Source organism: Sceloporus occidentalis, unplaced genomic scaffold, assembly GCF_023333645.1.
Source record: "Sceloporus occidentalis isolate IW3139 unplaced genomic scaffold, rSceOcc1.0.p SCAF_4, whole genome shotgun sequence".
Classification (NCBI taxonomy): domain Eukaryota; kingdom Metazoa; phylum Chordata; class Lepidosauria; order Squamata; family Phrynosomatidae; genus Sceloporus; species Sceloporus occidentalis.
In genome coordinates this window covers 29,086,455-29,190,856 of record NW_028316984.1, presented here as the reverse complement: position 1 = coordinate 29,190,856, position 104,402 = coordinate 29,086,455, and the positions used below count along the sequence as shown (strand labels likewise).

At 39.2% G+C, this 104,402-nt stretch overlaps 3 protein-coding genes across 9 annotated transcripts; 1 reads left to right on the top strand and 2 right to left on the bottom strand.

The window, feature by feature from the left end:
* Nucleotides 1–4,961: 4,961 nt before the first annotated feature.
* OSGEPL1 (O-sialoglycoprotein endopeptidase like 1) lies at nt 4,962–23,036 on the bottom strand. The gene is made up of 10 exons (XM_089519604.1): nt 22,907–23,036; nt 20,480–20,565; nt 18,723–18,822; nt 17,453–17,706; nt 13,797–14,184; nt 12,378–12,582; nt 12,141–12,289; nt 9,673–9,803; nt 8,983–9,054; nt 4,962–6,627 (listed from the first exon to the last, which is right to left on the bottom strand). The coding sequence occupies exons 3-10, from the start codon at nt 18,735–18,737 to the stop codon at nt 6,546–6,548; spliced, it is 1,296 nt and encodes a 431-aa protein (XP_089375730.1). The 5' UTR covers nt 18,738–18,822; nt 20,480–20,565; nt 22,907–23,036; the 3' UTR covers nt 4,962–6,545.
* A 7,178-nt stretch (nt 23,037–30,214) lies between these two features.
* Nucleotides 30,215–42,518, bottom strand: ORMDL1 (ORMDL sphingolipid biosynthesis regulator 1). 2 transcript variants are annotated; one of them, XM_089519603.1, is made up of 4 exons: nt 42,011–42,377; nt 40,382–40,575; nt 34,623–34,774; nt 30,215–32,475 (listed from the first exon to the last, which is right to left on the bottom strand). In XM_089519603.1, the coding sequence occupies exons 2-4, from the start codon at nt 40,553–40,555 to the stop codon at nt 32,340–32,342; spliced, it is 462 nt and encodes a 153-aa protein (XP_089375729.1). In that variant the 5' UTR covers nt 40,556–40,575; nt 42,011–42,377; the 3' UTR covers nt 30,215–32,339. The 2 variants fall into 2 exon arrangements, with proteins under 2 accessions (XP_089375729.1, XP_089375728.1); XM_089519602.1 differs by lacking the exon at nt 42,011–42,377 and adding an exon at nt 42,393–42,518 and having other exon boundaries at nt 30,218–32,475.
* Nucleotides 42,519–42,588: 70 nt separating this feature from the next.
* PMS1 (PMS1 homolog 1, mismatch repair system component) lies at nt 42,589–89,217 on the top strand. 6 transcript variants are annotated; one of them, XM_089519596.1, is made up of 14 exons: nt 43,120–43,140; nt 43,763–43,835; nt 45,743–45,896; nt 51,512–51,694; nt 52,234–52,336; nt 57,471–57,634; nt 70,564–70,680; nt 72,404–72,526; nt 73,373–73,516; nt 73,788–74,695; nt 78,056–78,514; nt 80,149–80,279; nt 84,734–84,894; nt 88,327–89,217. In XM_089519596.1, exons 3-14 carry the CDS (start codon nt 45,765–45,767, stop codon nt 88,483–88,485), a joined length of 2,784 nt encoding a protein of 927 aa, XP_089375722.1. In that variant the 5' UTR covers nt 43,120–43,140; nt 43,763–43,835; nt 45,743–45,764; the 3' UTR covers nt 88,486–89,217. The 6 variants fall into 6 exon arrangements, with proteins under 6 accessions (XP_089375721.1, XP_089375727.1, XP_089375724.1 ...); XM_089519595.1 differs by lacking the exons at nt 43,120–43,140; nt 43,763–43,835 and adding an exon at nt 42,589–42,725; XM_089519598.1 differs by lacking the exon at nt 43,763–43,835 and having other exon boundaries at nt 43,068–43,140.
* The last annotated feature ends 15,185 nt before the right edge of the window (nt 89,218–104,402 follow it).

Below are 104,402 nucleotides of genomic sequence, written 5' to 3'. Positions count from 1 at the left end.
GGTGGAGTCTCAGTGCTTGCAACAGAAAAGGAACTGACTCCTGCCTGACTGGGTTGACACATAGAGATAAACCCAAACGATTGCATCTCCTGCCATCCCAGAATGAACCTTCTTGGTGAGTACAACTTTTTATTTCCACACTCAAACCACAGCTGCCCCAGGAGTAAGCACTGTAACTGCTTCTGTATTAATTACATTACCTCTAAGCATGATCAAAGTAGCCAGTGCAGGAGAATAATCAAACCAGTCTTGTACTCTTTTAAACTGTAATTTAAAATTATGAGCAGTGGTTGTTACAAGATTGTGAACAAACATCAGATTTGTTAAATTTCAGTTAATACAGTATTCTGTTAACTTTCCCCATAACACAGATGTAAAGACTTGTGACACTATCTTGGCAAAGTTAAGCACTTTGAAGTCTGATTAATTTTAGTGGGAGAGAAGCAAGAATATTCTTAACCTGTGAAAAGAACTGAACTAAAAAGAGTCAGATAATGCTGGATTATGTCCCAGATGACAATCCCAACTTTTACCCAATTTAATGAAGTTAGTTCAGAGGCCTTGCTTCAAATGATCACATACAAATATATTTTGAGTCTTCTTGTAGAGGCACCAGAATCAATCTGGGAACAGAAATGGGTCCTCGCCATAAAAATATATTTTCACACTAATCTGAAGCCCTCCCTGCATGGCTGTTCCATGTCTCATGGAGAATGGACAGGAACAAAGAAGTTTCTATGTTCCTGCAGTAAGATGTGAAATGATTAGAGAAGTGCTGTAGGACTCTGGAGGACCTCAGCATTGATGTAATTCAGAAGCTGTATAGTAAGTCTGGGGTGGTGCCTAGTGTAGCATGCAGACCTACATGTGGTGCCTAGTGTAGGTCTGCATGCGGAACCACTACACCTCATAGAGCCATACAAGATTGTAGCCTATATCCTCAAATGAACTTACAAAGTAGGCATCACATTACAATGTATTTCACATTTTCCAACATTCTGTAAACAGGAATGGAACATGATTTTTTATCCTAATTAGATTCCCCTATGTTAGTATAGCCAACATGGTGTGGTGGTTTATTAGAATTGTGTGACCAGGGTTTGAATCCCTACTTGGCCATGGAAACCTACTGGCTGTCCTTAGGCAAGTCACACTCTCTCAGTCTCAGGGAGGCACTGGCAAAAGTCCCTCTGAATAAATCTTGCCATGAAAACCCTGATGACTTGAAGGCACACAACAACAATAATCTTAGTATATAAAGTAGTTATTAAATTACAGCCAAGGAGAATTTAAATATGTGGCCAATTATATTAACTAAAGAAAGGTTAAAGTATGCTTAAGATAAATCACTATACAGCACTCCTGCGCCAACCGCAGACTTGTCATCCATTGATCTGAGCTTCTGTGGATGGCATGCCCCAGCTTTTTCAATTGGCGTGCATGTATGTAGCTGTGCATGAGCATGCATGTGCACACATTAAAAAGAATGGGTCCCACAGTTTTTGCTATCTGTGGGGAGGGGAGGTCTGGAACAGATCCGCTGCAGATAGCAAGGGATGACTGTACAATACTGAACAAAATTAATAATAATAATAATAATAATAATGTTTATTTATATACCGCTTTTCCTAATTAGATCAAAGCGGTGTACAACAGCAAGTACAATACATAGTCAAAATAAAACATAACAGGCCTCTCTCCCCCTCAAGATGGTGGTCAGAAGGAGGGCTCTTAGTCTTTCAGGCCAGGCCTCTCTCCCCCTCAAGATGTTGGTTGGAAGGAGGGCTTTTTCTTCTTTCAGGCAGGCAGTTGGAGCTAGCCTGCCTCTCTCCCTCCAAGATGGTGGCTGAAGGGAGGGCTTTATTTCTTCAGGCAGGCAGTTGGAGCTTGCCTGCCTCTCTCCCCCCAAGATGGTGGCTGAAGGGAGGGCTTTATTTCTTCAGGCAGGCAGTTGGAGCTTGCCTGCCTCTCTCCCCCCAAGATGGTGGCTGAAGGGAGGGATTTTCTTCTTCAGGCAGGCAGTTGGAGCTTGCCTGCCTCTCTCCCCCCAAGATGGTGGCTGAAGGGAGGGCTTTATTTCTTCAGGCAGGCAGTTGGAGCTTGCCTGCCTCTCTCCCCCCAAGATGGTGGCTGAAGGGAGGGCTTTATTTCTTCAGGCAGGCAGTTGGAGCTTGCCTGCCTCTCTCCCCCCAAGATGGTGGCTGAAGGGAGGGATTTTCTTCTTCAGGCAGGCAGTTGGAGCTTGCCTGCCTCTCTCCCCCCAAGATGGTGGCTGAAGGGAGGGCTTTATTTCTTCAGGCAGGCAGTTGGAGCTTGCCTGCCTCTCTCCCCCCAAGATGGTGGCTGAAGGGAGGGCTTTATTTCTTCAGGCAGGCAGTTGGAGCTTGCCTGCCACTCTCCCCCCCAAGATGGTGGCTGAAGGGAGGGCTTTATTTCTTCAGGCAGGCAGTTGGAGCTTGCCTGCCTCTCTCCCCCCAAGATGGTGGCTGAAGGGAGGCCTTTATTTCTTCAGGCAGGCAGTTGGAGCTTGCCTGCCTCTCTCCCCCCAAGATGGTGGCTGAAGGGAGGGCTTTTCTTCTTACAGGCTGAGGCAGTTGGAGCGTGCCTGCCTCTCTCCCCCCAAGATGGTGGCTGAAGGGAGGGCTTTATTTCTTCAGGCAGGCAGTTGGAGCTAGCCTGCCTCTCTCCCCCCAAGATGGTGGCTGAAGGGAGGGCTTTATTTCTTCAGGCAGGCAGTTGGACCTTGCCTGCCTCTCTCCCCCCAAGATGGTGGCTGAAGGGAGGGCTTTATTTCTTCAGGCAGGCAGTTGGAGCTTGCCTGCCTCTCTCCCCCCAAGATGGTGGCTGAAGGGAGGGCTTTTCTTCTTCAGGCAGGCAGTTGGAGCTTGCCTGCCTCTCTCCCCTCAAGATGGTGGCTGAAGGGAGGGCTTTTCTTCTTACAGGCAGGCAGTTGGAGCTAGCCTGCCTCTCTCCCCCCAAGATGGTGGCTGAAGGGAGGGCTTTATTTCTTCAGGCAGGCAGTTGGAGCTTGCCTGCCTCTCTCCCCCCAAGATGGTGGCTGAAGGGAGGGCTTTTCTTCTTCAGGCAGGCAGTTGGAGCTTGCCTGCCTCTCTCCCCCCAAGATGGTGGCTGAAGGGAGGGCTTTATTTCTTCAGGCAGGCAGTTGGAGCTTGCCTGCCACTCTCCCCCCCCAAGATGGTGGCTGAAGGGAGGGCTTTATTTCTTCAGGCAGGCAGTTGGAGCTTGCCTGCCTCTCTCCCCCCAAGATGGTGGCTGAAGGGAGGGATTTTCTTCTTCAGGCAGGCAGTTGGAGCTTGCCTGCCTCTCTCCCCCCAAGATGGTGGCTGAAGGGAGGGCTTCACTTCTTCAGGCAGACAGTTGGAGCTTGCCTGCCACTCTCCCCCCCAAGATGGTGGCTGAAGGGAGGGCTTCACTTCTTCAGGCAGACAGTTGGAGCTTGCCTGCCTCTCTCCCCCCCAAGATGGTGGCTGAAGGGAGGGCTTCACTTCTTCAGGCAGACAGTTGGAGCTAGCCTGCCTCTCTCCCCCCAAGATGGTGGCTGAAGGGAGGGCTTTATTTCTTCAGGCAGGCAGTTGGAGCTTGCCTGCCTCTCTCCCCCCAAGATGGTGGCTGAAGGGAGGGCTTCACTTCTTCAGGCAGACAGTTGGAGCTTGCCTGCCTCTCTCCCCCCAAGATGGTGGCTGAAGGGAGGGCTTTATTTCTTCAGGCAGACAGTTGGAGCTTGCCTGCCTCTCTCCCCCCAAGATGGTGGCTGAAGGGAGGGCTTTATTTCTTCAGGCAGGCAGTTGGACCTTGCCTGCCTCTCTCCCCCCAAGATGGTGGCTGAAGGGAGGGCTTCACTTCTTCAGGCAGACGGTTGGAGCTTGCCTGCCTCTCTCCCCCCAAGATGGTGGCTGAAGGGAGGGCTTTTCTTCTTCAGGCAGGCAGTTGGAGCTTGCCTGCCTCTCTCCCCCCAAGATGGTGGCTGAAGGGAGGGCTTTTCTTCTTCAGGCAGGCAGTTGGAGCTTGCCTGCCTCTCTCCCCCCAAGATGGTGGCTGAAGGGAGGGCTTTATTTCTTCAGGCAGGCAGTTGGAGCTTGCCTGCCACTCTCCCCCCCAAGATGGTGGCTGAAGGGAGGGCTTTATTTCTTCAGGCAGGCAGTTGGAGCTTGCCTGCCTCTCTCCCCCCAAGATGGTGGCTGAAGGGAGGGATTTTCTTCTTCAGGCAGGCAGTTGGAGCTTGCCTGCCTCTCTCCCCCCAAGATGGTGGCTGAAGGGAGGGCTTTATTTCTTCAGGCAGGCAGTTGGAGCTTGCCTGCCTCTCTCCCCCCACGATGGTGGCTGAAGGGAGGGCTTTATTTCTTCAGGCAGGCAGTTGGAGCTTGCCTGCCTCTCTCCCCCCACGATGGTGGCTGAAGGGAGGGCTTTATTTCTTCAGGCAGGCAGTTGGAGCTAGCCTGCCTCTCTCCCCCCAAGATGATGGCTGAAGGGAGGGCTTTTCTTCTTCAGGCAGGCAGTTGGAGCTTGCCTGCCTCTCTCCCCCCAAGATGGTGGCTGAAGGGAGGGCTTTTCTTCTTCAGGCAGGCAGTTGGAGCTTGCCTGCCTCTCTCCCCCCAAGATGGTGGCTGAAGGGAGGGCTTTATTTCTTCAGGCAGGCAGTTGGAGCTTGCCTGCCTCTCTCCCCCCCAAGATGGTGGCTGAAGGGAGGGGTTTATTTCTTCAGGCAGGCAGTTGGAGCTTGCCTGCCTCTCTCCCCCCAAGATGGTGGCTGAAGGGAGGGTTTTATTTCTTCAGGCAGGCAGTTGGAGCTTGCCTGCCTCTCTCCCCCCCAAGATGGTGGCTGAAGGGAGGGCTTTATTTCTTCAGGCAGACAGTTGGAGCTTGCCTGCCTCTCTCCCCCCAAGATGGTGGCTGAAGGGAGGGCTTTATTTCTTCAGGCAGGCTTGCCTGCCTCTCTCCCCCCAAGATGGTGGCTGAAGGGAGGGCTTTATTTCTTCAGGCAGGCAGTTGGAGCTTGCCTGCCTCTCTCCCCCCCAAGATGGTGGCTGAAGGGAGGGCTTTATTTCTTCAGGCAGGCAGTTGGAGCTTGCCTGCCTCTCTCCCCCCAAGATGGTGGCTGAAGGGAGGGCTTTATTTCTTCAGGCAGGCAGTTGGGGCTTGCCTGCCTCTCTCCCCCCAAGATGGTGGCTGAAGGGAGGGCTTTATTTCTTCAGGCAGGCAGTTGGAGCTTGCCTGCCTCTCTTCCCCCCAAGATGGTGGCTGAAGGGAGGGCTTTATTTCTTCAGGCAGGCAGTTGGAGCTAGCCTGCCTCTCTCCCCCCAAGATGATGGCTGAAGGGAGGGCTTTTCTTCTTCAGGCAGGCAGTTGGAGCTTGCCTGCCTCTCTCCCCCCAAGATGGTGGCTGAAGGGAGGGCTTTTCTTCTTCAGGCAGGCAGTTGGAGCTTGCCTGCCTCTCTCCCCCCAAGATGGTGGCTGAAGGGAGGGCTTTATTTCTTCAGGCAGGCAGTTGGAGCTTGCCTGCCTCTCTCCCCCCCAAGATGTTGGCTGAAGGGAGGGCTTTATTTCTTCAGGCAGGCAGTTGGAGCTTGCCTGCCTCTCTCCCCCCAAGATGGTGGCTGAAGGGAGGGATTTTCTTCTTCAGGCAGGCAGTTGGAGCTTGCCTGCCTCTCTCCCCCCAAGATGGTGGCTGAAGGGAGGGCTTTATTTCTTCAGGCAGGCAGTTGGAGCTTGCCTGCCTCTCTCCCCCCAAGATGGTGGCTGAAGGGAGGGCTTTATTTCTTCAGGCAGGCAGTTGGAGCTTGCCTGCCTCTCTCCCCCCAAGATGGTGGCTGAAGGGAGGGCTTTATTTCTTCAGGCAGGCAGTTGGAGCTTGCCTGCCTCTCTCCCCCCAAGATGGTGGCTGAAGGGAGGGCTTTATTTCTTCAGGCAGGCAGTTGGAGCTAGCCTGCCTCTCTCCCCCCAAGATGATGGCTGAAGGGAGGGCTTTTCTTCTTCAGGCAGGCAGTTGGAGCTTGCCTGCCTCTCTCCCCCCAAGATGGTGGCTGAAGGGAGGGCTTTTCTTCTTCAGGCAGGCAGTTGGAGCTTGCCTGCCTCTCTCCCCCCAAGATGGTGGCTGAAGGGAGGGCTTTATTTCTTCCAATTATTAATTAGCTCAAAAATGATCAATTAACTTTAATATTTGAAACTTTGCATTTCACAAGTTGAATCAAGCAACTGCATTCAATTATACAAATGGGGCAAAGGACTTACCCCAAGTACTGCTTTTACACATAGTTTCCTTGGAAAAAGCCAGACTTGTTATTCATTTAATCAAAGGACTGCATACACACATTTACAAAACAGGATAAAACATTTAGAAGTGACTTCCTTATTTATAGTTATTAGAAATGTATGTGCTGTTTGAGTTTTTCATTGTCAGATCCAAAAAAGGCCTCTAGGACAGCACGAAATACCCCAACAATTACACAGTGTATTTGAGAAGTTGCAAGACTGAAGGCAACTGGTAGGAAGTTTGATGGTGAAAGCTTTCACTTTTCACAAATATTTCAGAATACTGGGAGATCTAGTGCTGGCACTCTGATGGATGCTTCTTTGACTTGATCTGAGATGTCAGTTCCCAGAGGCGCTCTAAGAAGTGCCAGTAAAAAAAAAAAAAATTTTTTTTAATGTACAAGCCTTTATAGTTACATTATACTGTAAGTGGCAGGACACGCACATCAATAGCTGACATTATCAGCGCATATATGTTGGTTTCTGCAAGTTCTGCATAAGCAATGAAAACTACTATGTAATTACCCAGTATCTCTTATCATTCTTTAATCCAGTAAGAATTTAGCTAGCATATTCAATGCTAGAAAGCTATATTTTAGTATCATCACACTATACCCCTAATTTCAAGAAGAACTATTTTGATTTTCTTATTCTGTAGTAAGTATTGCCTTTTTCTGTGCATGGAATTTAAACTACTATTTTTAAGTCTCTTAATGCTTTGCCTCGGAGTCTTCAATTTCCCCCCAGTAATTATGGCATCTGTGTATAGCAATGTGAATTGGTTTATTTTTCAAAAAAAGAAATAACATGTGTTTCAAAGTATTTCTTCTTTTTGGTCCTGGTTCCATTACTTCCAAGACTAATTCCCCATTTCAAAGTTTTCAACAGGTCATTCTTTTTTCTTGGTGCCTGATTATCCCATGAGAAGGGAATGTTCCCACCAAAGAGATTTATAAGGCTCTGAACAACAGCATAGACAGAATAAATTAGTTAGCATGTTTCCCCTGGCACATTCAACCATGTGGAAAATGGTCAGTCGATATTACAGCCGGTAATACATTTTCATGGTCTATGCCTTCATACAGTTATTTGTCTAAGAAGGAATCCAAAGAGACAGAGGGAGAGAGAGAGGCAAATTCTTTGGTTGCTTAGTGGGAAAGGGTCTCTCCTGCCCCTAAAGGGATTGCAAACTAGTCATTCACTTATATATTTAAATTGCTAATAACACATGAGTAAAATTCCTGTAGATTTAGGCATTCACATGTGTTTAAAAGACTAGTAATACATGACAAAAATCCTGTGGAATTAGTTTTGAAATTAGAGAATGTTCCCAAGATCATCTTCTCAGCTTTAATTAAATTCTTTTTTTTTTCTTAAATTGGCAGCACCTAATCCCTAGTTTGTTTTAAAACAGAGAACTTCATTTATTCAACCAGCTGTTGTAAAATAGTGCATTGTTCTGCTGTAGCGCTAACACTTCTTTCTTCATTTTAATTTTTACAGTTAATATAGAAAAGAGTAGGGATTCATCTAGTCTGGATTTCATATTCTTGCCCCAAAGTTCATAAAAAGGCATGTGAAATAATGGGAATCACACGCATCTTATTATATACAGAACGTGTAAGTTAGGCCCCCCTCAGTGTTGAGTTACTGAGAAGTGGAAGATATAAATATATAGTCGCTTCCTGCCAGTCAGAAGTGATGCAGTTCTTGTGGGGAAACTGCCATATTGTAATGATTCCAGAGCCCTGAGTCACTCAGTTTGCAAGCCCACTAAAGCTCATGAAATGAAGTCACAGCTATATCAAAACAGTTCAAGCATATTTTTCCTGAATTGGCTTAAATGAAAAATTCAGTTGGCCATCTTCAGTTTTGAATCAGAATCCATAAACCCAGTCACAGCAAACAACTGCCTATTTGGGAGTCAAAAAGTCAGATACAAGGCTAAGAGCCCAGGAAAAGACATTGACATACAGTCACCTCTTCTTATCTATGGATTCAAGCATCCATGGCTTGAAAATATTTTTAAAAGGTATGAATTCCAAATAGCAAACCTTGATTTTCCATTTTATATAAGTACACCATTTTATTCTGCCATTATATTTTATATATGGTGTGTGTGTGTGTGTGTGTGTGTGTGTGTGTGTATGTATATATATATATATATATATATATATATATATATATATATATATTTGGTACTTGAGCATCCACAGATTTTGTTATCATGTGGGATCCTGGAACCAAACCCCAGCAAATAACAAGGTCCCACTGTCTACCAATATAAATTTGCTTCTTAGAAAAATAACAGAGTCTATATTTTGCCCCAAGCTTAGAACTGTAACTATTTTTTTAAAAGCAGATGACAAGGTACAGCTGGGAAGATGGGGGGGGGGGGGGAGAGAAAAGTCTATATAGAAGAATTCTCCATTTTCTCTTTAGATTGTGATTTAAACACACACACACACACACACACACACACACTACAAGTGTCCAGTGACATGTTATCACCAATTGTGAACAGTCCTGCATTTCCCAGATTTTGTATGGAGGGGTGGAAGCTCATCCCAAATCCCAGATGTATACAGGGGTTATAGAAAGGGGAGGGGGAAGTAAGAGAAAGGGGGAGGAATACTCTTGCATGACACTACATGGAGACAACAGCTGATAAAACCGAGGGCAACACTGATAAAAGTATTTTTTACAACTTACTTTGGTTCATATCTTACGCCTTCTGTGTTATATAAAATACCCAATCCTGCAGAAAGCCTTTCAACGCCATTCCTAAAGAGAGAACATTTAAGTAAAATATCTACAATGAACTATTTCATTTCTTTCTCACATTACTCTGAGCCTTGTACAGATATAACTTGGAGAGAACTTTTAGCCAAGCTTGCTGAGAGTCTCTTGAAGTTTTGCTCAAGAGATTCTTCTTGCTTGTTCATGAACCTTCAACTGGAAATAGTGCATAGTGCATGTGAAATGACCCTTCGTTTTTCACTGAAAAGCAATAGGCACTTTTCTTTCTGCAAAAGAATGATGTCACAGGGCCACTTCACACATGCTGAACTGCACAGGCAAGCCTTCCTCAACTTGGTGTTCTCTAGATGATTTAAATCCCATCATCCTTACTGGCTGGAGATGGTAGTGCTCGTAAAACAAACACATCTCGAGGGCACCAGTTTGGAAAAGGCAAGGTCATGCAGGAAACTGCATGCAGCACAGTTCATCTCTGATGATGTCAAGTTCACACTGTTGACATATGGACACTGCAAAATAAATGTGTATCACGCACATAGGTAATATGCAGTTTCCGACACTGCAACCAACATAAGAGCTTTCAGATTAACCATGTTGCTCCATAATTGCGTAGCACATTGAGAAGCAAATATTCTTCCTTACCATGCAATCATAACGCCATTGTCAGTGCAGAGCCTTGGAGCTGGACATATCAAGGTGGCATCAGTGGCATTTCCTACAATCTGTAGAGCTTTGCGAATATACTGGTTACTTGCAACACCTCCTGAAGCCACCTGAAAACAGTGTCAAAAGTCAGAGGATCTCTTAATAATATCAGTTGAAGAGCTTCCTCTTACTACTCACAATAAAGGTGGTGGTGATGGTGGTGGGGCATGATTACACAAGGAAAGAGGCAGGAATTATGCAGAGCTCCAGATGTTGCTGGTCTGCATTTCCCAGCAGTCCTATGCAGGACAGCCAGTGGTGAGGGATGCTGGCAGCTGCAGTCTAACAACATCTGGAGAGCTGCATTTTGTACACACCTATACAAGGATGATTTCAGAATCAGCTGGATTCTAATTGTGATACAAAGAAAAAGAGTAAAGCTACATCATACACATGTGTAACCCCTGGATACGTTTTGGTGCTGCAGAAGGGGTATCCTGTACCTCCTTGTTCAATGCCCCTTGCTCCCCAAAGCTGACCTGTTGCACATCTTGGGGAAAAAAGGAAAAAGGATCAGCTTCCACTGCTGGACAACAGCAAATATGGTATACGCTAGCAGAGACTTATGCTTTTCGAATGGGCTCAATGGATCTCAGTCAAAGTTACTTTTGTGTAATAATGTAAATGATGCTAAATCAGTACTCTGGCTTAGTACTGGACGTTTGGGGAAATTTTTATATTTTGCTTCCATCTGGGCTAATTTATCTAATCTCAAACTGCTATAATGTTCATTTTAAGGCAAAGGCATGAATTTTGTTATTCTAATCAAATTTGTTCCAACTTTCCAACCTTAAAATTTCAGACTTGCAATTAAGGCCAATCTGATCTTTCTTTTTCTACATCCATTAAGAGTGGATTTGTCAGCCGTTTATCACTCTGCCAGTAATATTTTGGCTGCTTCTCTAAATGTTGTTTTTGTTCAAATATACCAATAAAAATTGAAAAACAGATTAAAACAACTCCTTTAAAATAGTTTTTACATTCTGACTTCTCTAGTAAATTGAGTTGTAGATACATCAAAAATGTTTTTGCTCTTGTTGAATGACTTAAAGTCATTTCCAATTTATGGTGACCCTATCACAGGGTTTTCTGGGGCAGACAGGGTGTGTGACTCGCCTACAGTCAGCTAGTGGGGTTTCCATGGCTGAGGGGGGAATTGAACCTTGCTCTCCAGAATCGTAGTCCAAAGCTCAAACCACTACACCATTCTGGCTCTTGCATCAGAAATACATTTAAAATGAAGGCAGCACTACTTGGGTTGGATCCAAAATGAGGTGCCCCAAACTACACTGCACTAGTACAACCTGGAAAGGTTAGACAGGTTGTACAAATAAGAGATAACTATCCCTAGTTGGCAGTTATGTATTCAAGTCTTTTAGTCCAAGTCTCAAGTCAAGTTTCTACTGCCAAGTCTCAAGTCTGGGAGCTAACTTTAACAGAAAAAAAAAAAAAAAAGAAGAAGTGGTGCATGTTTGTTGGAGGGGAACAGCAACATGCGTCAGTGTGTCATTTACTGCCAAGTTGAGTTACTGAAGCAACTTGAGTCCGATTCAATCAACTTGAGTCTACATCACTGCTAATTTGCAATCTTGACTTGTAAAAGAAGCAACAACTAGGAAAACCAGTATGGATGACATGCTACTCAAATCATTCCTGATTTGTTTTGTTGCACCAAAGAGAACAACCAAGAGGAAATGAATAGGATTTTCTAGAATCCTGGGTTATGACTCTGGCAGTGACAGCTAGGAGGATAAGTCACTGTCTCCAACAAGTGAAAGAAAAGTTGACCCAAAGAAGGGAAAGCAGGTTGTCCCCCTACACTTTGATATTATCCAAATGAGTGCACAGACTTGGATTCTCAGATTCAGTGCATTTTATTTCTCTCATATGAATTAGCAAAGTCTGGTACTATCTGTCTGCAACCCAATCAGCAATTTCTGAATCTGAAAGTACAAATAATGGGGGGGGGGGGGGGGCATGGCTTCAAATGACATAATTGTAACTGAAATAAATTAAGCCCAAGATCTTGCATCAGGAGACAAAGCTTGGATGACAGAGTTTTGTTGTCATAGCTACCCCTCCCAATGTGACCCCTCTAAAACCACCTTAGAAGCCAGGCAACCACAAAACTGGGTCCTGTCAAAACTGTTTGTCACAGAGCACCTCACTGCTGGGAAGGAAGCAGTGCCAGTGCTTTGGAAATCCTTACATTGGTGCAGCTGCCTGGCTTCTAAGGCAGGTGTTGGGGGGCATTCTTATTCGTTGCAGTGGTACAATGACCATAAATGCAGACTTCATGTATTTATGATCTGATAAGTATGGCTTGCAACATCATAAATATTCAACAGAATACCAATCTAAATAGGCAGCACATGCACACACATACTAGGAAAATACATGTTTACCAAAGTTGCTTGCTTTTGTGGCAGGATACCCTTATTTCTGCAGAAGAGGAGGGCCCGGTGTGTTCGCTTAGCAATGTGAGCAGTCACCGCACACTGGACTGCGGCAGCAAGATCTGAGACACAGGACAGTAGCTGACCTTCCTGAAGGCCTGCAGAAATTATGATTAAGAGGATTTTCCAAGCATACGTACCACAGATTACACACATTATTTGAACCAGAACTGTTCAGGATAATACCTTCTGTCTTTTCTTTCTGTTCAATCATTCTAGTGATTTGGCTCTGAAGTCCAGCAAAGGAGAAGTTACAATCAGAATGTCGCTCCATGGGGACTTTGAATTCATAATGTAGCCCATTTCCCTGCTTGGCCATCTTTTCCACTGCTTTCCCACCACTCAAACCAGAGCAATCCGGGTGCTTTTGTAAAGAAAGTCTTCTGGCTACCTTTTTTTTTTAAAAAGGAAAGAAAACCAGAAATAAAATAAATGTTCTGTTTTTAAGCCAATCAAAGTGATAATTAGCAAAGGTACCTTAAAGAAATTCATACTATGGCACAATAAGAATTTTTTAAAATAATAATCAAGAACTCTCCTACAGAAATCTCTTAATGTAACTTTTTATTTGCTAGATGACATGACAGCCAGTGTGGTGTACCGATTTGAGTGTTGGACTATGACTAGAGACCATGGTTTGAATCCAGTCAGCCATAGAACCTCACTGGGTCATCTTAAGCAAATCACGCTCTCATCGTGAACTGCCTCTGAACAAATCTTGACAAGAAAACCCCTTAGAGACACCATACATTGGAAGTGACTTGAAGGCCCACAACAACAGATGAGACATGTGTGACCTGGTGTGCAATCTTCTTTTCTATTGCTGATTAAAAAAAAGCTTTGTTTAGCCAACATAGCTGTTAACAGTGCACGGGACTGTTCTGGCTGATAGCCAATGATGAGGCATAATGAGAGTATCATTCATTAACTTATAGATGGCCAAAAGTTCTCTTATTTTTATGTTTGATTCAAGATAGAAATGCTGAAAAAACACAAGTCATTATTAGTAAAAGAATTATGAAAGTGGGGGTCCAGCTGTCTCTTCTGAGCTTCAGCTTGTCATCCAAGTTGCTGGCTTGAGGTGTGGAAGGCATAAGGCCTGGGCTGGAGAAGAAAACTTGTCCTCACATTTTGCTTGCCCAGTAGCCTTGTTGATTAATACAATGGAGTTTTGGCACACTCTGTATTACAGAAACCACTGCTGAGTGTGGAATAACTAGAATCAATTCATTATTATGGCCCACCATGTAGCAGCAGGCATCAGGAAAGAGAAAAAGAATCCCTCTTCCACTTAGCTTTCCTCAGAGATATCTGGGACCTTGTGGGAGAAGGTTTGCTGAATCTCCAAGCTCTGATATGACAGTTATAATGTTCATCCCTTATCTGATTAACTTGGTAAAGCCACCATGTAGCTCAACAAAAATCTCATGTATCTGGAGGAAATAGTTTCACAAACATTTCCTAAAAGGAAAACTTTGATAGAGAGTACTCCAGTTGTAATTACGTAAAACCTTTCATGAAAGGAAAATTTTGATAGAGAGTACTCAAGTTATAATTAATACAGATTAGTATTCTGGAAATATTGGCCTATGTTAACAGAATTACCTTATCCAGCATGTCTCCTGGTGCAATGTCCAAAGTCTGTCCAAGGAGAAGAAAATCTGAAACTCCTTGTGCTACAGCCAATATACAATGACCACCAGAGAGCAAAAGTACTAGGAATGGAAACTCTATGTGGTTGGTCAGCCTAACAGTCAGCGCATGTGCCTCCATATGATGGATAGGGATGAAAGGCTTCTTGTATTTCTCCACCAGTTCCAGACTATAGTCCAACCCAACTCCAAGGCTTAAAGCAAGTCCTGGTTTTACAGTTGTTGCAACAGCTGAGAGCTCATCCATACAAAGTCCACTGATAGAGAGTGCTTGTTGTACTATCCTCTCAATGTTTTCTTGGTGAAGCTGTCGTGCTACTGGAGGAATAATTCCACCTGTCCTAATTAAAAAAACAAACATGTACATAACATACACATTAAATCAGTTGGCCCCACTAAAAAAAGCAAATGTAGATGTTTATATTCTGGCTTGTCATTCCCTTTTTCTCTAACCTCTCTTACACAGTTGTTTGCAAAATCTACTAAGTCAGTGAGTCCTCCCTCCCCCATGATTTTTTGGGGTTTCCAAACAAGTTCTAGCAATGAGATTAGCAAACAAAGATATATCTTTAGAAGGCAAAGTTGATTATTGTATTTCTTATGCCTTATCAGGTTGTTTGTTTTTTTTAAACAGCTTTTGATGCTATAAAAGCTGCTAACTGTTGTAGCCTATTAATGTTGTGACTGAGAACTAGTGGTTCTTACAAATCTGAACTCTGCCCTTACCTGTTAAGGATATCTCAAAGAACAGTGCTGAGTGAATCTTCTTTATCACTTTAGACCATGCTCTGTGGACACTTCAGTGTATTAAATATGTACAGAAGAACATTGAGTAAAAATATCTGTTGGAAATGCTGATGGCACCCAACTCTTTCTTTTCATTCTTCCTGGATAAAGACCTATGCTTAGGTCTATAGCAGATGGCTAGTCTTAACTACAGGAAACCCATGGAATCATGGAATTTCACTTGACTTGCCATGCAGCAAATGATTCAGTGGGTCTACTCTGATTGGGACTAGCAATTGTATTTTGTTCTTAAGTGTTTACTTAGCCTAGTCATGGATGCAGGTAAGCTCTCTGGAAGTGAAGCATTTTTGTTGGTTTTTCTGTTATAAAAAAGTGTCTCTGACTGGAGACCTTTTAAAAGGTTGAGCACAGAACCATAGAATCATAGAGTTGGAAAAGACATACACTTTAAGATTTTCTTTGAAGGTTTTATTGTTTATCTCACTGAAATGTTGCACTGAAATATGCATACTGCTTATTTTATATGTTTGGCTTGCAAAGTGTTATGCCTACCTTGCATCCCATTTTTTAGGAAAGTAAAAAGAGTAAAATAAAATTAGTAACTTTTAAATGCAACTGAATATTTTCATATTGTTAGACAATTTTCATATAAATCCCCACTTCTTATATAGCATTAATGGTGTGTGCAATGTGAGCCTAGTGCCATGTGTTCCCACTTATGGAATGACTTGTGTGCTACTTTTAGTGGCATGTTTTTGATCAGAACTTAGAAAAGTTATTTTTTTTAATGACATCCCACAAAACTGCCCAGTTAACATAGCGCTTGACTCAGCATTGCTGCCAGGCCAGATTTTTAGCTGGTTCTCCGATAGAAACCAGGGCCTTTATAAGTATTATCTATGATGATCATCTGGAGGGTTGATTATCAAAAGGCACTTTACTGTGGCTACTCTTCCAGAGCTCAGAAGCTCCAAGTGGTACAAGTGGTACTGGTGGCGCAGTGGTTAAATGCCTGTACTGCAGCCATTCACTCAAAACCACAAGGTTGCGAGTTCAAGACCAGCAAAAGGGCCCAAGCTCGACTCAGGCTTGCATCCTTCTGAGGTCGCTAAAATGAGTACCCAGACTGTTGGGGGCAAATTAGCTTACTTGCTAATTAGCTTACTTGCTGTTCACCGCTATGATCTTTGGAATAGCGGTATATAAAACAAAAAACAAAAAAAAAAAACAATATGAGACCATCCATCTTCTGGCAACAAATGTACTACCTATTTATTTAATTTAAGTTCCACTTTTCTCCTAACATGGGATCCAAGGCAGCGTATAACCTTTTGAAAAACACAATACAACAAAAAAGCTCTTAATACAAAGTTAAAACTCAATTAAACTAAACTTCTGTTTCAAAAACACAAGTTAAAAATACAAGTTAATACAAGCAGTTTTAAAAACACATGTAAAACATGATAAAAATAGAAACAACACCCACAGTAAAAACTCTGCCTGCCACAACATATTACAACCCAAATGACTCCTTAAATAAAAAGGAATTTATCTGCCAGTTAAAAGACAGCAGGGACTTGTCAACCAGATCTCCCAGGCAAGAGAGACCAGCAACCTGGGAGCAGCCACTGAGACTCTCATGTCCTCACCAGCTGTGCCTGGGATGGTGGGAAAGCCTTCCACCAAAGATTTTAATGCACAGCAAGACTTATACAGAGGACCAAAGCACATGGTTGGTAAAGAGTGGCCAGAGACTGCTTCAGACGTGATCAGGCTGGACCACAATAACTGCATAGCCCGCTCCAAAGCGGGTTGGTGCTGTGGTTCCAAAATGGCGGTGCCAGGAGCTGGATTACATCCTAACACGGTGCTGGAGCAGCATCTCGCTGCTTTGGGGGCATGCGCCATCTGAATGTCACACCCCCAAAGCAGCTGGAAGCCACTTTATTTTGCCCATGTATTTCGGGCCAGAGAGAGGTTTTTCAAATAGCCTGCACCCAAGCCATGTAGGGCTTTAAAGCACAGCACTTTGAATTCTGCCCTCAAAAGGATCAGCAGCTGGTAGAGCTATTTCAGTAGGGGGTTTATATGGTCCCTATAACTTGGCCAAGTTAGCAACCTGGCCACAGTATTTTGGATATGTTTCCAAAGGCAGCTCTATGTAGAGTACATTACAGCAATCCAAATGGGATGTAATCAAGGCATCTGTCACATAAAGACTTGATCTCTCAAGAAACTGATGCAGCTGGCACTTCAGTTTTAACTATTAACTTTCATGCCCAATTAAAGCTCCGATTTTAACCTGTAAAGCTGGAGACAGTCTTAGACTTCTATACATCAGTCAGAGAGAAGGGGTATAATATGACACATTTATTAGTAAAAATCAGAGGTCTCTTTTCAGCTTTCAGCTTCTGGTGTAGTAAAAGTATGCCAGAGAGCTTCTAAAAAAATAATAGGTCAGATATTGCTGAACTCTTTCTCAGTAAAGGAAATCCAAAACTGAACTGTACAAACTTTCAGATGATACATTTTAAGACAGGTATTCTATATTGCTTTTTCAGGATTTTACAAGAATAGTATAGATTAGGCTACTAATTGATTTTTCTGACCCTGCTTTTATTGCATTAAGTTGTTACCAAGTATTTTCTACTGCAGGATTCTTTCTACAAATCTCTCATACAGTCAAAATAATTATAGGTAATTATTAATCAATAATTTGCAATGACATGGATTTCCTACCAGCACATTTATTTTATTTTAATGATTTTAAAAACTCTGATATAAATAATTGATAACATAGCTATTTATTTCACTTATATAACCCTGAAAAGAGCATCTTTGCCAACAGTAAAACTCACTTACTTCAAATGAACCTCATTTTGAGAATGTAGTGCTTCTCCTAAAATGTTGCCAGTTTCATCCACCACAGCAGCTCCTGTATCATCACAGCTAGTTTCTATTCCCAGAACTATTTTAATAGGAAACCTTTTCCCGCAGTGAAGAGAGATTCTTCTCACATGATCTATCCAGCAACATTCAGGATACTCAATAGACATTATTCTTTTAAAGCTGTTTACTGTTAAAGATTTCTGTAGACAGGTATACCTAGAAAGGAACTGTGCAAAAACAAAGTTTAGAATTTTTTGTGGTTACCACCATGTCCAGCCTCTCTGCTTCCCCCTAAACAGAAAAATAGTTCTGACAAAACTGATCTCCTGTTGGCAAAAGAAAAGAGGATGCCTGGAATGGTGTGGAGCTACTATACAATGCAGCAGCAATTATGGAGCATAATGTGCACAGCTACACTGGAAACATATAGATGAGGGCAGGCAACAACTATCTGCACAGTTGTAGACAATGTACACACAGGAATCCATGTATTTCTCTATCCCTCAGCAGGAGTTTCTTGCAGAAATCTCTCAGGTGATTTCTTATCACAATTGTTATGTCAGTGTGGTTGGAACCAATATATATGTGACATGTGGAGTAGCCTGTAAATTGGTAGTACTGTACTACCTTTCTCTAATAGGAGGCAGATAGGAAACTAAGACTAAAGGGCAGTGACTTGTTCCATGAATTCATGTCTGAATTGCTTTAAAACAAAACTCATCGTGGTTTACATCAGTGGTTCTGAAATGATGGGGTGAGACCCAAGAGGGGGGCATGTCACCTAGAGGCCCTGATTCCTCCTCCTCCTCTTCCCAAATCTTTTCTCTCCTGGAGGAAAAGAGAAGGACAAGGAGGGCACTTGGAGCAGCCACCTCTGCCTGAGGGGGGAGGAGAAGGACCAGGAGGAGAGTGGGGAAGCTTGCTGGATTATAGCCTCTTCCTTTTCCCACCACTTCTGCCATCATTGCTTCGGTTAATATCCTAGCTAACTATATGCTTCCTGCTGCACCCAGGATCATCATCAGCATGAGATCAATAAACTAAAACTAAACTCCACCATCCAGTCTAGAAAACACTTCAGACTAATCTGGAAGGGAAATTTGATAAAATTCAAGAACTAATAGGAAAACATATCCTCTTCTAATTCAATAAAACCACATTTTGAGAAAAACCCAAACTGTCAAAGTGTTTGGAAGCACAAGAAAGTAGTCCTACATATATGGACAATAAATGTAGCTTTTACCTGTACCCAAAACATGGTGCAGAAATGATGTTTTCTTTTAAACCTTTCCAACTTAGGTTTCACATTTCACAGCCATAGATGAATGAAGAAACAGAAAAATCTGGAATAATACAAAGAGTGATAATAATTTAATACCATAGACTGTATTCAAGGTATATATCCACTAGCCCAGCCCAGGAGTGGGCAAATGGTAGCCACGGGACTGCATGTGGCCTTGAGGCTTTCTGTGCCTCTGCCAGATCACCTTTTCTCTGGCAAAGAAAGTAAACTGCCTCTTCTAGAAACCTCTGAATGGCTAGCATGGTGTAGTGGTCTGAGCACTGGACTAGGACTCTGAAGAACTGGGTCCTGCTTGGCCATGGAAACCCACTGGGTGACCTTGGGCAAGTCACACTCTCTCAGCCTCAGAGAAAAATTAATGCAACCTCCCCCTGCACAAATCATGCCATGAAAACTCAGTGATAGGTTCACCTTGGGGTTGCTATAATGTTTACTGCTATGTGAAATACCTAGTGTACACTGTAGACTCAATTGCCTTCTTACTAACTAAGCATGTAGTTTCCCAATGTGGAGACTGTCTACTTTATTTAATATTTTAGCTCCCACAGAGACAAGTGGGGATTTCAGAGAAAAAAGCAGCTTGAAATCAAGTATCGTAAATACTCAACTTTAAGTCGACCTCATGTATAAGTAGAGGGCAGGTTTTGGGCCAAAAATTATGGATTATGCTATGACTCATGGATAGGTTGAAGGTAATAACAAAGGATCTAAAGGATGAAGCAAAGAAAAACAATGCCAAAGAACTTCCAAAATCCCATCAGGCATAACTGTTTGTACTCACACTAAAGGTGGATGGATGAGAGAACAGAGCAGGGTCCATGCTACCAGGACAAATTACGCTCTTGCCTTTTACCAGGGGATGGGTCCCTTTTTTTATAAGAGTTAAAGTGCAGTACACTGGTGCCTCGGGATACGAAATGATCGGGTTACGAAATTTCCGGGATACGAAAAAGTTGGATTGGCAAAAACTGTTTCGGGTTACGAAATATTTTTCGGGTTACGAAATTCATTTCGGCGCGAAATTCAAATGCTGCAAAGTGCAGCTATAGGCTTTCCAGTGCTTTCGGGTTACGAAATTTTCGGGTTACGAAAGGAATGGCGGAACGAATTAATTTCGTAACCCGAGGCACCAGTGTACTTACATTGACCTGTGGATACGTCGATCCAGATTGTTGGGTCAATTTTTTGACTAAAATTTCTAGACTTATACATGAGTATATACAGTAAGCCTAAAGTGTAGGCTACATATTAAACATAACTCAAATAGCAGGTTATTCAAGGGAGGGAGGGAAGCTTGTTTTACATGCCTTTTATCTCTTCTGCATCTTAAACGATGGCAGAAAAGAGAATGCCACATTCCTTTCTGTGCTCTATTAATGCTGAACATGTAGACTCTGAAGGCAATTTCATGTACCACTTCTCTTTGTCAGCCCCAAATACATGATAGTAATCTCAGTGTGCACATGAAGTGTACAAAGCATTGCTTCCTGCATTCTGCAATGCCACAAACACACGCACAAACAAACTTCAAAAGATACCATGGTTTTGAGGCTCTAAGTAGTTTTGGTTTAGCTTAAGCTTGTAACACACCCAAGAAGTACATGCCCATACAAGGGAAGCTTAACACCACATATTTGGCAGCCTTTAGAGAAACGCTGCTATGTACAACTATGTATTGCTTATTTGACATCACTTACATCACATTCCTAGACAGGTCTAGCTAAGCCTGTAGAGGCTTGAAGCTGAACAGCATGAAGTCAAAACGTGATATAACAGAAACCACCTGTGTGAGAAAATGAAACAGGCTCAAAACAAAATATATGTGAAGTTAAATTAAATAATTGAAAACACGTTAATAAAAGCTTGCACAAATCAATTTCTCTTCTCTTGTATTGGAGCAGAGAAGATAAGAACTTTAAGGTACAATCTAACTTTAACATGTAAAACAAACTCTTAGATTTGCTGCCTAAATCTAATAATAATAATAATAATAATAATAATAATAAACATATAAGCATAGGCAGAGGAGTCAAGAGGAACCATGATACATGAGGAGTTCAGATATGTAAGAATCTAGTCATCATATGAATGTATTTTTATGAAATTTCATATACCTTGGTCACCTTGAGTACCTATATTAGGAGAAATGAAAAATATAGCAAATAATAATAATAACAATACCTTAGAATGGCAATTTGCCCTAAAAGGTGCTTTACAAATCACTGCAAGATTACACAAAATAAGGTTTTGTTCTGGTTTCTATGAAATCAACAGTTTGCAGTGTGAGCTTGTGCCTCCTCTGCTATTCAGAAGTAAACCCTATTCAAAACAAAATCCTGCTGAGTTCAGTGGAGCTTAGTCTCAGGTGAATATAGGCTTGTACGGAAAGGCCTCACCTCTTGAGTTTTTTTCCCATTACCCATTGTTTAGACTCTTGTACCTCAACTCCAATATTTGGTGAGTAATGCTATAGCAATACTAAAGCAATGCTACAGGCTTGCAAAGCATGGATATTTTGGCTGCCTACTATGGCATGTATATGTGACATCAAGCATTGGGTACTGCGGTTTGCCTGATAACTAGGTACATTTCAGTACTTTCTTTCATATATTTATTTATTGAAATATTTATATTGAAACCTCTATTATGAGTTCTCAGGGCAGCATAGAAGTAAAATTAATCTAGGCAGATTAAAACAATTCAAAATTATAAACATAATTCAAATATCTTAAAACCTTATTGAACAATTAACAGTTTCAAATTGGATTATTTCTGCAGTATGTTTTGGACCTAGGTTATTCCTGCCTAGGAAAGGCTGCAGATGGTGGGTGAGCTGAAGCTGGTCCCATTTTAATTTTATTTTTAAGTGGGGACATTTTAAAACAGCTTAAAAAAAAGTGGGATGGCAGAGAATTAATTAGGACTGACCTTGCCAAACTGGGACATTTGGAAGGTATGTGTCCCCCATCCAGACCATTATAGCAGCCAGGCACTTGGTCCAGCATCTGCACAGGACTTTAGGATTATTGCTAATCATAAATTGAACACAAGCCATCAGAGTGATGCTGCATCGAAGGAGGCAAATACTTTATTAGCCTGCATTAATAGAATTAATAGAAAAAGCATCTGAGGAAGTAATAATATGATTTTATTTAATATGGTTTATTTATTTATTAGTAATCTGAAGTCCAGGAAAGCTCATGCTGCCCTTGCCAACTTCTTTCTTTCAGTTAGTTTCAAAGGTGCTCCAAGATCTCTTTACATACTGCATTAATAGACATATAGGTCCAAAGCACACTGCAAAAATAATCCAGTTTGAGACCGCTTTATCTGCCCTGGCTCAGTGCTAGAGGATTCTGGGAACTGACATTTTGTGAGACATTTAGCCTTCTTTGTCAGAGACCTCTTTGGCCACAATAAACTACAACAGTTTTGTGATCTCTTTAACTTCCTTGGTCAGAACGCTGTGGTACCACATCAAACTACAGATCCCAGAATGCCATAGCACTGGACCTTGGCAGTTAAAGAGGTGTCAAATTTTGCCTCAAGAGTTTAGATGCAGCCTTAGCCATGATACTGAGTGCTAGAAGGTGAAGGGCATTCATGCCCAGGCTCATGAAGAGCCACCATTGCCAAACCGGGTTATTTCTGCAGTGTGGATGCAGCCTCAGAAGCAGGGATTCACAGTATATTTATTTATGTATGTTGTTGTTGGGGGGGAGGTGGCTTTTCTTTGGCCATGTCCTCCATTTCATGGTGCCTTGTCCTCCTCTGAGGCGAGGATAACCCTGGGCTGCACCTGCTCTACTGACTCAGGTCCAAACCACACTGTGCAGAAATAATCCAGTTTGAGACTGCTTTAACTGCCCTGGCCCAGAGCTAGGGGAATAGTAGTTTACTGTGGCTCTCCGACAAAACTACAGTTCCCAGAATTCCCTAGCGTCTCAAAGTGGCATTTTTTCTGCAGTGTGTGTGTTTTGGACCGCACTGACTGAGGGGAGGGGTCACGTGGTTATATGCGGGGCTGCACGCGACATAATAATGGCACGAGCGCAGCCTCCCTCGCGCGCCCCAACAGCTTCCTCTTCTTCTTCTCCTGCCCCTCCCCCCAACGTTCGCATTACCTCGCGCTCGGCGCCCCTCCCCCGCCCAACTGGATACGTCTTCTCAACCAAACTCCGGGGTTCCGTGATTAATGGCGAATTAGAACGCTCGCCATCTCTCTCCCCAGTGCTTGGGAAGATCTCGAAACCACGTGACCTGGACCCCGACCAATAGAATTGGCGGATACGGAAATTCTTTAGATTCATTGGTCGCCAAACTGTGCCCGCCCTCCTTAAGGGATTTTGGACTCCAGCTCCCAGAATCCCAATCTATTGGCCAACGTGGCTGAGGCTTCTGGGAGCTGAAGTCCAACATCTCTTAAAGGGCACAGTTTGAGGTACTATTATCAGTGGTCCCCAAACTGTGCTCTTTGAGGGATTTTGGACTCCAGCTCCCAGAATCCCAATCTATTGGCCAACGTGGCTGAGGCTTCTGGGAGCTGAAGTCCAACATCTCTTAAAGGGCACAGTTTGAGGTACTATTATCAGTGGTCCCCAAACTGTGCTCTTTGAGGGATTTTGGACTCCAGCTCCCAGAATCCCAATCTATTGGCCAACGTGGCCGAGGCTTCCGGGAGCTGAAGTCCAAAATCCCTCAAAGAGCACAGTTTGGGGACCACTGCTTTAGAAGCTCCCCTCAGAAGATGGAGGGGAGCAAAGAGAAGGAGGAAAGAAGGTCTTCCTTATGCTGGACTAATAATAATAAAATTATTTTAAAAATTATTTGTACCCCGCCTCTCTGTACAACACAACCAGGGCGGCTTACATGTTAAAAATACAATCAAATCCCACCCCGCACTCCCTAAAATACAATTAAACAATTCAGAGGAGCAGAGCTCTGCTCTGGGCCCCACAACAAACTCTAGCTCCCAGAATTCCATAGCCTTGAGCCAGAAAAGAGATAAAGCGGTGCCAAACCGGGTTATTTCTCCAGTGTGGATGCTGCCTAACACAGTTCTAAAAGCACTATTTTGTATCATTTTCAGTGGTCCTGATAAAAGGATTTCCAAATTGTCCTTCTGAGGTTATCTGTGTCTGCCTTAGCGGGGTTGCCATAAGTCGAAACGACTTGACGGCCCATAACAATTCATGAACCCACTGGGCATCTTTGTTACTTGTAACTGTTGTTACTCATTGTTGTTGAGTCAGCTTGGATTGATGGGACTCTACCAATGAGGGACCTTCAGTTATTATTAATAGCCCTGCTGCTAAGGTCTTGCAAACTCAGGGCTGTGGCTTCCTTGATGGAGTCTATCCACCTGCAGTACTATCTTCCTACTTTCCTACTGCCTTCAACTTGGCTTTACTGGCTTATATTTTATATATTTATTCTTTATTCTTTGCTATTGCTCATTTTTAGTGGGGTATTTATACCCTTTTAGAAATTTTACTGGCTTCTCTACTTGAGGGTTTATTGAATCCTTCATTTCTTCACAGTAGTGTCTTTTGGTGATTGGAAGTGGGTTATATTTCAATCGGTTATATTTTACACACGTAAATTTTCCTTGGCAGAACCCTTCAGTTTGGTTTTTTGTTCCTACATCTTGGGTTTTTTGTTGTTAGGGACTTTTGTTGGTTTGCTCATCAGCAGAGAGGACATGGGCATGAGTCTGCAGGACCTGGGCAGAGCAGTGGAGGAAGAGGGTTTTTGAAGATGTCTCATCCACAGGATGGCCATGAGTCGAGGCTGACTACCTGAGGGCCGTTAGCAGCAACAACAACAGGGATACCTAAAACAGGAATTAGTGACTAGCAGCAGAAATAAGAGGTGGAAAGGTTTGCCCACTGTGGAGGTGGTGCTAGCAGACTTGGCTTCCAGGCAGTCAATCACAGCACAGAGATTGAGAGGTGTACTGGTTGCCTCACTGAAGGGCAAGGTCTGACATAACTCAGGGTGACTATCATTATATGGGTGGAACTAACTGTACTGGAATTTGCTAAAGCATTTAATTTTCTACAGGATATACAGTAATAAAGCCCATTAATTCTCTTGTTATTTTGTTAAGTCTGATTCAAGACTGTCTTCTTTCGCCCTGAATCAAAGGGAGGCCACGCTTACCATACAGAACACAAAGCTAACAGACAAACATAGCCGCATGAAGGAAGTCACCTGGATGCCCAGAAATCCAATCCAGAAAAGAGGAGAGCTGGGAGAACAACAGGATTCCTAGGGCCTTGTGTGTTAGGGTCAGCCTGAGTAAAGGGATCTGTCACACGCACCCGCTTATGACAGCTGATCTTAAGAGGGTTTTAAAGATGTATTTGACTTATATGCTCCTAGAATTGGGACTAAAGTGGACTCATAGTAATGTTAAAAATGGTACAGATGAAAACTACAAAAAATCACAATGCTATAAAAGCAATTTGAAAACAAATCAGTAAAAATATACAAATCTGTTAGACATAGGGCTCATTCTCATTTACCATTTAATTCGGTTCGCAATGAGCTTTTGATCCAGTCGTTGATTTGATTCCACCATGGCGTCGTTCCCACTATAAAACAGGATCTTTTGGATTCATTTTTTTTGAACCTCACTGTCATCCCCACTTGTATTTGCACCACACACACACACCCTTTTTAAAAATGCCAGTCAAGCTGATCGCATTGCCAAGTCATTGGTTACATGGCCAAGCATGATTTCAGCAACACATCCAGCCGTAATTTCGGTTACATGAGGATACTTTGTGGTGCTCCTCCCATCAACTTTCTTTATTTCCATTCACTTTTTAGCCTTATAGGCACATGACCATGATAGGAAAACCCTTGCTCATTTTGGTGCTTCTTTGGGACGACGAGAAATCACATTTACAATTTAAAAAATTATTAAAACACGCGCGCACACACACCCTTCCAAAAGAAAAGCACAAAAATACATTTAATCTCTTACAGTGGAGAAACAATCATGGCCAGGGAATCAATCAGTGTAAAGACAGAAAATTAAAAAGCCACCACACGTGTGGGTAAAGGGCAGCGCTAAAAAAATGGCGGATTTCAAGCAGCCTAAGGCTGGATGGGTGACAACCCTGTTAACTCCTATGCCATAGTCCATCCCTCTAGTGAGATGAGATTCTGATCCGAAGGTTGTTCCCACTTGTTGAGCACGCTTGTTGATTTGGTTCTTCTCAAAAGCTCTTGAAAAGTACTGTCAAATGAAAGCAGGTTATCTGCATTTACTCCATTTTCACGGAACTCTATCGGATCAGAATCGGATCAAAACCAGCGACAAATGGAGATGATGGACATTTAACCCGATCTGCAATTTGAAGTAAATCATAGTGGGAATGTGTCCTTAATTAAGCTCCTTTCTGAGCAGTCAATCTGTTGGCAGAAGCCTGCATGAATAAAAAGATGTTCGTCTAGCAACAGGAGGAAAAAGGTACAGTCGGTCCTTCTTATACACATATTTTTTATACACGGACTTAAATGTTCCAAAAAAGTATAAATTTCAAATATCAAAACTAGATTTTCCTATTTTTATAAGAGACATCATTTTGCTATGTCATTATATTTAATGGGATTTGAGCACCCATGGATTTTGTTATCCACAGGGGACCCAGCGTATAACAAGGGTCTACTGTATTTTATTACTGCAGTACTCTTGCTACTGGATTTTCTAGTAATGGGTCAACATAGCTACCAGCAGTGTATCATCTTTGCTAAAAGCACAAGGGTTAATCCATTATATTAGCCTTGAGGGACAGCAGTTTTCTGCAAGGAGGGAAAACATTCTCCCTCTAAAGACTGCAAAGTACAAGAATAGAGGACATTTTTTGTATTTTTCCCTCCAGAAAACAGGCAACCTTCTTTCCTTTGTCCTTGCATGGACTACACTCCCACAACTATTACCTCATGTGTTTTATGTAACTGTGACTATGTTTTGTAAGTAACAAGATTCAGAAGCCTATAAAGCAAAAGCATTATAGTTAACCAAACCACAGGCTTATACAGCAGTTATTAACAACTGACACCGCATTAGCTGCCAGGGCTCCATCCTGTAGGGTCCTGCAATTTGTAGTGAAGTGCTCGGAATTCTCTGCTGGAAATTGGTGCGGTAGACTAGAGTTCTTGAAGAGAAATCCTGAGTGCCTCATGAAACCACAAGATTCTGAAAGATGGAGCAATTACAGTTAAAGTGGTATCAAAGGGCTATATGTGTGTAGTGTAGATACACAGGTTTGCAGCCTGCTCTATCTGGATGGATTGGTGAACCTTTGGGCTTCCAGATGTTTTGACCTCACAGCATTCAACTATCATGGTCAGTGGTAAGGAGTTGTAGAAGTTTTGGAACAAAAATTCCTCATAATGGCTGCCTGTACTGCAGCCATTCACTCGAAACCACAAGGTTGCGAGTTCAAGACCAGCAAAAGGGCCCAAGCTCGACTCAGGCTTGCATCCTTCCGAGGAGGTCGCTAAAATGAGTACCCAGACTGTTGGGGGCAAATTAGCTTACTTGCCAATTAGCTTACTTGCTGTTCACCGCTATGATCTTTGGAATAGCGCTATATAAATAAAACAAATTATTATTATTATCATAAAAATTCTGAACAGAGCTCTGCCCAGAATCCTCTTGCCAGCAAAAAGAAAACATTAGTCCAACCCAGATCATTAAAAGGCTCTTAAGATAGGTAAATGCTTATAGATTGCAGCCTAAAGTCACCCCTAGTTCTAATCAAAGATTCATTATAGAGTGGGCCCTCCACATTCACTGGGGTCAGGGGCACAGGACCCCCAGGAAAGTGGAAAAACTGAAAATTAAAAAACAAAACACCAACTTTTTTTTAACCTGAGAGGACACCGCTCTAGGAATCTCTAGGTCCTCCTGCACAACCCTGTGGGCAACATCTGGCCACAGAATTGCACTGGAGGACCTACAAATGCCTAGTGTTTTCTCTAGGAATTGCTTGGTCCTCCAGTGCAACTCTATCATTAACATAAATAAATAAATCTGGCAGTTACACTGGAAGACTTAAGAGATTCCTAGAGAGATCATATTAATCAAATCTGCAAAAATCAAAGCCACAAAAGTGGAGGGCCAAAGTGTATATAGGTTGAAAGTGTTTGTCGGTGGAAAAGATAGCTGACAAAAATTATGGATTCTCTAGCAGAAGTTAAGCAGAAGGTGAATGGATACCTTTCAATTTTTTAAAAAAATTTAGTAGCAAATATCATGCATCAGACTTTTATGGTTCCCTTGGTCTACACTTAGCTTGCTTCAGGCTGTTATTACAGTCTTCTTTTAGGATGTATATTTGTAATACTGTGCAACCTCACTGGATTTTAAAAACAACACAAAAGCCAAATTACAGTAAGCCACTCAAGCATCAATTTAGGCCTTTCTTTTTAAACTATCCTCTTATATAAAATCCAGCCATATGTATGTGTGCAAGTTTAGCATCCTGGGGAATTCTCAGCTTCCTCTATTAAAGAAAAAGACTATACAGTGGAGCTTTGCCTTATGTGGGGATCCGTTCTGGAACCCCTGTATAAGACAAATACAGCGTAATCTCAAACCCCATCCAACAGAATGGAGCGTGTGCTCACGGCGGTGTGTGCACGCGCCATTCAGTAATTGCAGGACGGCTTCCGTGTAAACTGGAAGCCGCATATGGCACACCCACGTATGGAGCGGGCACGCTGTATACAAGATGCCTAGCATTTGTATTTCATGATCTCTGATACAAATTGCAAGAGATTTGTGCATGTATCTAGTAATGATATACCTGGTGTAAAATTAACACTTTATCCAGTGTTAAAGTCAAACATGCTCTTTAGAACCATATGAAGTTGTATATTTTATTTCTGGATGTGAGGACTGAATGAATATGGCAGCATAGGGGGAAAAAATTGGAAGCAGGGTCACTGTACTAATCATGTTAAAAATGACTCCCCCCATTCTTTCTATTCTTCTTTCCTTTTACACTGCCTTTTTAGAATTAAAATAAAATATATAAACAAAGTGAACACACACACACACTAGTGCAATATACTTTTCCAAGGTGAAATGCTTTTAGGTAATCTTCAAATTACTAATTTTCCTGATTTGTTGCAACAATATACTAATTATTGTTTGCTTGTATATTAAGGCATTTCAAAAATTGATGTATGAGGGGTAAAGCCAATGAAATTCTGCCTTCCCTGATTTGTAAAATGTTATTTACATTCTTCAGAAGCTTAGCCTGGTCATCCTAATTGATATATGCAAAATTGAACTTTGTTTAAAAATGAAATACTAATGTTGTTTTCACTATATGAGACAAGTTTCAAAGGTGATAAAATGCTTATTTTGAGTACTCTGTTTCCAAACATTCAGTTTCGGGTACTGCATGCTTCTGTGTGCTTTCAGTAAGCCTTTCCAAGTTAATGCATTCTTTAATAAATACTTTTCCAGCTAAACAAAAGGCATGGGAGCAGCTGTTTCACAAACTGGAGTTGAGCTTGCCCCAAAATGCATGGCTATTTTTTTTAAAAAAAAATTCATCTGAACAATAAAAAAGATGTAATGGATCAAATCTGCCAGGCTATTAAATCTCGATGACACAAAAATGGTGGCTTACAAGCTGTATAATTAACATGATAGTAAGTTTAATACATTTGTTTGTGTGGGCTTTTGCCCCACAATTGTTAAAAAGAAGAAAAGACATTCAAAATCTGCAAGGATTTTGAAAGAAAATAATTCTCTAATGGTTAATTATGAAACATGACTTCTTAACTGTCTTTACATTATACAGTTTATAGTCCTAAACTGCTTTTTTAAAATGCATTAGCAAAATACCCATCAGGATACTGGGTAAGAAGTAAATCCCCTCCCATACAAACAGATTCAGTGATCATCATATCGACCCTACTGCTGGACAGCAGAAAATGACATAGGCTTTTAAGATACAGCAATTCACTTAATTAATTGTTACTGTATACATAATTCTTTGCTTAATGCATTCTGAATGTTGGATATATTGCATGGATGAGATTTTTCTCAGACCTTTTTAGTTCTTCTTCTCTTGTTCCAATAGATTTCTCATTCTCTATTCAATCTGTCTGAAAATTTGTCCTCTATCCCAGATCTGTGTGATCTCACAAAGAATCAGCAGGGGAGAAGGAGGAAGCACATGTTCTCTGCTGTATGACCTCATGTTTTAGGACTACACATTACAAATATGGAGGAGCTTCTCCAGATTTATTATTGGAGAAGCTTGTATTACTGTACAAATGAACCACAAGCAATGAAACTGTTGTCCAGTTGGATATGGCTGATCAATTTTACTCAGACAATACTTCCTTAATGCCATTAGTCATATGCTGGAATCAAAAAAAATGAACTGAGCAGAAACTGAAGAACTCCCTAAACACTAAGGATTTTTATTTATAATTTATTCACTTGATTCATTCTAAGGGGAAAAAACCCTGTACAAATAAGATGCACGTGGTAAGCAGTAATACATGGAAGTTTAATCATTGTAATTCAAATTGTACCTGCATCTCATAGGGAACTCTATCCAGATGGCTATATCAGAAGCAGTTAACCCCAGTCAAAAGTTTTGACACAATATCAGGCATTCCTTGGGTAAGCAAGCAATTAATTAGCTCAAAGAACTGAAATGACACCATGCTTTAATCATTTAAAAAATAAACCAAAGACTTCTCTCAGGACAAATTATTTTAATTGGGTAAACCACTTGAATCCAATTGGGGGTGGAAAAATGTCAGGATAGACAGAAAACAAAGCCTACAACAACTTCTTATATAATTGTTGAAAAAGCTACCGATTCACTCCTCCATACATCCGACGTAGTGTTTCAAACACTTGCCCTACATTACAACTATAATTCTATTTACAAAAGCACAATAGTGATTTGTTATGCTCGCAAACTTTTGGTACAGTAAACTGCTCTTACAATGTATTATGTTTACACAATCAGTCTTAAAAGTCAGCCACTTTATTAATATAAAACATTGTTAAAAAACACCTTTTCACGGAAAAAGAACAACAGAAAGAAAGTATAATTTCTTGAAAATAACCAATTATTACTTTGAAGGCATAATAGTTACTGGCCTGAATTCAAGAGCCATTGTAGCAGAGAAGCAGGCCAAACAGCACAATGAGAGAGTGTTTATTATAAGAAAAGTACTTGTATTCTAGTAAATCACGACAACTTCCAATTCAGTCAGTGAAAACACATGCCTCTTCTTGCAGTCATACCCATACAATATTATATTCTCAAGACAGCTATGCAATACCACAGTGTCTTCCATATGCCAATGCCACACATGGTTGTTGTACCCCAACAATGAAACTATGACCATTAACATCTTAAGTTAAGAGATTCTTTAACTAAATAGTTTAAGCTTCCTTGCCAAAGCAATTACAATCTGCTATGCACACTTAATCACTTTCTGAAAATCTCCCAAACCTACATGTAAAGCACAAAGGAAAAGAAACCAATCTAAGGTCCCTTAATATCAGATGCAGAAATCTAATAAAATACCACATAAGCAATACTTGCTATTTGAGTTACCTATCATAAGAAAACTCCTGGAAGCATCAAGGATTGCATTTTCACTGGTGACATCTCTACTAACAGAAAGACGAGGACTGTTTTTATGAGCTATCTAGCTAGAGATTTAGCAATCTGATTGGTTTTTGAGGTTGCAACCTCTTCTCCTTTAGGAGCCCAGCTATTTGAAGAAAGCCAATACAAAAGCCCAATTCTACCCTAAAAGAGAGAGTGGTTTATAGTTTCAGACATTCTGGATTTTACTATTTTAGAATGATCAGCTTCAGTTGATAAACTAGCAAATATTGATAAGTTAAATTTATACAAAAGGCAGGCTTAAAAGTTGACATATCATTCCCCTGAGTTTTGTTCATCTAAAACTGGAGGAGTTATTGAGATTAAAGGTCACATGAACAGATAAGGCATGAACTCCATTACAATACAGTCACAGCAAACTGTATCTTTAATGTTAACCTAGCAACATTTGCAGCCGGACAGAAAACCCTAGATCTAGAAACAGAAAGCAAAACCACTCAAGCAGCAAATGACTGGCTACTTTACAGAATTTAAACCACACCAACCCATTAAATTGAGAAGTGGAATATTTCCACTCTTCTACTAATGCATTTTGCCTTATCGCAGCTGACTTATTCGTGATACATTATGCTTATTTTTCAAACTATCCATACTCCCTTCAACTCATTTGTTATCTCTAACATGACGCAGCTAGGCCTGCCCAGCTCCTAAAGCCTATTCTCTGAAGTATACCACTTAAATCTAACACTTTCAGAAAGTCTATTTCTCTCCCACACAGCTTGGAAAGAATAGCATTTGAGTCTTAGGAGTAAAAAGTCTTGTGGTAGATTACTAGAGAAGTGGCACTACAACTGTTCTTTTCACCAAGGAAAACAGCCAGTTGTGCCATATTTTGGTCAGATTGCTCCCATTCCATATTTTTTGTTCAGTACTTGTTGATTCCAAAGATTCTGACTCCATGAAGTTGTGGCAGCTTGGGAATTAGTACGCTTAGGAGTGAAGCAGTGTTTAGGATGAAGTGTGCTGGATCGTATTTTGTATAGAAGCTTGCTAGGAAATATCTGCAGAAAAAGAAGAGGTAGAATTAATACAGAGAAAGTTCAGGGATCAGACTAGAAGAAAAGAATCTATTCTGAAGGAAAGAAAGGTACTGAGTTACTAATTCTGTACCAATTATTAGCAAACAAAAGATGTCAATATCATAAAATACTCTCAAATGTAAAACCAAAGCAGACTTTCAAATTGATAGGGGTTTTATTGTTTCTCAAAACATAATTACCACCCACTAATGCCATTGCCCATTAAAAGCAATAGGGATTTAGAGTCTGAAATGCATGATTGGTTTTTGACTTTGAAATGATTACTTTTTCGGTAACTCTGATGAAAAACAGGAACATTGTAGATATGTGTGCAACTGGTTGAAAAACAAAGGCTCTCCACTGCTGGCCTCAAGGAGTTCCTTAAGATTGTTGAACCTTTGGAAAGATTACTCATATTTCACTAAAATGTTGTTCTGCTAGTCATTCAACTCAGCAAAGGAGTTTAATGATTTAATTTCCACTGAGAGCAAGGCAACTTCCAAACAAATGTGTTCCTAGAATCAGTAAGAATGTAACGGAGGGTTATTATGTTTATGATTCATGAACTACAAATAATTTCCCCAATAGAATAAACATTACTGAAATTTATCCTGGTGCAATATGAGACAGGCAAACAAAGTTTACACTTCAGCAGGCTACTACATTAAATCAGGGTTAAAAATACTTAATGCTGACTGCATTATATTATTATATAAAGCATTTTTTTCAAGTGAGCAAGGCATACTATATACATTGCTTCAGATATCATTACAATGACCAGTTAGAGCAGTAAGGGAGGGGAAAGGCAAAGAATCAGAGATTGACTTTCTACAGCCACCTGCTTAGTTTTTAGGTGAAGAAAGATTTGAAATGGGGAAGTCAAGCACATGCTATCAAGCTTATTTCAAGATCTGGATGATGAGACAAAACCAACTGAGTATATACTTATTACTTGACAACACAAAGAAGTTGCATAAATATGCTGCTGCGAAGTCTGACTCAGATTTAGGACCCCGTGCTTGGGTATTGCATCAGGGTTGTTTTAGAAATGGATGGAAGATTAAAGAGGAGGAAAATTAAATTTGGAGTCTTTGTGGCTGTGGATGCTTATACCCTGAATAGCAGTAGGATTGTTTTTTTCTAAGTGAATATGAACTGTTTGAGAACCTTGAGTTACTGAAAAAGAGTACTGTATATACTGGTACTACAAGTTGAGACATTTATGCCCCAGAATCGACCCTAAAATTTTGGGTAGACATATATAAGGGTCAATATATCAGTAGTGCTTAGAAAGGTCCTAAAGCAAGCAAGCCTTCTTTCTGCACCAATCTCCATTGAACACCAATTCCTTCCTTCTGCAGGGGGAAGCCTTTGCTTCTTATGGAAAAAAAACTCCCTATTTAAATCCACTTGCTTCTTTCTCTTGTCCCTTTCGCAAGACTTGCCTTTCTATCAAAAAGACTCTCCATTTAAATCCACTTGCTTCTTATTCTGGTCCCTTTTGCAAGATCTGGCTTCTTATGGAAACAACTCTCCATTTAAATCCATTCACTTCCTTTCTCAATCCAATGTTAAAACCTCTCATCCAGCACCTGGGAATCGGTTGGGAGAGGTCCTGAGAAGGAGAAGTGATGGAAGTGATATTTGCCTCTTTTCATCCTTCCTTATAGCCCCCTAAGTTTTACTCTCGACTTATCCACGGTTCATATCAAAACCCAGGATTTTGACCCTGAAACCTTCCCTTGACTTATACATGAGGTCAACGTACATGAGTATATAAGGTATGTAAAGCTGGAAACATATTGTAGAAGGTACTAAGCCTATTAGTAATCAGTTGTCATGGAGATTTGAGTTGTGCAATAGACTTTCCTATTTCTATGCAGGATTACCTGCTTAATCCTAAAAATGATGCTTATTCTGCCATTAAGAGAAATCCTAACTATATGAAAAAATGTATTTCTCCCTCAGAAACACAACCCAAAATTAATAAAAGATAAAACCTACACATCTGAACTATTTTTGGCAATTCTGTACAGTAACCCTTTGCAATATGAACTCGCCACATCCAGTGTCATTGTTTATAATTGTTTGGACCACCATTACTGCCATAATAGAACTTTTAAACCTACAATATTATTGGAGAGATTGTGAAGAATTTCCGTGAGGATGTAAACTGCACACCGTAGTCCAGCTGCTCCCAATGTGTCAGTAGTCTTGCTTTACCTTGGTCAGGTGTTTCAAAAGGTGTTCCTTTTACTGCATGTAAAAATACATACATTCCCTGTGAAGAAGAAAGGCAAACTGGGTAATCTGCAATTGTATCAAAGCTGCATAGAGCTTTGAAACATTAAACACTATTATTGACCTAGGACAGGAATTGGGTGTATCATTTGTACATCTTTATATCATTGCTAAAAGGTTAGACAAGAATGCTTATATAGAAGTCACTGCCAGAGAGTAAAACTTTCTGCCATAGGTGGCACTGAACTGAGCTCCCTACTTCATACTGTGAAAATTCAGATAATTAGTAAAAGAATGAACTGCATGACTAACAGGAAAATTGTAAGCTTACAACACTAGAACGGCATTCACCAATATAGCACTCTTCAGATGTTTTGGATAACAGTCCTATCCTCCCTATCCACTGGCCTTGCTGGTGAGGAATAATGGGAACTGTAGTTTGAACATAAGGAATTCCACCAAGGTCTCAATGAACTCAGCGGATTTGGTTCTAAATACAGACATACCCAGGACACATACAAGTCACACCCAAGTGACTACATCAGAACCTAATGTGTAACCCAAATAACCAGGAATACCTTAATTAAAAAAAAAATTGTTAGTGTCAGTGAAGCTACAACTGCCCTTTGGGTTAAAAATGAAGCTTATGGGCTGAATCATATTATACATTATTCAATATGGATCCCAGTAAGCAGCGTACATTGTCAGCAAGGGATAGTTAGCTGAATTAATTTGATCTTTCAGTTGCAAGCTAGGATAAATGCTGTTATTATGGGATGAATAATGCTGAATAAGAGCAAGGTCTATACACCAAGAGGTACAAAACATATGGTAAACCTCCTAGAACAATCATATAATTTTATAAGTAATTGAAGCTAATATAAATGTTACCTAGGTCTGTCTTGCAATAAGATAAAGCAACCTGGGTAAGGCAGTATCAGCAAGAGGGATGAAGGGTCTTTTTATGATGTGCATCTTGTGTTTTCATCCACATTGTCATGTTTTAAAATGATTTTTATAGTTTTAAAATTAATAGTATTTTAATATGATAGCCTTTTAATTGTGCTATGACTTTTTATTATCAAGTTTCTAGCTTTAACTAATCTTAATCTATTGTAAGCAGACTTGGGTCCCATGTCAGGAGACAGAACAAGCTGCCTGCTTCTGTATAAACTATGTCGCAAATCAACACTTTTAATTCCACAAAGAGAATTAATGGTGGCCAAAAGCAATTCATGATGGATTTGAAATAATTGATAGTACAGCGCTTTCTACAATATGTCCAAAGGTACCTCACTGCATTGGAAGTTATAAATTTCACTTGGTAAACATCAAGACATATAAAACGACCAACCACTTTAGCTAGCAGTCAAATTAAGAACATGCCTTCCCACATAGTATTATTCATATGTTTCCAGGTGTCAAGAAGTCTTTTAGTCCTTTCTAATAGAAATGCAGAGCAAAGCTCTGAGATTGCAAGTTCTTTTTTTTTTTGTAAGCAATCTGGTAGCCATGCCCATCCTAACTGAAATATTACTTGTATGCATGTAGTTTGGGAAGCAAGTAAAGCCTATACTGTATAAGGACAATTTATAAAATATGGCTCCATGTTGAAAAAAGAAAAAAAGCTAAAAATAGTAAGTTGTTGGATGAAATACAAAGTCTGGATGGAAAATTCAAGAAAAAAATTAATAAAGAGACTCAACAAAATATTAATTTACTTAAACAATGGTTTTTGTTGTTTACAGTCCAAAAATGAATGCCAACTATTATATCATAAGTAAAAGAATTTTGAATTTGCTAAGAAACCTGGGAAGTGGCTTTCTTATAAGCTGAGACAGGAAAATATAAAAAATAAAGAAATGAGATAAGGATCAGGGAAGGAGGTAAGTATGCAATAGATAATTCAAAAAATATTAAAAGCCTTTGAGAAATACTGTGAGGTTTATATGTAAGATACAATGAGATTATCTGGATAAACTCCAGTTGGATAAACTGCATCTAGAACAAAAGCAAAGTTTGAATGGCCCTGTGACAACTATGGGGCTTAATAGGGCAATTAAAAAGATTAAATCTGGAAAAGCTTATTATAAAACATTTTGAAGATAAATTTCTGGACCAATTAAAAATGGTTTGTGATGTGTTATTACAAAAAGGGTGGATGCCATTCTTGAACATGCCTATATTACAGTGATTTAATTAAATGTCTAATTAACAAATTGTAAGCTGCTCTGATAGCCTTGGCTGAAGAGCGGGATATAAGTAAATATCATCATCATCATCATCATCATCATTATTATTATTAAATATAACCCAGATGAGACATTAACAAAGAATTACATATCTATTCCATTACTATACAATGAGTATAAGATCTTTACTACTATTTTGGCAATCAGATTGCAAAAATCTATTTCTCAAAATATCCATGAAGATCAGAGTGATTTTTTTTTTGGCCAAAAAGGCAATTAATGAGTAATTTAAGAACTATACTAAATATCAATTAATATTTGGAACATCATAATCACAGCATGTCTATTTTTCTTTTTTTAGATGCAGAGAAAGCATTTGATATTTTTTCTTGGAATTACGTATCTCAAGTATTGGAGAGAAGGAACTTTGGTGGGAATATTATTCTGGCAATAAGACAATCTACTCAGTGCAAATGGTCTAGATTTTAGTAAATGGTACTGCAACAACATCAGTTGAAATACAAAAGGGCACTAGACAAGGTTGTCCACTCTCACCTTTACTGTTTATTTTGGTGTTGGAAATCCTGCTGAAAAATATTAGACAAGATGACAGAATCATAGAGTTGGAAGAGCCCACAAGGACCATCCAGTCCATACAGGATGACCCTTGCTATACAGGAATACACAAAGCACTCCTGACAGAGTAAGGGAGTGTGTTCCATTGTTGAACAGCTCTTACTGTTAAGAAGTTCTTCCTAATATTTAGGTGGAATCTCTTTTCCTGTAACTTGAATCCATTGCTCTGAGTCCTAGTCTCTGGAGCAGCAGAAAACAAGCTTCCTACTTCCTAACTTTCAAATACAGTCTGCCCACACCATCTGCGGGCTTGCCATCCGCGGATTTGAGCTCACGCCGACGGGCAAATCCAGGGGGACAAAATGGCACATGTGCCTGCGCTGCATACACAGTTCGGTGTGCAGGAGTGCGTCGATATTAGAATCAATGGGACTTGAGGTCCCGTGTTTTTTCCTGAAAGGACACATCTCTAGGTGTGTGTGTGTCCCCAGAACAAATCCCTCACATATACAAAGAGACCACTGTATTTAAACATGGCTATCTTATCACCTCTTAACCTCCTCTTCTCTGGGCTAAACATACCCACCTCCTTAAATTGATCCTCATAAGGCATGGTTTCCAGACCTTTCACCATCTTAGTCGCCCTCCTCTGGACACACTGCAGCTTTTCAACATTCTACTTGAATTGTGCCCAGAACTGTACACAATAATCCAGGTGAAATCTGACCAGAGCAGAATAATGGTACTATCACTTCCCTCAATCTAGATGCTATACTCCTATTGATACAGCCTAGAATTGCATTAGCTTTCTTACCTGCTTATCACAATTTCGACTCATGTTCAGCCTATGGTCTACAGACTCCTAGATCTCTTTCGCATGTACTGCCGTCAACCCAGGTATCACCTAGCCTATATCTGCGCATTTCATTTTTAGTGCCTAAATATAGCATCCTACATTTCTCCCTTATTAAATTCATTTGATTAGTTTTGGCCCAGCTTTCTAATCTGCTGAAGTAATTTTGAATTCTCATCCTATCCTCTGGAGTATTAGCTAGCTCTCCTAATTTAGTGTCATCTGCAAATTTGTTAAGTATGCCTTCTATTCCTTCATCCCAGTCACTGACAAAGATGCTGAATAGCACTGGGCCCAGGAGAGAAGCCTGTGGGACCCTGCTAGTCACTTCTCTCCAAGAGCCATTGTTGGGCACTCTTTAGGCTTGGTCAGGCAACCAATTACAAATCCACCTAACAATCTGACTGTCTAGCCCACTCTTTGCTTGCTTTTTTGCAAGAATATAATGGGGGACTTTGTCAAAGGCCTTATTGAAATCAAGATAAATTACATCCACAGCATTCCCTTCATCTTCTACCAAGCTTGTAAAAGAGATAATATTTGTTTGGCATGAGTTGTTTTTGAGAAATCCATGCTGACTTTTAGTAATCACACCATTCCTTTGTAAATGCTTACAGATTATTTGTTTAATGACCATGTTTAATCTGTGGAGTGAGAGTAAAGAAAGAACAGTATAAATTAAGGGTTTGTGCAGATGACCTTGTGATAATGATGCAAAACCCACTGGACCCAATGAAGGTGCTTCTAAAAATAAGGTGTTTGGGGCATACTCTGGGTTCAAAATTAACTGTGATAAAACAAAATTGTTGACTATTTATTTATTTAATTTCAAGGATTTATATCCCACCTTTCTCCCACAATGGGATTCATTCATTCAAATGATACTAAAAATTTCCTCAAAAGAGGAACTAACAGCTCTTTCAAATTTTAAAGTGGAAAAAGGTAATTATAAGTTTGGGAGTTACAATGACAAAGAATAATACAGTCAACTTTCCATATTCATGGATTTTTTTAATCCATGGATTCAAGCATCCATTGCTTGAAAATATTTTTAAAAGTATATCAATTCCCCAAAACAACCCCCCAATTTTGTCATTTTATAGAAGGGACACGATTTTACTATGCCACTGTAATTAATGAATTTTGAGCATCCACAGATTTTGGTATCCATGTGGGGGAGGGGTCCTGTAAACAAATACCAAGGGCCCACTGCAGTTTAATGTTTCAAAATGATTATGAGAAAGTTTGGAAAGAAATTAAAAGATACAGTCGGCCATCTGTATCAGTAGGCTAGCTATCTGTGGATTGGAGCATATGCAGATAGCCCTCCCACATAGCTGCACCAATGCAGTCACTTGTCCATTGGCAATAATGGGAGTTAAGGTCCCACACTTTTTAGTATCCATGGGGTGATCTGAAATGGACACCCCTCTGATACAGAGGGCTGACTGTGCTTAGAAAAATGGAGAAAGTTACATGGGCAAGAATCTCAGTAATAAAAGCAAATGTTTTGCCAAGGCTTTTGTTGTTGTTTTTCAAATGATCCCCATTATAAGAAAATATAGTGCAATATCAGAAAGAAATCTCAAGATATCTTTGGCTAACAAGAAAAACAAATAGAACTTAAAACAATGTTTGACGCTAAAGAAAGGGCATCTTGGGAGCTCCTAATATTAAATTATGTTACCAGGCTTGTTGTTTTGTAAGGCTGAAGAACGGATATTGCTTAGAATGAGGGACTCTTGCAACTTGAAGGGCATGATTTAAGATTTGTTGAAGTTTAGTATGATAAAATTAACACATACAACAATACCACAACAAACTACAAATCCCAGGATTCCATAGGAAGTATGACTGTTAAAGTAGAGTCAAACTGCATTAATTCTCCAGTGTGGCAGTAGCCCAAGTTCAAGACCGATCATCTGGCAAACTCATCTGCTTCTTAGAAAGTTTCCTTCCCTTGGCTTTGCCGCATAACATGTCTTAGTCCTAACTATTTCCTTCTGTTTCAAATGACGGTACTTACCAAATTGTGAATAACGTTGGTTAAGGTCCATGCAACTGGAACACTGAAGAAAGGAATGCTGAGCAAGACGATATGAAGCAAGCCAACGCCAAGCGCATACGTGAGCCACATCCCTCTGCTGTTCATTACTCTTGTGTTGGGGTTGACCTCACTGTGGGCAACTCCGACATTCATTTTCTCAAAAATAAATAAATCTGAAAAATAATGTCATAGAACGAAAGGTTTATGAGAGTGTATGCTAAGCAGAAATACTCACTATATTTCATATTCCACTATAGGACTATGAGTGATTCTGGAGCATTAAATGTGAACCTTATCTAAACATCAAGCATAAAAACTGTACACTGAAGTAATATTTATGTGAATACATGTTAAGGATAACCAGATAACTGTTGTTACATTTTCCTGTTTCGAGGGACAAAAAAAGAGCAGACTGAAAGACAACTGTACTGAGAAAAATAGAACTTTGAATACACTCAATAATATAATGCATTTTGCAACTCCAAGGACCCCAAACAGAACAACACAATTTACATCAACGAGGTTTGCTGAGTATTAACACTAGATGGAAACCAGATCCTGCGATAACTACACACCCATCAACCTTACCGGACCACAGGAGGGAAAGAGCATAACAACATATGCTTCCGGTCCAAGGAAAAAGAAGTGTGACTCACAAACAGGATCACAACACAGAAGACAAGTGAGCATACAGCCGTCAGGTTAGGAATCCATGGAGTTAATTATTCATGGGTTGCTGCTGTACTTGCCGCTGCCTCTGCTGTTACTTTATGTGTACAACTGGGGAAAACATGTTCTCTCTCTGCGTATTTCTAGGCCCTCTTTGGCCAACATCCCGAGTTGTGTGGTATCCCACTAGAGTACCTAGAAACACCTATGGAAGTGCGCTGTCGCTTTATTAATATGGTAAAGCACCCTAAAGCTGCAGTTTTCTCCCTCTTGTAGGGATCCTCCTCTGCCCCAGTTGAGGCCTGAGTGCAGTGCCTGGGCCATACTGCTCCATGCGCAGGCTCAGGTGCTGAGGAAAGTTACGCCGGGTTGGAAGTTATGCGGCGACTTTAAAACATAAAATACAATATAAAATTTAAAAAAGAAATAAAAATAAAGTGAGCCACTTCCTGACCCACTTCAAGGGGGCCTGTCCAGTCTGCAACCAAAGCTCTTGCAATACTCTCGCCCCTCCCTCCCTCCCTCCCTCCCTCCACATTCCTTTGGGTTAAGGGCACAGGACCCCTGCAAATAACAGAAACACCATGTTTTTACCTGAGAGAAGGACACCTCTCTAGGAATCTCTAGGTCCTCCAGCGCAACTCTGTGGCCAACGTCCAGCAGACACTGACCCTAGGACTGCCCTGGAGGAGCTACAGAGTCTCCTCTCTAGGAATCTCTAGGGCTTTCAGTGTGCCTTTTGGTTAAAGTTAACCATAGAGTTGCGCTGGAGGAGGACCTAGATATTCCTAGAGAGAACACATTAATCAAATGCCAAATCTGCAAACGTGGAGGGGTGCATGTAGCTGCAAGTTAAACCTTTCAGAGACCAAGCTGGGGATGTTTCAAGGGCTCTGCTGGTGCTCCTGTTGTTGAGTGCCTTCAAGTGGTGTGACTCACCTAACAGGACTCGAACCCTGATCCCCGCAGTCTTAATCCAGACCACAGCCCCGCCAGAACCACTGGCAGCAAGAGAGAGCCGTGAGACGGCGCAGTGGGCCAAAACACACCGCAGAAACAGCCCAGTTTGGCATTGCTTTAACCGCCCCTGGATGACTGCTGTAGGGGACACTGGGAATCGTAGTTCATCGTGGCGCCAGAGCTCTCTTCACAGAGGAGGCTCGGTGTCTCACGAACACTACAGTTCCCAGAATGCCCAGCGCCAAAGCCAAAGAGGGTCGCGAACTGGGCTACTTCTGCAGCCTTGAGTCACAGCTGTGGAAAGCGAGCCCCGAGGCCTCGGCGGCGTTGTTCCCCGAAGGCTCCCATCCGCCACACCTACCGCTCCTCCGCCGTGTCCCTCCGCGACCGCTCCCTTCAAAGCAGGAGGGCTGGCTCTATTTTCGCCTCGGAGTGTCTGAGCCAGACCTGACGATAACGACGACGCTGATGGGAGTGTGTGCAGAGACGAGGGATCTGATTGGTCGAGAGCAGGCCACGCCCCCTCCCTCCCCCCCTCCCTCCCTCCCAATCCACGCGGTGTCTCTCTTTCGCTCGCGCGCGTGAGTGGCGGCTGTTGCAACCGTTGTCCTGGCGCGTGGGTGTCGGGAACGCGCTCTTCCGAGGCTCAGGAGGAGGAGGAGGAGGAGAAGAAGGGGTGCCTTTCCAGGCGGAGGTATACACCTGGCGTTCGCTTACGTCACGCTTCAATCCCGGGCGGAGGAGGACTGTGAACAGAGCGTGACTGCAGGGCTTCCAGAGTCATGGTTTAGCTGCACGCTCTGGAACCCTGGGGCTTGGAGTCTGGCTCAGAACGCGCTCTGCTCTCACTGCGCAGAGGGTCCTCCTTGCCCAAGCAGCGCCCCGAACTACAACTCCCAGCATGCCACGCGGCAGCCCTTTCATCATCATCATCATCATCATCATCATCATTATTATTAATTGTTGCTGTGCAAAGGGCTTCAGAATTACCCCTTTTTATATATATCTAAATACCACACTTTTACCCTTTTGGAAATATTCCCCCCCCCCCGTAAATATGGCCATCCTCTGAGGCTGAGAGAGTGTGGCTTCAGGGACTGGCTTCCATGGTAGAGCTGGGATTATTATTATTATTATTATTACATGTATTTATATCCCACCCACTCCCCCCAAAAAAAAATTAGGGCACAAAGCATCTTCCAAACTGAAAGAGCAATACAGTTAAAAACCTACAAAAGCATGCATTAAAACAGAGTTAACTCAGCGCAGTATTAAAACACATCCTTCGTTAAAAGAATACGATACAGTTAAAAAGATAAAAGCGCTTAAAAACAACGCACAGCAGGTTTTGGAGTGGTGCAACTATCCACTGTGGCTAGGCTGCGTCTGCACTGCAGGAATTAATCCGGTTTGACAGCCCTTCAACTGGCCAGGGCTCTCTGACTGAAGGCTCACAAAACTACAGTTCCCAGAATTCCATAGCATTGAGCCATGGCAGTTGAAGGGGCGTCAAACCGGGTTATTTCTACGGTGTGGATGCAGCTTAGGAGCGTGCAGTGTCTCTTACGTACTTTTCATTTGCTTGTTGAAAGTTTTGTGTTGTGTTTTTTTATAAAGCGCCTATTAAGTAATCCAGTTGTTAGTAATGTTGGTCACAAATGCCCATGCTGCGAAATGTCAGTTAATACCGGAAACTTCACAAGATGCAACATCACCTGTTCCTTCTTCTAGATGAACACCTGTGGATGGCTGAATCAGTGGAAAAACAATCTGTGGACTGTATGCCAGTGCAGACATTCATCTAGTAAGCTTCAATGCATGAGAGCAATTGCATATGGGCATAATTGGACTTTACTAGGCCTTGCACTGTGCAGTAGCAGTGGGTTGTGATGTAGGAGGATATTATACACACAACTGATAATACATAATCTTCTCATTTGACATATTTAGCGCTCTGCCTTACAATTATGTACACCTGTAGAGAAAAACTATGGCCCCATACAGACTGCCAAAATAAAGCTGCTTTGGGTTACTTTGGAGGTTTGCTGTTTAAATGCTGCATGCGTCCAGAAGCTGTGCCAAAGCAGCACTCCTTTCCTTAGGACTAGATTGTGGCTTTGGCGTGGCATCCAGGCTCTTAGGACACATGCATCATTTAAACAGCAAACCTCCAAAGTAACCCAAAGCAGCTTTATTTTGGCCTGTCTGTATGGGGCCTATGAGTGGTTTTAAAAAACCCACAAGAGAGTATTTGTTTCTTCAAAAGCACATGCACTAGAAGTATGAAAGATGCCACGCTAGCATCATTCAGTCCCTCCCAGGAAACAGCTCCTAATATCCATTTGAAGGCACTTCATGCAATAACCCTTTCTCCTTCTTACCATGTTTATAAACTGCTGTATGAGTGAACTGTTAGTCCCATACACCTCTGATAGTCCATTGCCATTGGCCATAGTGATTGTGGTTTCTGGGAGTCGAATGCTGAAACATGTGGAGACCAATAGTTCCCCACTGCTGATGCGGACAATTCCCTCACAGATCAGAAAGACCTTTTTGTTGTCAACTGCCTTCAGATTGACTTTGCCTATGGCGACCCTTGGACAGTCGTATCATAGCCACCCTGTCCCCAACTGCCCTGCTCAGGTCTTGCAGATTCATGGCTGTGATCGAATCTGTCCATCTGGTATGTGATCATCCTCTTTTCTTATTGCCTTCCGCTTTACCAAGCATTATCATCTTTTCTAGTGAGTCCTTTCTTCTCATAATATGGCCAAAATGCGACAACATCAGTTTAGTCATCTTTGCTTCTAGGGAGAGTTCAAGCCTGATTTGCTCTAGAATTCATCCATTTGTCCCTTTAGCTGTCAGTGGTTTTTGCAGAGCTCTTCTCCAGCACCACATCTCAAATGAGTTGATTTTCTTCCTGTCAGTTTTTCCACTGCCCAGTTTTCACAACTATACATAGAAACAGGGAATACTATGGTGTGGACCATCCTGGTATTTAGTGATACATTTTTACACTTCAGGATCTTGTCTAATTCCTTGATAAGTGCCCGTCCAAGTCCAAGTCATCTTTTGATTTCGTGAGTGCAGTCTCCACTCTGATGAGGGAGCCCAAGCATGGAAAACCCTGTACTATTTTAGTGTCTTCGTTGTCTACTTTAAAATTATGTAGGTCAATATTTTTTTGTTAATGTTCAACTGCAAACCTGCCTTTACACCTTTTAAACACTGACTATTCCCATATAAAAACTGCTGCTCCAGATTTCACGGCAAAGCAAGCCTTAAAAGGCATTGTTTCTGCCACTTATAGCAGACAAGTTTAATTGCCTCGTGTGAAGTAAACGCCTCCCATTTGGCATTATAGTTTCCATCAAGAGCAGAATCTGGAAAACGTATTTTATACCCATCTTACGGTTTTGGCATTACCTTTCTATGGTGTTGGGATTCTGTGCTCCTGTGAGGCAAGTGACTATGCTGATTGGAGCACCATGGCTGATAGCATCTCCACAGCATATTTGGTAGATACATGGAATATGGCAATCATAAATCAGGGAAATCTGGAAACAGTATGGAATATATATCTTGCTCTGAAATAGCAAGAAACAATGAAATTTGAATAAAACTTAAAATACTATTAAAACATTTTTAAAACACAATGCAAATCCAATTATGTTTATAGCATTATAATGTGATTTTTTTCTCTTTTAGATTTGATACAGAAAATCTTGAAATGAAGCAATTGCCAGCAGAAACTGTCCGACTTCTTTCAAGTTCACAGGTTATCACATCAGTTGTCAGTGTGGTCAAAGAACTGATAGAGAATTCTTTAGATGCTAATGCAACAAGTGTGGATGTTAAGTTGGTACGTTGTGTGAAGTTGGAATTGTGATGAATATATATGTGGAAATACATTTATATTTCCTAATACATTATGAAGGTGCCAGTGATAGACTTGAATTTTGTATTGTTTTCAGCATCTCTCCTTTATTGCTACATTAACTCAGTTCTATTAACACCAGTTCATTTAGAATTAATTTTGGATGCATTGTACAGTAGGCCATAAATGTATTCCAACAGCATATGAGTAATTGAAAGCATCTCTAAACTTGTCCATGTGAGGCAAGCTGAATTTCAGTGAAACCTGGTTTTACATTTCCGCAAGTCATTCTGGCCGTTCCTCTGATTTGGAAATGTTAGCTTTTACAAGTATTTTCTTGAGCTACAGTTATGTAAGCATAACTGCAGAGCTCCTTATTGAGTTCAGATTGCCATGCATGATAAATTGGTGAGCGCTTTCAGATGTCATTGTCCATACATGTCTTCTGCAGTTCAGAGAGATGTCTGTGAAACCCTTTTCTTTTTTTCCATAATGAAATCTTCTATGAGGCAAAAGCAACAGAATTCTCTTAAAATATTTTGTCCAGTAATAGAAAATGTCTTATTTTCTGAAATGAATACCAGGTGTGTGTGAATATCTTTATATAAAGTCAGAGTCAGGGATGAATAGGTTGATGATCTCAGATAGATTTAACTTGCCTTCTGGAAAGTTGCATTCTGGCTGCTTTTCTATTTTTTAAAACTGAGATTTTAATTCATTTATTTGGAAATTATTTCCACTAAAATTAATGAGATTTAGGAATTGCCATGTGAATAAGCACTTGCTGTTCCTAAGTGGGAAATGTAAGAAAGACAAGCAATTACAACCTTGTACAGTGGGCCCTTGTTATCCGCTGGAGTTTGGTTCCAAGACTCCCCATGGATAACAAAATCTGTGGATGCTCAAGTCCCATTCAATTCAAGAGCATAACAAAATAGTGCCTCTTATATAAAATGGAAAATCAAGGCTTCTATTTGGAAATTATACTTTTTCTGAATATTTTCAAGCCATGGATGCTTGAAAAAAATCCATGGATAAGGATCTGTATTTCCAGATTTTTTACAAACTTGTGTGTATATGTTAAATAGTCTTTAGATTATTGAAGGGGTTCTTGATTAAATATCTCATGTGGAAAATCATCCTTAGTAAAGAGTGATGGTTTGTGGGATTCAGGGGTTACACATGGGCTTCTCCAAAGAATACATTTGGAAAAATGTGAATAATCTATTTTAATTAGTAAAAACTCTTTAGGTACTAGTAATCCAAAACAAAGGAGATTTCTAGATTTTTTTTTGAAAACATCTTTGTAGATACACTGTTACAGATGGTGTGTAAACTTTATGAAGTCGAAGGCTTTCATGGCTAGCATCCATAGTTTTTTGTGGGTTTTTCAGGCTCTGTGGCCATGTTCTAGAAGAGTTTATTTCTGACGTTTCACCAGCATCTGTGGCTGGCATCTTCAGAGAATGGCCTTGAAAGCCTTTGACTCCACTCTGCTTGCAGTGTTGCATGTAGGAGCTGTTTTTATTTATCTAACCATTAGATATTCTGAAAGTATTAAAGAGTCTGAAACAGATTCTGAAAGTACCTGACTCATATGCAAAGCAATCAGAAATGTCAAATAGTTTATATATGGTTATGAAGAAACCGTCAAGTTCTATGCATCCTTAGTTCAGTTTCAGTGCAGCTTTCCAATAGTGTGTTACCTAACCTTTTCTTTTAGCAGAAAAAGCCAATTAGCTCCTTATTCAGAGTAGTTTCATTGAATCTCTTATAGCACTTATGGAAAAGCTGACCATGTACAGTGGTATCACCTGGGATTTGGTTACAGGGATAACAAAATCTGTGGATGTTCATGTCCAGTTATATACAGTGGCATTGTAAAATGGTGTCCCTTATATAAAATGGCAAATCAAAGTTTGCTTTTTGGAATGTATATATTATTAAAATATTTGCAAGCCATGGATGCTTGAATCCGTGGGGAAAAAATATCTGGATATGGAGGGCTGACTGTACATGCCTGAAAAAGTAAGGACTAACCACATAACACATTCCTTATAATGTAGATCCCAATTTATTAATTGTTCTAACTAGAATAATGGTCAGTATTGTCCCCTTGTTTCACATAGTAACTAATGGAAAGATTTACTTACTAAATAATGTAACTACTTTATGTGACTGAAAAATGCTGTGCTTTTTGTGCTTCTTTGCAGTGCTGATTGTATGAATCTTGTGACTTTTTTTAAAAAATCTGTAATTATATAAAGTTTACTAATTTTTAAAAAAGTATTCAGAAGAAATCACCTGTACAAGATGGTTTGATGTGCAGACAGAAGTAGCCTTTTTCCCATTTTTCTCCCAGACTATGAATGCACTTCACTCAGAAATGTATTCAGTTCCTTCCTGCTCTCACTGTTTTTAGGAATGGCATCACCACACATTTCTTCAAGCTAGCCTTTTAAACCTTTTCAGTTTTTATTATTCTGAAAATACCTGTACACACTGTGATAATGTTAATCGTTTTAATTGTTTAATGGCTCTTCATTTGTTTCAAATGAGACTTGTTAGTCCCCTTAAGTTTTTTTTTTTTTTTTTGAATGACAAGGCTTTTCAGTAAAGAAAGCACTTTCTAAAGTTCTGCACTGCGCTGGTCAGTATGTAGAGAGATCTTGTAGCACCTTTGAGACTAACTGAAATAAAGACGTTGGCAGCATGAGCTTTCGTAGACTTCAGTCTACTTCATCAGATGCATTTGGTGGAGTGGAAACTAGGGACAGTGCTGATCAGTAAGGCTAATAATTGCAGTAGCATCTCAGAGTCTATCCAGAATTAAGTTGAAATGTTAGACAAAGAACATAGAAAATAGCTCTGTGTATTACAGCACTGATCAAAATTATTTAGCTGCTTGAAGTGGTGCCCAAATGGCATTCCCCACACTAGAATCAACACCTTAATAAATCTTGCTTCACCAGTCAAAATACTATGTATACTTTAATGTGGCATCCCTGTTTTTCCTCTGAAGTCAGTTGCTTTGCCTCTACAGTATAGCATGGCTGACTGGTGTTTGGGGATGGGGAGGGTTACTGATCTTTCCCCCTCTCTCCTGGCAGCAGCTCCTCTACTCCATAAGGTCTTGCCTTGATGTTTGGGGTAGCCTTAAGGGTAAGTGTGGGGGAGGCTGCTTTTTAGACAGGGACACTAAAAAGTACTTCATGATGTACTGTAAACACAACGATTTGCTTGCAGTTCATAATTCGTAGCTCTTTAGATATGAGTTCATAGTGTAAGGTTTTGGAATTTCAAACTCCAGTTGGCTTTCATTCTGTCCTGAAAGAATTAAGATCACAGTGTTTTATTTGTAGCATTTCTACCCTGCTGTCCAGCTGGAAAGGCTTCCAGTCTGGGCTTTGTATGTATTAACAGAGCACTTTGTGAAGAAGAAGAGGAAGAGAAAAAAAATAAGGCAACAGAATTCCTATTTTTAGGGTTACAGTCCCCAAATGTGTCAGACACAAGAAAAGGGTGTGGGGAGAGAAAAGGAAAATGAAAAAAAAATAGGTTTTAAATATTAAAGATTTTCTTTCTGGTGGATTGACTGTTGGATGACAGTTGGAGGAGATGCAAGCCCAATGAGCTGCCTGAAGAGGGCTGGTGGTGCCCCTGCTTTTCTTCTCTCCATCTCCACAGAAGGGTATAGAAGGGTTGTAGGATGTCCTTGAGAAGAGACAAAATCAGGTGGAGCAAGTTACTTAAGAGGGCTTTTGTTAAATTGCTAATTCGGAAAGCACTAAGGAGCATGGTTGAGTCTAAGAGATGCATCAGTGGTGGGAGAAGAGTTTCCTATCTGCCGAGTCTCTCATCTATATTCACTTACCAATTTTGCACTGAATTCAGGGCTTGTGGAAGCCAAATCAGATGATTTTGGTTGAGGATGGAGAGTGCAGATCTTTATTCTGGCCAGCAGAGGATGCCACAGTCTGTTGTTTACAGAAAGTTTACCATATTTTTTCAACTACATACTGGGTAGAATGACATGCAGGATAGAATGCTACAAGTATGAGTGGGTGCCATTATAGTCTACAGTACAAAGCATAGGAACTATCCTGGTGTTAAGCATACTTAGAAGAAAGCTCAATTAAAATCAGTGAGAGTTTCTGGTGAGTAAATGTGTTTTCGTCTGGACTGTAATAATAATAAAATAAAAACGTCTTAGACCATTTCTTTTGAAGGGAGAGAGCAAAATTCAGTTTAGAACAAAAGTAATTATTTCAGGTGAGAAGTATTTGAAGATTTCTGTATTCAGTGATAAAAGTATCCCTAAAAAAAGGCATAAACAAACAAACAAAAAACTGCCCTTGTTTCAGTCCGGCTTGTTTCACTGTAATTTGAATTTGTTTTGCATCAGTTAAATGGTCTGTTTCTGCATATTTAAAATGAGATAAGCAACATGATACAACCTGAATTTGTATGTAATTCTAACTATGGTTCAGACTTACAATATAGTAAGGAGCAAGTTCACGTGCTCCCCATTTCCCTTTCCTCTTTTAGCACGACTACAAAGAAATTGGAAACTTGGACTTCAGTTACAAGTTGAAAAGCAATTTATGGTAAAGCCAAAAAAGTTCTTAATCTTAATTATGGTTTGTTGAAACAAATCAACTTCACATACAGCTTGAGTGTCCCTTATCCAAAATGCTTGGGGGAGAAGTGTTTTGGATTTTTTCCAGATTTCAGAATTTTTACATATACTTAATGAGGTATCTTGGAGATGGGACCCACCCTAAATACAAAATGCATTTTTGTTTTATATACACCTTATATACTTAGCCTGAAAACAATTTTTAAATAATTTTATGCACGAAACAAAGTTTGTATACATTGAGCTCTTTGAAGTCCTTGAAAGCAACAAAATACGATTTTCATGGTGAGGCTTTAGCCTCAGTTCATTCCAAATCACAGGTAAAGTGCCAATATAATTTCAGATTTTTGTGTGCTTGCAAAATGTATTGCAAGTGCTGTATCACTGCAGGCAGTGCAGAAAGCAAACGTGTCACTATCTTAGCCACCCATGTAGACAGTTTAGGAATTTGGAGTAGTTTGGATTTTGGAATTATGGATAAGGGATACTCTGTCCTTACTGTAGCTTGGAATTTTGTTTCATTCACATAACCAGGATGATAGACAAGATAGACTTTGATCTGATCCAGTAAGACTGTTGGTAGTTTGTTTCTCTTCTTTTCCTTATCCCATATGACCACTATATAGCATCCTCATTCAAACTATTGCATTTTTACTGTACTAAACCTTTTCTTTGTTGGTGAGGCACTCCTGGAATGAAAGTTTAGTAGATGTAGTAGTATTTGATTTGACTCAGATTTTTTCAGTCTTAGTGCCATATCATTTAGCTGAGTTGCTAGTTTTTCAGCACAGCAAAAATTTGTCTGTAAGACTGAGGATATATTATGCAGTATCTTTAGCCCGTAAAGGGGTTTACTGAAATAGACCTCTGTACTGAACAGTGTTGAGATAAACATAGTAAAGCTTTGTAGTCTTGGTCTTTCTGTAACTGATAATATTTTATTCTGTGTTTTTTTAAATAGGAAAACTATGGTTTTGATAAGATTGAGGTGCGAGATAATGGTGATGGGATCAGGGCAGCTGATGTCCCTGTCATGGCAATGAAACACTACACCTCAAAAATAAGCTCTTCTGAAGACCTTGAAAGCTTGATAACATATGGTTTTCGTGGTGAAGCTTTGGCCTCAATTTGTTCCACGTCAGAGGTAAACGACCAATGTAATTTTTGTGTGGTTGCAAAATGTGGTTGCAATATCAGTGCAGGTAATTCAGGGAAAATCATTCATTGTGACAGGTGTGACAGTAATTTAACATACACCATAGATTGATGGAAAGTAATCCCAGAAGTTACAGTGTGGCTTCCATAAGAGATATACTGTTAGTAATGTCTTTGCTCAACATCTAGTTCTCTGTTTGGCATGTTATGTATCCAGACTGTGAAATTAAAGCAGTTTGACACCACTTTAACTGCCATGACTCTATTTTAAAGAATCCTGGGATTTGTAATTTGGTTAGCACCAGAGCTCTGTGACAGGCGAGGCTGAATAGCTCACCATAAATAGGACAAAAGAAGGTTACCTTATGCTTCTACTATTCTCAGTCAGGCTGAAAACTGCAGGTGGGGTCATTCGTCTTCTGATCCTGAAGGGAATTTACACCATCATGCCTAGTTATCACAGCTGCAGCAGACTACTACAGGGAACAAAAGGTGCCTGACACTTGACATCATGCTTTTTATTGTTAGGTTCTGATCACAACAAAAACAGCAGATGAGGATTTTAGTACCCAGTATATTTTGGATAAAAGTGGTCACATAATTTCTCAGAAGCCATCTCATCTTGGACAAGGTATGGATTTACAACATTTATTTTTCTTCTGATTTACAAATACCAGTCAAGGAGTATGTTATTGACTAATTGTCTCGGATGATATTTTAAAATGTAATAGATAACACAAGTCATGATTTTCAAAACACAGAAATGGGTCAATTTAGTTTTTAAAAATCAACACTGAGTCTTCAGTTTCTGTATTCTGAATGACATATATAGTACAATCCTATTCATGTTAAACACATATTTATCCCACTGTTTTTAGTTAAACTAATCCTTAAGTGTATTTGTATGCACAGGCTCACGTTCTCCTGTCTGAATGATGCAGGCCATTAACCCCAGACTGGGATCAGCTAGTTTGGATGTTGGTCTGGTGGTCCTGGTCTGATCCGAGTCCAAAGGGACCTTAATCTGGTCCAAAAAGACCATCTGTTTGGCACAATTTTTCCAGGAAACTTCACAGCAACATCTGGCAGACCAGCCAGCCCCACATACCCATACCTACTGCCACTGTCAAATTTGTCCCAGAGGCCCCCACCACAGCCTCTGACATTGGAAGGGAGTGCCTGCCTGCCACATGGGTGTAGCCTGGTGCCCTGTTTCTGCCCTTATAGAAACATCAAGGGCCTTCAGGACAGACACAACAGTGGTGACTGGTATAGAGACCACAGTGGCAGTGGGTCCCTGACGTGGTGGGCAGGCATATAAACATCTGCCTGTCATCATGCTGGCCCAGAAACTGACCCAGATTGGACCCAGGGGCAGGATACCACAGGCCTGGCCTGTACTGTCTGGCCTGTCTGCTCATGCCTCTAGAAATTTTTAAAACTAAGTTTTGTTGTAAGTAGTCATCTTCTGTTTTAAAAACAAACTTCTAGGAAATGCACATTTTGTTTTAAAGATAATTCACTGTGAAACAAGGAGCACTTTACTCACACATTTTAAATGGAAAATGCTTCTTTGAATGTGGTGTGTGGAGTATTTTTGCTGCAGTAACGATAAGGTATGTGGCCTCTATAAGCTTCCAGATGTTCCCAATCTAATAGAATAAAGAAAATTGCATTAACAAGATTTAGGTAAAATTTAAAAACGTGAAATTAAATTTTGGATGATACAGCATAACTGGATTCTCTACTTACACATTGGATCCCAAACCCATGATGTCATGACATGGTTTTTAGGTTTTTCTTTTTTTGTTTTTTAGTGTTGTTTGCATTTAAGTAACACTTTCATAAAGTTCAAAAGAGGCTTAATTTCTTTTTCATGTATAACTTTTTTCTTAAAATAGTTTGTACATCCAACATAAACAACTAAAGTGTTTGAGTGTGGGATCAAATTTTGGCATAGTGTTACTTCCCAAAGTTGCGATTAAAAGAATTTGAATTAAGCATATCAAGAAAATGGTAAAGAGTCACTTCTCATAACTGAATTTGGCTTTGGTACGTGACAAACACATTAAAGGGAAGAGGAAATGACACTGGAAAAGGCAAGGAACAATTTTGTGTTCTTGACCTTTCTGGCTGGTTTCAAGATAGAGGAAGAAAACCTTTGTGATCTTGCAGATTAAAAAAAAATGCAGTAATGTATTGGCATGATTCTGGAAGCTATGTCTGCACAAATGCAGGCATGTATTGTCTTTATTATTTCATTAGTAACCTCTTTATTGTAATAACTAGTGAATCAAACCTTCATTTTTATTTTGAGAGAATTTAATATATGGTTTTGAGGTTTGGTTGGAGAATTTGGGTTTGGTGGTGCATTAACTGATGATTGACAGAGCAGTCCTAAAAGTGTGTATATGTAAGTTGTACCACAGAAGATATGTGGAATGGGCATGGTGTGGTAATTAATTTGGGGGAGAAAGGGTGCTGTGAATTCAGGAGATCCAAGGCGCACTTACTCCCAGAATGCTCAGTTTGGGAATGGGGGAAACCCACATCCTAATAGATGCTAGTAGAGCTTTATGCTGCTTTACTGTGGCTCCTAGGACAGACGTGCACCTTCTGCTAGAGTTTCTTTCTGGCAGTGCAACAGACTTTCTGCCCAACCTGGCTGCCTTTGGTACAAGTTAATATTTCTTTTCAGAAGGTTCTTCAGTATTTCCTAGACAATGACTCAATGGATTTAAAGATGGTTGCAAAGCTCAGCTACCTTCCAGAAGCTAGCAGTTGAATAACATCACAATTGAGAGAGAGAGAGAAACTAAATTAACATATGTTCACGTTTGGTTGGAGTTGCCCTCTTTTTTTTTTTTTTTTTTTTTTTTGACAAAAAAGGGGGAATCAGCACATTTAAAAATTTTTGCTGTTATTTCCAGTTGAAAGTACTTTTATTTGAATCAAAAATATCAGGAAATGAACATAAACTCTGAAGGAAAACAGCTTTTATTTATTTGCAGGAAGACCTAAGTTAATGGCACTGTGGGACAGTTTTCTGTCCTACTGAAAGGGTAGATTCTGCTGAAGGAAACATTAAAAAGCATTTTTTGAGCAGAACGAGGTATGTGTGGGAGAAAGGGGCTTGTTTTAAAGAAGAATATCATTTACTGGAGTCCTTCAGAAATACAATCTTTCCTTTTTTTCTTTTAAACATTTATTTTAAAAGAATTATAAGTAAACAACTACAGTGGATCCTTGTTATACGCTGGGGTTTGGTTCCAAGATCCCCCGTGTATAACAAAATCCGTGTATGCTCAAGTCCCATTAAGTATAATGACATAGCAAAATGGTGTCCCTAATAAAAAATGGGACATCAAGGTAAATTTATACTTTTTTGGAACATTTTCAAACCGTGTATGCTTAAATCCGTGTATAAAAAATCCGTGTATAAGAAGGGCCGACTGTATACAAAACATACCACAACAATAAAGCAAAATCAAACAATTCATCTCACAGCTTTGAATTGTGTTGCGGGTCCCCTTCTTGAGTTTTGTTCAATGTAAGTGGTCATTTTAAAGTCCACAGTCTTTCCTTTTTAAAATAGATCTGTATCTGCTCTATGGGCCACATGTGATCCACAGGATGCATGTTGCTGATCTCTGCAGTAGCTATTTTAAATATAAATAAATAAAAATAAATGAATCGATATTCTTCTACAGCTATAAATGGTAGAGCTTTTTAGCTGGTACAACATGTACTTCATAAAATATATTACCAGAGCAGTTAAATCTTAAGAATTTTCTTGTTAAATGTGATAGTGCCTGTTTCATTTTGCTTGTAAATATGTGATCACCCTGATCATAACCACTTGTGCAGTCAGATCTGTTTGCACTTCAAGTGTAAAGTCACTTATATAACATCCTGCAAATGCTGTGCCCCATCTCTTAACACCTTTCTTCTGTCACAGCAAGCGCAAGGATTAGTCTTTAAGTTGATTGCTGATTATGAAAATAAGTATACTTCAGATCCTCTTCATTTGAGTGTCTTTGTGGCCTTTCAATATAAAAAGTATTCCTAACTGTAAAATAATACAGTACTACATTAGGCTACAACCCTACACACAATTACCTATTGATCTGAGTAGGGTGCACAAGAATGAACTGTTAGTGTCATTTTTAAATGGGTTGTAGTTATCTTAGGGGTGAAACAGACTGACCCCAAGAAAGCTGGATTAGGGCCACGGCAATCGTGCATCGCAGCCCCAATCCAGCTTTTTGCTGGCTCAAAAAGAAGTGGCAAAATGCCACTCCTTTTTGAGCCAGCAAAAATCTGACTTTTCCCATGCTGCTGCAGCTTTATGTCGCTCCAGCAGCATGCCGTGTCTAAATGCTGTGCCGCTGGAGCACCCCAAAGCCGGCTGCCATGCTGGTAGCATGAAGTCAGCTTCCAGACATTTTGGGAGCATGCATTGTATGTACACCATGCATTTAAGTCAGCTGGAAGCCAGCTTTTCATGCCGGTCTGTACCCGGCCTGAGTCTATCATACAAAATCCATTAATAAAGTTCCCTTTTCTGATACCAGCAATAGTTTTATTAACAAATTTATTTATCAGCAACCGAATATAATTGTCATGATTGTCTGTCTTGTATGTTTCTCTGTTTTTCCTGTCTACAATCCTACTCCAATTATGCTTTCTCTCTATTATGAAATCCTGACTCTATAGACCTGATGACGTGGGCTATAGTATGCAATAAGTCATTCTATAATAAAAAATATTGATCTTTAAGGGCCATATAACACTTGTTTTTATTGTTAATACATGTAATGCTGAGTCTTGCAGTTTTTATACATTCAGTTCTTAGTTGTTTCTATTATATTTGGCTTTGCCATGGATTTCTGATGTCAACTTACATTCATCTTTTAGTTAGCTAACAAAAAATAGAGAGCTTAGATTGTAGGATGTGTGAAGTTAAATGCAACAAGGCTTTCCAGCTTTGCATACAGAACTTGCTCTTGCACATTGGGGAGAGTGGGGGGGGGGGGGGCTTGAATAGCGAGGCAGCAATTTGCAAAAATTGAGTGCTTTGACTTTGTATGACACAAAATATCTTTCAGTCAAATCAGGACATTTTTAGGTTTCAAGTTAGATTGGTCACTATTTTTGCATTTCCTTGTAGCGTAGCCAGTTGGGTTAATGTCTCCATTTTTATCTCCTAAGCTTCATGAGTTGGAAGGAGTACTATAATGAGTACTATAATGAGAGAAAGATGGTGCACTAGAAAGATTTTTGCTTTCTGTTACTTCTTCATGTATTATAAAACATTTAATCTAGTAAAACTTAGGTTAGCTAACTAGCCTCACCAGGTTGTCAACAGTACTATTGCTTGCTGTTAATAGCAAAGCTGTGAGTAGAATATGTATACAAGGTTAAAAGGGCAATCCTATACATGCACCTCTGGAAGAAAATTCCATTGAAGTCAGTGGGATTTACTTCTAATTAGGTTTGTATTGTAAAACTTGATAAAGTAATTTAATTTTGTCTATAATTATATTCAAAGACCAGTGCACACAGTGGTCTAAGAGATAGTTAAGCTTTTACAATTAAATGTTCATTTTTACATTGTGTATGCTCTTCTCAGATGCATGCTCAGCTCAAATACAATTATAGGCACCACTTCAGGAGAATAGCTTATACTGGTAAAAGCAAAAGCACTCAGTATTTTGTGCACAGTTAACCTTACTCTCTGGTTTTCCTCCTTCCATTTCTTGTAGGTACAACTGTAATAGTTCTGAAGTTGTTCAAGAATTTGCCTGTAAGAAAGCAGTTTTATTCAACAGATAAGAAATGCAAGGAAGAACTCAAAAAAATTCAAAAACTTCTGATGGCATATGGCATTATAAAACCAGAACTAAGGATTGTGTTTACACACAACAAGGTAACAAACACCTTGACTTCAAAATTACTAAAATGGCATTAATAGTTAAACCAGAGTTGTCATATGTAAAGTAAAGTCTTATTTATGTGATTCATCCAAAGAAAGTTACACTAAAGTCCTCTTAAAATTAGTTGCTGTGAACTTACACTGATTACAACGAGATTTTAGCATTAAAAGTTTTCACTGGTTACAGCACTTCTGTGAATTCGGGATAGTTGTATCTATGGATGGGCTGGATAATACAGGTGTATATTATTAACAGCAACAAGAAGAAAAGGGAAAGGTCATGATGTAAGATACAAAGAACAAAAATAAAAAAAAATTACAGCTAATGTGAAAATTCTTGGGTAGGATGTAATGAAATACAGTCTGTCCCCTGTATTGGGGGGGATCCATTCCTATAGTTACTGCGGATAAGTGGAAACAATGGTTAACAAACACTATATTTCCAGTAGAAGTTGATTGTAGAATCGCTTTGGGGGACCTCTCGATACCCAGAGAGACTTTTTTTTCTGGACATGGGCAAATCACACCACAGTTACAGATCTTGCAGTTACAGGAGTTAGACTGTATAGTGATAAAATGAAATTAAAATAATATCTATAAACAGTACAAAAAATTAAGAATGTCAAAAATACATATTATATAGCAGAAGATAAACATACATAAAGCATAAGCTATACCAAAAAGAACTGATTTTTTTGTGGTGGTATATACAGTACTGGTAGTATTCTGTGCATATTGACTTTTTGGTATAGATTATATTTTTATATGCTTATCTTCATGGTGTGTGTTTAGTATAATTAACATTAAGAGGCAGTTTAACTCATAGAGAGGATAATAGTGTTTTCCTGTTAACTAATTAGAATTGTTACCTTTCCTATTCTTTTAAATATTCTAAGCTGTGTCTTTTTTCTGTATTTGTACTCTTCCCTGTGCATCTCTAACTAATAGGACTCCTGTGTCTTCTTGAAAGGCTTACTTTTGCCCCTTGAATAGAGTGTGGATTAGATTAGGCATTTTATGTGCAAATTGAGGATTCACACTTGCAAAGTTTTGCTTGAGATGGGGGTTGGGAGATTATAGTAAAGCCTCAGGTTCCCCTTAACTGCTAAAAAACTAAAACACTCCAATATTGAAAAGATAACATTTTCCCACTTTGTGATCCAATGGACAGAAGACTTAGTAATGTTTGCAATACTCAACACAGTAATATGTTGACACAATTTACAAATGCACTTATTGTCAGATATTGGTCTACTTTTGTTGAAATTTATGTGTAATGATTTTTCTTTTTGAAAAATCTCCTTACACTTTATTGCTATAATACTAGAACATTACGATGTGTAACGGAGAACCTTACAGTGTATTTTTACTTTGCAAAAAAAAATTGAGTGAAATTTTTAATTAAAAATTAATTACTTAATAAAAATGATTTTCAGTACAAGATTGCTGCACCTTTCTCTCTATGTGCAGATAAAGTATGAAACAGTAAGGGCCTTAATGCTCAGTATCTCATTCATTTTGCTTAATTGGATGGCAAGTTAAAAGTTCTGTTCTTGTCTTATTATTTGGTTCTTCAAATGGTAACTATACTAGATTTTCTCCCCCCACTACTGCCTGTGTATAGTCCAGAGTAGGCATCCATAAGCTAAACAAATGACACCATTAGAAACTATTTTTTAATGTTTGTATTGTATATTGCTTTATATTTTAGTCCTTGAAGCATAATGTTCTTATTGTTTGAATTGCATAGAACTAATTTTACACTGCAGTATTATCCTATTCATCTATGGAGAACCAAAGTGATCTTACAATTGCATAGAAATAACTTGGAGTGTGTGCATAAAATGACCGGTTGTGAAAATGTCAATTTTGTCATTTACACGGATGTCTTTTGCTGTTGTTTGCAACTAGTATGATTTTATTGACTGCATAGTGTTGTGATACCAATTAATTCATTATGTGAAAGAGATAGCCCATGAGAGTTTTCCCTGAAGGACAAACAACTAGCTACTAGGGTTGTGGGAGAAGGGGCAGGATCAGAAAAGTATATGTTATTTGCACAAACAGACAGCACTGCAGGAATCTGTTTCTGTCCACTGACACTATTTTCAGCTGAAGACAAACCAGGGGATATTAAATATAGTCTAAGCCTTCTGCTGTTTATTCAAAATTACATGTTCCTTGGAAATCAGAGGTGCAGCAGAAACTGTCTATAACTTGTCTGTGTTGCTATGTTTCTAATTACTGGAAGTCTTGAAAGTAAGATAAGAATAAGAAAGTTCATTGATAGTTGCAAGCAACAATTTAAAGAAAAGGTAACTGAGTCTGAGGAAAAGGCAAACATTTGAATTTAGATCTATATGCAGATAAATTCAAAAGTCACTGCACAAAACCTGTTAATCTGCCTCTTTTTGACAGGCTTTATAACAGCATAATTTTTGAGACTTCTCAACACAAGAGGTCGCTCATTAGCCATAGCATAACAGAAAGCAATCAGCCTCAATCAGCTTGATTTCTGCTGCTCCAGAAACTAGCTCATGGAGCAGTGGATGGAACCTGCAGGAAAAGAGATTCTACTTCAACATTAGGAGGAACTTCCTGACAGCAAGAGCTGTTCAACAGTGGAACACACTCCCTGTGAGATTGTGGTGGAGTCTCCTTCTTTGGAGGTCTTTAAACAGAGGCTGGATGGCCATCTGTTGAGGTTGCTTTGATTGTGAGTTCCTTTATGGCAGAGGGTTCATTTGCTACCATGTTGGTTCTCAAAACCTGTGTAGTGTTCCTTTAGTTTTAATACTCATGAATTGCTGGATTAGGGTGTGTTCTCATATTATTAAATCAGTGCACACACCATACAGTTTACCAGCAGGTTGGAAGCCAACCATGACTTCATGTGAGGTGATCTTATAATTCTCTCTGTCCAAGGTTCAGGCATGAATGCCATGGATTATGTAGCCAGCTGACTAACATTTTCTGCACATAATTGGTAGTGAAGTCAAAGCACAAACCTGAAGACTTTGAATTGTACCTTATGGGTGAGACATCACATACTTTTGGGTCATGTCCTTGAATGCTGTGCAGCAATACTGGTGTCAGATTGAGCAGAAGTGGTAGATCAGCAGGTATTGTTTAAAGTTGTTTAATGGTCATGTCCAGAAACATACAGAATCTAAAATTTCAGTTTTTCCATATTCAGCTTAGAAATTCCAAGTGCCATCAAAGAAAGGTAAAAAAGGAAATTGAGATGAGAGATCTTGCTATTTTTTTTGCTTTCTTTCCACTCCCCTCAACCTGCATTCCAGGAAAGTAAGAAAAATGATGAAAAGGAATGAAATCATAATTAATTTTGAAGTAAAGTATTTTCTACCAATTATTTGGGAAAGAAAAAAAAATTGGGGAAATTTTGTGCCAGAGGTGTTTCTTGCTGTGGTGTTCAGGTTACAATTTATTTTTAAAAACAGAAAAAAACCTTGACCTCATCCTGGGCCATACAGGGAACAAGAGCAGGGGCCACAGCTCCAGTTTCCTAAGAGCTTGCCTGTCCAGATGGAGTACAATATGTGCCTCTGTTTAAATGGCATGAAAAAGAATTAAAGCTGGAATGGCATGTGATAGAAAGAGGCGGTAAGGATATGTATTGCCTGTTCAAGTTTGAGGCAGTTAGTTAAAAAAAAAAAAGCTGCCAAAAGCAATTAAATTGCCTTTTGTTCTTTAGAAACACATAGCACTTCATAGTCTCATATTGGGTGTGTGTGTGTGTTATTTCTTGACTTAGTGAATGAAAACTGTCTTTTTAGTAGATTTCCCACCAACTGTTATTACTAGATTCCACTCTAAATTTGTTTTCCTAATCAAACATAAACATACATTTAGATATGTATTTGAGGTTTTTCTATTACTTGTAATGTTTTGATTTGCATTAGCAATAAATAATGGCTTAGTTACCAGATCACTCTTGATAGACTATTGCTATTTTGACAACTTGGATTAGCTTGTGTGTCATCTTTTTATGAAGGTTTATCCTGCCAAGACGTTCTTTGAATACTGATAATGTTGATCCTCCTGCCAGTATGGTTATGTTAGAAAGAGGTATTTTTCCTCTTTCGTCACCATGTTCCTTGAAAGCAGATTGAATAATGAGTTGATTGAATGGAAATAATTTACGACAGTATTTGTTCAGTTTATTTAAAGTTATGATCTGTGGGTCAGAGAAAGTAGGGAGTACTAGGTGTTTATATCTTGCCTTTTAAAGAATGTCAAAAGTTTTTAGCCACCACATTTTGGCCACCTGGAAACCTAAGCTAATTTTTACCCTGTAAAGGAAACTCCTCCTTGGAATCTGAGCTCCGTCACTGGTGCTCTATAAACGCAGCTTCAAATTCTTTGCTATTTTAAAATCTTCAATATCCCTGGGGAAACATTTATGTACATCTAGATCTGCTGTTTGCAGAATTCCAAAATCTGCTGATAGAAAAGCTATATATAGTGCACATAACACAAGCGCTAATTAATAATTCTGTTCCAGCTATTTGTATCACTTTAGAAATAGTACTGTAGATAACTGAGATGTCTGGATTGTGCCACTACCTAAGAAGTGCTAGCAGTCTCAGAGGCAACCTCAGAGTGATAATGAGCTGTCATCTGTCCCTATCCACTCTTATACAGCAATAAAACACCATCTGGAAAAGAAATGAACCATTAGGAGGCTGGAGGGCACAAAATATGTTGCCAGCTTTTTGCTTCTATTGCTTGAGAATAAAGTGTTTATTCACTTTATTTATGCATTTTACTGTGTATTACTGGGTTAGAGCATTCTTATTTTAACAATATGGTAGGTGGACTCAAGATTTGTGTAGTAAATTATGATCATTGGGTATTGTCATTGGGTAACATTGTGCAAGAAGGGACTTCCCTTTCCTCTCCCCATCTCTGCTCTCAAGTTCAGTTTGGGAGAGACCCTCCCATCTACTGGAACAGATTTTGGACGATGTGTAGAAAGGAAGGGTGTAAGGAGAATGCAAAATCTATCATTTGCAGGACTGACATCACTGAATTTAATCTGCTATCAATAGGATCATGGGTAATTTAGTCTGATGAGCTAATGGACATCAAAAAAGACATTGATCAGCAAAGGCAGGGCAATCTGGCCTAGCATATTTACCACTGTACTCTATAGTGGCATAAACATAGGTGTTGGAAACAATAGAAAAGGAAAATGAGCAAGTAAAGAAAGGGAGTGAAGCACCTAAAGGAAATATGTTGGCAGCAGTATCTCTTAAAGTTGATACTGATTAAACTTAAGCTGGGAACAGATGGAGGGGAAAAACTGGTTTACTCTCAGGGTTTCCTGATTCACAGGGGGAACCTGCTGACTGCACCGCCTGCTCCCACAACAGGCCAACAGCTGACACACAGTTCATACTGCCCTCGTCCCATTTACTGCCAAAACTGCACTGCACCATTATTATTTTTATGTTCTTCCCCAAATGTATGCTCACAAGCACATGGACACACTGCCATCGGCTGCCAGTTGCCTCCCTCATCCTGTCCAGCCACCAGCCCATTGGACTGGCTGCTAGATTTCATGATCAGTCAGCTGCCCATACAGCACATTGGTATGGCCAGTGTCACATTCATACAGTACAGTCGTGGAGCCCCCCCCCCTCCATACATACTCTCTTTCTCCCCATTCTCCCCATGGCCCCCTGTTGGACCAGACAGTTTGTTAATGTTTTTATTAAATTCTTTGTATTGTTGGTACTGTATTATCCTCATTTTACTTTGTGCACTTGTGCGATCGCAGGTGCCTTAAAAAAATTTATGGCTACTAATGGCACCTGCTGCTCATCTGGCCTGCTGATAGCTTCTGATAGCCACCCGATCCTTCCCCTGTTTCTGCAGTCCACACCTTGGTGTGATAATTCACACTTTCTATCTTGGAGCAGAGCAAACTGGTATAGTTTTTGTTCTGGTGTTTAGCCCTGGAGCGTGGCTTGATTCTCTTTTCCTCCTGTTTTGGCCTTGTGTGTTGTCTGCACAGGTAGTTTTCATACTGGGGCAAGGCAATTTCTTTTAGTCCCTGTGGAAGCCCTTTAATTGCCTTTTTCAGAATCAGACATTTAATCTGGCAGGATGAAGGCTGCGTGAGAGTTCTTGTACGGTCTCCCTATTTGATACCAGGTTATTTTGAATGGAAACCATGTACTCTGGCACTCAGCTGTAACCCTCCTTCCCTCCGAATATGACAACAAGAAGATCGATAGTCTTACAATAGAGTGAAAATTTCTGATACAGGATTGATAGTGAGAAGCTCGATGACTTCACCTCTATTTGTTGTCTGACTTGTCTGTCATAGAAAACAGGAGGAAGTGCTTCATCTTAAGACTAGTAGAGCAGAAACAAATAATGACTGGGTGTGAACAAGGATAGTAACAGACTGCTTGTGGATCAGGAATGTGTTGAAATTAGTAGCAGCCCAGCCCCAGAATGAGAGCACAGCAGAAGAACAGTGTGAGCTCTCTGAGCTATTTGCATGTGTAACTAGCCCTTCCTCTTCAGGATGTAGTATAACAGACACTGAATAGACAGCTTCAGCCTTGCACTGTTCTTCTGTATAGGTTCTCATTGGCGGTATTATAACTAGAAAATTTTGATTGATTAGAGTGTGAGAGAGGCCCAAAACAGATGGGCAAAAAGAGCAGCTTCTGGATGCTTCAGAAGCATGGCGTGCAGATAACACATGCCTCTGATGCAGCCTGAGGTCGCTCTGAGGCCGCCAAAGTGGCTGGAAACCATTGGCAAAAGGAGTGGCAAAAAACTGCTCCTTGACAACAGCTCATTTGGGACCACAGTGGTGGCCTGCTTCAGAAGGTCCCAGGCCGATCTGGGGCTGATCATGCCTGGAGTGGCCAGAGGCCATTCCAAACCACCTGTCTGTTTCGCCCCAGAGAGATGGATACCTATCACCAGGAAACAACTTGAGATCACTGAGATCTCAAGTGATCTTACTGTCTCTCAGCTATTAAATATTTGATGCAACAGTGTTCCCACCCAAACAGGTTGAATGCAAAATGTTCATCTAAAAATGATCTTAGTATCAGTTTCTTAAGTCATCTAGTTTTTCATCCAACATATTTTTCAAAAAATAGATTAGCACTTATAGTAGAAATGTTCTATCAGCTGTTTGCTTATGCAAAGTGCTCTTTGTAATACTTGTTGAAACGTTAGAATTTTGGTCTTATAGGACATATTCACACATTACAAAGAATATGTAGACTTGAGTATCCCAAGTGTTTTGAAATGATGTAAAAGGGAACAGATGCCAATTGAAGATAATGCTTCATGGATCCAGTAAAATAAGGGCCACTCATGCTACTATAAATAGTTTAGTCTAAAATCATGTTGTTATACTACACTGGTGCAGGTACACTGGAGGAAACAGTGGCAGCAAGAAGCAAAGGACCACAGGCATAGCATAGTGCCTGTGAGAGAGGTCAGGTACTGGAGAAATAAAGTGCTCAGAGCTGACACATTTTGTCTGCTTTTGTTGTCACCACAGTTTGACCCTGGAAAAAGTCACTGTATCTGGAATCCTGGCACATTGCACCTTAAATCATCTGACCTTAATGTTTAAGTGAGCACATGGATCTTTGTTAGTGTTTCTTCTTAAATCAAATGTTTAGACCTCTTTATTAAAAAATATCAATTGAAACATTGCTAAGATTTCTGTGAGAGACACTGCTAGAATTGGCCAGCAACTGGAACTAGCTGTGTGGAGGCTCAGTGCTCCTACATTGCACTGTGATGCACTCCAGATTTTTGGCAATCTCTCAGTAGTTGGCTCTTCTGCCAAAGGACTCTCTGTCACCTGCTTCCCCAGAATACCTCCCCTATGAGAGGAGGGGTTCAGATGAGCAAGGAGAAATCTGAGCATGATAATGTTGACAGAAACTGCTGTTCGGGCTAGCAATGGGAAAATGTAATAAAAACATAGATAATTCTTAACTGCAGGGCAGATATATGCAAGAGATGATTGTCATGAAATTAGAGGAAGAATAAAATGTGAATTTACTGATTGGTAGTATATTGGGAAGTGATTTATTATAGAAGTATCATGCTGATTAAACAACAAATAATTTTTAAAAGCTGCCACTGCTTATTAAGGATACAGAATTGGTCTTCTATGGAATTTATAAGTACTTTGCAGTATGTCTGTAGAATGAAGCAACTCCTCATGATAGTATTATTTTTCATCAGGCATTAGCTTTCCATACTACACATGGCCTCATCAGCTTCTAACTTTTAAACACAAGGTTCTAAAGTTAGATCCTTTAAAACAAGTGTGGCCATCTGGCAGTCTGTGGGCCAGATCAGGCCCCTGAAGCAATCTATCTTGGGTAGAAGTGATGGTTTCTTACATGCAGAAAGTGTGTGAGATAGTTTTCTACTGGAACTCATCTCAAGATGAGAATTTTGTACTTGTATTGTTGTCCAAGAAGTAGTATTTAAGCCAAAAAAGCACTAGCTCAATGGCTATCATAGTACTTAATTCAAAACAAAGAATGTTATGATATGTATGAGCAGTGTGTAAGTGCACCAAGCCCAGGTACTGCTCTCTTAGCATATGAAGGCAAACTCGGCTCAAAGCCACAGTTAACTATAATTTGGAATTACAGTTAATTGTTTCCAGACAAGCTAGCCGCATAAACCAGCTTTAAATGTTTTTTTGATATTTTGGTTTATTAAATGCAGTTGGCCCTCTGTATCCACAGATTCTTTATCTATGGATTCAAATATCCCCAGTTTGAAAATATTGCTCCAAAAATATAAATTCCAAAAAGCAAACCTTGATTTTACCATTTTACTGTACCACTGTATTTAATGGGACTTGAACATCCACCGGATTTGGTATCCCTGGGGTGTCCTGGAACCAAACCCCAACTGATACCAGGGGCCACTGTAAGTATTTTTGGTCTTCTGTCAATTCATGCACTGGTTAAGGTTCTATGTGAAAATTAAAATGCCCCTTAGGAATAAGAAAAAAAAAGTTGATCATACATCATAAAACAAATTCATTAGGAGATTATACATGCATGAGTTATATTTCAAAGTTGATTAACTGGCATACCTTCTGATAATGAGTTTGGAGTCTTTAATACAGAAAGGCAGAGGAGATTGCTATAAAATGATCACAGCTTTTTAGAGGTGAATAGCTATGAGATGTAATGAGGGAATTCACTTCTGGATTTAAAGGTGGAGGTGGGGGAGATTAGACATATTATGTTATTTTAATGTTTGACGTTTATAACAAGGTGTCACTTATAAAAATGTTATTTGAAAAGGAAAAAAATGGATGAAGCTTTATCATTTTGACTATTCCCAGTTCTTGAAGTTCCTGCTGCTGTGCTTTAGCTTTGCATCAAACCAGTGGCAAGCCTAAGAAAACTGACTAATTTGAATAGCATATATTTTGTCAAAATCAATATAAAGACTCATAGTTTTTAATTCATGTCATACTTTTCAATGAAACAGAGAAGAGGCAAGATATATTTGGTCAGCTCTGGCAAAACCTAAGATGGTCTGTATGTAATACTATATTTTGATAGGATACTTTTGCAGTGTCATCATACTGCCTAGAGTCAGATTCATTCTTGGCTTATCATCAGCCCCAGGTTTATATGACCTAGAAAATATATGGGGGTGTGTGAGTGCATTTATAGCTCCATTTCAGAGTATAATCAAGGTTATAAATCAAGTGGTGCAGGAAGCCTGTTGGGACATCTAGTCATTCTCAGAAGTAGAGAAATGCAAAAGTGCCATTCTAAGCATACTTAGAATTTCGAATATCATTTTTAAAAGTAGTATATAACTGTTGCCTGATGTTTTTGAAGGTGATTTGTTAACAATGTTCATTATTTGTAAAGATGCTACATTGGAGGCTTTTTACTACATTAGTTTTTGAATATACTGTACATACATACATACATATATAATATCCCATTACCACACAAGCAGCATTTTAGGAATAAACTTTACGGTACTCATTGCTTAGTTTTTAAAGCTACGTTACCAATCTTATTTTAGTTTTTTAAAAACTACATAATTGACTTCCTACAGGTAACATCATTATTTAGAACATGTTACTTACGTGCTGTCATTTTATTAAATAGTCAGTTTAGAATTGTAAATCTCGATTAGAAATTTTACCAATCTCAACCAAAAAGATAAACTAAAAATGAAAAGATGAGCTGTCACTGCTTTTACAATCTTTGCATTTAGAAAGTTCTCGTGTTCCAGAGCTCACTTAAAACTGTTTTTTTAGTGAAGTGATCTTTTAAGAGCTATGTGTATCAACCATTCAGGAGGTCAGGCAGTGTAATAACATCCTTGCATTAATCAGCAACTAAGATTTATCTCTGTGGCATCACACTGATTGAACCTAAAATAAGCACTGTGATGTTTATAGGAGTCATATCCAAAGCATCTTAGCTTAGATGTAATCATTTGGTTTAAACATTAGCATTTTATTGAATCTGCACCCCAATCCATGAATCTGTTTATGCCAGAGGATTTCAGCTGATAAATTCTCTTGGTTTCTTTCATTTTTAACTGATGACAGGACTTCATGATCTCAAGAGATATTTTTTTCTAGGATAATTTATAATATTGCACCAGATTTCCTTTTGTAAAAAAAATGTGCATAGGTTGTTGATGATTTTTGAAAAGTAAAAGATACCTAACATAAAAAAGTTAAGTTATGTAATAATGGTGATGGTGATGATAATGTTCTGTTGTCCCAAACCAGTAAGGGTTTTGCACATGAAGAAAAATTACCATATTCTGCAGACTCAAACTGACACAAGATCTCATTGCATAGGAGGAAAATGGGAGTTCTAGTTGATCATTCATATATATGTTTGATGATGCTGCATGAGGAAAACTGAATGACTTCTTTGGAAAAGGAAACAGACTCATTAGACTATGTTAATATGGTTACTAGTTTTGTACAACTCCACACCCTGCCCTATATTGGCTGCTGAACACGAAGTGGCCCTGGATGCCTTTCCTGAATAGTGTGAATTACCAATGTGCATTATATGTATTGATACAAATAATTCTGTTGCAGCTAATAACTGTGTTGCTACCAGTGAAACATACCTACATTATGTTGACAGTTGCACAACCATATATCTTGATTGGAGCCATTTTGTTTTGTTTTTATCACTGCAGCCATAGGTTAATTGAGTAGTTTGGTAAAGCTGCCTTATTTGAACTTCAGCAAGTTTATACAAAGTCTGCCATATGTAAAAACTTTAATTTTTGCTCCCCCATCATATGAGTTTTATAAGCAATGCCAATAAAATTGACATCAGTGCATTTGGCAAATAATTTTAGCAAGATAAGAATTAATATTCTGTTCTGTTCTGTTCTATCATTTGTACTCTGCTCTTTCTCTAAACCTGGATTCTGAGTAGCTTAAATGATAAAAAGAAATAGAAATAAATGCACATGTAGCTAAAAACAGATTAAAATGTATGTAAATAGTATGCTTTCTATATAGAATTTAAAACATTAAAATAATAAAATAATATAGAAAAGTTCTTTTCTTGCAAAACTATCAGTTTCCAAAAAGGGTGCTGGAATAAAAAGGTCTTTACGTGCCAAAGAAATGACAGCAACTTCTTCTCTGTTAGACTATAGAGAGAATGAACCATTACATGCAGACTGGACCAGATGTGGGTGAAAAAATTCTATCCCGTTGGCCATTACTTGAGTGCTATGCGTTGGTAATAAGATTGTAAAATACATAGGAGTTGTCTGCATTTTCCCTTTGTAGTAAAGTAAATTTGTTTCGATTTGAACTTTATTATGTATTCTAGCTATGCAAACCACTGTAAGAAGTAGAGCTGAGAATCATTACTCCTTAGTTAACATTCCAAAACATATCACACTTTGCAGATTAATTTATATATACCATTATGTATTAGAAGGGTTGGCAAAGAGCAATCTACTATGGACCCATCCACCCCCAGTAAAACTCAGGCCTCCAGAAATTGCATTTTCTCCATTTAAACATAATTTCCCGCACACCTGTTTGAGGTCATTAAAGACCTTAAAAAAAGACAAAGAAACCAGAAGTCACCAGTTAATTGCTTCCTGTTTCTCTTAAAAAGACAGGGATTTTAAGGCCCAAAGCAGGCCTGGAAGATGGGCAAAATTATATTTAAATGACAAGTTGTGGGGAATAGAATGTCAAGAGATACAGCTATTGAAGGTAAAAAGGTGGCCTCTAATTCTGAACCCTTGGAAGTTGACATAGTGCCTTAAAATACTAGGAAACAGAATTCTTACTTCCTGACAGGGCCCAACCAGTACGTTTGTGAATGTCATATTGTGCAGCCGTTACTCTGTTTCATGGCATTCTCTCTCCCATTTTATCCATATCATTTGTCAAAAAGCATTGAACATGCCCCAGAAAAATTTGTTTAACATCTAGTTCATATCCCCTCCAGGCCAAGCCTTTAAGTGCATCACTAAAATTTATAGATCAAGAAGTTACTATCTGCTCTTGGAAGCTCTTACAATTTTACATTGGCAGACCACTCAGTAGTTAAAAATAAAGTGCAAACCCTTGGTCTGCAGGGCAGACAAATAAGCAGGTTGTACCTATTCATTCTGAGGGGTAAGCCGGTTGCTTCAGCTTAATTCAGTGTATACAAAAGAAAAGAAGTATGATAGATATGGACCACTGTATGCTGTACTGGGTATTTGATCACAAGAAAGCAATAAATGCATGTGGTGTCCAGGAACAGAATGTTAAAAAACATTGAACAAGTGTGCTCTTAGATAGAAATATTTGTGGGCATATCATATTGAACTAAATTTAATGTCAAAAAATATGACACTGTGACATATTGTTTCAGGCAGTAATATGGCAAAAGACCAGGGTATTGAATCACAAAATGGCTTTCATGGCAGTAGTGGGAGCTGCTGTTATGGACAGCATGGTATCTTTTCAACACCATTGTGAAGATTCTGAGGTAAGTTTCTAATCATATATATATGTTCCTTGTCATTCATTATTTCAGTGCTACAACAAATTTCTGCATTCTGAAATTTTAAAAACACAGATATAAAATTGAGGCCATATCTCTGCTGAGGTTGCTATTACATAAAATTTTCTTTTTTGCTACATGCAGTTTATTTCACTGACTAAAAACACATTGAAAATTCAGAAAATAATACTATTATTTAGATCTAGTGTACAATAATTTAAACTTCCTGCAACCATAAATGAATATATCATAGAATTCACAGCAGAGTTTACTCGTATCCTACCGTTTCACATAGTATATTCCTACAGTAATCATGTGATGGGGAAGGTGTCATTTATTACTTCTAGGCTACATTCCTAAACACTTTTTTTGGCAATAAGTTCCTTTGATATCAAAAAGGCTGCCTTTAAGTAATTGTATGTAAGATTGATATATGGGTATTTAATCAAAGAAAAACTGTTGTGAAAATGCTTAATTGCTGCACATAAACTGTTCTTTAGATGCTAACTGGATTGTGATAGACATACTATGTATTCTTCAATATATTTTTGTTATTTCCTTTGATGTAGTGTTTAAAAGAGATGTGTGGGCTCTGTGTCAGTCATTTCAGATGAATTCTGATACCCATACCCTCAATTTAGGAAACAATATTGATTGTTTCCAAGCAGCCTTTGCAGAGTAGTTGTGATCTTGTCTTCAAAGGGAAGTGAAGTAATGGTGGGGTGGTCACAAAGGCCACTTTCCCTACTGAGACCCCTTGACTCAATTTTCTTTTGGCAGTGGGTAGGGATGGCTGGAGATGATGAAAGTTTTTGTTCAACATAGGTAGAGAGTTTCAGGCTGAAGAAGGCTATTCTGAATTGTGGCATCTGCTGACAACGGAAATAAGAAAAAGTGTTTATTTCCTTCTAGTTGTTAGTGTAGTTCTCTGGAGGAGGGCTAATTGATTGCAAGCTACTTTTAAAATCACTTGACTTTCACTCTTGGTTGCCATTCACTTGTACCTAAAAATATGCCTTACAGTGTTCCCTGAAACAAAATCATAAGGCTAAAATATTTGTGCTGTGTTGAGTTTTTGTTTTTGCTGATTTTCCCCATTATTACCATTTGAAGTGGTGTTGGTATGTATTTTGTTTGTTACACATTTATCATGTTCTTGCTTTAAAGACCTTAGAGCAATGTTTAAATCTGATAATCACCCATTAAGTTAGGTTTGGATGAGAGATAGTGGCCAGGAATGACTCTGGCTGCTTTCAAACAGGTGACTTATTGCACTATAGTATCACCCAAAAGGCATTGGTGCAGTTTCGTTGTCTCCTCTTTCCTAATGATATTGTGGTTGGGGAGAAAAAGATGTGGGGAGCTGGGAGAGTTACAAGTGGATGAGGACTTCATCTGGATCCACTATAAAACTTAGTTATTGTGGAAGTGCAACTAGATTATAAAAGCCTCCTCTAGAAGCACCCCTTCAATACTTAATGATAAGTGAACTTTGATTTTCTACATTCCTACCCAGTGGTTTATCACACTGATTGACAATCTATATGCTCATTATATTTTATTTCAGGATAGGTGGGGTAGAAGTATGTTAATTATAATTAACCTCTTCAGACATTTCTGCTTTCTAATCTGAATTTTCATTGAAATGTCATGAAAATAAATGCTTCCATGCTAGTTTTTAAATCTTTTTCATTAATTATAATTTCAGGTTCTTCTCAGTGGCTTCCTTCCAAAGCCTGATTCAGATGGTTCTTTAACAAGTTATCCAAGTTCAGAAAAAAGCTTCATTTTTGTAAACAATCGGCCAGTGTATCAAAAAGAAATTCTCAAGGTACTGCCTTCTTAGCCATTTTTCAAGGGATTATAAAATATTGGCTAGGATACAAAGAACTGTATTAGCTGTTCCCTGCTGCCAGTAGGATTTTAAACTTTGCATAGCTGAGCTCCAGTCAGATATTGGCACTTCTTGTCTCCACTGCAGAATTGAGAAGAGATCGCAACTCTAAAACCCATTTTAGTTCATGAAATTTGTTACATGACTTTGAATCTTGCTGTGATTTTTCTCTTCTTCTCATAATAAAATTGAAACTTCCTGAAATAATTTTAAAATCAAATTGAATCTACAAGGTTACTAGTGGGCAATTCACTGATGTATTTGTTGCCTGTTGTATGCTTACAGCTGCACTAACCAATGTTGGGTCACAAAGTGAAGGATTTTCAAAAGAACATAGCATTCTTGACTGTCACATCCATTTGTAGTGTTTAATAGAAGGGAATAATTGTAAATGGAAAATCTGTTATACTACAGTGGGTAGTGTTTGTCCTTATCACTCATAAGCTTCTGCTACAAAAAATTTAACATCTCTTTGAATCAAAATGAAGGCTGGCATCTTCTTGTTAGGAAAAGTATTCTCCCCATCAAGATATAATAGCATAATCCTTGCTGTGCCTGTCTGCAGAACAAGGGTGAAGATAGTCTAGCTCTCCAGATGTTGTTGAATTGGAACAACCCCCAGCCTTAGCCAGCATAACCAGTATGGAGCAATGCAGTTAAAAACAGCTGAAAGCCACACAGTTCCCACTCCTAATTAAGTAAATACCTACTTAGAAGTTTTATATTATAGTTACTTACTTCAGTCTCTAAAGCACCTTTTCAACTTTGTCATTATATTTTTAGCTGGTTCAACAATACTATAAACTGAAGTTGCACACGGATTCTAATCGTTTGTATCCTGTTTTCTTAATCAACATTACTATTCCTCCATCTGCTGTGGATGTCAATATAATGCCAGATAAAACACAAGTATTGCTGCATAATCAGGTACGGTATAGATGTAGATAGATACATATCTGTAGACATAAGTTTACAAATACTTAAATTAATAGTATATATTTTACTTCTGTGATGTTCCAGTGCAGTAGATCTTTTGAAGTAATAGTTCCTAACTGTATTGCTTCTTTAATCTGATCTGGGTTTTAAAATGAGTTGAATCACACTGATTTGTTGTGAGTTTTAGCTTGACTTAATTATGCTGCAATAACAAACATTTCTTATTTGTTGTAATACTTCTGCTTCTTCATTTTCTTCAAAGGAATCTATCTGCCTTGCTGTTGAAAATATATTGACTTCACTGTATGGACCTGTAACAGGAGCTCTTTCTTGTGAAACTAGTAAGACAGATATTTTAGAAGATACTTCCATTAATGAAACAGAACAAACAGTGTATGCTAGTGAAATTGAATCTTGCAGAAATATGAATCAGCAAGCATGTGTGTCTTTGCTTTCATCTAAGAGTGATGAGAAAAATAGTAAAAGTGAAAAATATACAGAGCTCCATTTGAATAAACAAACATTGTGTAATAATCTATCACAATATTTTCCTACCAAAAAAGATACATCTGGCAGCATTATAGCTGGTTATGATAGATTTCTGGATGTCACACTAAATGATTTATCATGTGAGGACCAACAGAACAAATCTAAAGGAATATTTAGCCTAGACAGCAATACCTTAATGGACACTCATTTTGAAAATGGCATTGAGAATCATCTGAACAATGACAGTTTCTTGGAAACAGAAAAAAGAAATGGAGTCATCATTCCACAAGAATCTTCTGAAGTCACTGCTGATCAATGGAGTCTGGGGAATGCATTCAAAAATTCCAGAGGAGAGAACCTGGAGCCTATTCAGATTTTAATTCCTAAAGGTGGAGGAGTACAACCTCAGAAGAAAAATGATGAAGACCAACAAAAACTTCAAGAGGAAAATAACAGCCAAACTTTTAAAAAAACCAATGTGGTAAATGATAAAGTGGGGCAAGTTACAGCATATGATATAATTAGCAGTCAGATAATAAAGAAACCAATGACAGCATTTGCCTTTTTTACTCAAGACCATCGGCCTAGATTGTTGACTGAAAATACCAACGCAAGTACAGAACAGCTAATGTTGAAAATGGATGAAATGTGGAAGACATTGAATGAACAAGAGAAAAAGAAGTAAGTTTGTAGACTTTACAGAGTTTCCATCCTGTGTGAGTCATACTGTTCAAAATTAAATTGTACCTTTATTAATTCCAAAACCAAGATGGAAAATGCTTTTGGTTTAGTGGTTGAAACAGGTTACATAGATATTTTATAGCTAATGATATAGTATTTTCTGATTTACAATGCTCAGTATCGCTCTGCTTTTCGCTTTATGCTGTTCAGTGCTATGTGTCAGACATCTGTGTGAAACAGATTTACTATTTTCTGGCATATAAATGTACATCTTATACACAGCTGCTTGCATTTAGTTCATAGTGTATATTTTGTATTTAAAGTATGCCATACAGGGACTTTACACATAGGTGTGCTGTGGCTCTCGCTTTGTAGACGATAGCTCTGTAAAGGGGTGGGCAACTGTGGAAAGCTAGAGGCCTTCTTTAGCCCCTCAGGAGACTTTGATGGACCACATCCTTTTAAAAAAAGTCAAAAACATTTTAACCCCCCCACCCCCACCCCCATATCTTCTGAGAGGGGCAAATAGCATTTTATGTTTTTTATGCTTTTAGACCTCCCTGGGCCTAAAATCTTAAAATTTCTTGTTTTAAAAAAGGCCTCTCCTGGGGCAAAAATGGCCCAAGAGGCAATGTAGCAAAAATCCCCCCGCTCCATGCTTCCAGACAGCAATTTTTGTTTTGTTTTACAAAAAACCAAATTTCCCCTTGGGCAGTTGGGATAGCACACATCCTGTGGGCTACTCTTTGCACCTACCACTCTATAATAATGACTTCATTCTTTCACTTGGGTCAGATCCAGAAGTTAGTTTCCATAACAAGACATTTACAACATTTTCTGATTATCCATGAGAACTTTTTCCACAGAAGACTAGTATGTATTGCAGAAATTTAGATGTGGGGTTGTAGCTAGCTGTGGGGCAGGAAAGGATCACTGTATTCACATGTGGAGATGTTTCTGAAACAGTTTTCATTGTGCTCCAAGTGGCCACAGCATGATAAGACAGGACTTTACTGGAACAGGGAAGTTGGTGGAGTCATAGAGTTGGAAGAGACCCCAAGGGCCATCCAGTCCAACCCTCTGACTCAATCCAACTCACAATCAAGGCATCCCCGAGAGATGGCCATCCAGTCTGTGTTTAAAGATCTCTAAGTAAGGAGACTCCACTACACTCCGAGGGAGTTTGTTCCACTGCTGAACAGTCCTTACTGTCAGGAAGTTCCTCCTAATGTTGACGTGGAATCTCTTTTCTTGTAGCTTGCATCCGTTGCTCCGGGTCCTAGTCTCTGGAGCAGCAGAAAACAAGCTAGCTCCTTCCTCAGTGTGACACCCCTTCAAATACTTAAACAGGTCTATCATATCACCTCTTAACCATCTCTTTTGCAGGCTAAACATACCCGGCTCCTTAAGTCTTTCCTCATAAGGCATGTTTTTCCGGACCCTCCACCATTTTGGTGGCCCCTTCTTTGGACACGCTCCAGCTTGTGAACATCCTTTTTGAATTGTGGTGCCCAGAACTGAACACAATATTCTAGATGAGGTCTGACCAAGGCAGAATAGAGTGGCACTATTACTTCCCTTGATCTAGACATTATACTTCTGTTGATGCAGCCTAGAATTGCATTGGCCTTTTTAGCTGCCGCATCACACTGTTGACGCATGTTCAACTTGTGATCTACTAGGACTCCTAGATCCCTTTCACACATACTCTCATTAAGCCAGGTGTCCCCCATCCTATATCTATGCATTTCATTTTTTCTACCTAAGTGCACTATTTTACATTTCTCCCTGTTGAAGTTCATTTTGTTAGTTTTGGCCCAGCTTTGTAATCTATTAAGGTCATTTTGAATTTTGATCCTGTCCTCTGGAGTATCCTAATTTGGTGTCATCTGCAAATTTGATAAGTATGCCCCCAATTCTGTCATCCAAGTCATTGATAAAGATGTTGAATAGCACTGGGACTAGGACAGAACCCCGTGGCACCCCACTAATCACGTCTCTCCAGGATGAAGAGGAGTGGGAAGACATTCGTGCCTTAAGTTGGCTAAGGGGAATGGTGGAAGTGCTAGGACAATGGGAATGAAGGATAAGGGAATAAAAGGCCACTTGACTTGATACTTGGCCTCACTAGCCTGGCTGTGGACGAAAAAGCTTTGTGAACTGACTGGCTTTGCTGTGACTAAGTAACCTTGGAATCAGTGATGGCAGCTTCCCGAGAAATATGGGTTTTGAGCCAGTCCATAAACTCTGGGTGAAAAGCTTGACCAATTAAAATGGGATGATTGATCTTGGGGCAGTACAGATGGGTGGCTAGAGGCCGTCCCTGTAAGCCCTGCGTTTGTGCTTCAGCATCCGCATGCTGCAGCACAGATGCACTGTCCAAAAGGAGCTGCTCTAGGTGGCTCCTTTTTGATGCGTCATAAGGGCTGTGATGCAGCGCTCTGCTGCCTCTTTCGCTCACAGGTGTATGGGTGCTCGGGCGCCCTTACATCATGAGACTGTGCCCCGTGTGCACGGGGCCACAGCCTTGGGACGTAAGGGCACCAATTCTAGGGCTCAGCGAATGTGGACGCTGAGCCACATTGAGCCCTAGTATTGGCGCAAATGGCCCGTGTGTACCTGGCCTTTGTGTCATCAAATAATTCAGACACAGATGACTGGTCCACAACCTCTTTCTGAGCCCTGTTTCAGGCCAGGCACTGATAGCATGATGCAGCACTAGAATAGAAGTTTTTCCTCTTACCTACTTTTTTTTCATGAACTGTCCCATAGGCTCAACCCTTTAGTCAATCTGTTGCTTTGCATCACCAGGCATGAAAGAACTGGAGAGAAGAGCAAGACTTTAGACATTTTAGGGCCATGTTCCTCAGCGTGGGGACAGTGAGTTTGCTGAAATGCAATCTTGCCAATTTTAAGGGAAGACTCACTGAGTTAATTGCAGCTTAGTTCTAGTCAGTATGGTTAATACTTGCTTCTGGGAACAGCCAACCAGATACTATATCATAAAAAAGAACATGAGGTTGACTTGTACACAAGTATATATGGTAGCTCTTTAAGGTTTGGGTTAAAACCCAGAATAGTTTCAGCACTACCCTGACATGAAAGCCATCGTCTACCAGTAGTACCACTTGAAAATTTGCTGCAGGAGGTTTCCTTCCCCATCAGAGCTGGAGATAAAGAATTCTACTGGATTTTGATTTTCTCCAAGTGGAAAGCCACCAGTGCCTCCCACCAAACAGTGGTTTCTCACTAAAAGTTCTGTATACTTATTCAACCATTTTGTGACAGAACCATTTCCAGGTTTCATATGCTCAACCTTCTTTCGGTTCCCAATCCCCAAACCCTTTTTTTCTGTGTAAGATACGAAGAAAAAGCTGCTAGAGACTTGGATCGATACAGAAAGCAAAGCAGAAAAGCTGTGGACCAAAACACGAAGAGATCAACAACAGAAAAAGAGAAAATGCATAAACCTAGACTCAAAGACTGTTTGTCTAATCAGCCAAAACTTGACAAACTTTTTTATTCTCAGATGGAAAAGAAACAGAATACTTGTCAAGCAATAAAAATCGTAAAAGTGCCCTTCTCTATGGATTCATTCAAACAGAAACTGCATATGTTTGAACAAAATGAATATGATAAAGATGAACCTTGCCTAATTCATCTTCTGAATTTTCCTGATGCATGGATAATTGCCTCTGAGAAAAAGATAATGATGCTGAATCCATATAGAATAGAAGAAGCCCTTCTGTTTAAAAGACTTCTTGAAAATCATAAACTTCCTATAGAAAAGCTGGACAAACCAATCCTATTAACTGACAGGTAAAGTTATCTGAAAATAAAATGAATTCCCTGAGTAGATCCTTTTAAGTAAATAAATCATATATTTTGATTTGATCATCTTTTAATACTCAGAAATGTGTGACTTGTACATTTGAATGCATGAAATAAATCCTATGTCCAGACCTAGTGCTGTAATAGATTCATTAAAAATATTTTGTGCCACTGGCCCCATACAGACAGGCCAAAATAAAGCTGCTTCGGGTCACTTTGGAGGCATGCTGTTTCAATGGTGCATGTGTACTAAGAGTCCGGAAGCCGTGCCAAAGCCACAATCCAGTCCTAAGGACTAGAGCGCAGCTTTGGCGCAGCTTCTGGACTCTTAGTACGCTTTATAAATCATAGATTATTATGTGAGGGATGATCATCAGACCCATGTGCCAATTTCTATACTGTGACCCTGGTCTCTTTAAACCATACTTACTCCATTACATCTGAAATTAGGAACTGTTATTTGATGTCATTGTATCAGCCAAAGTCTTAATGCATGGTTCAGTACTGGTTGGCAATCAGGCAGTACAATTCCCAGTTTTGGATGTAATGGGAATGTATGGACTTATAAAGACCAGAATCACTGCATCAGAACCAGAATGTGATATGTGGAATCAGGAGAGAGGAAAAATATGAAGACTATGTTTATTTCTATACAGAAAGCATTGGGCATTTTGACTGAAGTGGAATATCTGAATTTAGATTAAGGTTGAGTAGGTGGATTAAAGCATCTATTGCCACTATTTTCATAAATGCACAAGCACATACTCATTTAGTGGTGAATTCAGTTGTACATTTGGGTGTGTACTCAGTTGCACAAGTTCGTTATTCAGCGTAAGGGTTGTGTAACACAATCAGTGAATAACTTCACATTTAGAAATTTCCATTTTGCATGTTGGCCTATGTTTTGTTACACTAAGAACGTTACGAGAGAACTGGCACACTATGCCTTATACACTTGGCCTTCCATTTCCACGGTTTTAACCATCCATGGCTTGAAAATATTTTTTTAAAAATAAATCCCAAAAGCAAACCTTGATTTTGCCATTTTATATAAGGGACACTATTTTACCATTCCACTGTATTTAATGAGACTTGAGCATCCACAGATTCTGGTATCCATGGTGGGTCCTGAGTCCAAATCCCAGCAGATACCAAGGGCCCGCTGTAACAAGACAGAATTTTTATCTTCTCCTCATCTCCAGTTACGTTTGAATCCATTGAAGGAACATGGTAGTCAAAACCCAGTTGCTTGCTTTCTGTGGCAACAACTGTACTTTTCTCAATTTGGGAGAGGAAGGACCAGGAAGAAAATAGTAGATGCCACAAAGAACTGAGCACTTAGTATTTATTTGCTCTTGAGTCTCAGACTAGAAAAACTGAGCCTCCAGGTGCAACGATGATGAATGGACAGCAATTGCAATGACCTCAGGACTAAAGATGGCTGGAGAGAAGAAGAGTTCCATCCATTTGTAGCTCTTTTTATAGAACTTTTCTAGTAACTGGAGAGCTGGCCGTCCAGACAGCAGGCATATTTTGTGTGTAACAGAAGCTTTTGTACACTCTCATTGATTTACAAAACAACTAGAAGCATTTATATAACTAAATCTAAAATTAATTTCCAGTCTTCCTAGTGGGTCTAAATATATGGACATTCTTTGCAACATGCCCAAGGAAAGTGTACAATTTGATGGCTCATCCTATTTGTTGGATTCAAGACTTACGGCAAATGGATTTAAGATAAAGATAATACCAGGTATGATTGCATAACTACATATTTTGGTTTTGACCCTAAATCTTCAGTTATTTACGTTTTCATAGAATCGTAGAGTTGGAAGAGACCACAAGGGCCATCCAGTCCAACCCCCTGCCATGCAGGAAATCACAATCAAAGCATCCCTGACAGATGGCCATCCAGCCTCTGGATCCCCCTTATTATAACAGGAAATTGATCATGTTTGTAGTTCTTATGTGGAAAAATTCATTATTTTTGTGATTGAGTAGAATAGTAATGATGATGGTCTTACAATGCTTTCAGCTTGATAGTTTTGGGGAAATAATTGCTACCCTGTTTTTAAATTAATCTCTTCAGTTGTGAGGGTTAAGCAGGGGAAGATAAGAAGGTATCTTACGCAGTCTACAGGAAGTTTGTGGTTCACCCAAGCTTAGCAGATAATTCATGTACTTATTTAAATGTTTCAGAAGTATGTTATGTTTCCAGTGGTACAGATATGTTTTCCTTGTATCTAATAAATAAGAGTCCTATATGCTGTGTAATTAGTTTCTTGCATATAGGACTCTTATTTATTAGAAATAAGCACACATAGATAAAATGGCTCATTTATACGCTTACTGTCCTTACTGTCATGCTTACTTCTAGTCAAATTTCTTTTTAGGCGCTTTAGCATGCATATAGTTTTAGATGTCTTATTTTCTGCTGTCCTATATATCCAAATATATTATGCTGAGCATTCCAGGTAATTAGAAAATGAATTTCCCTTACTGATGTCATAGGGTGCATACAGTGAAGTTATTTATAGTTTCATTTTATCTATGGCAGTTTTGCAACTGAAATAAAACCAGGACATTGTATAGAATCAGTGTCTTGTATTGCAACAGTATTTCAAATTTGCATAGGCAAGATTAAGTTGGAATGGTTAGAACACATGAGAGAGATGCCAAAAAAGAAAGGAGGCTCAGCTGTGCTGCAAAGTGGATTTACTGGCATTTTAAAGCCATAGACATAAACAGGATGCTAGATTTAGGAACTGTTTGGGTGTCCATTGGGAAATAATGTTATAAAAAAGAATAAAAATGCATAAATGAGCTACAATTTGCCTTCAGTGTATTAAACACTAAAATATTAGAATGCTAGATTGTTTGTTGTCCTGGATTTAAATCATGGCCACTAAGAATTGCTCTATCGTGGTGTCTCAGATTTATCAGTAATAAGTAGAACTACTAGCTGCACTAGCCAGGAAGAGAACTTCTCAGGTTATCATCTGTGAGGCACTGGCACTCATTTTTCCCAGTGTGCCGGAGAGTGGCGCACTATATTTGTGCCCATTGCCAAAAATAGTTGCTTTGTTTCATGTGGCTCTGGGACTGGCATTGGTGCAGGGAGCCCCACTTTCAGTAGCACTGCTTTACAATAATAATCAGTTTCCCGCAGTATGGTTTTGTTTCTTGTTTGATTGGCTGCTGAAATACTCTAGTGAGGTATTAGAGGGTGGAGTATAGGCCTGACTTTCTGGAGCCAGACTTGCAGATTTTCCATCTCCAGGCCAGGTATGCTTCAGGCATCTGTTACGTGTCCCTTAGATTAGCTAGATATGTTTAACAGTCATAATGTCTAAAGTGGAAACTGGTGTTTCAGTGGCATGATTCTATTAAACATTTATGTTGATAGAGCATTGCAGGAGGTTAATTTTAATTGGAATATGATGCCTAGATGGTAATTCACTAGGTCCTAGCAAAGATTTGCTGTGAGTTCTCAGAAATGCTATAGCTTCATGTGTTACTGCCCCATGCTCCATATGTAGAGTGATGACAGATCTGCTGCAGCATATGGGAATCTTAAAGGATAGGTCTCAAAAAACAACAACAACCTTGGAAAACTATCTTGATGAAAAATGAATTCCCTACAATAAGAAAGTATTTTCTTAACCATGTATAACTTCACTAATGCTCACTACAGGCTGAATTTATGCTCAGTTTATAAATAAAGCCTCCAGTCAGCACATTTTACAATAGGATCCAATTACATATAATATTACTGCAGGAGAAAAAGTTTCCATTCAATGAAAAAAAAAATGTTTCCTTAACATCCCCAAATTTTATCCCTTGGCCTTGGGGTTATGATTCCTGACCAACACTATTTTTTAACTGGCTAGTTCTTAATTGAGCTAACACCTCTAATCTAATTTGGTGCAAAAATCTATATGCAAGGAGAAAAGGCATTTCAATGCATTTGTATATACCACAATTTATCAGCCATTATCTATTCGGGGTGGGGAGAGATTAAATTACATTATTTTATATATTATTATGAAAGACAAACTAATTCAAGAGTATCATCTACCAATTTAAAAGCGCATAAATTTAAAACTGTATAAAATACTGAGATATTTATAATGTATATACGATGTATTTACATGACAGGGTAACCCAGGAACTTGGCTTGTCATGAACAAACAGCATATTGGTGCTCACTACTTAACTACTCCAACTTGCAGCAAGAGGGCTAAACATACTTTGCTCCAAGGTTGTTGTTTTTATCCTGTTTGGCAGCAGGCAGCTTTCCTTCTCTGGTTTGTTCCTTCTCAGGAAGCCAGAGAAGGATTCCAGGGTTTATGGTTGCCTTCTGATTTACTGATAAAACAAAGCAAAGCTCTATGGTTGGTTTAGCTTTTGCCATTGCAGCCATCAACATGCTCATTGTTCATGACAAGCCATGAGTTCTCATAGAAATCTGACTTCTTGTGTCATGTGAAAGCACGTTTAGCTTTTAGAACAGTAGAACCAGCTTTGGGACGTCATTTCAGAAGGTAGGATAAGGCCTGAGATCATAGTCTTCAAGTACTGCATAAGCTCAGTCTGGAAGATAATGTCTCTGAATAATTTTTTTTAAAAATGGGAAAAACAAAAATAAACAAAGGTGCAAAGGAAAAGAACCAGGATACACTAACAATTAGCTCACAAGTCTAAATACACTGAGGTCTTATCCTGATTGTAATAATAGCAAGAATCATTGTAGAGCAGATGAAGGACACAAAACATTCCTTCCATCTAAAAGCAATTATATTAAACTGCTCAAAAAGCATTTTTATAGTATTTAATGTGCTTCTGGAGTTGGACATATGGTGAAGAATCCTTGTTCATGCATAAAATAGAAGGATGCCAGACACCTGAACATTTGTCTATCTCATCAAGTCCTTTAGCCATTCAGAGTTTATATAACAGGGGTTCCAAGAACATGATTGTCCAGATCCTGTTTAACCAATTCCTCACACAAATTCCACCAGTGATTTTCCCCCATAGAACAATTTTCACATACCCTGTGATCAAATCCTTGCGCAATAACTTATTGGTTCTGACAGATATTAACAATAAAACAGCCCCATAGGACAGTATTGGTTAGCGCCATAGTGCTAGTAACATTTTTTCTAAAGAGAAGGTTCATTTGAGCAATCCAGCCACATGTACACTTACATAGAATCATAGAGCTGGAAGAGACCACATCCTTCGCAACATAGCAGCAAGAGCTGTTTAATGTGGACTAGCTTGACAGGATAGAAGTGCCCATGGTGAATTGGTTCAAGTATGTTATTTCAACAGATACAGATGATTCATTTATTAAAATAATTAAATCCGGCACGATATTAGACAATATCAGGATGAGCTATAGATAGTAAAGCAACCAGTGTAGAACAATTTAAACGTTTTGAAAAAAACATACAGTGTGTGTGTTTGTGTGTAGAAATCCACATTCAATCCCATTGAGAATCTAAGAGAGATTGATTAAAGTCAATTTCTGGAAAATTATTTACCCTAACACTGTTTCTAAAGATTGTAGTGTTTTTATAATGTATTCTTTTATTTTGATTTGCTGTGCAACACTTGGTAACACTTGTATGAAGGTGGTACAAAATAAATGAAGCTGTGGTAATTTGTTTTATAACTTCTTGTATGTCAGTATTGAATTGTTACACAGCCAGCGTTTAGTCAGTTATAAATTTGCTATTTGTTTAATTCGCATGCTTTGAAAATCTAACATCTAATCCAGGATGGTGGTGTGTACCATTTTATTCATGCATTCAGTGAGAGATGTAAAATAACAAAATGTTTATGATAAAGGGCAAAAAGCATTTTACAAACTGGAGCAGGGTTAAGCAAGTTGAGATAAACAGTGCAAACTGGGATTTGAATAAACCAAAGCACAATTAATCTGAAAGGATAGTGGTCTCTTATATACATTATGGAATTCTGTGAGTTGTACTCTTCATTACAGAGAAACAAATAAATAAATGTTTACCAGTACTAAATATGAACTGCTGCTTTGTGTATTTTACAACAAAAAATGAATTTAGGATTGCAGTGTTAACTGCATTGTGCATATTTGGGAATACAGTATAAATCAAAAGTGGATATAAAACATACTAGCTAATTCCAGATACAAATCTGTTTTGTTTACTTTTATGTTTATATTAGGTACTGCAGCTACAGAAAATCAGCTGGAAATAGTAGGAATGGCTAACTGTCTGCCATACTATGGTATATCAGATCTGAAAGAAATTCTCAATGCTGTGATAAATAAAGAGGCAAAAGAAATATATGAGTGTCGGCCTCTTAAAGTGGTAAATTACCTGGAGGTAAGAAAAACCAATATTACCTATGTCACAAGCACTTCTTAGGCATGCTGCTTTAATGTAGCTATATTTTTTTAAAAGCCCACATTCTTAGCACCTTGATGTTTATATATAAACTATTGCTTCCTGAGCGCTGTAGGATTACCAGAAGAATAAGTAAATTCAGTAATTTCATTACTTCCACTGATATCTAGTATTGGTGTGAGATGCTTGTGTCTAAGGCAGAAAACATACAAAATAAAAGTTCTTGTTTTAAAATGTCTATAGGTTCAAGAAATGGGTATTTGCAAGGAATATTCATGTGTTACACAGGATCTGCATTCATGCCTCCCCGTGTTCAGATAATTGTGAGATTCTGCCTATATGCATTAATTCCCAAGTACTGGAATCATCCTTAATCCAAGTTGGAGCTCTTATGTGCCGCAGTTTCTCAACTGAATGAATATTGATAAAATTGTATAAAAAGACACATGTGAACTTTATGTAGTCATATAAAGTAGAGCTCCCTGAAGGATTTCTGGAATCTTTTGACCTTTTGTTGCTGTTGTTTTTGCTGCTGTTGTTGTTGTGTGCCTTCAAGTCATTTCTGATTTATGACAACCCTAAGATGAAAGTATCACATTTTTTCTGGAGCTGATAGTGTATGACTCACCTAAGGCCACCCAGTGGGTTTTTATGGCCAAGGGGGGGAATCAAACCCTGATCCCCACAGTCATAGTCCAGTGCTCAAACCATTACAATGTGCTGGGGCTGTCAATAGCTGACTTTTTTCAAGAGTTGTTTGTTTCTTTAAGATTCTGAGGAGTTTTTTGCAAAGCAGTTCTGAGGAAGAGTGAAGAAAGTGAGAACAACAAAGGGGAATAAATAAAAAGCATCAGCTGACAAAAAACACTAGAGGATACAATCACAGCCCAAATATGCGCAAACAGCATTCATTAAATCATTTACGTATTCACTTTGCAGCCAGAACATGATGGGTGGAGGCCAGGCTGGGGCTCTTCAGCAGTAGACAGACCTGAGACAAGACCCAAATTGGTCCTTCCTGAGTAACAGATTTACTGGCCTTTTCCCCACTTACATTTTGTTATTAAATGGCATAGTTAGCACCATCACATAAATGGTTCCTATGCTTTCCTTCATTCCCCCTCTCCCACTATTTAAATAAGTGTGTGTGTGTGCCTTCAAATCACTGTTGATTTATGGCAGCTGATGAATTTCATAGGGTTTTCTTAGGCAAAGAACTCAGAGGTGGTTTTGCCAGTTCCTTTGCTTGACAGTAAACATTTTTGACATTCTTTAGGACTTTTATTCCATTTTCAAAAGTACATTTTGGGGGGCTGAGACAGTAATAAAACACAATTGGGTTACTTGTATTTATAGTGGATAACTAGTAAAAAAATTTGGAATAAATTAACTCTGAGCAACACCAAGACTTCTAAGTGTGCAAGTCCATCTTTTCCTAGCCTCTGAACTATTGGTGTACTATTTCAGCCAAAAGCTCTTTCTACATGAGGTTTTTCACCAGCTACATTGCTTTTCTGGTCCTTTCCTTCTATCATGTACTCAGAACTTACAGGTGCTCTCTACTCTGCTCTTTCTCCATCCTCACTATTGCTTTTCCTTCCTGCTTAATCCTCAGTCTAGCTATATCCTCTGCATGTTGGCCTCTGTTTCTCAAAATTTTACAAATCCTTTTATCTCCTCAGGATTTATTTTAGCTTTCTCTGATTGTGCTACTGCCTTTTCCTTTCTTTAGATATTCTGTATCTAGAGCCTCCTACCTATTTTCCACCAAACTTCCCACCTGTGTTCTCTCCTTGCCAGTAGAAAAAGCATGCCCCAGCTATTTGCTCTTGTTGTGTGCCTTCAAGTTGTTTCTGATTTATGGTGAACCTAAGGCAACCCTATCACAGAGTTTTCTTGGCAAAGTTCTTCAGAAGTAGGGTTGCCATAATTCTCTACTAAAAACCGGGACAAAAATGTAGGACAAAATTTAGACCAAAATATAGGACGATTGTAGGATGAAATTTAGCCCAAAATGTAGGACATTTAAGAAAAATGGAGGACCTTAAATGTCCTATGTTTTGGGCTAACTTTTATCCTACAATTGTCTTATATTTTGGTCTAAATTTTGTCCTACATTTTGTCCCGGTTTTAAGTAGAGAATTATGGCAACCCTAGAAGGGACTTGCCATTGCCATCCTCTGAGGCTGAAAGAGCGTGACTTGTCCAGGGTCACCTAGTGTTTTTCATGGCCAAGTGGGGATATGAACCCTGGTCTTCAGAGTTGTAGTACAACACTGCACCATCCATCCATTGATCTGCATAAGGTTTTCTTGCAGACACTCTTTGCCACTTTTTGGTGAAAGGATGTCATATTAAGTACTTAACAAAGTATGTTTAATATGCACATAGGGCAAAAACCTGACACTACTGCTAAAAATAATACACCTGACTGAGTTATATTCCACATTAGGACCAAAGTAGATGACATGTTGTTTGTTAACGCAAGTAGCAATTTTATCTATCAGGGAGAAAGGTGGCAAGATAGATAGATAGATAGATAGATATCTTTAGAAATGTGTGAATGCCTTTTTTACAGTAAAGGGAAATCGTGAGGAGCTTTATCACCCCTTTTGAGATCTCAGTCCAAATCAGATCCCCTGTACTACTATTATTTGTATTGGAAGAAACATTTCTGTTGATGCCAGTAACAGCTGATACAGCTGGACTGTAATGGGGAAGAAGACTGAAGTTCCCTTACCTATGTTAGGGTCCTGAACCAGATTAGAAACCTGCCATACAGTTTTTAAAAAGTAATTTGCATTTTGTCTAATTTGCACCAAGCTCTAAAGCAGCTTTTCCCAACCTCTTTGCCTTTCACATATGTTGAACTACTGTTCCCATAATCATTGCCAGCATTATCACATGCCTGTTTTAATTTCAGCCATTCTCTATATGGCTGTCAGATTCCAACCCAATGTCTCCCTTTCCACAGTAGCATCCAAGAAGAATCCTGTAACAGACATGTATCTTAACATGATCTGTTCCAATTTCATGTCTTAATCTTTTGACAGTCTTTTCCCACATAGGTATAAAGACTATGCTAGTCATACATTTAGATTTGGGAGCTACAATCCTGTACCAAGTTGTTTTGGAGTAAGACCTGTTAAAAATTTCATCCCAAACGGAATGGTCTCTGCCCTGTGAATTTACTTGTACGGTTACTGGGGAAATGTTCCACACTGTGTTTGCTGAAGTTCTTGCTTTACCCAGATGACATTTTGTTTTTAATCTGATCCAGACATTTAGCTGAAAGAATAAGAACATAACTGTTTACAGAAAATATATTAGTAAAAAATTCTCTATTGACTATTCCCCATCCTACATGTTTGGTATATACTCTCAGGTTGTAAAATATTTTTGCTTCCACAGGGAGAAGCTGTGCGACTCTCCAGACAGTTACCGTTATATTTATCAAAGGAAGATGTGCAGGACATTGTATATAGAATGAAGAAGCTACTTGGTAATCAAGATAAAAGCTGTGTTCATGGCCGTCCACTTATTCATTATTTAACAGATATTCCAGAGTAACTAGCAAAGAAATATTTCATTTGAAATCTTATTTCACAGTTTTATGCAAGTTACAATATAACATTTCACTCTTTTATAAGAACATGAATACTAAAGTCATGTACCTGTTTTGTATTGTATTTTGAAATAATTCCTCTTTATAAAAAAATGCAAATATTTAAAACTGAACAAAGTTCATGGAGCAAAGTATAAAATGCAAAACCATTCCTATATTTTAAAAGGAAAGCAAAGAAGATGGAATGTGTCATTTAATGGCAACAATAGAATTAATAATAGAGTAAAGTTGGAGAGAAAAACATCACTTCGGTCAAGGCTATTTGTAATGACATTATTTTCCTCAAAGTTTTTCATTGTTCAGATTCCACAGAGATATATGTGCAGAAGCAGCTTCTCGACATTATGTTGTTGGCACTGTAGACAATATGGATTGTGTACACTTGTACACTTAAAACCAAATACATCTTTCTATGAGTGTAGGGTCTTATAAATTTAATTATATAATTAAATTATGCTTTAGCATAGCAGAACACTAAGAGAACCCAGTCATATTTCAAAAGAGGATAGTGAGCTATGTAGTATGTAACAATTTATTTGTATTAGAATGAGGTGGCCATCTTGTTTGTAAATAGAGTATTCTGTTAGTATGTAGCTATGATAAAAGGCTACACATATTGTAGTCCTTACATAATGAATTATTTTCTGCTTGTGAATCGTTGCTAATAAAGGAATGTATGAGACCAGAAATAAAGCAGATTTTGAAGGTTATTTTCACTATGAATAGCTTCACCAATGACATAGTTTGGAGGACTTCTGGTTATTGAGGTTTATCTGCTTCTGTATTTATTTTTTATAGTATTTATACACTGCTCTTCAGCCACAAAAATTCTCAGAGCAGCTTAAAAATTGCTAATTTGACAGTTCCCTGCCCTCAGGTTTAGCATCTAAACAAGAGACAACACACAAGGGGAAGGGCATTGGAGGAAGGGATTTAGTCCAGCAGATACTGTTCTTTTCTCCCTCCAAGGCCAGGGCAGTGGCAGCTGAGATGGAAGGAGGGCCTTTCATCTGCTCCTAACCCAAGGCATGATGGAACTGTGCCAACCTTTTCTCCCCCTCTGAGGCCAGGACCCTGTCTTCAGTAGTTCCTTTTTATAGTGCAACATACTGTAAGTAAAATAGTCTGGAAACTGGTACTACATGCATAAGCACATACACTACCATTTGAGGTTATTAAATAGAACAGACTGGTGGTCTAGTATTGTCTGTTGAATTAGAGTTCTTATCTGTGGGAATGAGATATTTGAGATGCCTTCCCTTTTTATTTCATGGTGGTAGCAACACTTTTAATAAAATAAAGAACTATCACCTTGTATTTAGCTCTAGTTCATCTAGAAGCAGGGCATAAGGATGCGATCTTGTTCGGATTATGTAAGGATTATTCTGCAGTAGGCTAGTACAATCCTAGTGGTCCCTGAAGTAGTTTATTAAAAGGATAGGGGATTAACACTGGCTTTAAGGACATGATCCTAAACAGGAAAAACTTTTAGTATAAATCTCTAATTTGGGTAAGAGGACTTTTTGTTACTTAATGATCGCTGAAGATAGAAAATGTTTATTTATTACAAAGTAGTACCATTTACCTAGAATTTTTACTATTTATTAATTTTTATATTTTATTTTTATAAAAACAAATTTTCAAAAAAACAATAACAAGGTAAACAATAAACATATAAACAACCATCATACAACAAAACAAACGGAAACCTAAACACCCAGATAATTACAGTTACATATACATAATACTGAAACATTACTTCCTACTAGTTCCCCAGAATTTCTGAAATTTGATATTCCTGTTTCCTCAATTTCTGGATAAGTATATTCCATGATGTCATTACATTGTAATGTAATACCTATTACCAGCAATCCTTTAAAAAGAACAATATCAATTTTTGTTTTCTAAACCATTACGTTTTCAAAACTTTATCACAATATCCTAACACTAAGGCCCAATCATTCTCAGTACTTTCAGTTGATTTATGGTTTACATACTCTGTTAATTTATCTAACTCAACCATTTCCATTAACTTTGAGCCAGGAAAATTCTAGCGGCCATGATCACGTATAAAAGCAGTTTCCAGTATCTGTATTCATCATTTTTTGAGATGTTGCTATTTATTTTTCAAAGCTGGTGTTAATAATTGAAGAGTTAGGACTAATGAGTTAGGACTATACGTGTTGATTGGTTTGTATTGGTATAAAGGAAAGCTGTGCCAATCACATTAAAAAACTGGAGTGGGGTTGCTGGATTTTCAAAGCAAAGGGACTTTGTCAAACTTTTTGCTCACAGTCCCTCTACCTGAAACAAAAGTCCTTGTGGAACAGGGCTGCTCAATTGGTCTGACTGTTGTTGCCTAAATTGCTGTCTTTCAACTCTGTTGCCCCATCTGCAAAGTGGGAATTGTTTGTGGGCAAACCAGAGTTGGAAACACTCAAAAGAGCAGGCAGTGAAGAGAACGAAGCAGGCTGCATGTGAAAAGGGGAGGCTGCAACTCCTCAAGGAAGTCTCTTGGGAGGCAGCTACACTGTAGAGGTAATGCAGTTTGACACCACCTTTAAGTGATGTAGCTCCATCTTATGGAGTCCTGGGATTTGTAGTTTTTTGAAGCCTATCCTTCTCTGCCAAAGAGTGCTGGTGCCTCACAAAACGACAAATCCCAGGATTCTGGAGGATGGAGCCATGGCAGTTAAAGTGGTGTCAAACTGTACTATTGCAAACTACAGTGTAGATGCCCCCTGTGTAGTAGTGGGGCCTGTGTTTAATACAAGAGAAAGCTCAACTTCATTGTACATGGGTTTCTCCTGAACCATTTTCTCAGTCATGCCAGAGGCTTTTTTGCCCCACCAACCCTGTGCTTTACCCCTCTGTCTGATGGCTTGTTTGCTCATTTACAAACATTTCACCTACTGACTGACACTTCTTTCTCTCGGGGAAATACTCAAGACCTGAAATATTTTAGAAACATTGAAAGGGAGGCCCAGGGTGAGGTGGGAAAAACAGGCTGAGAAAGTGGCTGGGCACATAAAGTTATCCGAAGTGCCTAAAACATAAATGCTTGTGTGAACGAGTTTCTTTTCTGCCTGCCTTGTTCCTGCCTTGCTACTCTCATGTTTGCTTATGGAACTGGACTGGTTGCTTTGCCAGCCTGCTTTTTTGTTTTGTTTTGTTTTTTTGTTAACTACTTCCTATTTCAGGTGAGGAGAGGCACCAAGAGAATTTCCCACCTTTTCTTGGGATTCAGAGAAGGAAAGGTGCAAAGAAAGTGCCAGTTTTGAAGAGGCTAGATTTGTTTGGAGATTAGATTTAGTTCCTGCCTTTCCTCCAAATGAACTCAAGCCAGTGTAGAAGGCTCTTCATTTCCACCCCCACAATAACCCTGCGAGGCAGATCTGGCTGAAAGAGAGTAGCTGAAGAAGAAATAACAAAGCAGCCCTGCAGGACCTTGAGGATTTGCATGTTTTATTAGGCTCTAGTAGACTGAAGCCTGTTTCTCCAGATAAATAGAGTGTTGCCTCATTGGCAGTTTTTTAAGCAGAAGAGACAGTAGTAGGTGGGGATGTGAAACAACGGAAATGGAAGATATAATAGCATGGTCATGACATTAACAGCAGTCAGATGACGGATACTTGGTTGTCTTGGGAGAGTTAGACGTTGGCAGGACAAAATGGCATAAATTAAGTCAAATAGCAAACAAAGCATTAAAATGCTGAGAAGTAGTTTGTGTTTGTGTTGTAATTGCCATAGACGGTAAATAGTAAATTTGGAAGTAAATGTGTGGCCATTATTATATGTGTGATCCTGAACAATGGTCACAAATAGTCTGTAAACATCTCCCCACATGATGCTCTCTCCTAGTGGAGACAGGGATATTTCACAGAGGGAGTACTTTTAAGGAGCTTTGGCTAGAAGGCTTGCTTCCAGTGTTGCTTGGCTTTCTACATGAGTTGAAGCTGATAAAGAATGAGGAGAGGGAAATGAACAACTAAAAACTCCTTTTTGAGTACAATATCACAAGGATGAAACCTGGATGGATAGCTTTCCAGCTCACCTTGTCAGGAATCCCAACACAGTGGTGCTAGTAAATACTCAGTGTCATAATAACCTTGAGCACCTGATGTCAGAATCTGAGCCTAGTTAGTCCTTGGATGAAAGGCCAATAGTCAACTTCAGGTAGAGGCAGAGAATACTCCAGTGGTCTTGCAGTCCAAGGCATTTTCCTGTTTACAACTATCATGATTATTATTGAACATTAGGAGTAAGTCCCAGGCCTTCCTAGTTCTTGCTATGTATGGTTATTAGAAAAAGGAGTTCAAAATGTAGTCTAGTCATGTGCTCATCACAGGAGGACCCACTTAGGCCAGCTTCTGCTTGGATCAGTATCAAGAATATTAGCTGAACCACCAAGATCAAAAACCACTTCATAGGAAATTTGATACCAGCTGAAATTGGTTAAGTGTTAAAACATCCACCATCTGGGGGGAAGGAACATGAGCAAATTCCTTGAAAGGAAAAATATCCCAAACTGTGTAGTGTCTTTGCTCTGATCTATAATCATTATCCTTAAAATAACAGGAGTTTGGTTAGTTTACTGATAAAAGACAACTCAATGAATAGAGTTCTTGTTTATGCAAATCATCCTAACCATAGTGATGTTTACAATCACATATAAAAGGACAACTGTGATCAGGATAAATACATTACAGGTATACCTCAGTTAACAAAGAAGCCTTTTTACAAAGACTTTTTCTGCACACCCAGTCCCTTCTCTTTTCTTCCATGTCTTATATCTAGCTCAGTGGTCCCCAAACCTTTTTTGGGGCTACTGCCACCTTTGCTCTTGGGCAAGGACTCTCAATCCTCCTTGCTAGGATGGCGAGGAGTGAAGTTGGCTTTCCACTTTTCTCCCTGGTGAGGAAGGACTACCAATCCCTCACTGGGATGGAGAGAGGCACAGCTGGCTACCCACTTCTCTCCTCGGTGAGAAAGGATTCTCAATCCGAGAGACGTGAAGGACTCCTCTGAAGAATTGACCCCAGATATTCCTCCTCATCCTTCCCCAGAGATGTACTTTCCCCACACAGCTTCAGTCCAACACCACCCCATACACAATCATTGTTCCTTCTGCTACCCCTTCCCTTAGTGATAACAAGCTGGAGCTGAAGCACACCTCCAATCTGCCAGCCAAGTCCCAGCAAAGCTTAAACAGGGTCACAAATGTGAAAGTTCCTTTTTGCCACTGCTTCTCCCCCACCACCACATGCTCTAACTCTTCAGTTTGTTAATCTGTCCCAAAATGGTGCTGCTTCAAGCCACAGAAGTGATGCCATGCACCCAAGCCTTGTGAGAGTTCCCCAATTGCCACTGCCACTACTACTAGCAAAAGATGCAGCTCACCTGGGTAGACAAAGAACGGGAGGCACCATCACACAAAATGATCAGCAAGCCTGTACGGTGGTTTTAAGGGAACCTGAAAGGGCAAGTTTCAGCCTACCCTCATCTCAACCATGGTCCTAAAGGCTGCGAGTTACCCTTGTCTTTCTTGCTGCATTGTTTTTCCTCACTGCCCCCTGCCTCCCACTTTCCCCCTTGGCTTTCCACTGCCCGCAGGGAAATCATTTTGGGAATCACTGGCTAAACGTTGTTTTTAACCAGCACTGACATTCAGAAGGTGGTGAGCGAGGACTGGAGAGACACAGACTTTCACTTGCCTGATAACGTGTCTTCAATCAACCGTGCAATAGAGCTTGAGCTAGGAAAAAATGGGATTCTCCTCAGCCAATTCTACTCTAGCGCTGTGTGTCTGCCTACAACAGGCAAGGGGAACAGTAGCTGCCTCCAGAATGCATTACTGAGCATGCATGATGACCAGCAAAACAGAGACTGGGAGAAAGCGAATTAGCCAGCCTCACTAGTTATCCCCAATATATTAAAAAACAAAAAACAAACCCATAGATCTATACATTTTGCTAAGAAAGTCATAAAAGCAGAAGGGGGGAATCTCTGGGTATATTATGGAGGAAACTTTTAAGTTACTTTAGAAGGTTCAAAATGTTTTTGTTTACTTAGGCAAGGCTTACCAGACATTTGTTTCATTTTATATGTGCACTCTACTAGTTTGGATCTAAAAGATGAAGGAAAGGAGAACAATGTCAAAGAATTTAACAAAACTCCAGTAAGCATAACTGTGCTCATAGTAAAGGCTGGATGGATAGGAGAATAGAAGAGGCTCAGTGTTTCCAGGATAGATTACGCTCTTGCCTTTCACCAGGGGATGGTTCCTTTTTTAATAGGAGTTCAAGTACTGTACTTAAATTGACCCACGGATAAATTAATCCAGTTTTTGGGGTCAATTTTTAAATTAAAATTTCTATACTTATACCTGAATATATATAGTAACTGCTACAACATACACATATTCTATGTAATTGCTTCCAAGGAACAGCACTCAGTTTATTCTCTTTTTTTAAGCTTCTGTTCAGGTGCCCTCCTAGGCAACACATCTAGCATAAGAATGCTATCTATGTAAAAATTGAAATGTTTTGTCACATTTTTTCAGCATGCATGGTTGCCAACGACACAGAAGAGTTATTTCAAATAAATATACAATTTCAAGCTTGATTATCATTTATAGCTTTGCTAAGATAGAGATATATTACTGCTATGAATCCGATACTCTGTTACTTCATAATTATCATGGTTTTCTCCAGCGAATTTGATATACAACAGTTGGCGAAGAAAAGGCTGCTCAGTTGTGTGACTAAAGATGTTATGGAACACATCTGATTTAATTAGTTCAGCATGTGCACAGTATAAGAAACAAATCTTGAATTAAGCTTGTGGACTGAAGTGCATGATAGGCTGTGCCACACCAAATCTGTTAGTCTTTAAGGTGCCACTCTCTGTTGTGTTCACTTTCTATATGTTATTTATGAATCATAAATGGGAAAGTAAAGCTGTTTGCAGTATTGAAATCATATTTGGAAAATAATTTCAAAACATTCAAACTAAAAATTCAGTTCAGCTTCTGGTTAAAGGCTCAAATTGTTCACACCTGTTTGTTAGGTTTAAAACAGCTGTTTCTTTTATTATCAATAAACAGATGCAAAAAGTAATGGAATGTTTTGAGGTAACAAGATAATCCTTACTTTTGCTACAAAATATCATTATAATAATGGTTAAATGTTTAAAAGGAATGTACCTATAACTGATAATTTTATAATTTATGCCAGTTCCTTTTTATTTTATATTGCTGAAAAAACAGTAATGTAGTCAATGCTGTTGGATTCTTTTGCTTAGAGATTCTAGAAGAGGGAATGTTTCTGTGTTAAAAAGAATTCTATTACAGTATAGGCTTTTTTCCATATCATGTAAACATGTGAAGAAGCCACACTGAAGCAACTCTAATGCTGCTAAAATTCCACAGTTACAGGTTCACCTGCATTTGCCATTATTGTTGTTTCATTTTGGCATGCAGTAGGAAGAAGCTTCAAAAAGGACTGGTGCAACATGGTTGTGCTGCATGATTGGTGCAGTTAGTCCCCATGTAATAATCTCCATAGAGGTCTCCAGCAAAGGAAGAGAGAAAGAAAAATACCCTTTGCACAAATGCAATATGGATTTTCATCCTGTGGATTTTAATTAACAACATTGCCAAGAAACTGGCATTAAGATAATACAGTGGAAGATACTAATTTATTCTTAATATTCTGAAAGTCACAAAGGAGCAGCCCCCCCCCCCAAAAAAAAAAAACCCACAACAAACTGCAAAGGAGCAGTTTTGTGAAACACTTTTTTAAAGAAGATTCTGCTCTATTGCTATTACCAATTAGTTCAAGATATCACTGAATATAGACCCTAACATTGTAATGTTTAATACTTCATTGATATTGTATGAATGAGGAAGAACTATTTTCAGGACTCACGGAGGCAGGCATACGAAAAGAATTTGCATGACCCTTGTTAACCACTTACAGACCATATTCCTAGGTCCACTTGCAATGTCTGGAGAAGAAATCCTCTTCTCTTGAAAAGTTGCTTTTAAGAACAATGAACACAATTATATTCTGAAGCTATGCCTCATTGAGGAGTGGTAGAATGATGTTTTGGGACCCATGACTGTGCTGTTTGTACTATGCAGAAATGAAGTGTTACGTTTACAGGGTGTGCATGAGGTGGGATGTAAATGCCTATTCAGGCAGGATCTTAAAAGTACCAGAGTGGGAGTGAAGCCAAGAATCATGATCCTGAATTTCCTCATATGTTGATACAGACTGAACATCTGCTCATCAAATTCTCTATGACTCTGGAATCAATAATTTAGCAGTGGATCCAAAGAAATGTGAGCAAATCTTGGGGTACATCTTCACTGTAGAAATAATGTAGTTTGTTGTTGTTGCTAACTGCCCTAGAATAGACCCCGACTCATGGTTACCCTGTGAATGACACATCCCCAAGCCCCCAATCCTCCACTTCTCTTCTTAAGTCCTGTAGATTTAGGCCTGTGACCTCCCTAAATGACTCTAGCCATCTGGTGTGCCATCATATGTTTGCAATGTGGTCCTTGGTGTCCTTTCTTTCCTGAACCTTGCTTGGACCTCTGGGATTTCTCTCTCCATGTATGGTGGAATCTGTGCAGCAGACTAGTAAGCATAATTTTACTTATGTGCAAGATTATGTAATACTATGCTCCTATAACTAATGCAGTCTATTGTGTCTCCTTTTTTTGTGGATGGGGATATATGTATTGCTCATTTTCCAGTCAGTTGGCCGCTGTTTTATTTTTCTTCTTTGTTTACATATATTAGTTAGCACTGGAACTACTTCTGTCTATGTGCATTGCAGCAGTTCAGTTGGAATATTGCCTGTTCCTAGTTATTTGTTTTTACCAGTTTCTCTTACTGCAGCTTCCACTTAAGTTTTTAGGATTTGAGGTTCATCTTTGTCTTGGTCTTCACTCCATGTGTCATTAATTTTTTCATCTCTTCTATATAACTCTTCTGTGTATTGCCTCCAATGTATTTGTATTTCTTCTTGGTTTTGCAGTGTGTTCTTTTTCTTGTCATAAAACATTCTGTCCCTTGGTTTGAACTTTCCTTTGAGTTACCAGATTTTGCAGAAGAGGTCTCTTGTTTTTCCCTTTTTGTTGTTATCTTCTGTTTCTTTGCATTGCTCATATTTCTTTGTGTTATTCATTATGCAGCTTGACACCACTTTAGATGCTGTAGCTCCATCATATGGAATCTTGGGATTTATTGTTTTACAAGGTCTTCAGCCTTCTTAGAGCGCTGGTGCCTCACAAATTTACAAATCCCATGATTCTGTAGGGTGGCATCATGGCAGTTAAAGTGGTGTCAAACTGCATTATTTCTACAATGTAGATGTAGCTTCGGTGTTCACAGTCAAGGCTTGCTCACTTCATCCCTCTGCTAAAGGCCCCTGTGCTCAAAAAGGGGGCAGTGGGTTTTCTGGAAATGTTTGGAACTGAGCCCTGAGGTCTTCAGGAGGAAGCAAAATCAAGAGAATTTGCCAAAAGGTGCAAGCTAAAGTGCCTTTCTTACTTACACAAAACACCTTTAGATCCAGGGCAATGATTTTAACTTTACTTTCTTTGTCATTGCCTTATCACGTCAGTATTTTCAAGTGTAATATCTTTAGGTTATAATACTTGCCTTTTCTCTTTCTTTATAACTAAGCACACTTCTGGTTCATATTATAAATTTTAGGCCCTCAGTAAAGTTGTGGTTTGGAACTTTTTCATGAACCTGTAAGCATGATTTCTTATAAAACAGCATTTATTCATTTTAATTTGTAGAACTGCCACATATTTTAACTAGCGTTGTTAATGAAATGTCATGCAACTGTGAAGCATTATTAAGTCATCACTCAGAACAGAATAGAAGCACAGTAGTTGAGTGTTGTAACTTACACAGGAGATTAGTTTCCGGAAACATTGAAACCAATGAATATGGCAGCTGCATTATTCAAATATTGTACCAAGGCCCGGATCAATTTGTTAATTCATGCATACAAGAATTCAGTATTAATTCATTCACTGTGTTTTTGAAGCCATCTATCATCCATGCAAATATTTAGCAATTTCAATTTAAAATAAGTTTCCCAAATGAAGAAAGTATTGAATACACATTTTATTTTCTATATAAAAAGTTTCTTGCTTATTTACTGATTCAAGATGGGAAAAAAAACCTACTGTATAAAGTTCTACAGAGGAAAGAGCTATTTTTTAAATAACTGTATTGAGCAGAGTTTCCTGTTTATGGACCAACCAAAAAATGGTTGGTAATCTGGGAAGCAGAGTCAGAGTGGTGCAGTGGTTTGAGGGTTGGACTGAGACACTGGGAGACTAGGGTTTGAATCACCTTAGGGTCACCACAAGTCAGAAATGACTTGAAGGCATGCAACAACAACAACAACAATCATTGCAAATGGTTCACTGATCAGTACATATTATTTGACATTTCCTTTTAAGGAAGTTGTTAATTCTATTAAGGTCCCCCCCCCCATGTCAAAGCAGTAGCAGGAAAGAAACAGTTAAAACCTTATTTTAATTATCTGTTCTTTTATATATGACACAAAACCCATGCAAGGGCTAACCAATCCATCAGACTGGGTTAGAGGCATTTGATATTCATTTTCTTAACCCAATATGTGGAATATTCAGAGAACAAAAGAATATCAAAGACACAAAACAGATCATTCACCTCCCACTTTTTTGTTTATCCTTCAGCAAACGTTGTTGTTAACTGCCCTTGAGCCAATCTCGAGTCATGGCGACTCTGTGGATAAGACATCTCCAAGATTCTCTATCCTCAGCTGTACTGCTCAAATCCAGCAGGCTCATACCCATGGCCTACTTGATCAAGTTTATCCATCTAGCATGTGGCCTTCCTTCCTTTCTACTGCCTTCTACATTTCCTGGTTATATCTTTGCAGTTTAGGATCTTGTCTAGTTCTATCATAGCTGCCCTTCCCAGTCCTAGTCTTCTTTGGATTTCTTGACTACACTCTCCATTCTGCTCACTGTTTTATTTGAGGTATGGGAATTCTTTGGCTATTTCACTTTTTTTATTATCTGAGATGAATTCTTGTAGATCTTCCGTGGTCGTTATTTTTGTTCTCTTACTGTTCAGCATTAAGTAAGCATATCTCCTGATTTTTACAATGGGTTGGATCCCAGATTGCTTTGGGTGAGCAAAAAGGAAATTTAGTTTGTATGAGGTGCCCCTCTAGTCTGAGGATTTCCTTCCCATTTCAGAGGGTACAGGAAGCTAGATCAGGGAGGAAAAGGTAGGAAAGTCCCACTGCGTGAGCAGAAATCTGCATGCATACCTCAGTTAACAAAGCAGATGTGTTTCTGGGTATTAGTTGTTTAACAGAATATTTGGTACCAGAGGCAGAAATAACACAAAAAGAATGAGATAGGCTTTTACACCAAAAAACCAAAGAGTATGTTTGAGCAAACCTTTTATTCACAATTAGCAATATGCACATGTGAAATTAAACAAGCAGGTTACGGAAGCCTTGCATAAATATACAAAAACATTTTGAACCTTCCAGAGATCACTTCAAGGCCTTTTGCAAAATGCATCCAGGGATGACATTTTCTTTCACCAGCCTCCACTGCTCTTATGAGTTTTGTTTTGGTGCCAAACTTTAGTGCTTCCCTGCCACTCACATGATAGTGATAGCAAGTGAAGAATACTTGTCAGCCCTCCCTTTTCCCTCTGTTTTGATGTTCATGAATGTTCAGTAAGGAATTCTGGGGGCAACTATCTCACCTGCTAGTTATAGCCATATCGTTAACCCATAACACGGTATCCAACTCATTTGTCTTGGTACGATGGCTAGAGCAGAATATTTTCCAGTCCAGGCTTTATTGTGTTATTTACTACAGACACATGGATGTAACCTATACTGAAATTCTGTGTTTCTGCAGCCCTCTTTCACTGTCCTCCTAATTCCAATACTGCTAAAGAAAACTTCCTGCTAGACAGGGAAGAAGAAAGAAAAGGGGGAACTGTTCAGGCATTAAAATGCTTTGTGAAAATGAGGGTTGTTTTTAATCAGAGGCTTTGTTAACTGAAATGTCCCTGTATCCAACCTAGTGCCAGGAATACAGCTGGTCCCCTGTATCCACAGATTCCTTATCCATGGATTCAAGCACCCATGGCTTGGAAATATTCCAAAAGTATATAAATTCCCAAAAGCAAACCTTGAGTTTGCCATTTTATATAAGGGTCATCATTTTACCATGCCAGTGCATTTAATAGGACTTGAGCATCCATGGATTTTGGTATCCACAAGGTGTCCTGAAACCAAACCAAAACAGATACCAAGGGTATACCCAATGTATATCATCAACATGTCGTGGTAACAGTATTCAGTCTTTTGTGCTGGCTGTTACAGGCTTGAGCAAGCCAGTTCCTTCCTTCTGCCAGCCTGTACTTTCCCTTTCCTGCTTAGTGGGAAATCCTAAAATGTTTATGTCTCATTTATTCCCATCTATAGACTGAGGACAAGCACGTTACATTAGTCATGAGTGCCAGGAGCCATCTACCTTAGTTTTAAATAGCTACTTTATTACAGCTGAAGCATTCTTTTGTTGAGCCAAGAAACTTTTGCCTAAAGTCCAGGAGAAAATACCAAATTAAAGCAAGGTATGGATCAGTTGATAAAGTGTCTGTATATATGGAGGATGCCAGTCTGTTCTGTTTGCTGACACACTTATATTTTGACCCATTGGCACATGTCTACCTCATTTTCTTGCATAATCAGAACAGGGGTTACAATTCAAAGATATAGAATCAGTCTGTAGAGAGATCTTGTAGCACCTTTGAGACTAACTGAAAGACGTTGGTCTACGAAAGCTCAGGCTGCCAACTTCTTTCTTTCAGTTAGTCTTAAAAGTGCTACAAGATCTCTCAACAGGGGTTACAGTTATGTGGTTTTTGTTGTTGCCACATGCACATGCGTGCATGTACACACACACACCCCGCTTAAAGGCACACAGTCAGCTCAGGTTACAACAGCATTAAAACATTAAGCAATAAACTAAAATACAACATTTATAAAAATTGATAAACCCATCAATTAATCCATAGCTGAGCTAGCCAATTATAAATGCTTGGATAAAGGAAAAAGATCCTGGCCCAACAATTGAATTATAGTACGGCTGGTGCTGAGTTGAGGAAAGGCATGCCAGAGTCAGGGTGACATTAAGAGAGAAATCCCATATTATGTTTTAGATCAAAGTTGTTCTAGTCTTATCTACAGATTCCAGCAATTGAAGCTTAGACCTTTTTACATGCAAAGCATATATTCTGCCAGTGAGCAATAGTACACCAGGAATTCCAGACATTGGTAAAATCACATATTTATACGCCATTTTTGACCCTAAAAGGGGGCTTCCAAAACAGCTCCAATTAAAACAAGATAGAAGAGTTATAAAAACTTTTGAAATCCAAACTGAAAACATGAAAACATAATAACTGAGAAGACATTTCTTTCCAATGAAAAAATGGTTATTTCCCCCCCACTGTCTTAACTCCTGGTTTACAGCTTAAATGAAAGACAAATCAAACATTTATAAAGAGAGATTTCCAGAACATGGGGGCTACAGTCTCCATTAAAAAGGCACTACAGTATCCCCCCCCCCCCGCCTAAATAGTTGGATATCTAGAGAAAGAACTTCCATGCTAAGTTCAGGGAACCAGCAGGATTGTATTGGAAGAGCCAGTCCTGCAAACATCCTTATCACATACTGTTTAGCACTTTATAGGTATTGAACAGTATTTTGAACTGTATCAGGAAATTAACCAGATAAAATGAAGCAAAATTGCAATGATGTGATCAGAAAAATATTCTTTAGAGATCCAACTGGTTATTGCATTTGAGCACATTACAGAAAACCATGACACAAAGCAAAATATGCGTGAGGGGACAGGTAGGATTTTATCCAGGAATTAGTACGTTGGCTGACCACCCAAAACGGTTAAATTCTCCTAGCTATGGCTAACACTTGGCATTCAGGAACCAGGCTATTTCTCAGAAGCATTCTCCAACTATAGACCTGATCTTTCAAAGATATTAGACAACCCCACCCAGAAGATGACATATCCCCACTTCCACTTCCTTACAAACCAGAAACATCTCTCTCTTATATGTGTTATACCTCAGTTTATTCACCTACATCCAGTCCATCAGTGTGCGACTGCATCCAGACTGCAGTTTAGCAGCTCTACTGCTTGTCTAGCATTAGATAGGAAAGACAGAGAATTCTGCAAAACCAATTTAAGGATAACTTCTGGTTATCCAGTGTTTAGCTGTAGGTTAAAAAAACAGGAACAAATATTTTGGCATAGGACAGTTTGTTGTAAGGAAGATTTAATAGCTTGTTATGTCCTATTTATAAACAGAAGTCACTAAGAGTTCAGCAGATATATTTAGGATCAGCATTTGTGCATGGAGTTACAGCTAAATAAAGTAATGCTGGAGCAGCGTACCAGAAGTATAAGAAAGCAGAAATTCAGAGTTATCATTTATCAATAAAATGAAAATTTTAAAAATCTTGTAACACTTTCTGTAAACAAAACATACATAGATTTTGCATTTTGGTTATTTCAAAAATGAAAATAATATATTTTCCAAAGATTTCTGATTATACCTGTTGATGCCACAGAATATTATTTACCAATATTCCAGAGGAAACTTTCTGTTTTATCGCTTGGCACTTGCATTGTTTCTGATATTATATTTGCTTGGCAGAACTCATGTTAACTTTCTGCAAGAATTTGCAAGAACACCTACAAATTTCAGAGGTCTTCTATGACATGTGCTATATGGTGTCACATACCATGAAATGATTTCTAATCTACTTTCTGATTTGCTTAATTTAAGTCATCTGTAAATGTGTGTGCCTGTGAGAGAGGAGAGTTAGCCAACCTGTCAGTTTAACATATGAATTTTATAGCATATGGGAAACTAAAACCATGGTGACCTTTTGGTCTTGGTGATCACATGGATGAAGATGATCATCTGATAATCTGTACTAATCACTCTGAAATAACACCTGTGCAGAAGGAAGCATACTAAATACTGCTTATTTCTGCTATATTTACTTTTCTAGAAAACTTGTCCATTTAAAAAGGGTTTAATGTGCTTAAAATTAAACTTAAAACCCCAGTTTCATGGGTCCACTTGTGCAATTGTCATATTTCATATTGAATTTTAAGCACTGTTCCTTTCCTGAATATAGTCACTTAAACCTATAATAGATAATCATCATTAAAATATTGTTCAAAATTCTAGTAGATTACTCATACACACGTTCATATACATAGTTTATGAAAATCTTATGTCCCTCAGTAAGCTTTTATAATGCCATTATTGCAACTAATCCCATTTTTTGTAATATCACGTCAATCAGGAGATGTCTTGAAAAGGTTGATTGATTTTTCAGATTTTTTTTAATCCTCTCAGCTGAGAATGTATTAGTATTTCAAGGCAATAGGTAGCATAGCCCTGCATCTGTTCCCTGCCCCTTCAGAGGATTTGTAAGGAGCTGCCCAGCTTTGTCACAAGGCTAGAGCCATTGATTCTCTTTCCCTGGGAGGCATGATGCCAGTTGGTTCTGTTTTTGGAAGGAATGGGGCAGCCCTGCTTCTAGATGATAGCAGCCGCAAGAGGCCATGTTGTTAAAGTGGGGACACATTGAAAGACTGCATGGAGGGCATTTGGTGAGCTCTTCCATACACTAAGGCCCATTAATAAATGTTTTCCAAAGAGGTAGCTATGTTAGTTAACATAGCTGGAGTCCAACAACGGTAGTCAGTGAGAGCTA

Coding starts and splice junctions, on each gene's coding strand:
- PMS1 (XM_089519595.1), top strand. CDS start 45,765: ATGAAGCAATTGCCAGCAGAAACTGTCCGACTTCTTTCAAGTTCACAG. Junction 51,695..52,233: donor CAATTTGTTCCACGTCAGAG/GTAAACGACCAA, acceptor TTTTATTGTTAG/GTTCTGATCACAACAAAAAC. Junction 78,515..80,148: donor CCAATCCTATTAACTGACAG/GTAAAGTTATCT, acceptor ATTAATTTCCAG/TCTTCCTAGTGGGTCTAAAT.
- ORMDL1 (XM_089519602.1), bottom strand. CDS start 40,555: ATGAATGTCGGAGTTGCCCACAGTGAGGTCAACCCCAACACAAGAGTA. Junction 34,775..40,381: donor CCAACGTTATTCACAATTTG/GTAAGTACCGTC, acceptor TCTTCTTCACAG/GGAATGTATGTATTTTTACA. Junction 32,476..34,622: donor ACAATCTCTCCAATAATATT/GTAGGTTTAAAA, acceptor CTTTTTCTGCAG/ATATTTCCTAGCAAGCTTCT.
- OSGEPL1 (XM_089519604.1), bottom strand. Junction 9,055..9,672: donor AATGGCGTTATGATTGCATG/GTAAGGAAGAAT, acceptor TTCTCTCTTTAG/GAATGGCGTTGAAAGGCTTT. Junction 6,628..8,982: donor GGCGTAAGATATGAACCAAA/GTAAGTTGTAAA, acceptor GGCACTTCTTAG/AGCGCCTCTGGGAACTGACA.